Source organism: Chlorocebus sabaeus, chromosome 10 (genome assembly GCF_047675955.1).
Source record: "Chlorocebus sabaeus isolate Y175 chromosome 10, mChlSab1.0.hap1, whole genome shotgun sequence".
NCBI classification, from domain to species: Eukaryota; Metazoa; Chordata; class Mammalia; order Primates; family Cercopithecidae; genus Chlorocebus; species Chlorocebus sabaeus.
In genome coordinates this window covers 74,678,524-74,798,987 of record NC_132913.1, presented here as the reverse complement: position 1 = coordinate 74,798,987, position 120,464 = coordinate 74,678,524, and the positions used below count along the sequence as shown (strand labels likewise).

Below are 120,464 nucleotides of genomic sequence, written 5' to 3'. Positions count from 1 at the left end.
TAACTATACATTTCATAACTTCTTACCCTGACTATTGTATTTAGCCTAGCCCATCTCTATACCGGAAGAAAAAAGACAATGACACTAAACTAGCTAACTATTTAGGTCTTTTGTTGATTCTTCCATCAGCTGCTCCTCCTCTTATCTGGTTTTTAGCAAATTAGCATTTTTATTTAGTGTTTCCAACTTCTGACTTTAAGTGTTTTCTCAGGGACTTTGGCTGGGATGTACTTTAATCACTTTCCCCACATTTTGCTAGGTAGAACAGAAAACCTTGCTTTTGTTGGTCCTGCAGGTCCAGTTTCTGAACTACTTTCAACCACATAGCTAGTTTCTTGGTTAGAATTACTCAGAGTACTTATAAATATAAGAAAGATTTAGATAGTAGGTGCATGGTAATTTATTGTATCAGGAAAAGAGAGAGACAGAGAGAGAGAGAGAGAGAGAGAGAGAGAGAGAGAGAGAGAGAGTTTAATCTTATAATAAAATGGAGCATTAGGACAATGAATATAATTTCCTCATCAATTTAGCCACAGATTATAAAATTTCTAGCCCAATCAGTTTGAAATAAAACAGATATATTTGAATCACAAAACTGAAAAGACCAGAGGAATTTGACTTGAGTATAGATAGATTCAGGGTAGCATATTAGGCCAATAAAACTCAGCCTATCTTTGGCTCATGATTCTGCTGCCCAGTATATTTTGCTTTTGTTTTCTAGTTGCACAAGGTTTCAATATGACTTTCAGAATTTAAGGTGCACATATTTTCAGGGTAAAGTCTTCTAAAAAACTGTGGATTATCCTACCTCAAATAATTGAGTTAAAGTCCTGGCTTCACGCTCATTGACCCAAATGTCTTAGGTCACCCTTGAAGCTAACATCATGTTTAGAGAAATATGACTGATTGAACAACGTTGATTCACAAGTCCACTCCTAAATATCTTTCTGGTGTAAACACTATCTGAAACTTGTAATCTGACTAGCAGGGCTGGGACTGGAGTAAGGCAAATGAGGTAATCTCTTCAGGCACAACATTTAAGGGAACATTAAAAAATCTCAGTAACCAAGATAAATAATATGGTAATGCAACATGTTTAAAAAATTAAAATTACAGCAAACATCCATGATAAATAAAATATCAGAATTTTTAAAAAGACAGGATCAATAACCACGTCATACTGGAATCTAAGACAAAAGGAAAAACTAGTAATACTAATAATTTTTAGTAAATGTAAAATATTTCAAATTTAATTATTGTTTAATATAATAAAAATACTAACATGTATAAGCTAAATTGTTATCATTAATAGAGAAAGACAAATCATTTAATGAAAGTTAATGCTTGTTTCATGATTAAAACTTTTAGCAAACTAAAAAAGAGATGATAATATGAGGATGGATAGCAACTAAAAACATGCAATAACATGATGCTAAGTGTTAAAATTTTAAGAACATTTCCACTAAAGTTCACTATCTGTGCTATACAACATATTCAAGCAATCTTAATTTGTAACTAACGCAAAACGCAAGGAACAGAAATTAGATATAAATATTACATTATATTTTAGTTATATAATATGCTTATCATAATTGAAAATTCAAGATAATCTGAAGCATAACAATTAAAATTAAATAATACTGGAGTTTAGCAAGATTGCTATTTGAAAGTTCAACATACGAAACTGAAACAAGAAAAGTACCCTTGTCCGGATAGGGGCATGTGACGGGTGAGGGGCTTGCTTCTTCAGTGCCCGGCTGCGCAAACCTCTATGAGAGCATACAGACAAGCAGGCCATGGGGCTCCAACCCCACGGCAGTGACTAGGGGTGGATGTTCAGAGCTCCTGAAGCCCCAGTGGGCGTGTGTTACAGGATGCTCTTTTAGTTCTGCTCTTTTAGTTTTGCCGTCTGTAGGCTTGTGTTAACCAGCTCATAACCCTCCTTACCTATCACAAGGACGGAAGCATTTCTGTATTCCAGGGTTTCTTGCCTTCGTATACTGGAAGAATCAGATCACGCGCGGGCTTGGAGAATGAGTCCAAGGTTTTATTGAGTAGAAGTAGTTCTCAGCAGATGTGGGAGCCAGACGGGAGATGGACCAGGGGTCCGGCTGCTTAGCGGCCCGTGCTCTTCTCCTCCTGATCTCGCCAAACTGCCAAACTCCACATCATTCCTCCAGTCAATGGCCTGCTGTCCTGCCAGTGTCTGTCATGTGCTCTTCCACCGGCATGCTCGCCTGATGTCCTGTCGATGTCCAGCTGCTTGTGTCTTCTTCCGCTGATCCCCTCCTCTGAACGTCCAGAAGCTTGTGTATCTGCCCGCTAGGGTCTCAGTTTTTATAGGCCTAGGATGGGGGCGTGGTGGGCCAGGGTGGTTTTAGAAAATGCAACATTTGGGAGCAAAGGCAGGAGTGCCTGTCCTCACCTAGGTTCGTGGGCACAAGTTGGAGGGTGAAGCCCTAGCCAGGGACCGGCCTTGCTCAACCCAGCACTGTCTCCCGTTGGGTATCATTTAAAGGGACCATGCTCTTCCCTTCCCAGCACTCCTGTATCAAAATCAATAGCATTTCTGTACACTAGGGAAAATGTACTAGCCACAATGGAACAGGAACCCTAATGTGCCCAACAGTAAATCCCACAAAAGATGATTTTTAAGACTTTTAGATAAAAAAAATCCTATATTGAAAATTCAAATATGTTATTGAAGTACGTAAATGGAGCTAAATTTTTTCCTAATTATTGTAACTTCTATAATTAGTATTCACAAAGAAATAAGCCAATGATAACACTAGATTATAAGAAAGAAACTCTTCGTAATTAAAATGAAATAAACGTTTTTTAAAATCAAAAAAATAATGGAAGAGAAAGTTAAAAAAAAATCTCTAAGCTATGGAAAGAAGAAGTCATAAGAATGGAAAAGAAGATAGAAAAAGTAAAATTTCACAATTAGTTCAGGTGCCCTACCTTGAAGTGTCAAAAGGATCTGGAAAATAGCAGAGATAAATAGAGGGGAGAGACATCTTACAGAAAAAGAATAACGGAGATTCCCTTCACTGAAATTGTGTATTGTACCCAACAAAGGGTAACCACCTAACATACCCCCTCTGCACACACATGAAATTTCAAATACTAGCAATGAAGAGAAAAGTCCTAGGGACAGGAGACTGTGGAGGGATAAGTCACATACAAAGAAATAGAAATAAAAAGGAATTGTACATTTCAATGACAGTAATGGAAGCCACAAGACAGTTGAATGTAGAAGTCTGAGGGATGACAAATGGCTATTTACTTGCTTGAAGTCTGTCTGTACTAACTGATCTTTCAATTATGTGTGTGTAGTGCTTTGCTGAAAGATGGGAAAGAGGCTTTGGGAAAAAGTTTTAGAATATAAACTAAGAGATACTGTTTCTAGTACCAATACTAACCTAGTGGATGAATTTTTTTGACCGTCTAATTTCTCTGGCCCCATATTTACTTATATTTAGAATGAATGTTTGGACTAGACTGGCTGTATAAACAAGTTTTTTGGTTTGGGTAATTTTAAGATTTTTATGGCAATACCCTCTATTTAAAAGTATCTGATACCGACATATGTTAAGCCAAAAAGAATGGAGCAATGTTCTGTGATTAAAAAACAAAAATCAACATTGGCCAGATTCTACTGTTAGCAATATCCATAACCCCCCTAGCATAAGGTTGTTATATACAGTAGACTTCTATATTCTTCAAAAATAGCCTATCCTGATGGAGCTTGACATCTTCAAACTGACTATACCTACAATTTCCTTTTTCAGTGTCTGATTAATTCCCAAACATCAAAAGATTTTATGAGAAGCTTCCAAGTAATTACTTTACAGGACGTCCCACATACTGCGGGATTTCCTGAATGCCTTAATAATGGGTTTTATAATCAAAAAACATTTTCTGAATCCATTAACTTTTTCTTTCTCAATATTATATATATAGTAGGGAAAATAATATATGTGGATCTGATTTATACAAACTCATCAAGGCGTTTCAAGCTCATGAGAAGTTTTGACATAATTTTTAGACCGTTTAGTCTCTTAATTATTCTAAAAAAGCAAGCCAAATTTAATTAAGAATAATTAACTAGAATTAGATGTTTCTAGTACCAAAATGTTTTATGTCAATCAACAATTTATTCTAATAAGTTTTAGACAAATCCTAATTGTAGCCAAAATCAACTCATTCCTGTCAACGTTACTGATGATTTGCTATTCTTTTTCATTATAAGATAAAATCAGCCAACTCAATTATGAACTTGAGTGTCTTTAGGGACTTAATCCATATTTAATCTGTATTTGCACAAGGGGCATAATTCTAATTTATTGAACTCTTTTTCTAAGCTGCAGGTGCTCTCAAATTAGAAGCCAGAGGAAACTACTACTTCCTTCTTGTTAGTCAGTTTTTGGAATCAGAAAGCAAGAACTTTGACTTTCCAATAGTCTTTTTTTTTTTAAAACATATTCCCCACTCTCAACAGAATGTTCCACAAAATTTGTAAATCACTCTAGGGAAATTTCCAGAGTTTCAAGATGTGAACAGCTGTGAGCTACCTAAATGATCCATCTTGCCAAGAAATTGTTACTCCAGAGACGAAGAAATAAACAATTACCATTTTTTATTGAAAATATCTGCCACTGTTCAATGAGAAAGTATTTAAAATTCTAAAGCTAATGACTGTATATGTTAGGAAATTTCTTATTTATCTCTTTACATATTCTTTATTAACCATTTTCCTTCTTCACAAGCTACATACACACACACACACACAATCATTTAATTAGGGAGAAAATATTTAAAACCACTGCATTCCACAGTTTCTCTCATCTCCACTGGTTGTTAATAAACTGGCAGATGCACAGGAAGACTATTTAAAGACTATAGTTGGAGAAAAGTCTAATGCCACATCAAATATAATGATGAAGAACACAGGGTTTGGATTCAAAACAACTTAGATTTGAATTCAATAGGACTTCATATCATTAATCCTCTTGCTTTGTCTGTAAAATGATTGTGAGGGTAAATGAGATCATACATACAAGAGGGCTTAGTACAGTACTACATTGTAAAGATTCAATAAAATGGTACCATTTGGTATATACAATTTACTATTTAATATTTCAATGGTTTAGAATACAGTCTCTGAGCTGTAATAACAGTTATTCAAATAAGCTAGGCAATTACAAGTCAAAGTAGGAAAATTTGAGGTAAGTTTTGTCTACGAAGGTAATCCTATAAAATGAGAAATGAACATAAATATGATGTAGTTGTACTTTTAACAAGATCAATTAAGGGATAGGTAAAAATATGAATTAGATAACTTTTAATTTTTTAATAGTTTGTTTTTGACATAATTGTCTAAGAAGTGCTAACAGATTTTTAATATGAAAATTTTTCTAACATGGATTTTAAAAGGGCAAAAATCAGTAAATTGTTCTTTTTATTTATAAATTTATATAAAACTCATCTTAAAATATTTGCATATGTCTTATGTTTCTAAGAAGTTTTAAAAGTTTATAAAATGATCATCACTATTGCTTGTGTCATCCTCCCAAATATTCAGAACCTACATCATTATTCCTATGTGAATAATAGTGGAAATGTATGATCTGAATAGACATCAGAATTAAAAATAGAAAAGTGACTAATAGTTGTTAATGTTTTAATGTGAACTTGCTGAAAACTATTATGTTTTTCTATTTTGCTAATGTTCACTATTTTCTTTTTCTCAATGTGGAATTATCTAACTGAAGACCCAATAACCCATACAATTTGGCATATAGTTTATATAATTATCTTCCAAAATATGTGAAATAGTTTACCAAATTAGATATTTTTCAAATAATGAAAAATTGATGGTAACATGCTGTAAAGAAGGAAGACACATTCAATAACGCAACACCTAGAGTGTCAAGTTTCATTCTACCAATTTCCAGTTAACTACTAAGATTCCATCCCCTCACCTAAAAAGTGGAAATAAAATCTCCACAGAATTAAATAAAGAAAATGTCTAAAAAGTATAGCATATTTTTGGAAGCAATCCTGGTTTTCAACAGTGCTGCTTTCCTGTCCCAACTTTCCCTAAAATAAAGCAGAAACCTATCAGTGTTACTAGATATAAAATACTTGAAAATATTGTCATGAGTTGCATTTCAGTCAATGATGAAGCACACATATGACAGTGGGCCCATAAGTTTATAATGGAACTAAAAAATTCCTGTCCCCTAATGATTTCCTAGCTGTTGTAATGTCATAGCATGACAGATTACTCCTGTGTTTGTGGTGAAGCTGATTAAACCTACTGTGCTGCCAGTCGCATAAAGGAATAGTACACACAATTTTGTGCAGTACACAATACATGATAATGGTAATAAAATTAAATTACGGGTTATATATTTACTATACTATACATTTTACTGTTACTGTATTTCAATTTTATTTATTCAATTTGGAGTTTTTTTGAGACAGAATCTTGCTCTGTTTCCCAGGCTGTAGTGCAGTGGTACAATCATGACTCATGGCAACCTCGAACTCTTGGAATCAAGCAATCCTCCCACTTCAGCCTTCCGAGTAGCTGGGACTACAGATGTGCACCATCAATTTTAAAAAATTTTTTTGTAGAGGCAGAGCCCCACTATCGCCTCGAACTCCAGGCCTCAAGCAATCCTCCTGCCTCAGTCTTCCAAAGTGCTAGGATTATAGGGGTAAGTCACTAAATCCCAGCTTATTATTATTTTAGAGTGTCTTCCTTCTACTTATTAAAAAATAAGTTAAGGGTAAAAAATCCTCAGGCTGTTCAGAAGAAGGACAGTTCGGAAGAAGGAATTGTGTATCATCAGAGATGACAGCTCCATGTATATTATTGCCCCTGAAGACCTTCCAGTAGGACAGGATGTGGAGACAGAAGAAAGTGATACTGATGATCCTGACCCTGTGTAGGCCTAGGCTAACGCATGTGTTAGTGTCTCCATTCTTAACAAAAACTTTAAAAAGTAAAAACAAATAAATTTTAAAAACAGAAAAAAGCTTATGGAGAAAAAATATTTTGTGTAGCTGTACGTGTTTGTGTTTTGCTAAGTTTGTGTTTTGCTAAGTTGTGTTAAGCTAAGTGTTATTACAAAAGAGTTCAAAAAATTTAAATTAAAACTTTTAAAATCAAATTCAATTTTTTATAAATTAAAAAGTACATTGAGTAAAAGACATACAATAAACTAAGGTTAGCTTATTGTTTCAAAAAAAATATATATATATATTTTACCAATTTATTGTTGCCTGAGAGAACACTGTTTCATAAAGTCTACAGTAGTATGGAGCAATGTCCTAGGCCTTCACATTCACTCTCCACTCACTCAGAGCAGCTTCTAGTCCCGCAAGCTTCATTTGTGATAAGTGCCCTATACAGTATTCAGTATTCAGTACAGCAACATGCTGCACAGGTTTGTAGCCTAGAAACCTGGCTACAGCCTAGAAACCTAGAAACAGGCTATAGGTTACCCCATATAGCCTAGGTGTGTAGTAGGCTATACCATCTAGGTTTGTGTAAGTACACACTATGAGGTTCACACAATGATGAATTCCCCTAACAACCCGTTTCTCAAAATGTGTCCTGATTATTTAGTGACATATGACTGTAGAATAGTTGACATAATCCAAAATCAAATTCATTTTTATGCTTCCTTACAATTAATCCAAAAAAGAGAGTATTTTAATTGTAGCATTTTTATTTTCTGAATCTAAAAATGCCATGAGAAATGAATTTTAAGAGTATCATATATAAGGGACTATGATTAAAACTGAGGATATTAACTTCAAGTAATACTTTGTAGAAAGTCATAAAAAATTTCTAAAAAAAGTTTTTCTATTTTTCTCCTTACCCAAACCTCATCCAGACCCACCAGCATGTTCCTAAAACATGCTTTGTATTATATGACCCCTCGCACATGGAGTAAAATACGAATTTTTTACCCCAATCAACATGGCCCTACATTCTGTGTCCTCATGTACGCACTTGTGTCTCTCTTCTTGCTCACTGGTCTCCAAGCTCCAGGAGCAATCCAAGTATAGCACTTGAGCAAGTTTTGTCTACCTGCAACAGCCTCTTAGTAGACTCTGTTTTGATGCCTCTCCCACATAGTTAAAATATTGATGTATAATAGTCCCACATTTTATAGGGTACATGTGGTCTTCTGTTACATGCACAGAATGTGTAACAATCAAGTCAGGGTATTTAAAGTATCTACCACCTGAGTAGTTACCATTTTCCTATGTTGGGAACATTTCAAGTCCTCTCTTCTAGCCATTTAAAAAGATACGACACATTGTTCTTAACTCTTGTCACTCTACTTTGCCCTTGAACACTGGAACCTATTCCTTCTATTTAAGTGTACGTTTGTAATCCTTACCCAACCCTTTTTTTTTTTTTTTTAATCCCCCACCTACCCTTCCCAGATTCTGGTAACTATCATTCTAGTCTCTATCACCAGAAAATCAAATTTTTAACCTTTCACATATGAGAGAGAACAGGTAATATTTGACTTTTTATCCCTGGCTTATTTTACTTAACATAATGATTTCCAGTTCCATTCATGTTGCTACAAGTGACAAGATTTCATTGTTTTTATGGCCAAGTAGTATTCCATTGTGTAGGTGAAACAAACTTTCTTTATCTAGTCACCCATTGGTGGACACTTACGATGATTAAATATCTTGGCTATTATGAATTGTGCTGCAATAAACATAGGGTGCAGGTATCTCTTTGATATACTAATTTCCTTTCCTGTGAATACTGTGGGATTGCTGGATCATATGGTAGTTCTGTTTTTAAGTTTTTTGATAAATGTCCATATTGTTTTTTCTCATGGCTATGCTAATTTACATTCCCACCAACAATATATAAGCTTTTTTCTCCTCCACATTCTCACCGACATCTATTGTGTTTTGTCTTTTTCATAGTTACCATTCTAACTGGAGTAAGATGATATCCCATTGTGGTTTTGATTTTCATTTCCCTGATGATTAGTGATAATAAGAATTTAAAAAATATATCTGTTGACTATTTGTATGTCATCTATTGAAAAATGTCTATTCATTTGCCTACTTGCCAACAAGTTCTTTGTCTACTTGTTAATTGAATTATTATTTTTGCTATTGAGTTGTTTTTTTATTCCCTTGTCAGATGAAAAGGTAGCAAATATTTTCTCCCATTCAACAGGTTATTTCTTTGTTCTGTTGATTGTTTCATTTGCTATACAGAAGTTTTTTTTTTATTTAGCGTAGTTCATTTGTTTATTTTTGTTTTATTGCCTGTGCCTTCTTAGACATAAAATCTTTAACTAGATCAATGTGTCTCCTATATTTTTTCCTAGTAGTTTTACAGTTTTGAGACTTATATTTTGGTCTCTAATCCATTTTGAGTTGACTTTTGTATATGATGTGAGATAGGGGTCTAGTTTCATTCTTCTGCATATGGTTATCCAGTTTTCTGGATACTGGCACTATTTACTGAATTGGTTGTCCACTCCCAATGTAGGTGCTTGGTGCCTTGGTTGAAAACCAGATGGTGGTTTAATATGTAAATATATTTCTGGGTTCTCTATTTTTGTCCATTGAACTGGCTTTCGGAGGGGAAGACTTTTTCTTGAAGACACATCTATGGTATTGGTTGGATAGGACACTTTAGCTCTGATTTTGAGAATGTAGTCTCTGTGTAATATCTTCAGCTACAAATAACATCAGTGATGCTTGTGATTTCCTCAGTGGCTTAGGCTGCAGTTGTTATTGCAGGCTGTGGTGAGATTTTGCTGTGAACAGGGACTCTACTTGGGCCAGTCCTCAGGACCCCGTGGATGCAGTGGTGGGCCAAGTGTTCCTGTCCTTGGGTCTCTGGTTAGCATACATGGACATCAATGTTAGCAGATGCAAACAGGCTAATTTGGGGGCTTTCAAGCAACTTGCTCAGGTACTGGCAGAGATAATATTGGGCAAGGCAAGTAGGTGGACTTTTAGTCTCCTGGGAATCATGTGTGGCATGGGCAATGGCAGTAGCAGTAGTGAGACAACCCTTAGGCTTCAGAATAGTATGCATTGGTGTTGGCAGGGGCTACATCATACTAGGTGGGCCAGTTCTCATGCCCCCAGGTGGCAAATGCAAGTTGGTACTGGCTATGGCAATGTTAGCAGGGTGGGAGTCATTAAGCCAGAGCAGGATTATAGTGAATTAATGATTGATTTTGTTTCCAACAGATAATGGTAGAACAAATGCTTTCCATGCTTTAACATAGCGAGAGCCTTGTTTATCAGACGTGAGAGACATTTATCACTGTGTTGTTAGTTTTCAGTGATTTGATTTGTATTCTTGATCAGATATGTAGGAGTTAGTCTTCTTTGGCCTAGCCATCTCTAACTTTGAATCATGAAAACAGATGGAGTGATAACTACATAGAAAGACGAAAGAAGGTATGACATCTTATTTTATAATTTTAAAATTACATTGTGATTTAATACCTATTACATCATTGTTTTCCTCTGCACTTAAAATTTGATGAAATACATATTCTCCATCAACTATATGGGCTTTAATTTGTATAGTCTACGTTAAGTACCTGCCCCTTGTAACTATATTTATCAAGTACATTAGGATATTTTCTTAGAAATCTTCCCTAGTTGTTGAGATTTTTTTCATTAGAGAAAAAGCAATAGAATTTCATTTTTATTCTGGTCACAGAACTTTTTGTAATTTGAGAATGTCTAACACTAGATGGCAGGATGACACTATAGATTCCGCAAAACTATAAAAAGAAAGATGTGACACTTTCGCAAAGGTGTTAAGGGTTCCTAGGCAAATCCATCATATATTTCAATATATGCATTACATACAGTTCCAGAGTCGTTAATATTTAAAGTCTCACTGTACATTATTGACTGATATTAAATACGAATAAGCTTTTAAAGAAAATAAACAAAATATAAGTTGTTAATGTTTTTATAAAAACATCATATAAATATGATGATCGCTGAAGAAAATAGTTTGTTAATACTGAAAAGATATGAATACTATTTGGCATCTTTAGAACTTAATGATTAAATTATTTATGTAAAATATAGGGATTGGTCATTTAATAAAATACTACTTAAGTCAAAATACCTGAATACAAATATAAATAAACCTTTTATTTTCACAGTCAAGATTGATATTTAGCAAATAAGAGGCATTTAGGAATAAATCCATGTGAAATGCATATCCAGAATTAAAAAGGGCATCTTTTTTGATGTCAACTAAAACTATCCTAGAAATAGTAAGAACTATTTTAAACTCTTCTGGGAAAGAAGATTTGGGTTTCCCAAGTAAATTACTCACACAATCTTAGTATTTATGTGCTACTTGTCATTGCTCTATTGATAAGTATGGCTAGGTTCACCGTATACCATATAATATTTTTTAATTCAAACCAGAGCACTTTTGAGCCCAAAATTATGAATTGGGACTGCCCCAGAAAATGAGGACATATGATTACCCTATTGAAGGAATTTCCCCTCAGAAAGTTCATTATATACTCCCATTTAAAGTAAGCATTTATAATTTTGTTGTATTTAAAAATCCATTGAATTAGTCCATGACATAACTCACTAGCCAGTACTAGCACTTTATTCTAGCAATAGCCACCCCTCCAACACTCTTAAATATCTGTAAGAAAATACTAAGTTCCCCGGAAGATCTAAATCCATCAGGGTATAAGAATTTTTAAAATAGGCAAATGTTTCACCAATTATTTTTTATGTTACTTGGCTTTCTTGAGAAAATAACATTATTAAATACTAAAAGAAACTCTACATATAGGCTATAAAATAGTTTTATTTATTTGTATATTAACCTGGTATACATTTCTGCATATCTGACATGATATATATACTGTTCATTTCAAACGTAGTTTTCTGCATCTTCCAAATTCTTATTCATAGTACCTATTTTTAAAAGAATATTGTAATCTTCTTTAAAATGATAGCTATGTGCACAATTAAAGTGAAAAACAGCCCTTTGGTTTTAGTAATAGATAATAGCATATTCACTCTCATGTCCCAGACATTGTATCCAGATTCTTTTACTAAATGCAATTTATTTTTGTTTTGAAAAGCAGCTTGAAAAATGCTAACAGCAACTGCTAGGTAAAATAATAAAAGGTCGGGTCAACTTATTTCCTTGCTAGAAGTAGTTTTTTAATGCAAAGCTTGTAAACACATAGGCTTCTGATGTAAAGTTTATGTGTTTCTCCTCAAATTATTGGTGCATTTATCATAAGGCAAGTTATATATAATATTGCTGACTGCATAAATTATCACCAAGTATAAGTAATTACTTTCAGACAAGAACACAGAATTATTAACATAAAAAAATAACTTTTAAAACTTCATAATAATTATTTAAAAAGTCTTTCTTTTGACTTATTCTTGCAGTCTCACTAGGGAAAGTCTGTCCTTAATATATTTCCTGTAAAAGTGCTCTGTTTTATTTTGTTTGTTCTTGTGGCAGAACTATGCTCCAAGGCAGTATCCATACAAATTCAAAATAAGTGGTCAGCTCAGTCAGTAGAAAACTAAATTTGCCAAACCACATTTTGGACCGGTTTACCTAACGTATTCAATATAAACAGTAGCCCAGAAACTTGGAGTTAGCCTCCTCCTAATTTTGAGTCAACGTGCATTTCACATGGTAACCAGCACTCCCTATTGGAAGAAAATGGTGCGTGTGAGCACAAATAAAAGCACAAATACTGCATGTAGGATTCTACAATGAAAATGTGTGACTGTCCATCATTATACGTATATATTTCTACACTTATACACCATTCCTCACTTCTACAGAAAACCTTATTGCAGTGCTCTGGATCATTACATCTAGACTCTATGTTAGCAGCATCAGTTGCTAATTTCAAAGAATTTGGCCCTTGACTTCTCAGGTGCTAGTCAATCTGTTCATTAAAGTACTAGATAGCAGGGAATATTCTATTTTTACTTATCTCACTAAAACACAGTTAGCACATTACCTAACTCAAAATACAAATTGGTCAGTACTAATTAAATTATTGCAAGTGGTTTTAATGTCTTCTGAAAAAAGATTATAATACATAAATCCATATAATGCCGTGTTGGCTCACAATGGCTTCATTGATTATTGAAATGTTTTCTTTCAGTTCTGCTACAATTTTCCAAACATTTGCCTTCATGTTTCAGTAGGTATTAGAAAAGTTTTTATGATCTATCTTATCACTTGCTCCTTCATAACTTAGAATACCCTGAATGCTTTCCTGGAAGTCCTTGTACCATTTATTTTTTCTGAAGTTTATAAAATGGCAGCTCTTAAGGATTACTAGGATGCAGTTTTCCTGTTAGGTCTAAATAATAATTAGAGATGATATTAATTAAATTTATCAAGGAGTCTTCATGGACTACAACCATGGGCCCATATGTCCATCAACTTAAATATAAATAATACAACTTCCGTTAAGACACCCCATAAAGTATAGCACTTGATATAGAGTAGAAGAGAAAGAGCATTGGATTAAGGTCTTATAAGCTCAAAATATGAATTTTTTTCCTTCAGTAGACCTTACTAGTATTGGGCAAATGAAATCAATGAATCTAGCCGGATGCAGTGACTCACGTCTGTAATCCCAGCACTTTGGGAGGCTAAGGTGGGTGAATCACCTGAGGTCAGGAGTTTGAGACCAGTCTGGCCAACATGGTGAAACCCTGTCTCTACAAAAAAATACAAAAAGTTAGCTGGGTGTGGTGGCGGGCGCCTGTAATCCCAGCTACTCGGGAGGCTGAGGCAGGAGAATTGCTTGAACCCTGGAAGTGGAGGTTGCAGTGAGCTGAGATTGCATCCAGCCTGTGCAACAAGAGCAAAAACTCCATCAATAAAGAAAGAGAAGAAAGAGAAGAAAGAAGGAAGGAAGGAAGGAAGGAAGGAAGGAAGGAAGGAAGGAAGGAAGGAAAGAAAGAAAGAAAGAAAGAAAGAAAGAAAGAAAGAAAGAAAGAAAGAAAGAAAGAAAGAAAGGAAGGAAGGAAGGAAGGAAGGAAGGAAGGAAGGAAGGAAGGAAGGAAGGAAGGAAGAAAGAAAGAAAGAAAGAAAGAAAGAAAGAAAGAAAGAAAGAAAGAAAGAGAGAAAGAAAGAGAGAGAGAAAGAAAGAGGGAGGAAGGAAGGAAGGAATCTTTGGAAGGACAAAAATATTAATGCTTTTATAAACATATTGGGAAAAGTTTTAGTTTTCAATGATTTAATTAAATTCAAAAACTATATATTAATATCTTTATAGGATTCATATATTATACTTAGCAGGGAAGATGAGAAGACATGACCCATTATTACTTTCATATTAAATCTAGTATTTGTTTTGCGCTGAATTTCAAGATGGGAACACCAAGCCTAAAAAGCTTTGTCAAGATCACACCAGACAGTATCAGAACCAGTTCACCAGTGTAACTCAAGATCTTACAAGTCTTTTCTATTAACCATAATTACAGAGATTAAGGTATATCTTATTTTTATATGTCTGTAATTTTTTATCAATATTGATCTTACTTGTCTTAAACTCAAAGAGCGTATACAGATTTTCTTCCACTAATTCAGACAATAAAAATATGAACGTGAGTACCCTGCTTTAAAAACATGATATTCCTGAATCTATTTTGCCTTTACCTCCTTGGTTTGCCTACAAGGTGTATGGGCACCTCATTTTATCCTGGAATTACACTAACAATTTACTAAGAATTGAATGATCCTCACCATATCTTATCTATTTCTAAATGTTATGAAATCTGTCAATTCAAAGCTTTAGAGCTAAAAGCTATCTCTTCTAGTTTATAGATGAGAAAATGTATGCCCTGATAAATTAAGTGACTTTTAGGGCTGTTTATGTTACAGGGGTTATAATTATTGTTTCATATCATACATTTACCAAATTATAAAAATGACAAAAGCATTTCAAATTTACAACATTTTCCCCTGATCATATCCAATGATGTATTAAACATATTCAGGAAAAATTATGCTTTGAGATGAAATTTTGTCTAAGAAATAAAGTATGCTTTGTATTTATATTATTTTATAATATTATGTTTATAACATATCTACATTTTCTTTAAGATTGTATTGATTTACAAATATTGTGGTATAAATTATTTTTATATTATAAATAACATAATTATACCAAATATTTGTAAATGTGTGCAGTAATTTTAAAATTATGAATTATTCAAAAGGCTATTTTGACTAATATAATACTGATATATTATATATTATAAAAGAAACACTCTATACACACACATACACAAGTTGAATTTATAACACATACACTCATGTTCTTATGTTATGAAGAGGGTAAAGGAAAAAATAAAAGATTTAAATACTGCAGGATGAAGTTTCTTGATCTGAGTAACTGATTAGGAACTGCACTTAGGAACTGATGGAGGAATAGCACCCAATTAGCAGAGCTCCAAATTAATAAGAGCCGAATCACAAAACCAATTATGATGAATGCAGTTAATTTTTTTTCTGTGTTGTGCTATGAACACAGATTTGTTAGATTTTTTTTTTCCTGGATACTTTGTAAGCTATAATTCAACACATACACACACACACACACACGCACACACACACACACAGACGCCTAACTCTTTGATTCTTTGAGCAGAATACTATATTCAGATTTCCTTCAAATCACAAGTAGCTTGTTTGGCAAGTTCTAACAGAACTCAGTCAAGGTGAAAGCCAGCCAGCTTTTTACTGGTAACAATGCATTACACAGCCTATGATCTCTCCCTGTTCAGGCTGCTTCTTGCTCTTGTCTCACAATAAGAAAGGAGTGCTGCTTTCCTGGGGTATGCTATTTGAGAAAGAAAGTAACCTAACACTAACTGCAGGCGGGGTCAGAGTGATGTAACAGGAAGCTCTGATGTTTCCCTTCTGCTGCTGATCACTTACAATCTGACAACACTTACAATCTACTCAGAACAACCTCTCTCTCTCCAGCAGAGTGTCACCTCCTGCTTTAGGACCATCAAGCTCTGCTAACTGAATCTCATCCTGATTGCAGGATCACATTGCAAAGCTTTCACTCTTTCCCACCTTGCCTGTGGGTAAATCTCTTCTGCGGAATCTCAGAAAGTAAAGTTTCATCCTAAGAATATTTCACAAAGAATTTCCTTAAGAGCTGGACTGGGTAAGTGCACATTCAAAATAAATATATTTATTCTAAGTAGTATTCTCATATAGTTTGGCAATGTTTCTATTATAGAATTTAGTAGATAGCATTGAAATAATGGTGAAACATATTCTCATTTATTTCACATGCTAGAGAAAATACAGCCTATTACCCCAAAGTTAATACAAAATCTAATAATACTAGATAATATTGTTTACCATGGTATTCTAGAAAATAAATTTAGCAAGTATTAAAAATCTAAATGGATTAAAAGACATATTTCTGAACAAATACCTTAATCAGAGAACAATGCCTTTTAAAATTAGCTCTACTATTAGCTAAGCTTGAATCTTGACAGATGGAAAACATTTTTCCCCCAGGAAGGGTCTTTAAACTTTCTATGTTATCAGCTCTAAGAAAGAGGTGAAAGAATAGCTACTTAATGGGTCTCGGAGTCTCACTTACTCTGTTGTTGAACACAATGCAGAGTTTTGAAAAGTAATTACTTTGCATTTATTACATTTGCTTTTATTTGCCTTTCACCTTTATTTACACATATATCTGTAACTACTGAACTAATTTTTGTTGTTCATTGTTGCCAGATGTGTTTAAATCTGTTTTCTGCTAACCCTGAACTGTTTCCTCTTTATGTGGATCATGGTGTCGGCTACAAAGAAAAGACCTAGAGTTTAGGAAATGTAGATTGTTAAAACAATTCTTAATTTTGAAATCTTTAAGAGAATACTTCAACTTGACTGGTTCCCCTCTGCAAGCTTTTGGAGGAGGGTGTGATACCAAGATATCTGTGGATAAAGAAATGTGACAGCTTTCCTGAATATGTATATTAGATGATTAAATGAAGAAATTAAAGTACTTATTAAAAAAGAATTTCCAGGATGGAACTTACTGAAATGTTGAGATAAAACATCTGTTAATGCTCATTCCGATGGTACAGACTGTCCTGAACAATTTAAGAAACTAGTGTCTGCTTAACAAATTCTTTGTATAGATATAGCACAAATTTGTTGCTGGAGAAAGTTGGATGTCAAATTTTAAATGACATTGATAGATATAATTTTTAAGTTATACATTTTCTTACCTAAATGAAATTATACTTTCCAAGATGTCTTGCATTGGAAGCATCCTGTACTTAATCACTCATATCTGGCACATTAATAGTAGGCTACAAACATCCTGAGTAACTCCTCAGTAATTTACAACTCAATTTTTCCACAAATTCCTCAACATAATGAAGATTTAAATTAATTCTTAGATTTGTGATTCTTTAAAGGTATCATGGCTGATTTCTCTCTCTTTTCAATCTTTAATTGTACTGAGTTCCCTGACACATGTGTGGAAATGGGAAGAGTGTTTTTAGAATGTGACTTTCGCCATTATATAAATGGGGGAGAAAGTGGAAACAACACATTTACTAACCCAATGCGATGGCTTAGTAACAAAAATTAAAACAACATTATTTTTAATTCAGATTATTTTCTTAGGAGGTATTATATTACAATCATATTTTATAATGAGAAACTCTCCAAACTTCCTTAATTTTTGTTTAATTGCCAGCCCCAAACCCATAATTCTCTTGTATAATTTGATTAAATTTTTATGAGTTTACTAACAGTATGGGTTATAATCTTTGTTTTCCAAAAATACTTTTGAAAAACACTAGACGATGAACATTGAAGGTCATTCGCCAAAGGAAATCTTTGAGGACATAACTGGAAGTTTGAAATAAAAATTCAGATTATTGTGTTCAAAATGTGCTTTCTTTAATGATAAGAGAATGTCAGAGTATCAATGCATGCTTTTAGCTATAAAGAAATGAATTTACTTTGCTAGATGATGTTTCCTTGTAGCATCATAAAATCAATGCATTGAGCCTTCAGTCAATTCTAAATAAGTAAAATTAGACACAGAATTGAAATATTATGTGAATAACGTGAGCTAAAATACGTTTTACCTGAAATATTCTATTTCTTAAAGAGATAATGTTTTCGGTTATTGTTACAAGATTTTTTCTATCTTACATACCAAAGCATTATACTAAAAGTTAAAATATGTAGATTTTTATAATATATGAAACTGTTCATTCACTTTGAAAAACTGGAATAACAAAAACATTTTTAAAAATAATACTGGGTCTGTAACTTTGAAAATTGTTTCAAATGAATGGGCAAGATGTATATGCTTTTCTCACTGGTAACTCCGAACATGTATGAATTTTAAGTGAAGTCAATACTTAGCATATTTATAAGAACATTTACGTTCATCTGCACATATTATACTATTTTTTCATGCATAACAAATAAAATTTAATAAAAAAATATTGAAAATAATATAAAGGTAAAACGATTATGTTATTTGCTTTACAGATTAATGTGGACAAGTTATTTGATAAACACATAAAGACTAATTGAATTTCAGTTAATAGCATCACTACATATTTCTAACTAGATCATATTTGGAAACATTGTAAAAGTATTTTGTTACCAATTTTATCTACATGGCAGAAGTTTGATAGTAACTTAATTTTAAAAGATTATTCTAGATCTTTATAGAAAACAATAATAATCTTTAAAGGATCAAAAATGTATTCAGTAAACAAAATTTATTTCATACTCTACATATGACCTTGAATACAGCTTTAACAAATAATTCTGGTTTTGGAGATATCATGATTACAGTACCAACTTTTCAGAATACAAATATGTTCAAGAAAGGTTATTTAAAATCTTTTGCTTTATTGCGTATCTTATGCTTGGCATTCAGAGAAGCTATTAAACTGTAAACACAAGCTCTATCATTGCAATGGTGTTAATGAAAGACACTCTTATGAGAGTCAAGTGTGTAACGTATCTTAGTTTTGACTTACTCAGAATTTTGGAGAATACGCTTAAGATAGACAAATGGTACACAGCTATTTAAAACATTTATCTGTATCTGGTTTTCAAATCCATGGGTAAACTATACACATTCACAATTTCTCAGGTATGTTCTATTTTTCTGACAAAGTACATGTACCATACTGGATTACAAATTATTTCAAGACATCTTCTCATTTAATATACAAAAATATTATCATGCAAATAGGTGGAAAATAAAAACTTACCAGAAATACAAGATAAACTCCGCATTCTAACCAGATGGATCTATCCTTTTCCCATTTATTCACATGGACCATGTGAATTAGATTAAGTCAATTAATCTCTGCATTTTTCCTTATTTGAATAATCTTAAAATCAAATTAATTTAATTGTAGTAAGCTATATTACAAAAAAGAGAAGAAATGTATTCCATTTTTAAGGACACAATCAGGTCTTACTTCTTACAAAAATATAAAATAATATCACTGCCTGTGAACTGAGTTAGGGTCTCTGTTTCCTAGGTTACTAAAATTATTATCAGGTAATAAGTTGCAAATATTTTCCTAAAACACAATTCTTCCATTTTTTCTTCAATTAGTTTGTTTACTTAAGAGACAGTATTATTCAAAACTAACACACCAAAATATTATTGTTTGCAAAGATGGCCCAACTAGTGTATTTACTTTTGAAATGTTAAAAAAGTTTTATTTTTTAATTTTTTCATGGTTCAAATTAAATGTGTTATACACTTTTTCCATTATTAAAAATTAAAAAGACAAAAACCCCAACCCAATTCAACCTAGCATAAGCCAAAATGAATACATAAATAACCCCTATGGTATTGAGGCTATAGTTTTATATTTTATTAACATTGCTGAATGAAGCCCAATTTTCAGACAAATCTTATTTCCCTTAACACAGAACATATCTTTTTGAATTAAAAAATGTTAATATGGCCACTGCACTCCAGCCTGGGAGACAGAGTGAGACTCCATCTCAAAAAAAAAAAAGTTAATATGCCATGAACTTTTGCATAAAACTGTAGTTATTTCTCTATTCAGACTTAGGCTAACTTAAGTTCATTTATGTTTCTCATAAAATTATAGTGAATTTTGAGCATATCATTTGGTATATTAAATTGCAATGATTTAGTTACGTAGCAACTAGATGGTTTATAAGTGCCCATCTCCTTACAGCCTAGTCACATGGAGGATCAATACATATTCATGAGCACACAGGTTTGGTTTTATTAACCAAAATGAAGATAAGTTTTTCTTGTATCCAACTACTGAATTCATAAATTTTACAAATGAGTGTTAATTTGAACGGTGTTCACTAATTAACCTGAGACCAATGATTATGCAGATATTTTGCATATGCACCTCGATTTTGCCTTTCTTCCAAGGATAATTTGAAGGAAAAATAGAAATTTTGGTAAGTATCAGAGAGCAATAAATGACATTATAATAGAAAAAGAGGGTTAAAACCATGGGAAAAGAATGTCATCAATACAAAACAGTGATTTTTATTTTGTACTTAGTAATGGAAACAATATTAGAGTAACATGTTTAATGTTTTATTAGTCAATGTGAATATGTCTTTAAAATATTACTTTTAATGATATATTGGTTTCTGTCTTTTCTACAAATATACAAATATACTTTATAAATTAAGAAAAAATTTCTGCATTTATTTTAGAAATTTAGGTATATGGTATTTATAGAAGTACACTGTGATGCACTTTGGATTTAGACCATCCACATATGAACCCAAAATTTACCACTTATCAGTTCCCCTTTCTCATCTATAAAGTGTAAGTGATAATCATACTGCTTTATAAGGTTTTATAAATAATCCGTGAATTAACACGTGGAAATTTTTTAGTACTTGGCATTTAGTACATATTTAATAAATTTTTATGTTCACCTTAAGTCTGTTGTGAATGAGACTGAGGACATAATTTGTTTCTATGCAAATTTCATTCCAAACAATCAATATCCATATGGATAGACAGAATGGAATCTATCTGTAAGACAGGAAGAGTGAACAAGTGTGATTTGTAATTACAGTGTTAGAGTGACCATCCTTTTGCCATCGTACAATACATGCCAGAACCTAATAAAATTGATATTGATAATTACTATCTCCATAGAACTTGAGCACTTACAAATACCTGCATATGAACAATTTAAAAAGGTATATTAAACAAAAATTGTTGTGTTTCTTTACACATGAAACTCAATGAAACCCAAAGCTGCACAATCCTCATTGACAAAACTCTGGTTTTATCCTAAATATATTATGAATCTAAATCCTAAATATTTCATTATACTATTGTGTATTATCTATTATTAGACCTCTCATTACCGAAGTTATGCAAAGTTGAATAGTGATATGATTCACCAAATCCAAATTGAATCTATTCTAACACAGGATAATAAAAGTAAACTTATTTATGCAAATTTATTTGCTACTTGTGTGACTATACTACAGTAGAGATAAATGTAGACATCTGTCAGAAAATTTTAGTTTTGATTATTATAGCAGCTCCACAATCTCAAAATGAGAACATTAAGAAGGATCCAATAAATTCAGTTTTTAGGATTCCAAGTTGTTTTTGATTATTATTATTTTTTAAAGTTCTTAGTGTAGGAACTTATTACTGCCACCTAATGGGAGACACTTGTATTTTCTTATTTATTATATTTCAAAAATAGAAAGAGTGCCTGTGCAATAGGAGGGCAAAAAAAAATTTAGGTTTTGGTTTAAAATAATTCATTTTAAGAATTTATCATTCAATATTTTATAAATTAAGACCCACATTGAGGATGTAATGAAACCAAAAACTTTTTTTCCATAAATAACAAACAAACAAACTACATTCAAAGGGACTCACGTTTTGCATACAGTTGCATGAGTTTCATAGGATCTCTTTTTTGATAGCTACGTTAAGAGTTCTTCAACTCTCAGTTTAAAAACCCATGTTTCAGGTAATTCACATGACAGTTACTCTTATAAAATAAGGTAAAAAATATATATGTATGTATATATATGTGTATGCATGTGTGTGTGTGTGTGTGTGTGTAATGTTTTTAAGCCACCTCAGATACTTTTATAGATCAGAGAGTAAAGGACAGAATTCAAAAGACAGACATGGACATCAGAAACAAATGACCAAAAGTTTTCCCAGCAAACAGAAGGCATGACTTTCAGGGCTTTAGGAAAAACTATACAGTAAGTACAATCTGCAGTTGGCAATTTTCCATCTCTTTTTTGGTATCCTTCTCGTTCCACTAAGTTTTCTCACTTAGCCTAACATTCACTTTTTTCCAAACCATATGCCCAATAGCTACATTCTGGCCTCAGGTGGTCAAGAGTAGCATATTTTCCTGTATGCCAAAATTGCTCTTTCTCTGAACAAATTAAAATCTGGTAATATTGCAGTATATTTCATTTGGGGGAAGAAAGCAGACTGATTTTTCATCCCAGAGTTTATTTCTGTCAAAGAATATTTATATTTTAACTCATATGACTATACATTTATTTCTATGAGGGGATATTAGGATTAAACAATATGGTCCATAAAAGTACCTCATAAGAAGTACTTATGAGGTGCCTGGCCCTATGCTAGGTGCCAAAGGCCAGCAAGACAGGTCTCCTGCTCTGGACAACACCACCACCACTTCCATGTTTTGTAAAGACAGTTCCAATCAAAGTGTAAAGTCTTAATCCATACTGCTGGCTGTCACTCTATTTTTCATCTTGTCACAAGATCAAGACTCAATATCTTAACTAGAGTGTTTTCTAAAATGACAAAACCTGATAAATCAGATCTTTTAATGTCTGATAAATCAGATAAATCAAATACATATAATAAATATGTATATATTTATTATCATAGCTAACCTTCAGTTATTGACAAAACATCAAAAAACCTGAAATAAACAACAACCAGATTCACTGTGTTTGCAATTTTATGTTTTCTTTGGTTAAGATATTCTGAAATATCTCCCTTTCAATTGCTTCTAATATAGTTTTTACCTTTCCTACTTTGAAAAAAAATATTTTTTATGTCTAATTCTATTGCAAATACCATGGTTAAAGAAAGTGATATTCCTAAGAATAAAGATTTGATGAATATTTGCCTTCATTAATTTGAATAGGAAGGCCTTCAAATGAGATATGAGCAAATATTAAGGCCTGCAACAACCTGGCAGGAGTGAAATTCATATAATGATTTTCCTAAATATTGTTTAATTTTTTAATTAATTGAATTTCTCACAATAGCTAACTTCCTTAATTATGCACTTTCCAAAAGGATTTCCTGTTCTATGTTCCATGTTATCAGTGTGAAAGTCATTTTGATCATAAAATTAATATATGTTTATATTTAATGAACCAAATTCCAGTCTACTTCCTTCAAAGTAAATATACACCAAAATTAACAAAGACTTTATATTTGAGTTTAGATATAATGCAAGCATTCCTCAAAAACATCCAGTAAATGTGTAACTTTTCATACTAATCCTGAAAGCTAAGTTCGTTCAGCAAGTTCTCAACTGTCCTGACTCCAGTACCGTAAAAGACTGCATATGTTCAAAACCTTAAATATGACATGTGGCTTCCTAAACTAGAGGCCTGGATAAGTTAAATAAATTTAGTTAATGGATTCCTAACTTAGAAAAGAGAGACTCCATCTCAATGTTTCATTAAATCTAACTATGGTGTAGGTCTTGAAATGACATGTGCTTTTTTAAAAGAAATAAAAGATGTTAGATGTTTACGCTCTGACAACATTCTACCCCCTTACTCAAAATAGTTTAGACTTGAAGGCTTGTCCTACATTCTGGTCTACATTTTCCTTACAGAAATAGTTGCGTGATGTTATCATCATGGAAGGGAAACAGTCTTTATAACAGACATGCTTTTTTATTCATCTGGACATTTTAGTTCAACCTAATATGTATAGGGACATCAGTTATAACAGTATATCCATTCCAGTTTAACAACTGTTTGCAATGAAATTAAATTTTTGGTAAGGAACAAAGATCATTGTGCATCATATAATTTCATTGATATAAGATTATAATAGTAATACAATGATCTCATAATAGTATGAAGGAGTATTTATTTTAATAATTTCTAGGTTTGTCTTTTGCTCTACATTACATAAGCATCACATTAGCATCTGAATATGAAAAGAGTGCTATCTTCCTTACTTATGGACCTATAGATCTTGTATTCCAGATTTAAATGTCTCTTCTTCCATTTATCAAGTCCTTCACCTCTAGACAAGTTTACTTATTGCCAGTACTTCTGATTTCAATTGGCACAGATTTAAAGAAGGATATACACATTTTCTAAAGGAGAATTAAGAATTACTTGTAGGTTTCTTTCAATTAGCATAAAATGTTCTTCTCTCAGATACCCATATACCTAAGTCCCTCACCACCCTGCATTCTTGCTCCAATGTGAACTCTTCTAAAGAGTTTACATCGATAATTATTTAAAATCAACCTACGTCTATACCACCACAGACCTCTTTTCTTCTTCATCTAGTTTAGTTTGTCCTTTTTTCTTGTAATACTAATCATCTTACACCAATCTACTATAATTTACATATTTACTGTTTTTTTGTTTTGTTTTGTTTTGTATTTATTTAGTTATTTGAATAGTCTTGCTCTCTTGCCCAGGCTGGAGTGCAGGGGTATGATCTTGGCTCACTGCAACCTCTGCCTCCCGGGTTTGAGGGATTCTCCTACCTCAGCATGACCACACCCAGCTAATTTTTGTATTTTTAGTAGAGGCAGGGTTTCACCATGTTGGCCAGGCTGGTCTCAAATTTCTGGCCTCAAGTGATCTGCCCACCTTGGCCTCCCAAAGTGCTGGGATTACAGGCGTGAGCCACCATACCCAACCTTGCTGTTATTTTTTATTTTCCATCCACCCACTAACATATAAGCTCCAGTGCAAGGATTTCTGCCTGATTTTCATTTCACTGATATATATGAAGCACCTAGATAAGTGCTGTATATTAGGTGCCCTAAAACTGTTTACTAAATGTTTAAATGAATAAATGAATAAATTAATGAATGTTTCTTTATGCTAGAGTCTAATTCACAGAAAACTGGATATTGGCTTCATGTGAGTTTATATATTATTCAAGAGATGCTGGAGTAAAAATACTGAAGGTGTTAGAATCACTGTATATTTCCAAAAAGAAAATATTCAAAAATTAATTTTCATTTTTTAATTCTTACTTCAACCTAATATGTATTCCTTCACTGACTTTGAAAGGCAAAAAGTTAGAAGATGCTTCCTGTAATATACTTAATGTTCAGATTTTACTAAATTCCAGGGAATGACCTTTCAAATTAGGGTAAATGAGAAGATCACTCAGTATTTTAACATAAAATGTTGAAGCCTTTCCCCAAATGGCCACACAATGGCTAAAACTGGCAGAATTCTTGTTGAAACTGGCTGATTTGCCAACTCTTGCCTCCCAACAAAAGCCTTATTCCGTTACTTATTGCCTTTCTGGACAATAGCACTAAAGAGCCTACACAAGGAGGGGAAAAAAATAAAAATAAAAAAACACACACGCACACACAAAAACTTAGCAATGAAATTGAAGGAAAGAAAAGTAATCTTTTCTGAAAACATCTATAGCATAATACAAATTCTGTTTAATTGCCAAAAAGTTTTACATCTGTTTGGTAAACAGTAAGTTACATGTTTGTTAGTCTGTAATTTATTAAGCTTTTCAGTGTTAATGTATAAATACAGATAACTCAAAAACAATGCCAACTGTCAATGACCTTACATCATTGTATGGTTACGAAAGTTTTCTAAACTTACAGTCAAAGGACTATTTTATAAATTGAAATACATATTTGTGATTAAATAAATCTAATTTGTTTGAAAGCCTCATTATGAATCTTTACACAAGTTATCTTCTGAATGGACACAACTCATATTATAAGAATACGCCTTTTATTTTCTCATTTAGATTCCCCATTTGTTTGAGATTCAGTGTTAACTTTATTGTTTTCTTTTAAAGCAGAATTCTAATTATTAATTTATCTAGAAATACCACTATTAAGGTTTTCTTTCTTCTGAGTTCAAATATGTATGTCATTCAGTAAAACAATAACTTTACTTTGAGAAAAATACTAATTACCAACATATATCCACAGTATTCAGAAAAAATATGTATACAAAATGTGTCAAAGTTGTAATTTTACTGTTCTTCTACATATTCTCTTATCACACTACTGACTGGATTTTAAACCATAAGCAACACACTGGTTTGGATTAAATAACTCTCTGTCTTAGATGAACTATCACACAAAACATTTTTTAAAATTGTCAAATTGCTTCTTCTTACAACCAACCTTTCCTGTTTCTTAACTCTTATCCCTAAACTTTCTGACTTTATTTGATATAGTCATTATCAAACAGCATATTTTTGATAAAGTTATTATTATAAAACATACAGATAAGCATGTCCTTTGAAAAGCTATATTTTGTTTTTAAAATTAGTCAGTTTGTTTCTGGTAAGTTTATATATGGCAAGATAATTCAGTATTCTACAACACATTTTCTTTATCCTAAGGAGCTTAAAATAGAAAAAAATAATAAAATAGGGCTGTCTTTAAAAAGACAAGACAGTGGAAATTTCTAATCTGAATAGGCTTGATGAAATAATGTAAAAGGCACTTAAGACAAACTCTACATAAATAAAAGCCTTGAAAGAAATTTGGATTTGTATACTTTGCCCTTAAAGTTTGAGTGCAAAGATGACTAATTTTTCACAGTGAGCAGTAATGTCACACTTTCTCAAGCTAGTACCAGTCCCTGCAATAACAAATGGTTATTCCCAATATTCTTGTTTAGAAAAAGGCTGTGCCAAAATACTTGTTCACTCTCACCTAGATTCAGTGGGGACACCAAATATCCTTGAGAGCCTTTTCTGACAAAATACTACTTGTAGATTGAATTAAGGTTATTTTGAAGTCTGAAAAATTGTTTGATCCTAAATTAGATGTAAAAACATTTCTATAAATTTTAAATAGTTTTGCTAATTATTACAATGTACTCTGTATTGCAGAGTGGATTTTAGGGTATGTGTAAAAATCAAACTTTTTTAGTAGTTTTTTTTGTTTGTTTGTTTGTTTGTTTAGCTCTCTGTATGTTGGATTGCCTTGACTGTGTTAAGTATGTCTATTCCAGAGATTGATGGTAACACCAGTGACATAACTGACTAGTCTACAGCATGAAATATAACCTTAAATCAATTTTATAATTCATGATGTTGTTTACAAACAAATGTTATTAAGATTTCTCTGATAAGTCCTGTTTTAATTAATTCCTATTGCTAACTAATTATTCACTTCAGATGTTTCTAAAGTAGATGTGCTTTCCAGGTTTATATGTATCTCAGTGTTTTTTGTTGTTGATTTTTGATTTTTGAGATGGAGTCTCGCTCTGTCGCCCAGGCGGGAGTGCAGTCTGCAAGCTCCGCCTCCCGGGTTCACGCCATTTTCCTGCTTCAGCCTCCTGAGTAGCTAGGACTACAGGCACCTGTCACCACGCCCAGCAAATTTTTTGTATTTTTAGTAGAGACTGGGTTTCACTGTATTAGCCAGGATGGTCTTGATCTCCTGACCTCGTGATCTGCCCGCCTTGGCATCCCAAAGTGCTTGGATTACAGGTGTGAGCCACGAAGCCCAGCCTATATGTATCTCAGTTTTAAATAATATGTATTTAAAATTGAATTTAATATTTTAAAATGTTGCACATCCTAAACTTTGCTCTTTTTGAGTAAATCCAGAGCAATGCATTTTGTTTCAGGTCTGGTGACAGTGGCTTTTACAAATGGCAGTGTGAAGTCTTGGGAGATTGACCCAAAAGCTGATGAAATTTGAAATGGAAGGAATAAGATTAAAGAGTGAAAAGCCAACCAGAACAGAGTGTAACGAAAAATTTCGCATCTAAAGAATAGAAATATATGACTGTAAAAACAATATTAACTTAGTAATTATTGCTCCCAAGTTAAAAGATCAGAGGGAGGTTTGAAATTTGAAAGCAAGAGAAACTTTAAAAGAAAAGGGGAGCAAACAGAATAAAGACAGGAAAAGAAAGAGAAGATAAAAGGAGAGGCTGTAAAGGAAGATAAATTAGTCCAATAAGACATTTGATTGGCTAGATTTGTAATTTGTTACATTATAAAAATCCAGTGCCGAATCACATAAATTAAGATGAGATGCTTTGTCTACATGGCCATGGACAATGGGCACTTCAATGGGTACCATTTTTAGTTGACATGCAAATATCTTCCAGATGCTTGGTCTAAAATTTTGGATGGTAAACCTTTAATGTGTCTCTTCAATTGGGGCATGGTGAGTGTTAAGCTTCAGGGTTATTCCTTCTGATAAGAGCTGAAAAGTATTTATTTAAAAAATTGTGAAAAGTAAATACCACCTCCTGGGTGGTAATAACTGACTTGCGTTTCAGGATTGAACCCAATTGGTCAAGATAATTACTCTGCTTTTAAGTGTAGGGGTCATAAAATCTGTCTCAGTCTCTCAGGACCTCAACAGGTTGGGCTACATTGGTCATATCACATTTAAAGCAGCAGTGCTGTTTGGTAAAGTGAAAATCTCTCTGCTTATTCTGAACCTACCAAATTAGTCTACCAAATTAGGGATGGCTCAACAGACAGATGGAGATGATGCTTAAGTGATGCATGTGTGCCCTGGGATAGTGTTCTCTTTTCTGTATTTTGGATGTTGTGTGAATAAGGCATAATAATCCAATAGAGTCAAACTTACAATAACAAAATAAGTCAGTAAATAGGACACATGTTTAAATCAAGTGATTTTCTTCACAAATAACTAAACAATAACTATAAATGTATACTGAGCTACCCATAAATAACAAAATGTATGTAATACTTCCTATTTTAATTCTGGGCTGAGAATGATTAGTTCTGTGACTTGGTGGCACATTTTTCTTGTCTGAATCATTCTAACTTACAAATCTTAGGAACTTGGTAATAATCCAAATTACAAATTTGTAGACCCTTTTCACCTTCATCAGATTCAGGGGTAAATACACACACACACACCCCCCTTGATTTAAGGGTTAGAAATTATTGCTGTTCCAAAATTCCTTTGTATATATAAGAATTAATTTGTAATCAAATGGAATTTGTACATTTAAATCACATAATAAACTTTCAAATGGGATCAGTACTGTCTAAGGCAGCTCCATCTCCCACTCAGATCCCTTGACCTTTCCCTAATAAATTGCATTTCATATATGTTGATCCATAGATTCATAACAAATACATCATTCTGTAGGAGGGAATTATGCTCTGCATACTTTTCTACAAAAACCTTTATGATTAAGAAATTTTCTTAATTTTCTTACGTAGAAATGTTAGATGTAGAATGTAGAATGTAGTTTCGTATGTAGAATGTTATGTATACCATACTGATATAGTTTGGATGTTTGTCCCTTCCAAATCTCATATGAAGGTTGAATGTTGAAATGTGATTCCCAGTGCTGGAGGTGGGGCCTGGTGGAAGGAGATTGAATCATGAATGACCTAACACCATCCCCTTGGTATTAAGTGAGTTCTCGCTATGTTAGTTCACACAAAGTCTGGTTGTTTAAAAGAGTATAGGACCTTTCTGCTCCCTCTCTTGCTCCCTCTGTCTCCACGAGATATGAGGATATGTCAGCTCCCCTTTTGTCATGAATGTAGACTTCCTGAGGCTCTGCCAGAAACAGACACTGGAGCCATGCTTATACAGCCTGCAGAACCATGAGCCAATTAAACCTATTTTCTTTAAAAATTACCCAGCCTCGGGTATTTCTTTATAGCAAAACAAGGACAGTCTAACTCATACACATATACTGTTTAAATAAATAAACTCCTGTATACTTAGACCCAAGATTGTCCATCATGTTCTTCCCTGATTGACTCACATGGACTTTACCCTAAGCTTGTACTAATCATTTCCTTGTTTTACTTTATGACTTTACCACATATGGTTTCTGGGCAAACTTTTACGTTATTTTTCTGTTTTTATTTTTACTTTAATGAAACTGGAATTATCTTGAATACATTCTTTGAAGACTTGCTTCTTCCTTTCGGCATTATGTTCTTGAGATAAATCATTGTTAATGGGTATAGCTGTGGCTCTTTCCTTTCACTATTACAGTGTTCCATTGTATGAATGTAACACAATGTATTTATCCTTTTTCCTGCTGAGGAACATCTGGATTTCTTCCACAGTTTTACTATTACAAACAATGAAGCTATGAACATTTTGTTAACATATCTCCTGGTACACATATGTCCATGTTTTTTTGAGGATATATTTTTCAGTGAGATTTCAGGATCCTAGCAATTTAAAATGCTTATGCCAATTTATACTCCCACCAAGAGTGTATGAGGTTTCCATTGCATCATATCTTTTCTAATGCTGTGTAGTACTGTCAAACTTTTTAATTGTTGCTAGTCGGTTGAGTGTAGCATAGTATCTCGTTGTGGTTTTAAACTGCATTTTCCTTATTATGAGTCACAATGAATTTGTAAGCTAAATGAATTAAAATTTTCCTCTGAAACATTTGTTTCTAATTGAATGGCAGTGACTTAATGTTGCAGGGTTATAATTAAGTCACTTTTTGCTTTTAACTATTTAAGAGAAGGATTAACTATCTGTCTTTGGTTAGATGGTCCAGGGAAAGGAAAAATATGTTTTATTGCTTTTAAAATTGGATATGTATGAATAACATTTCTCATCATGAACAAGAACACAGATAGAAAATGTCTTGAATCATAGCTCTAACTTTCTATTTCTCTTCATTCAAAAACTAATATCTATCAAAATCTCCTTTGAAAAATAAAGAGAGGAGGAAAATGAATAATTCTATTCACGGGTGATTATGTGTTCTTTTTTAAAAACTGGTTGCACATTTACAATAATTTATGAAGCTTGCATATCTCCTGAGAGTGATTGTGTCTCTTTCTACCTATTGTAAAAAATTATTTCTTACACGTTAAAACATCATAGAAAGCATTGAAGTGTGTGTTTTTCACATAATTCCTCATTTTTTAATTCACTTGATTGCCTTTATAGCCATCAGCTGAATTTAACCAGTATATTTCTTCAAGGTTCTGATTTTCTCTTCATAAATATACTTAGGTTTATATATTTTTTTCTTCAGCTAAGTTGTTATATTTCACCATGGCAACATCATATCAAGAAAGTCTAGGTATTATCCCTATTTGCTGTATTACTTTTCTGTGTTTTCCAGATTTAGTTGATTAGGATTTTATTGTCCAACCATTTCACCAGTTTTGCTACTTGAACAAAATTAGCTCTTTCTTTTGAGTTTTCTCTAGGTATTTTTATCTTTTACATTGGGGCTTAATAATGTTTTGTTTTTATCCTTTCTTCTTGAATTTTAACCTATTTTAGTACTTAGTTTGTACTAAACTGATAACTGATATTTTTCAGAAGAAAGAGGTAGTAAGTACATGTTCACACATACATTGTAATTTTATTAATATATGCAACATGTTTATTAACCAAAGTTAACTCATCAATAAATTTGCTGATAGCCAGAAGTGACCATTTACATGTCCCAAACTCCAAAAAGCTGGAAAGATTCTTTCATAGCATTTTCGACTGGGATGAAAAAAGAACCATGCAGAAAAAAAAAATAATGCTTCTGAGTATTTCTACTTCTAGTGGTATTTTCTAGCAAGTTGGGAAAATACTAAAAATAAACTTCAACCTTGAACCTGCTGAATTCCATATGTATGCCAATAAAGGTTGAGACTAATAAGAACTTTTATTTTTTCTGAAATAGCTTTTAGAAATTCAGATTCTAAATATAGTCAGTTGTCACTTAAGGATTGGGATATGTCCTGAGAAATATGTCATTAGGTGAGTTTGTCACTGTGTGAACATTACAGAGGGTACTTAAAGAAACCTAGGTAGGATAGCCTGCTACACACCTTCACCACACCTGCTGTGTGGTGAAGCTTATTGCTCCTAGACTGCAAATCTGTATTATTGTACTAAATATTGTAGGCAACTGTGACACGCTGGTAAGTCTTTGTGTACTTAAACACACCAAAATATAGAAAGTACAGTAAAAAATACCGTATGAAAATCTTATGGTACCACAGTCATATATGTGGACCGTCTTTGACTGAAACATCTTTATGCAATGTGTTAACTGTATATGCAGACTTTTTGATAATGTACAAATACACATCTAATTAATACGACCACATGATTCTAATTATAGTAGTCAATTTTTAGTGATATATAATATGTTATTAAAACACATGAAGGTGTAAACATTTACAAGGTAATTTTTCAAAATAATTGGAAGTGTTTTTTGGTTTACAAAAGATTCAATTGCAGAGATTACTTTTAATAATAAGCTTTCTGAATATTTTTGAGGGTTTACATAAACGTCTCTATTGACTTTAAATAAATTATTGGCAATAGATCTGATTATTGTTAGGTCTAGTAGAAAATTGATGCTCCATAAGCACAAGGTCATTAAAAGCCTTTCAAATGTCAATATGAGTTAATTGAGATAAATAATTCACAAAATGCAATTCTGACATTTTTCAAGTTCTTGAAATTCAAACAGTGTATAAACGCAAAGCAAGGTAAACTAGCTGTGTCTTGCTTTCAACATTAGTTTGAGCCTGAAAGGATGTATGTAACTTCAATATTTGTTTGACAGAGAATGAATTTAACTTGTTAGTAACATCCTATGTTTATAGAGAGTTAAAACTTATTACTGACAAGATCTGGCCTCTGGTTCCCTCTTTGACCAAGTTCTTGAATGCTCTTTGCCCTCATTCACTCCACTATGACTATATTGACTCTCTTTCTGTACTCTGAACTAGCCAAGTCATTCCTGCCTTAGAACCATTGGCTCAGTCATCCTTTCTTCTAAAAGCAACTGTTCTCCCGAACGTTAAGGGTAGTGTGCTCCCTTACTACAGGTCTACTGCTCAAATACCACCTCTTCACAGATGCTTTTTATGACTATTCTATCTGGTATACCACCATCATACATTTCTCCCTATTCTCCCTTAGCTTGCTTTACTGTCCTTCATGCCACTTATCAACACTGGACATTTTTATATTTATTTGTTTCTTTTTTTTTTCTCCTTATAATATAAGCTCTATGACAGCAGGGACTACCATATCCCCAGCCCGTAGACCAGAGCCATGCAAACATAGATTACACATCTTCCTAGGGCCAAGACCTTAAACAACAGGCACTATCTGCCTCCATGTTTGTGCCCACTGGAGTTCCCATTCTTAGGACATACGATGCCAAGAACAAAGTTACTGATTACTTTCAGGTTAGCATGGTGACAACCTCAATATACCTGGTATGTCTCCTCCCAACTTTCCATTGAAAAGTATCATTTGAAATATGTATGTTTATGGTTTTAACAAAGAAACACACTAGTATTTAACTTGAAGTTAAATTCTGAGAAATCCCACTATCCACTCATAATATTACCAAATTCACAGGAATGTTCTCTTGTCATCCAGGGTCCTACGATGATACACCAACCACTTGTGCTACCACCTGTCAAAACTTTGGATGGCCCTACTTTCAGGTATTGCATATATTACAAAAGAACATTCATGACCTAATGAAAGTACATGTAGGATTTCCAGTAAAGTTGAGGATAATAAGACCATGTTAACAATAGTAACAAATATTTCACAGAAAGGTATATGGTTAACTTTAGAATAAAAGAGAATCTTGAAAGGTAATCTAACAAAATACTGATAAAGATGGAATTATGGACATCTGTCACACTTACAAAATATTTCCTTGGGACCTTGACAGTGGACTTAGTCTCCATATTGCTGTTCTCTTGGCCAGATTACCGGGAGTGTCAAATTAATTTGAATGTGTCCTAGTAGATTTATTAATATTAGTTATTTTGTAAAATTAGCCACAGACATCATACATGTATATATACTATATAAAACATATTATAACCATAATTATATGGATATATACCAAAAATTATGTTTAACATGATAAAATAGGGCTAAATTGCTCATTTGAACTAAATTCCTTTTCTCTATAGAGTTCTTTATTTTCTATCCACATTGTTACTGTTATATTCCTATGAATGGATGTAAAACTTTCTTATATTTGGAACATAAGATGATATCTTATTTATAAGCAAAGGAAAAAACTTTAAATGACTCTAAATATTATTTTTAGAACTCCCTGGCCACTCTGAGGTCTTATTTTCAATCCTGGGCATTAACTACAGGCTTTGGAGGCATTGGTGCTTCCAGAAAGACTGCTGTTCCAGATGTGTTTGTCTTGTTATTTATGTTTGGCATTATAGTACCATGGCAAATGAAATATTAATTATGCAATTAATATTACACCTCATAGTTGCCTTTCCTACAAAATTAAATGTCCTGCATTAACTTGTTTTTAGACTGCAGAAATTTGACAATTCAATAGTGTATCATCATAATAAATGGTAATAACCTAAATTAAAACTAAAGGCTACTAAATTATTTTCTCTTAAATTTAAAACTGAGTGGCATCATTCCTCCTTCTGTACTTAAGCTGTGATTTTTAAATTCCCAGTTCATACTGCTGGGCCCAAAAATAGATCCTCTATAATTGTTCTTTCTCCCACAGCATGTCTTTGGGAACTCATCATTGTTGTGCCGTCCTTTCATGTGTCAGCTTCCTTTGCACATTACATTTCACATGACTCACTGTTCCTTAGAGCAAGGTTTGAATGCTCAAAATGCCTACTTATATCTGACAGCTGGATTTTTCTTCCTGATGGTTTTTATGTGAAGTAATACCAGATCAACTTTCAAAAGGCCCAAAGTTTGCTTAATAAAGAAACATAGGAAAGAGAGCACGATGGGAGAAAATTCACTTACCAGGGAAGAATTGGATTTGGCCTCCCACTATCTGTGTGTATCAGTCATGTCTTCATGTCCTTCAAGTGAACGCTGAGAGGAATACACTATATTTTTTCCAAGTGTGTTTTCCAACTTATAAATTATAACATATCTTTGAGAGTTTAAAGAAGATACATTGGAAGTAACGGAAAATGAAAGGTCCAAGTTTAAAGGTGCATTCTCTTCATTAGCCTGGTCTCACAGAACTTGTAGAGCATTGGAAAGATTTTCTGTGAGAAGTTAATGGCTGCCACTTGAGTTGCTTTTTGTTCTAATAGTGCAGTTTAAGGTGTAAATTCACTTCAATTCCAGCAAGACAGAGGTAGAAAAAAATTATCTTTATGGAAATTAAAAATTTAAATGAGAACTATGATTGCAGTTTGCCATCATATTAGTTTGAATTATATATGTTTCCATTTTAACATAATAAAAGAAGTACAGAACAGAGACTTAGGAGAGGGGGTTCCCAGTCTTAGCTCTTCTACCACTGCCGTGGAATATAAAGCAAATCACAAAACCCTCTTGAGCTCCTAATTTGTGTCTCTAAAATGAGAAGATTTTTCTATCAGATTTCTCAGGTCCATTTCGGCTCTAAGATTCTGAAATAGCTGCCTATAACTCTCTGACCTAAAGATAAGAGCTAAAAATAAAATATCATCTGAAGTTCTTTGTAACCAGCTATGTGATTTGTAATAGTTCAATTCCTCTAACTACAAGGGTTTTTTTTTTTTTTTTTTTTTTTGCATGGTTTTATTTATATAATCATACAGCTGACTGAAACTTGACAGATGGGTAAAAAGTGGGAAATAAACAAATATAAGGGGAAATGTCTCTGGCTAGTTTAAATTTTGGCAACAGAAGCATCTATTTCTAGTTATCGGTAAAGTTTAGTAATCTTGTGGAAAGTTCTTTCAGAGTCCAAAATAGTAAAGATATTAACTTATAAATTTCTAATCATTTAATAGGTCCATTTTTGCATTTAAATTTTAATCCAGCTAAAATTGAAGCAATATTTAACATATTATATAAACTAAAAAATATATTTGTAAATTATATGAAAATACTCCAGAAAAGTTATGCTTATAGTGTTTTGAAGTGTGCTTAATAAATCAATATTATGAATGATTATTTTACCATCTCTTTCAAATTTTAAAGCACACTGTCCTATTGCTCAGAGTTCAAATTAGGTATACTCCCATGTGTATGAGAGATACAATTAATGACTTGCAGGTCATAATTAAAGATTCAAAACATTCATTTTTATAACAGAATGTTTACAAAATACTGATTCTCATTTTGTTGTGTAATGAGCAGTGTTTCCAATTAAAGTAGTTAAAATTCAAACAAATGGTCAGCGTGACTTGTCATTTATGTTAACTTACATGTACCACAGCAAAATAAAGCTGGGACCTAAATATGGCACTGGCTTAAAAAAGTAAGTATTGGTAATCGTACTTGATCATGTGCCTTGAGGGTCTCATCTTAAGTGCCATGAAAGTCTACCAGTAACTCCTTCATCACTAAAAGATTTTCATATTATTATTCTTTCTGTAAAATGGTGGAATCCCTCATGAATATGCTTCCCTGCAATGTCCTTGTTAATTTGCCCTTAATCAGACTCTTCTTTAGTGAATAAAGTTGTTCTGCTTTACATTGATCCCTGAAACAGCCCTGGTGTTGATCTCTGTAAAAAATTTCACTCACACAGATAGTAGACTTCATTGAAGATTTACATGGTAGCAGATATGGGAGAGGTTCACATACCACCACCACACAAACAACTTCAAATCAATAGTATAAATAAATGACCATTTTTAGAATCACTTATTTCTCCCAATAGTCTATTCTGACCTCTCTCTATCTCTTTGACTTTATTCTGTCTTTACCCATTCTTTCCTTTTGTCACTCATTTTCCAGCTTCTGTTGCACGAGTAAAAGTAACACATTTTCTAATTTGGTTCATGGAGAAGAGACTTCCCCTGACATTTGAGCACCTGATAACATTTATGACCAAGAGTCTGCTCTACTCTAAGTGGATTTTTAATTTATCAGAAAGAACAGTTCCTCTCATAAGAGGATTTATGATGCCAATGTAATAGCAATTATTTAATATGTAAGTAGGTAAACATAAACTGCCATTGAAATTTAGTAGAAAGCATATTATATGCAGTGACGATAATACCTTCATGAAATTCTTTAGTTATCATTTTTTTCTTTTCAAATTTGTTTTACATTAAATTAGGATGAGTGTCTTATTTATCTTTTTTACTGCATTGCCCGCCATAATGGTTCTCAAATGCAACAACATTTTCATTTTTGGTAGAATTGAGTTTCCCCATTTACTATGTGTTATACTTTTCCCTAGACCAAGGATCTACGAAGTGAGTTATCCATACTCTTACCACATAGGCAGAAACAGCTTGTTTTACAGAGATCAATTTCCTGATCCTCAGACTCGATTTGATCTCCTTCCTAAAACTGATCTGCCAGTGAAAACTTCGAAGGTACAAGCTTCCAGCTAGTTATCCTTTTTCACTTCTCTCTTCACAATCTTCTTTATTCTCTTTTACCTACGTCTCCCTCCCCACACCAAAAAACACAAGTGTTGTATTACCCATTCTAAATCTTACTAGAGAGCATTTTTGCAAAGCATAACAATCTCCTAGGTCACAAACAAGGGGACGAGGATGGTGGGTACATTGATGTTTCCCAAGCCTCCTTTCAAAAGGACATGTCAGCTTCCCCCTTCTTCGTCTCATTAAATAATATAGGGCAAATAAAATTTTACTTGTGTTTAACATGGATTAAGAATTAAATTATATCTCAAAGTCTATAATAATGCATTTTGATCTTGAGTGTAAACTTTAAAGCCAGACTGCCTGATTCAATCCTTGAATTAATCAATTTTTAATCATGTGTTAAAGTTAATAAACTGACTGAGCTTCAGGTCCCTCATTGGTAAAGCTGGGTTAATCATAGTACCTACCTTACATGATTGTTGTAAGGTGACCGTAAAGTCTAGAAAATCAAATATTACTTTTTAAAAGTATTACAATCGAATATATATAAGTGAATCATTTATTATATATCATTTGTATTTCCAGATTTGGTGGACACTCTTTATAAATAGATAGCTACAAGTAGAGGTATAAATAGGTAATGTATAGATTAGTGCTTGAAACTTAGTAAGCTTTCCAGACGTGTTAGCTACTATTATTATCAACATGATAATTATTGCCATTATTTTTGATAAAAGTTATAGTGGTAATGCAATCTGGAAGAACTTTTTAAAAGCATTCATTTGCTGCCATTTGGACAGGATTTTTTTTTTAATAAAATTTTAATCTATATACAAATTTTGTTGCAAAAATTTTAGAGCAGGGTAAAGATTTTCATGAGAAAAGATTAGAAGAGATTTACTTCACACCAATGCACACATCTGCAAAAAAAAAAAAAAAAAAAAAAAAAAAAAAAAAAAAAAAAAGACAGACACTTGACACTTCACAAATTTTAAAGTGTTACCTGCTCATCTAATGATCTATTTCCATGTCACTTTATCTTCTTTCTTGCTTCTTGCTACCTTTATTCCCTTTTTTTCTATATAATGAGTTTTCCTGGCTCTCTTTCAGGGTATCACTAAAAATAATTTAAAATATAAAAATACATTTTAATAGAATAAAATTCTTTAAGATGAAGGGTGGATAGTGGACTGGGATATGATTTCAAGGAGAGAAAGAAATGATCTATCATTTCCAACCGCTGTGAAGAACTCATTCATTTATTTTAAATGAATGTGGTAGATATTGAATTGCTTTTATATTTATGTTTTACTGTGAATTTTTTAAAAATGATATAACAGTTATAGTTTAGAATGTCAACATTTAAAATGTGCCAATAGTTACATGCTTTGCAACTGATCTGTCAGTTGAAATGGGTGATGTTTTTTCAAAATTATTTTACACAAGGTGTCAACAGAAAAACTTGGAGCACACTGTTCTTTACTAGAGTGTTTCATTCATCATTGCATTTCCTCCACTATAAGGAATACACTTAAAATATGTTTATCAATAAATATGCATACAATTTTTTCTTATCATGAAAATATGGTGAGTTATAATGTCATGCTTTTCATTGTACAATGCATTTGTGACTAGAACAACTAACCTTATCTCATAAACTTCACTTACAGAAGGAAAAATTGGATCTAGAATAATGCAACCTGATATTATATGTATCAAATGGAAATGTACTACTAATAAGCAAATAAATATAAGACTTTCAAGCTATAGGTGGAAGATACCAAATGGGTTTCTCTTGTGTTTTGAAGGATAATAAATTATCAGGAAGTTAAGAAAGGTCCATTGAAACTGAGTAATTCTATGTATAATTCTATGTATAATAATTATATTTGTGACATGACTATTAGCAAATAGCTTGCTTTTTTGATAAAAAGTAACATTATACATTAACAAAAACATAAGTTGTTAACATTTATGTTGTCATAAAATGTGAGAAAAATCCATAATCTTTTTCCAAAATGAATCAACCTTTGAAACAAGCAATCAGTTAAACAGAGAGTATCTGAAGAGGTTTTACTGGAGTCCAAATACTGTTCTTTGAGACAGATTTAGGTCTACCATTAATAATCTGATCCCTCAGTCCAAATTTCAGGAAGAGTTCATTAGACCCCCAAACTAAGTCTAATAGTCAATGCAGTGTTGATTTCCCCTATGTAGAAAACCACTTTAAGAAAAATGACATTATAAAAACTTTATTGCGTTTAAATATTATTATTGTTATATTTGTTGTCCTTTTTGTCTCCCAGGCCTTCCTTAAGCTTCCCTGCAAAGTATGTTAGTTACATTTTATGGGATATATCAATTTTGACAAAATATTTCCTCTTCCCAAATTATGTAGACTCCAGTATGAATATGATGAAGTAAAATTGTTAATTAGGCCATACCAAATTCATTTATACCTGTCACGGTTTCAAATCTGCCAGTTCTCCTTAATTTTCAGCCAGCTCTTTGTAAACTGCACATCTTTATGCTTTTCCAAGATTATCCAATTTTTTTGTCGATATTAATCCATCAGTCACAATACTTATGAATGGCCAGATGCCTTTTGACTTGTCGCATTAAGGTACAGGGTCCTGCTAATATAATTAACAATATATTACTGCTATTTCTACTAGTTAATGAAAACAAATGAAATGCTAGTTGCATTTATTGATTTTTGTTAAAGTGAGCAAATTTCTATGTAAAGTATTTGAGAAATGCCTAGGAAGGGTGTGGCTTATAAGAAAAGCACAGTCATTTACTAAGATTTTACGGGAAGTTCCTCCTGTGGCTAAATGTACTTGCTCTCTCACATTGCTGTAGATATCTCACAAAGGAAAACCCAACACAAATATCTGCAGCTTTTAATATGCTGAATCTAAAACATTCCTGCCAATGAGAAGCAGACCTTGCATTTAAAGGAGGGTAAAGCTTGTTTCAATAAGCCTGGCGAATGGGTCTGCCAACCTTTAGTTAACTCGAGCAAGCCTTTTAAAGCATTCTTTTTTTTTTTTTTTTTTTTTTTTTTTTAGGCTGTTTTATATGACACCTATCTCCAGATAGAATTTGAAACTTCTTCCAAATGTTTTGTCTATATGGCATCAAATATGTATTAAGCCTTAAATAAGAGAAATTGGGTAACCAACACCTAACCAGCAATTCCCAATGTAAAGAACTACCTCATTGGGCATATCCATATTTTGAAATCAGATGTGGCTATTGTTAACCAGGCTTTAGGCATGAGAGCCCCTTATCTATAAAAAAAAATTATGGTCATGCTGAAGTTTTTTATTTTTTATATCTCACAGGGTGAACTTATTTATCACATTTACTGTATAATAATAAAGTCTAACTTCAAATCATTTGGGATTCTATTGCATGGAATAAGCTTAGTTATTTCTGAAAAAGTTCATTATTCTCTATTTACCCTAAATTTTTTCCCAAGCCTTCAGACATGTCAATAAATGATCCAGAAAACAATACCTTCACACATAGGACATAGGTTTCCCTGTCACTTCAAACACTGTCACACACACACAGTTGCAAAATACTTTAGAGTAAATTTTGCCGTCAAAGAGTAAGTTTTTTAAATCCTAGGAAACCTTAGAATTTATCTTTATAGCCAGATAATTAAAATATTCCTCAACAATATCCTATTAAGATCAATTTTGTGTTTTCTTTATGAGGAAAATATGATTTTGAATGCTTTTATAACATCTCAGATTCTACATATTTGATACCATATTTGGTGGGAAATTACAGTCATATGTACAGCTGGTGAAAAAAAAAGCATATATACAAGTAACTTTGAAGCATATGAGTTTCGCTTCAAAAGCATTTCAAGTAAAAATTTATGCAATGAAAATGAAGAGGAAGAAGTATGCTTGTTAACATAGATACATTAAATTAAAAACAATATAGACCATACATTCTGGTTTGCATTTTGAAGTGACTGTTGGGAAAGGTCTATTTCTTTGCAGTCAGAACAATTTTTCTATTATGTTCTATTATTATTGTTCAGACTTATATCTTTGAAGGTCAAATTTGTCTGAAATTTTTATTGTGAAATAAGGAAGAGCCATTTATTTCTCTTACAGTCCTATCTAAATATTGTAATGTGAATTGTAATTCATTTTCTCTATTGGAACTTTATTACTTTAATACCATATCTGAGCACAAGCTTTCAAAATCCCTATATTTAAACCTTCTAATAGACTATCTTCATAGCTTCTTAGGATTACAAAGATCCTTTTATCTTTTTAACACACCCCCCCTCATATTTTAGATTAAAAATTGAGAAGCAAGAAAATTAAAAGAAACAGAATAGTAATCTAGTGTTACAACCAGAATTATACCATTTCTCTTCAATAGATTTGTATTGACTATTCCATAAAATATCCACAAACTACCTAATCTTGTCTCTTAAAGTTATCAGCAACATGCTGATAAAGATATCAGATATAAAGATATCAGCATGTTGCTGATAACTTTAAGAGACAAGATTAGGTAGGGTCTTCTGGACATTAATGTGTTCTTCTGGACATGTTCTTATATGTCGAACTTCAAATTTAACAAAGCATTCTGTGATGTTTACTATAAGAGCCTCACTATTATTAGACAAATTTGAGAAATCTTCTGTTTCACAATGCCCCAAAGCAAATTGTCACGTACCAGTTAAGTCTGGGCTTCAGGAAACTGCCTCATTTTAGATTCATATCCAATCCATTGTCCATTGAATTAGTCAAGTCATTTTCTAACTTAAGAAACTGAGAAGATAGTAAATGGAAAAGAATTGAGAAAATATATATTCTATTGTACTAGATGAAGCTGGATTTGTTAGCAGGGCTATCAAGCTGGACTTGTTATCAGGGATATCAAACTGGCACATTAGTAAAGCAAACAAAAAAACATAAAGCACTCTGTTCATTAAATGCAACTTTTAAAACTCATTGATTTTTTAATCTGCCTGAACCCAGATATAAATATCTATTTTCTAGAAACACTAATTTTTTAATTGGAATTTTGGTAATAAAAACACTTGACCTGTGGATACAATTGTGTGTCAGTCCTTTATCTTATTTCCTGCTATCTACCTTTGATCTTTTGGTAATAGATTTTTTAATGCTGCATCAGTGAATTCCTGACAATGTCTACTTTCCTTTTATTCATACGGTGGAACCAGGATAAAATACTTGGTCTAAATATCCTTCCTTTCGTCCACTTCCTACTACACTCCTGCTGTCATCTGTATGCTTGAAATAATGTGCCAAGAAGCTTTGAATTTTGTTGAAGAAGGACAAAGAAAGTTGGATGGTTTTCTTTTGTTTGGGAGACCGAATTTGTGACAATGAGAATGTAAAGGCTCTAAGGGTGGCATGGTGTCTATGTTTACTGGACACTGAACTGGTTTGGAGCTTCTAGAGCGCTGAATATGAAAATGGTGTTTTCATGAGGGAATTAATAAAACTCTTGACAGGAATTGTGCTGCTATAGGCCCAGATGGCAGCACAGCATAGGGTAAACTTGAAGGCCATTTTTCACCAGTTGTGCACAGAATGTAGCAGGACTCTGGCACCCCAAGAGTTGATGACTTTGAGAGCATCAGGAGATAGTGTCAACATAAAATAGTACATGGTAGCCAGAGTAAAGGCACTCCAGTTGACTATAAAGGCAGAAGTCATGGACAAATTAAGTCAGAATGTTAGAGAAAGAATGATCTATGGTGGTCCTATGAAAGAGACTGGCTTGCAGACCATCCCTTTAGAGAGGTTAAGAAATGCCTTGAACTTTCCAGGATGCTGGAAGTCTCATGTTCTGAGGTGCAGATGTTCTGAGGTATAGGAATTTATGAGTTATTTTGATATCCCGAGGCTTCTGAGGCCTAACAAGGTTTCAATCACAAGAGTAATTATGGAAGAGATTATTTAGATATAATTCAGATAAACATTTACTTACCAACAGTAAGTTTCAAAGTGTTTGAAAATAGTGCATGAACTATAGGATTATGTAGCTGATTTCAGGTATCTTGTACTTTCCTATGAGTCACCTGGCAGTCAGAAGATATGTGATATTTTCTAATAAAGTTATTTTCAGATGGGAAAGATGAATATAGCTACTTCTACGTGGAAAGTCTTGCTACTGATCTATGTAACCCTAAGGATTAACCTATTCCTGGCACATACAGTTCCAGCTAAGAAAGGCAACATGTAAGTTCTTATAAATCAGCCATGATATAATAAGCCAGTATTCACAGATACCCGTTAGTGTGTTCAAAGGAAATTCTCAAATGGCGTTGAAATCTTTAACTCAATCTTTTCACAAAACTCACGCAAAGTATCCAATATTCAGATATGTTAAATCTATTGGAAAATAAAACTCTAGACGTGGATTATTTCTGTATTTGTGTGTAAATAAACCAAGACTAGATATTAAAAATTCACTTTCTTCCTCTGTTCTGAACCTAACCTTCCCCACACCTCTACTCTCAGAAGAGTACATCTCTTACATGCATATTTCAAAATTCTTTTTTTTTCACTCACAATGCATTTGAACATATATTTTTCTGAAATGTAAATTCATATTATAATATTTACCATTGATTTTGGACTTCCAAATAAGTTGCATGAGGCCGTATTGATATATTGTTTTTCCTGGCAGTAGTGGACAAGAATTTATAACTGGCTTTAATGCATTCTTTTAAAAAACTCAAAAAAAAAAAATTTCTTTTGAAAAAAATACAAAAGAAGAAGAAATATAATTATAACTATTAGACTATATAAAGTATACTTTTAATGAGGTTTATCATAATTTTTTCCTTATTCTTTGAAAAACAACAGTGGTTCAGTAAAAAGAGATTTTTCTAAGATGTTAATTATTAATATTATGTCATAATCTCATAAAAGAACTTTGACTTCTTCCAGATCTAGTTTATTAAATGATTACTTTAATCAAAATAATACGTGATATGAAAGACAGAAACCTCTCTTTTAAAGATACTCACTGGCTGGGAAAGCTATGATCGCTTAAGCACATGAAATACCAGCAGATTCGATTTATTCCAAGCACTACATGAAAATGATTGTTTTACTGTTCTTGCTCTGAAGGCTTTCTTGAAATGTTAGCATCTGTTTCATTTCCTAGATTCTGGAGTAATTTCTGTTAGGAACTTGTAGTTCAATGTGACAATAGCAACTAGGGGTTGAATTATTAGTAGGGCAAACAGAGGTTGTCAGTATCTGAACCAGCTTCTGCTTCCACAAAGATTAACATATGGCTCCAGAACTAACAGTTATTAATCACATCGTTTAAAACTGCTATTTATAATGGCATAATATGCTATTTATATTCATTATGCTATCATAGAATGTTTAGAGGCAGATTTATGCTTCTAGCTAAAATAATTTAAGGAAGTCTCTTTTAACACATTTTACTGTAACTTCACATTCAGTAAGCATTTTCTTCAGTTAATGTAAGTTGCTCTTCTGTAAATTAAAATATATTTCTTTGTTTTTATCTTTGAAAAAATGGCCTGCTCAAATATAAGGAAGTGTTTAAAATTAGATAATTTAAAAAATTTCACTTGTAAAATTTTGAAATTTTTTTGCCAGCTTTCACTTTAGAGTTAAGTTCTGTGAGCTGGCCCAAACTAACTGCATTAATTTGCAAGGGCTGCCGTAATGAAAGCTGTAGACTAGAAGACTTAGACAACTGAGATTTATTTTCTAACAGTTCTGGAAACTGGAAGTCCAAGATCAAGATGTTGGCAGGTGTGGATTCTCCTCAGGCCTCTCTTCTCTATTTGCAGACAGTCACCTTCTAATTGCATCTTCACAGGGGTGTTTGCATATCCCTGACATCTCTTCCTCTTCTTATGAAGACATCAGTCATATTAGATTAAGGATATGCACTTATTACTTATTAATCGTAATCACTTTTTAAATGTGTCATGCCCGAATATAACCACATTGAGGGTTAGAATTTAAATATGTAATTTGGGGACAGACACAATTTAGTCCATAATATCAGCTGGGCCTGGTGGCTCATGCCTGTAATCTCAGCATTTTGGGAGGACAAGGCGGGTGGATCACGAGGTCAGGAGATCGAGACCATCCTGGCCAACATGGTGAAACCCCGTCTCTACTAAAATAAAAAAAATTAAAAAAAAAAAATTGCCAGACGTGGTGGCAGGTGCCTGTAATCCCAGCTACTCGGGAGGCTGAGGCAGGGGAATAGCTCGAACCTGGGAGGTGGAGGTTGCAGTGAGCCGAGATCGCGCCACTGCACTCCAGCCTGGTGACAGAGCAAGACTCCATCTAAAAAAAAAAAAAAAAACAAAACAAAAACAAACACAAGAGTTTCTAAGAAATTACTATGAACAAGGTGAAATTTTCTAGAATATAGGAAAAGCTGAATAAAGAAAAGAACACATCTCTGAACCTTAATATTATGTATTATTGACAGAATACACAACTATAATTCAGCTTTGCAAAGGTTGGTAAATTACTTAAACAATTGTATTCTAGGTTATTTAAATAGCAATTTAACCAATCTTCCAATGTCTACTATGAACTGTCTTAAATGCTAAAACAGAAGGTAAAGTAAGAATGAATAAACCTTGATCTATACCCTTAGGAAGATTCAAAATAACAATAGAAGTGATATTTAAGACATGATTCGTTTCATTTACTCTCATGAAGACTATATAGGCTAATGAAGGAAAAAGACAAAATCAGGGCAATACAGTGTCATTAAGTAGATAAGGGAATGTACACAGAAAACTAAATAGTTTATATGGGCTTGTAGATCTGTAAAAATAGGTTAAATTTTACATGATTCTCGATTCCTTTCAGAATGCTATATTTTTATAAAATTATATGCCCAATTGAATATTTTTAAGCTTCAACTGCATCTCTAAATATTGGTGTGAAGAATAACTTTTGAAATTGATGCAGAGAATGATACACACAATTTTTTTCTTTTAATGACCAGAATTCCAGGATTAGTATGGATAATTCCAAATTTTTAGTTGGTGGGTGAAAGGTCAGAACAAAGGCTTCTGCAAGAGAACTCAGAGAACTGAAAACGTCAAAGCTTTTTACATTTAACCTCAAACTAAGCTGGGTACTAACTTGACTGCATGGAAGTACACTTGATTACAGTGGGAACTGGGCAAAGATGTTAAATAATGAAAATGTAGGCGATATTGATAAAGAAGTAAACACTTGACACTTTGTAAATGTGAAAAATCCTATACTGTGGGTTACTTTTTATTTTATAAACTGTTACATTAACAAGTAAATATCAAAACATTATCCTCTTTCCTGTGGTGGTTTTATAGTTCATAACTTTAAACACAAAATCTAAATTTAAATATAATTATTTCAATATAAAAATATTTCTGTAAGACAAAATATTGAAAAGTATTTAGACCTTGTGTCTTCCCCCACTCCCATGCCCTATTTAAATAGCTTTAATGTAGTTTACATTATTTTTAAGTCAATATTTTACCACAAATATTACTTATGCTACTACTGAATCTTTAATCATCTTTCAGGTTCTGTAGTTGTTCATTACAGGTCAAAGGCATGTTAAAATTGTTTTAAAATTTATTAAGAGTTATACTTAAATTGGAAAATAAATAAGCAGACATTATCTATAACATAGGCATATATTTCATCAAATATTTTAAATATATATTTGATTTGGATTGAAATCAATTGAAGTCTCATACAGTAATAAACCTCACCAGCATAAATGTCACAAGATGTTTATTCAGCAAGCTATTCCAAAAGTAGCTTTGCTGGGTTCCATTGATGCTTTTAGTATTTCTTTTCTTTCCTTTGTGTGTTTATGGGTTTGTTTTTTGTTTGTTTGTTTGTTGTTTTTTGTCGTAGTCGTAGTTGTTAACCATGCTACTCTGAGTATACCTTTGAAACATCAATTAGTTTTTTTAATCTATATATTAGTTTTCAAAAACGTCTTGGGAATACATTTTAAAAATCACTTGAGTATGGAAAATAAGTGGCCTTTATTTTCAGACAAAACGTTTTCAATCTTGTTCCAGTAAGAGAGCTTCACCCTCATTATTCATCAAGAATTGTATTTATCAAATATATATTTACTAAAAATCTCTTCTGAGAGAAAGAGTATACAGTCAGGGTTACTCAAAGGATATTTAGTACATTTACTTTTTCAGATAATTCAAAGTTTATTCCTAGGTGAAGTCAAATCAACAGATTGAAGGACCACATTATATTTAATTGCTATAGAATACTTTTTTATGCCTGATTATAGGTCTTTATTGATGAACGTAAGAAACAGCCCTTTGCAACTTGCCACATTTTCTATTATTGAAATTCACATGGGAAACACATACATTGAATTACAGAATGTTCTCTTTGAGAGAATCCTACATGATCTGTTTGCCGTTAGTTCAGAGTATATTAGCACTTCTTCCTAGAAATTCGTTACTTTCATACTACAGACCATGCACTTGGTAACTTGATCTACTAGAAGGATCAGACTCAAAATTTTAGACCGTCCCTCAGTCACAAGAGTTTTTAATAAAATACAAGGTCTTTTAATGTCTTATTTCTAGCTCTTCTTTACATTTCCCAATATTAGTATTTTTTTTTCTCTTTTTTCATGTATGTAATGTTATCTGTGTTTAATAAGTTTCATTTAGGTGAAAGAAACAGGGACACTCTTATACCTATTTGGATCTGTTACTAAGATAACAGGGAAATTAGGAGTACAGAAGATATTCTGTGTCATTCAGTATGAAGTGGTAACTCTGTATCATTCAAGATGAAAAATTTTAGATACTTACACACAGAAATTATAAGTGCTGAATGTCCTGCTTAAACATTACTTTATTATATTACCATTAGTAAATTTGTTTATTATGATTTTTAATTGACTGATAAAATTATACGCATTTATTATGCACAACATAAGGTTTCGCTGTATCTATAGATTGTGAAATGACTAAGTCTAGCCAATTAATAATATACACATTACCTAGTAGAGTTGTATTTTGTGCTACAAACAACATCCACTCTCTTAGCATTTTTCAATAATACTTTATACCTGTATTATTATTATTATTATTATCATTATTATTGGCTGAGCACAAGGGACTTTATTGATGGTACATGATGAGGTGGGATTCCCTAGGCCCCTCCATCTTCAGGGGGTCTTCATGGAAACTGTGAGGAGGGGAGATTCTCAGTGTGGTGGGGGACTGAGTGTGGCAGGGACTCCCCAGCAATGAGGGCCTCTCTCTTCCTCTCGCGCTCTTGCTGGGGCTGGTGGTCCAGGGTTCTTACTTTTTGGAGGCCATGTGGACCATGAGGTCCACCACCCTGTTGGTGTAGCCAAATTCATTATCATACCAGGAAATGAGCTTGACAAAGTGGTCATTGAGAGCAACGCCAGCCCCAGCATTGAAGGTGGAAGAGTGGATGTCGCTGTTGAAGTCGGAGGAGACAACCTGGTGCTCAGGATGTCCTTGAGGAGGCCCTCCAATGCCTGGTTCACCACCTTTTTGATGTCATCATATTTGGCAGGTTTTTCCAGACGGCTGGTCAAGTCCACCACTGACACATTGGCAGAATTCCCTGTCGCAAACATTGTTAGATACCACAAAAGTTTATATAATGTTTCTATATTATGAAGTACACTTCAGATGTATATTTTTTCTCTGATTCTTTTGTGTTTTGATATTTTTCAAGCATGCCACCTTTTAAATCTGTTTGTTTTATTTTGTTTGCTAATCATGGCCTGAAGGCAAATCTGCTTGCCCACAGACATTTTGTGAGTTGCCTTGGCTACACTCACTATCTGCTAAGCTTCTTTCAAAACCCCTTTTCATGTGAGAAGTTCAAAAGCAGGCATGTAAGCACAGCTTTTAGCAAAAGTCCTAACATTTAGGAAGCATTTGTCTAAGAATTTACTTAGTGTGGACTTTTCATATATTCTATATCCCTTTTATCCTATCAACTGAAGCTCTCACAGTTTTACCAGTAGGATGCATAGAAATATGATGCTCATAAAATTATATTACGTACTACATATCTTTCCTTTAAAACATTACGATGATACAGAAGCCTAAATGCCTGTTGCAGAAATAAATAAATGTATTTACTCTAACCTTGTACTAGAGTCCTCTGCTCTGTACAGAAATTAATAGTAAATAATAAAACCCCCTTCTATGGCTGGTTTTGTTTTTGCTCTTAGGATAACTAAGAAAGGATTTTTTTCTGTAATTTATATATAAATTCTCACATCTCAGAAAAGCTACCAGGAAAATTTTAATGAAATAAATTAGGTAATTTAATAACTGTACAGTGGAGTGAGATAATTGTATTCCAACCAGAGTTAAAAAATAGCTACACTAAGAAAAATAATTGTTGTAAATGCAGTTTTTTATCATTTTTATTCCATCCTCCTTTTCTCTGTGCTCTCTATAGTCACATTGTGCTGTATAATATTTTGTAGAAATATAGAAGTTGCTTTTTTCTAAAAATAAGTAGCAATTACACTTTAAAGAAAGCATGAATAAATTAATTCAGAGCACATAAAATGTTCACAACTACTCTTGGTTAGAGGTCTGAAGTCTTTCTTTCTTCTTCCCTTTCTTTCTTCCAACACTGTAACAGTCCTTGTGAGCTTTTTGTAAAGAAATCTTTTACATGTGAATGCAGTTAATTGACTCCCTTTACCAAATAATGATGGATAATAGCCTTGGTCTCCTTGGGAAAGTGTTTACAACATCAAGTCATTTTTTTTCTCCCTCCACTGGGTCAGCCTTTCAAATATATTTGCTTTGATTCAGGGAATAACCTCAGTAGGGTGTCAGGATTTCTCTCTGGATTAATAAAGGAAACGTTATTAAGATCTAAACATCTGTCAGAAGATATTTCTGAAATATTTATTTTCTGATATTTTCTTTCTAAAATACTAGGCTCAAATAACTGTATGCAAAAGAAATTTGGTACAAAATATGTGACTTTATAGAAATATAAGTTTAGTGCCATGATTGCATACACCATTGAAGACAGCAACTGTCCAAAGCATAATCTGCAGTGAAATTATTAAATGTCATCCTGTACCTCAGAAAAGTTTAACTTCTTTCACACATTCAACAAATGCTTGTTGAGCTACTGGTATGTGCCTAACATTTGGCTGGGTGTTGAGAAGTCATGGTGAATAAAAGATTAGTTGCAAGCCCTTGTGAAATTATAATAGGGGAGACAGGTATTAATCAAATATTCATACAAATTTAAAATGGCAAGTTGAGATAGTCCTATGAAGGAAGAAGATGACCTAATCTGGAGGATTAAGGATGGTTCCCCGGATGAAGTGGTATTTTACTCACTTGTTATCTGAAATTTGAGTCCTCATCGACTAGGGAAAGACTGGAGGTGGGGCAGGGAGAGTGAATTGGAGTGATGAGAAAAGCATATGCAAATGCCTTCTATGGAAAGGAATGGAGGGCAGAAGGCAAGGGAGAGAGCTGTGTCAGGTGAGGCTGTGGAAATGCAGGGACCACACTAAGCAGGGAGTTAGATGACTTGTTAAAGACTCTGGTCTTTTTCTTATTACACTGGCAAACCTATATTTTCAGTAGCTGACAAGAAAATATGTGGTTTAGCACTGAGCAACAAAAATCAGAGGGAAATGGGTTAAGAAGTGAGGGTGGAAACAAGAATAAAGAGTTCTTTTGAGATTTTGGTTTTGTAAAGTGAGAAAACAGGGTACAGTGGTGGATGTGGGAGAATCTATAGGGTAGAAAGAAGAGTTCTGTTTTTGAATAAGAGTGACATGAACATTTTAAAATATTAATGGGGGATCCATTTGAGTGGAAGAATTTGAATGTATTAAAAGACATCTCAGATATTCAATTTTTTTACCAAATTGGAGGAAATGAGGTACAAGTCAACAATGGCAATCTGTTTTACAGAAGAGAAGAGATACCTGCTCTACTTCACAAGTTGAAAAAGAAAGAAAAAAAAAAGAACACTGATTCTGATAGGCTTATAAGTGTCAAAATATGCAAGTGAGGGAGCTGTATTCTGTAAACTTCTGTTTTGTTTTGAAGCACTGGCTGTTGAGAGAGAAAGGAAAAATGAAGTGGGTGTTGAGGTTTTGTAGAAAGGACAGAAGGTTTGAAAGACTGTTTTAGACAATGGAGGAAAGTATTGACTAAACCAAGTAGAATTTCTTTGCAAGGAATAAACTGGTTTGAGCTAAGTTTAAAGTTTGCTGGTGGGTGGGTGTAACATCAGTTCCATGGCCCACAGGGGAAGAATGTTAAGGATGAAGAAGAGCTGAAGGTGGGATCAGGGGATCATGAGGTACTATGGCTCAAGACAGAGGTGCATGTGGGTCTTGATAATCTGTGCCTTTGTACTTTGGGATGAGCGCATGGTTAAGGTAGTCTCAAGAAGCTCAAAGTGTGTGTGTGTGTGTGTGCTGGTGTGAGTGAGGGGGGGCGGGGGGAAGTACGTGGGGCCACAGGGTTTAATGGGATTTAAATACTTTTTTCTGGTGCATTATCCTTCCAACTTTTACATAAAAGAGAATAATAAAAGATTCATTATTTTGTCTGGTGTGTGATAGAAGAAAGAATTGCATGAAATAAAAATCAACTTCAATTACTCATGAAAGCTTTAATAGTTGGAAAACTTGCTAACCAAACTTTCTTTTAAACAGAACCCTTTTTACTTCTTGAATTCAGATCTCCCTAGAAATACTGAAAGAAATGTACTGAAAGCACATGGAGAAAAATGATAGTTGAGGCAATCTTCAAAAAATTAAGATAAACTCTATCAAAAAATGGTAATAAGTTAATATCTCTATATAACTATAAATAAGACACTACTCTAAATACTATTACATTGATTCTTGTTCATGATTGTATGTGCTAACTATGTTGATGACATTATCTGCTACACCTGAGGAGTTTTTAGGTGAAACAGCCTCACATATTACTATCGTTGTTTAGTCAAACAGATAACTTATCCAACAGCAGCAATCTATAAGGTAGCAAATGACCCATGATATAATTTAGTGTTACAAGGACGAATTAAGCCAGTTTAAATCTCTTTCAAAATTTTAATTAGGAAAAAAATTATTTAGTGATGGATCATGAAATGGGATACCTAGATAAATGCTAAGATGTAGAATCGGTGTCAAAACATAGGATAAAGGATACAGAATCAGGGCCATTAAATATCATGAGGTATTGCGACAAGGACAGGAAGAAACAGATAGAAGGATAAGCCAGAGGAGTAGGGGGTGTAGTAAAGAATTACATCCTGAGTGGAAAGAATTAGCACCTTTCTAACAAGAGGCATTGAGGACAGAGATGCAGAGGAGGAACAGGGATCTGGAACAGTAATGGCACTGGTTTAATGAGAGTGAAGTTACTGAGAGAAGGTCTTCCTGTATCCTTCCAGTTTTAGAATTGAGTTTCAGTCTGTGTGAGATACTGCTCTAAATCTTTCCTGATTTTCAGAAACATTCTTACGTTTCCTATTTCCGCTAGTCAGGAGAGCTTGAGCGGGTGTCATTTCTTTTAAAATTCATAGTCTGTGTGGAATGTTCATGATTTTTCTCTTGAAGTGGCCCAAAGACAAGAGAAATGGTCCACAAGGTAGACGTGGAACCGAGTACCGAAAAGGGGACTCAAGAGCATGGGCAGCAGTCTTACTATGGCATCTGACTTGGGCAACCTTTGCAAATTCACTTATCTGTCTGACTCTTTTCTTTCCCCATCTATAAAGTTAAATATTTAAGCGAAATGATTACTGTCTCCCTCTAATTCTAACTCTTTCTGGTTTCACACGAAAAATCTCATGTTTATTGTATTAAGCCGAGCTTCACAAAATATATGCCTGTATCTGGAATTTAAATCATAGACTATTATCTGAGTTATTCAAGCTAAGGGCAGCCTCTGTTTGATATGCTATTTTAAAACTTTTTAAAAAAATAGCAGGTGGAAGATACAAGTGTGAAGAGTGAGGCTTGAATCAAGCCTCAAGGCTCTAAGGCTTAGTCTAATACAAAATGGAATATTTAAATACTGTAAATAGCTTTCAGGTTTTAAAGTCTAGGACATCTCAAAATATTTGTCCTTTGGTGACTAATTCCACATATATCAATAACTAATTAGTTTTTATTGATTGTTTTCTCTCAACTAGTACTATTATAGTTACTATGGATCATGAATATGTTTTGTTGATTGTTTTCTCTCAACTAGTACTATTATAGTTGCTATGGATCATAAATATGCTTTGTTCTCTGCAAACCTACAATTTGGTGAGGAAGACTAAATAAGCATAGTAAGCATTCAAGTTATTTGTATATAAGGATTTATCTCTCTACATTTTCAGGGAAGGAATTATCAAAGAAGGCTGGAATGCTTAGGGTTATCGAAATAGAAGTTCCAGGGAGAAGGGAAATCTAAGCTTATCCTTAAAGAAAAAGTAGGAGAAAAAGAGACAGAGGGAGAGAAAGATAATTCTAGATAGAAGAGGTAACATGGGCAAAGATAAAAGACAGGGAAAAAAAGAGTGAACATCACATGGGCATAGCACTTACATCTGAGGATTTCAACGAGACTGAAACATTCATTGTTTTGTTTAATATCATATGTAATTATATGTGATAATTATCAGCTGTTATATTTTAAACCTTGTAAGTGAATCACTCTTTTAGACTGTTGCTCTACCTATAACTGTTATATATTTTACCAGTTAATTTAATTATATCTTCCCTCCCATATGAGAAAAGCGAGAATAAGATAAGATTATGATAAAAGACATTGTAATTTATGTGTCAAAAAGACAAGCCTAGGGGAAGATAAGTCCCCTGCAAAAAATAGAAATGATTCTTTCATTTGGCAATTCTGACAGAAAAACTCTGCAAAGTAATTGTTAATGGCCTGACCTTGAAATAATCCTCTTTATTTAAACTATAACTTGTATGTTGACAGCACAAGGACTGACACACAAAAACTGTGATTTATATTTCAGTAGATGTAAAATACCAGAGAGGGAAATCCAGAATTGCTTTGGTCACATTTACATCTTAAGGGAAGTGAGAGTTATTTGGCATTTGCAAAGACTGGAAATTTGCTTCTAATTATGGAGCTGGACATTGATTGAGGCTGTGTTGTGTTAAGCTATGATGTAAACTGAGGCTTTCTCTGCATCTATGTAACTTGGGCAAATTATTTTACTCCTCTAACCTCAATATCTACATAAGTAAAATGTGGATAATAATATTATATTTCATTTTATATCCTATATGTGACGATTACTTGAAACATTGGAACAAGGAGAACTCAGAACATTTTCTGGAACACAACACTCAAAAAATGTTAGGCATTATTATAATGAAAATTTCATATTGGATATCATTACCTGTCATCTAACAGGAGGAAAGGAAAGCATCATATCTAAATTGGGACAGCAACATAACAAATATTTTATTTATGTACCTATTTTATTTGTAGGTTGGAATCTTTTGTCTACCATGTTTTATTAGGATATGAGTATGGGAAATTCATGTAATGAGAGTTGCCTAAGAAAGTTAATTTGCAAATTTTTGTCTAAGAAGGTTTCTGAATTTCTCAGTAGTAGGCAACCCTACTCCATTCTTAATTATAAAAATAACTTTATATTTAAAAAGTATAAATGCATGGCCACATTTTAAACCCATCACTCACTTCTTAATGTAGGCAGCAGCATGTCATACTGATTTTATTTAAAATTCACTTTGCATTAAGAGTTGTAATTATTAGCTGCCAAGCCTGGAAGAGACTGAAAACATAACCTTTCATTTTTCATAATATAATAGTGCCTAAACTCAAAGTATATATGTGAATCTTGGCTAAAAAATGACATCTGACTGGCATCCTATTCATGATATGCCATCTTCCATCACCCTAGCTGAAAACCATCTTCCATTACCCTAGCTGAAAACAAAATCCAAAAATGTTTCATAAATATATAAATAAACATGAAAATAGCGCTGTGTTGCAAACTGTAATATTTTGTTTCATGTATATTTGAAGTAAATTAACCAGAAAAGATTTTCTATATTTTAACTTTGGCTTTCAATACTTAATGTATTTGCATTAATATGTATGTCCTGGATGTAATAATAATGACATTTTTCCCCTCAGAATGATAGAATTAAAGAACAAAAAGGACCTTGAGAATCTAGTCTAGTCCCCTTATTTTACAAATTAAATAAAAATAATCCGAGGCCTCCAAAAGATAAATGGTGTGACTTTGCTCAAACTATGTAGAGTTTGCTTAGTAACAGAAACAAAGTTAACATATAGAGGTGGGAACATTAGCAAAGCTTAATGCACCATGCAGAAGAAGTCTTAGAATCACACCTGTTGCTGCTGGAACCAGCCTCAGTTCAGTCTCCTCTGTAATCCTGAGGTTTAGTTAAAATTAGAAGCTGGATTTGTTCATATTCAATGTAGTGCTATTTGAATTTTTTAGATGCAGTATGTTACCTAAATATGTACTTGTTGCTAAAGAAAGATTTAGTGTCAATGCTTTGTATATTTATCTTTCACTGCACAGCAGTCCTTACCTTATGCCCAAAGACTTTTCATTCTTTTATATTAAAATTGAAGTCTTTCTCTCATAATATGAAAGTCAATGTCAGCACAAATTTCTAAGATTAATAGGCAAAAATACACTACTAAAATTTTGAATATGCATTATTTCTGAATTAAAAGCAATAATTCATTTGAAATTTTTTACAATGTTCCCATTTTAACTACCACAATATTATTATTGCCTTCTAATTTTTTGCTTGTTTTCTTCAAACGTGGGAGAAAACACTTCATTTGAGTAGTTCAAGTGCTTTTCCTTATTTACTTTACAAATAGACAAAACAAATTATCTTAACCAGTCTTTATTCTCCATAAATATATGTGGGTTTTACTGTGATCAGACTTCATAAAGTATTAAAACAATGTTAATTATCATCACTATGGATGCATTTTTGTAATGGATAATTATTTATTTATTCATTAAAAAACTTAGTGAAGATAAATGAATACCAGACAATCCCTTGGGGAATCCCAATGATTAAAAAAGCAATGCCCTCAAATAGCTTTTACCTTTAGTGCGGAAGATAAAAAAGAAAAGAAAACAAAAACAGACCTAACTTTATCTAGTGTGATAATGTGTTGTTAGAAGGCTCGTACAAAAGGCGTATTCGGCCTATTTGTGCTGTAGGCATAAGGTGGAGCGAAACTAAAGAAATTATGACTTCAAATAAGATTTCTTGGGAATGATAGTTTAGGCCTAAAAAGATAGATAGTAGACTTCACAAACACTACTAGCATTACTGTACAAAATAGTTCTATTTTTTCCAAAATTCTGCTCTTCATACATCTAAAAGATTTTTCAGTTTGTTAATTTGTATGTATTTAATAATGTTGACTCAATCACTCCTATTCTAGTAGAAAATAAACCAAGTAAGACTGTCCTTCTGTCTTCTTTTTCTTTCTCTGTCTCTTTTTCTCTTTCTCATACGTACACAGCAAAAAGTGACCAAACCACATCTTTTTTTCAAACAATTATTGGATCTTTATTTTGAGTGCCAACCACAGCATTACCAGGAATGGTTAGTTACAAAGACCATAGATAAAAAATAAATAAATATACAGCTAGATTTCTCAATACTTCCTTTTCTTTTATTTTCTTTATGTATTTGCCTTTCCCTTTTTCTCACCAACTGGTGCTCTACGTCTTGCAGAGATAGAATTCACCTAAGATATGTTTTATGATGACGATATTTTATAGAAATTTAAGTTTGAAATGTGTATTGAATATTCTGTACATTTACACTAGTACGTTTACTTCCATTTTTTCAAAGAACATGTTTGCCTACAAATAATTTTTATAAAATAGAGTTAAAACAAAATATATGCAATATTATAGGCCAATACATTATTTGAGTTGCTCTTGAGCTTAAACAACAATTTTAGATGATGGGCTGATGTTTTTCACATACCACATATCAGGTTTGTGTTTCTGTTTAGTTGGTTGGCTTTGTTTCGTTTTGTCTTGGTTGGGAATGGCGGTTGGGTGGTCTGGTGTCAAGTTTTGACAAGTCATTCTGAGTGAGGTGATAAAGCCCAGCTGCTTCAGAGCCCCATATTGGTACTATTTTATACTAGCAGACACAACATTGACTTGTCCCAAATGGTTAAAACACATGAACATGTAAATGCGTGTGTGCGTGCACACACACACACACACCCCTCTACATACAGACAACACAGGTATACACACACAGGACTTAAATAGTCCAATGGAAGTACTTCATAAGGACAAAATTTCTCAAGTGTTTTCCCTAGTTACTGCATGCTAAGTATCTCAGGAACACAGCAGCCATTCCTCCAAACTACCAAACTTTCTGCTGAGCTTAATTGCTGGCTGCAAACTTTTCTTTCTTTCTGTTTCAGCCATTTGCATTTTATCTCCTTGCACAAATTTATCTCCAACTAATAACCTAGTGCTAGTTCCAGGTAATGAATCCCACACCTTTAGTTTCACTGGTTTTCCTCTTCCTCTAGGAATTGATTAAACAAATACAAATCAAGAGTTATAATGCAAATACGCAAGTCACTTTAGAGTCTGTGTTTGTGACAAGACATAAATGTCTTCACCTCCTTAACAATATTGTCCTCTGGATGATGAGAAAAGATGAGAGACTTTAACACTGGTGTTTATTACCACTCTCAAACGGGAGGGTTCATATGTATTTAAAAGATACTCCGTAACAGAGCAGAGTGTTATGCATACAGAGACAATTAGTATTGGTGAGAAAACAAGCGATTTTGGAGACAGTGCCCATCCTTATTCATGCTAAAATATGTTAAAATCCTACCATGTGTTCATGAGCTCACAAAGCCTCCTTTACAGAAAGCTGGGAAAGTTGGCATTGTTAAATGTTCACATACAATTTTACTCAAAATTATAAGTCTTCTAACTGAGGCCAATTAAAGCAAACCAAGGCATTCCGTTTCTGCTGCAGGGGAGAGACCACCACTTACTTAGCAGTTATCGCTTCCTAGTCCTTGTGATACAGAATTGTGTGGGTTATTACGTTTAACCCCCACAATATACTTATGAGACATGTATTACTCCATCTTAGAGCTGCAGAAGGTAAAACTTACAGGTTAGGTTTCTACCTACTTTCCAGTTAGTAAACCCTGCAGTTCCACAGCTGGTATCCAAACCCTAGTATCCAAACCCGGAGTCGTTCCGTGTGAAACCTGTGCTCTCTGCCTGTGTCTCTCTTTCTATTGCTCTTTTTTCCCCTCTGGTTCAAGTCCCTACTGCTATTATTTTTCATTGTTGTTAGCTGCTGTCTAAAGCAGCATACTATTCAGATACCCATACTGACTCCTGCTCCAGAAAGCCTCATTCATGTGAGTTCTCTAGCCATAGCCTCCACCAGTGTCCATCAGATGGTGTTTCTTTTTTACTTACTTTCGTCATTTTTTTTTTCTTTTGAGATTGCCATTGTTATTGCAGCTCAGAAGGAATTTAAGTGAGGAAACTCCTCACTGCAAAGACAGACACGCACGGTAAACTACAAGCCAGGTTGCAGTTTGAGAAAAATACTCCAGCAATGCATGGGATTCATTTTGAAATGACCAAGGTAGACCTCAGGATGTTATGGTTATGTGTTTTCTACAAAAAAATAAAAGCATTTATGAGATACCTAGGGAACCATTTCATATGACTAATTTTTTAGATGATTTTAACTTTTATAAAAAACTTTATTTTCTGTAGTGACATTTTTCCCTTTGTTAGGAAAACAAAATCTTTGGTGGACAGATTTTTCACTAGATGTTTTGATTTAATAGAGTAACTTTTTAAGATACTATTGCTTCCTTAGGTTCTTCAGGGTATTTCATATTTTGATAAAAATGCACTATCTTAAGATTCGGTGAGGGAGGGACAGTCACGTTAGGAAAATGTTTCACTGTTGTTGTTAAGGTCTATTAAACTCTGTCAAGCGTGACAGAGCATTTTTTTTTTTTTTTTTTAACACATCCTGGTCCAGTTAAGGCTGCAAATCAGAAAAAGTGCTTGGCACAACAATTTAGCAGGAAAGAAAGCTATTTTAAAAGTCTTTTGGGAACATGTTTGTGAAACAGGAAAAAACATACAATTGAGTTGATAATAGCACTTGGTAAAGGTTAGGCTCACTGAAATGGATTTGCCATCTTTTTTCACAGGGAACGTGTTGTTCTTAAGCGGCAGTTCTCACTTAAGCACAGCTTAATTCAGCAAGGAGCTCCTTCCTGTGCAACTTCTTTTGCACTGGAAGATCTATTTTTAAATTATAACCCAGACTTAGTCACAGGAGTAAATGATTAAAAATAAGCTGTGTTTGGTATGTGTAAAATTACAGCAGTTCATAGAGTGCTTCATGGTACTTTGTCTAGCAAATGTCTGAAGTCACATTTCCAGGTTTCCACTCATTAATTTCCCCAAAGACCTCAAGCTTCTCACAGGCCTGTCCTTTTACCTCTAGTTATACAGCTGCGCTCACTTCTGTACCCATGCCTTTGTATTTTTAGTTCCTTGTCCCCAGCTAACTCTACCCTTTATCCAGTTCACCTTTGTTACTCACTCTGAATTTCTTAAACACGAATGTTTTGAAATAAAATGTCACCTTTCTTACAAATGTGTCCTATGATGATGGGTGTGAAACTTCTATTTCAAGGCCCTCCTTTGCTGATCTACAGAACTGTGCAGCAAAACCCTCCTGGACAATTTTTTTCTTCAAGATGTGTGAACTGCACTCAGATATTTCCCGACCATCCCTTTTATTCTATGGTATTCCCTATAGTAGTGATCGGAACCCACTCAGATACCCACAACGAATTTCAGGAATCCATTTACGTTACTTGCACTTGCTAAGCTCTCACATCCTTATACATGAACCTTTTAAAATAACTCTGATTTTTAAATATTTTTCTGCATCATATCAGTTTAAGTCTTCTGTAACAAATTGCTATAGACTTGGTGGGTAAAACAACAAACATTTATTTCTTACATTTCTGGAGCCTGGAAGTCTGAAATCAGGGTGCCAGCAGGGTTGAATTCTTGGTGAGAGTCCTCTTCCGGGTTGTATCTTCACATCGTCTCTCCCTGGTGCATGCATGCAGGCAGAGAGAGATTACCTATCTCTTTCTTTCTCTCTTTACAAAGGTGTTAATCCCATCGCTTCGTCTAAACCCAATTACCTCCCAAAAGTCCCACCTCCAAATACCATCATATTTCATATTTCCAAAATGAAAAGCTTGTCATATGGCTCTACTGCATAATTTTCCTACAATTATTATTCATTTTATGCAACAGCATTAGTAAATATATGGCATACATGCCATTCCTTCTCAGGATGCTGCCATGGCAGACATTGTTAATGAATCAGGAGACTCTTTCTGATTCACTGGACTAGACTAATTTTAACATTTCTCAGTGTAGCAGTTCTGGCTGCCACTACCAGTAAATCAGAGTAGATATTCAAAACGAAACTATCTATCCTAGAGCATTAAATCAAAACTCCTCAATACAACAGAAAGTACTATTAATTTGCTTTTCTGTCTTATTGGAAAGCCTTATCTCTCATTTCTCACGTATCCTGCATCTCTCAAGCACCTGGTATGTCCACACTCCACACATTCTCTACGTAGATGTCTCTCTCTCTGTCTCTCACACACGCACAACACACACACACACACACACACACACACACATATACTTCCTCCATGTAAATTGCATTATTCCAGCTGATCAACTAGACACATACAATTTTATTGGGTACGTATAATACTTTATTACTCATATTTGTACATATCATTCTACCCCTACAAAGTTTTAAGTATCTCTGCAAACAGAAAGTTTAGCATTTCTGGATCCCTAGAACTTAATATAACTTTTGGGGAATATGAGGTTCTAAATAAATGTTTGAATGAATGAATATATTAATATAGTAAAAGGTACTAAGATGGAGTTATATCTAATATTTGTAAGAAATTGAGACACACTAGAGAAACAAATTGTAGTATATCAACATTTTATTTGCTTTTAATAAAAATAACAATTTTTTAAAGTGTGCGTTTACTTGAGACACATATGTTGATTTTTCTCCTTCCTTCCTTCCTTCCTTCTTCCTTCCTTCCTTCCTTCCTTCCCTCCTTCCTTCCTTCCTTCCTTCCTTCCTTCCTTCCTCCCTCCCTCCCTCCCTCCCTCCCTCCCTTCCTCCCTCCCTTCCTTCCTTCCTTCCATCCCCTCTTCCTTTCTTCCTTCCTTCTTTAGTCGATTTCTTTTTTCCATGTTTAGTTTTCTTTCACCATGTAATAGCTCCATAGAAGGAGTATAGTTAGAATGCAAAATTTCTAACCTAGGTTAAGTTCCAAGAATAAACTGAAGTTCAACATTTTTTCCTGCTAATATTTCTCTTGTATTTTTTATGTTTCTATTTGTAATAACACAGTTAAAATGTCACAAATCACAAATATAATAAAATATCTACATTTTTGTATGTAAATTGTCAGTACTCCACTCCTATAAGAAATTAAAATCTGTAAAGTGAAATCACTGACAGGAGAAAAAGATAAACAATTATAGATCCTATATAAAATTAAGGGAAATTTTCTAAGTATGTATATAGATCTTTTCTCTCAACTATGTACAATGGTCATTTTTATAAACTCAAATTTACTTATCAAAGGAAAGACAATATTTTGTGCATGAATTAAAAATTGGTTGTTGAAAATAAATTTCAAGAAAAATGTATGTGTTTCAAATCAGAGCAGTTCTATATATATAAAATAGAATCAATTTGTTGTTGAACATGAAATAATGTATCCACCTGAAGGAGCAATTCAGAATTTACATGCATGATATGCTGTGTTAGCTAGGCAGGTTCTTTGCTCAATGTGTTTTGTTTTACAATGTGAATATCATCGCTCTCTTAACTAAAGAAGGCAGGAGAGGTAAGAGAGAAGACTAAATGATCAGTGTTAAGTCTTTCCTTAGATACACATGCCCTTTTGGCACTTATTTTTTTAAAAACAGCTTTACTAAGCTATAAATCACATACCCATACGCTTTATGAGTACACTCACTTAAAGTGTACAATTCACTATGTTCACTACTTGGGCAATAGGATCATTAGAAGCCCAATCCTAAGCATTGCAGAATACACCCATGTAACAAGCCTGCACATATACTCTCTGAGCCTAAACTATAAACGAAAAAAGAATACAATTCAATGGTTTTTATTTATTCTCAATATAGCACCATCATTTTAGAACACATTCATTACTCTGAAAAAAATCCCTGTACCCATTAGCAATCACTCTCCATTGCCATGCTCCCTGAGTCCTAGGTAACCCCTAATACCTCCTCCATCTTTATAGATTTGCCTATTCTGGATATTTCATATAAATGGGAATCATATAATATGTTTCTTTTTTTACTGTCTTTTTTCACTTCACATGATGTTTACAAGGTTTATTCATGCTGTAGATAGCATGCATTAAGTACTCCTTTCTTTTTATTGCCAAATAATATTCCATTGTAGGGAATATATCATATTTTGTTTATCCATTCACAAACTGATGAATGTTTGAGTTGTTTCCACTTTTAATTATTATAAATGATGCTAAGAATATTCATGTGCAAGCGTTTGTTTGGATATCTGTCTTTATTTCTCTTGAGTTTATACCTAAAAGTGGAATCGCTGGGTCATATAGTAACTCTATGTTTAACATTTAGAAAAACTACTAAGGTGTTTATCAATGGTTTACACTATTTTATATCCCTATGAGCAACATATGATGGTTACAATTTCCCATATTCTTTTTTACATTTGTTATTGTCTGTCTTTTTTATTATAGCTATCCTAGTGGGTATGAAGTGGTATTTTATTATGGTTTGAAATTGCACTTTCCTAATGACTAAGAATATTGAACATCTTTTCATGACCTGATAGAGTATTTGTGAGATCCTTTGCCCATTAATTTTTTTAAAAAATTGACACATAATAACTTCATGAGCTTACTGAGTATTCGTTAGATCCTTTACCCATCATTTTTTTAAAAAAAGACACATAATAATTGTACCTATTTATGGGGTGATATTTCAATAATACAACGTGTAGTGATCAAGTTAGAGTCATTAGCATATCAATTACCTCAAACTTGTATTGTTTTTTGTGTTCAAGGCATTTAAAAATCTTTCCTTCTAGCTATTTGAAAATATAAACTTTTTAAACTGTATTTACTCCACAGTCTGTAGAACACCAGAACTTATTCCTCCTATCTAGCTGTAATTTTGTATTCTTTTACCATCCTCTCCACATCACTCTCTCCCTGTTACCCACTCCAGACCCCAGTAATAAGCATTCTACCCTACTTCTATGAGATCAACTTTTTTAGCTTCTGCATATGAGTGAGAATATACAGTATTCATCTTTCTTTTCTGGGCTTATTTCACATAACATAATGCCCTTCCAGCTCATCTATGATGCCACAAGATTTCATTCTTTTTTATGGCTGAATAGTATTCTGTTTTGTGTCTATATCATATTTTCTTTATCAATTCATCTATTGATGGACACTTAGGTTGACTCAATATCTTCTCTGCCCATTTTTTAATTGGGTTGTTTTTCTTTTTATTATTGAGCCGTAAGCTTTATTTCTATATTCTAGATATAAGTCGCTTTCACATATGTGATTTGCAATTTTTTTCTCCCGTTCTGTGTGTTGTCTCTTCGTTTTCTTGATAGTTTGAACACAAAGTTTATAATTGAGATGTCATCTAATTTACCTGTTTTTTGTCACTTTTGCTTTCAATGTCATATCTATAAAGCCATTGCCTAACCAGAGGTGACAAATATTTACTGATATGTTTTCATCTAAGAGTTGCATTTACTTTGTAAGCTGGATATGAGTATCTTGCCATAGGTACATATTAGTTGTGGATTATCCAAGAGCATATACTGCTGACTATTTCATATATAGAAAAAAAATTACTCCATAGATGTATTTGGATAAAAAAGTCAGATTTGAACTCCTATTGGCTGGGCATGGAATATGCTTCAGGTATAAACAATGATGCTCTTCTTTTGTGAAAAAGAAAACAATCTGTAAATATCTAGATTACAAGATGAAAAGGTGCTTGAAGTCTTCTCATTTTACAGGTCAGGAAACGAAGACCCAGCAAAGTGACTAACCTAAGAATATTCAGGGCATTCAATCACAGTCAGAATGCAAAATGGAGCCTTCTTATTCCACCCATAGTGATTATTCCACTACACTGCTCCAAATAAATCAGTTAGGCATACAATGTAATTTAATGGCTAATTTGTGAAGATTTCTAGAATTGTATCTGCCTTCAAATATGGCCAAATTAAAGGGCTCTAATGTTATTGGATTCTCCACCAATCCTCAGCTCTCAGCTGATTGCCTTCACTTGACCGCATTTTTTAACATTTTCTCTGTATAATAGGAAGATGCATGAGAATAGTCTGATATTCATACCCTACTTGCTTTGCAACCCCAGCAGAAAGAAAAAGCTTCCCTAATAACAATACAAAAGTCCCAGGGAGAACTCCAGTGGTGTTGCTTGGACCACACATGTCCATGACCAAGCTAAATTTAATCAGGAGATTGTGCTAGTCTGACCAGATTTCAATCAGTTCCTACTTCAGTGGTCAAGAGGGAGGTCTCACTTGAACCAGAGAGAATGGATTCTCTATAGGGAAAAAGGTTCATTTTATTAAGGGAAATAAAGAAGATGTGCTAAACAGACAGTATCAACAGAGTTCCTCTACCTCCTAAAAGTTGGAATGTGCTAGTAGATGCCATATAAATTTTATTTTGAGAATGATTGCAAAGCTCAATGTAACAAGAATATCATAACTTTGCTTATGGACTGGTATGCAACTTAAAATTATAGCAGAATTGTATAGTTTCTGATTTTATTGTTACAGGGAAAAACAAAACAAAACATGATTTCACATAGCATTTGACTCCTGACTTTGTGGAAGGAAAATAGGTATAAAGCTCTTATTCCAAAGAGCTAGAAAAATGTGTTTTGTTTTAGTGCTCTTTGAGCAATTAATTCTTTCCATATTAGATCTCCTGGAGGGGGAGTGTTCCATCAAGTACAAAGCATTTTTTTCAGGCTCCCTTCCACCTTTTACTAATTGGCCTGAGATTTGGCTGCTTGCCTCTTTCAAATAAAAAGAGGGTGACCAAAATCACCGGAAAATGGCTAATTATGCCCACAATGGGAAAATTAGTCCCGTGAGTAAGTACTTTATAGTGTAAAGTGAAGTCCCAAACTTAATCACAAAATTATCTCTCTTTAATAGTTATTCAACTGTTCAATCTGGAATGTTCATTAAATAAGCAAGTAAGCATAGAGTCAATGTTTTCTTTTGTTGTTCCAGTACAGTGTTAGGAAAGTCTATTATAGCCAATTTAAAATAAGTGAAACAACTCAAAAAGTCAAATACTGCATGCTCTGACTTATAAGCGGGAGCTAAACAATGTATACACAAAGACACAGAGTGTGAAATAATAAACATTGGTGGTTTAGAAGGGTGGGAGGGTTGTAGCGGGGGTGAGGGATATGAAATTATTTAATGGGTACAATGTATATTATTCAGGTGATTGTTACACTAAAAGCCCAGACTTCACAACTACGCAATATATTCATTCAATACAAGTGCACTTATATCCCTTCAATTTATACAAATAAAAGAGAAAAAATTAAAGTAAAATTTGGGAGGTTCTATGTCTTATTTTTAATTGGCTTAGCATTATATTCTTTAAGAAGTCAATATTTGATTACAATGTTATAAAAAATTTGCTAGAGCTTTGGGTTATATATAGGCTCAGCGTTAGTAATTGTGCAGTCATATTAACTAGATTGACATCCTATCTGGGAATATACTTATAATTCACTTTATTTGATATTTTCATAACTACTTAAATGACAGAATAAGGAAATAACCATATTATTTCTGCAGAAGATAAAAAAAACTCAAGATGCATGTGACCACCACCTCGAAATATAGTGTTAGTTTTCCACATACAGTGCTATTGAAATTATAGCAAATAAATGAAAATATGTATAATACGCTTACTTATATTTACAAAAATTTTAATGTGGTATAATAATAAGTAATATTTAGTGAGGTCTAACAAGTTTATATTATCTAATTTTATTTTTAAAATAGCTTTCTTGTTTAGGAGTTATTTTGCAGACAAGAAAACTATTCTTAAAGAAGTTGTTTAATTTGCTAATGTGTGACTGAGTTGGATTTTAAAAACAAGAAGTCTAACTCATATTTATAACCACCACAACTACTGTTTCTACTTGTAACTGGCATTAGACATCATCCCTTCATTATGTGAATTATTAAATATCAGTTGGATACTACTTTAAAAATTTTAGTATCGCTCTGGATAAAGAAAAACTGTGTCATTAACCAGTGAGACTATATTAACAGCATAGCTTCCTTATCTATGAATTTTAATGTGGATTTTAATAGTTATAATTAACTTTAGGTATCTCTTCAAAAATAAAATACTTTCTAGAAGTTTTCATGAGAGTTTTTAATGACTTTTAAAAATTGGCAATTTCTATACCAGGTCATCCATAGGAATTTAATGGCTTAAGTGTAATAATTTTCTTTTTTTTTAATTACTTTGTTGAGTTTAGGTATTATTGGATCATTTTTTAATGTGTCTTATAATTTCGATTACTCTGTATATTTAAAAGTCTTGGCTTAGTGACTTTCTCTTAAATGCAAAGAAGATAAAAACTCAATGTAGCCAAAATTCAGAAAATGTTAATTTCTAGTCCTACGAACATTAAGCCTGTTCCAATGATGATGGTGATAAGTTTAGCTTAGGGTACGTGAACTTACCAGATTCCATTCTGAGACATCTGGAAAGGGGACTAATGAAGAAGTGTGCTTGCTTTTCTAATTTGGACTTTTTGCAATGGAGATGAGAGAACTAGACTTTTCTCGAATGGCCTTTCAAAAGTAAGAATAGCTCTGAAAAGAGGCAATATATGAAGAGGTGAGAGCAAGATAAGTGATTTATTTTCTTTTATTTACTTCTTTCTTTGGTCTAGATATCTTTTCCCTGAATTCTCAAGTAATGGGAGAAAAATTATCTAGCCAAATGGCTCACTTTTTCCCCTGAGCTATTAGGTAAGAGGAGACATACACAAAGTCTTCCTGAGCCACAGGGAAAACAAAAACAAAAACAAAACAGTGTCAGGAGAGATTTGGTTTTAAGGATATTTTGGCTTTAGGTTACTTGGAGTAAAATCTGTTTCTATATAACAATCATTTTTTTCTTTTCATATAAATTTTGAACTCTTACCCAAGAATTAATCCTTTAATCCTTTACCCAAGAATTAACCCAAAAATTAATGCTTTATTTGATGAGTAGGAAACACCTGGGAAGGCATGGAATTTGCCCAGGTTCAATGAATGACAGAGGTAGGAGTGAGGAAGACATTAACTTCCTGTTTTAAATCTTGATAAAATCATCCCTCGCTAGAACCTCGTGAATGAGTTCTACGGAGAGTGTTTGAAATCAATGAAGTAAGCCTCAAAAGCAGTAGAATACTGTTCTCCAACTTGATAAATACTTTTATCAAGGGCAGAAATCTTAACTTATATCTCACTTCCTTCACCCTACCAAACTAAGTAAAAATAGATGCTCAAGAAATAGGGTAGGATAACACACTTAATTTCTAGAAGAAATTTTCTTCATTTTAAAATGCATTTTTAAAGTGCTAAAAAATGAGACAGTACATGTGTTTTTATTTTGGTACCTTGCCAGAATGGCAAGTGTGAGTTGTCAAGCCACTTATTAATGTAAGCTTTTAAAAAAAATTGAATATGACATTGCTAAGAAGAGGAATGAAAGAAGAATTTGTTGGGAAAAAGTATAAAAGTGTTTGATGAGTACAAGTGACATGTAATGAGAAAACTGGTGGTTAAGCAAAATAACTGAATAAGCAAAATAGAAACATGTCTTTTACTTTATGCAAATAAACAACTCCATTGTCTGAGTCAGTATGATACAGGGCAAAGGGTAGAAATTTAAGGTCAGAAAACCTGAGTTCTGGGCTTGGAGTCAGACCTAAGCATCTTTGTGACTTTGGCCAAGTCACAGTTTGCATGCTAGATTTGCCTGGTTTGTTCAGTCAGCATTATTATTGCCATGACTAACAGAATTTGTGTATTTATGATTAAGCAAGTGTTTTATATCTAATCATGTAATTTAACACTTGAAATAATCCTACAAGGTGAGCTATGATAAAAGTTATGGGCAACATTGATTTAGCCAGGCATTGATTGGCATTATCTCATTTACCAGTCACAGTAACCTTCGAAAAACAGCCACTACTTTTATGCAAATTTTCAGGTCAGAGAATCAGTTTAGGGAGTTTAAGTGTATAAGAACTGGCATTAAAGATCTATTTCTTTGACTTTAGTGTATGTCTTCTAATAAGTATGCAACAGAAAACAGGAAACTCAATTAACGATCAAGTTTTATACTCATTTTCTAGTTGAGTAAACCAAGCAGAAAATAGTTGAATTAATTTTCTTAAAATTACACAGCAATTTAGAAGCACCTTAGAAGAACCACTTCTAGCTAATGGGATTGTCTTGCAGGAGGATGAATGTATTGTAAGGTTAAGAGGAATGACTGGCTAGTTGGGAAGCAGAGTTACTACTTCGGTTTGATGGAAAAAAGAATGTAATTTTTGTCAGGTAAGGATTTTTATTAGTTTTCTATCCTAGCTGTAACAAATGACCATAAATTTAGTAACTTTAAACAACACTTACTTACTATCTATCTCACAGTTCTATTGGTCAGTTCTGTTGGCTCGGTTGGTTTCTTTGTTTCAAGTGTTACATGGTCAAAATAAAAGTAATGGCAGGGTTGCATTCCCTTTTGTAGACTCTGGGGGAGAACCTGCTTCCAGACTCATTCAGGTTGTTGGTAGAATTCAATTCCTTGTGGTTGTAGGACTGAAGTCCCCATCTCTTTGCTGGCTTGAGGCCACTTTCTAGTCCTTGCATGTGGACTCCACAGCAGAGCCAGCAACAAGGAATCAACTCTTTCTTATGTTTCCATTTTTTCTGCTTCCCTTTGTGCTGCTCTCTCTGACCCTTCACCCTTTCTTTTCTTCTTTTAAGAGCTCAAGTTATTATCTGAAACTAACCTGGATAATTCGAGATAACCTAGGTCAATCATTCTATTTTAAGATCCATAACCTAAATCATAGCTGTAATCAAAGATTCTGGTGAATAGGGCACAAAAATGTTTGTATGCCTATCATTCTGCCTGCCATATGATTCTTCTATCTATGCCAGGGAACCTCAACCCTAGCTATATATTAAAATCACCTGTGAAACTTGAAAAGATGCTTGTTCCTGGGCCCCAAGCAAGATGACCTGAATCAGAAATTTTTGGAGTAGAATCGAGTCATTGGTCTTTTTTTATGACTCAGAAAATTATAATAGGCTTGAAAGGGTTAGGAATAACTAAAAACATCAGGTTTCTTCAACATGATTGAATTTATTTTATAAGTAATCTACTTTAAAAACACTTTCTGTATACCCTCTTTATGCAATCGCTTTGTTAGGGTGTGTAGCCACGGAGATGAATATGCTGCCTGCCCTATTCTTACTGTGCTCACAATCTCATGGCAGAGAAACATAAAGAAATAATTATAAGGTTACATGGTATGTTTTAAAATAGATATTTGAATAATTTGCTCTGGGAGTTCTGTGACATTAATAATGCCTGGGAACACTACTGAACATTTTGCTTGATTTATACTTTATAGTTCATTTTAAAATAGTCTCACCACTACCTAGAAACAGTGAAATACAAGTGTGTTCAGGTTTTGGCATGTCCCAGTGAGGATGAAATATTTATATTGTGCTTTCCCAAGTATAACAGGCCAAGAATTTACTTGGGTGCCTACTAAACATGCAGATTCCTAAATTCTTCTCCAAAAGGTTCTGTTCCAGAGGGTCCTTGGTGGGCCCTGGCCATTTTAACATTTTCAGCAAGTTTTGGAGGTGATTCTGATGCAGGTGGCCCACAACCTCACACTTTGAGGATGTGGTGTGTACTACATCAGTGATTTGGCACCTGCTCACTCAATTTCTTAAAAAATAATGCATGACTCAAATGACATCCTAAAGAGGACATATAGCTTAAGTTTCTTATATCAGTAACATGTCTTCAGGAAAGTGAAGCTTCTTTATGTTTTGTTTTACTAGCTGCTTTACATATTAAAAGTGTGAGTGGTATTCCAAGCTAGGTTGAAGTGGGCACTAAAACCTTACACTGGAATTTCTTTTACATACTTTATTTGAGGCCAGGTGCAGGAGCTCATGTCTGTAATCCCAACAATTCGGGAAACCAAATTGGGAGGATTACTTGAGACTAGAAATTCAAGACACCAGTAAGCTATGATCGTACCACTACATTTCAGCTGGGCCAGAGTGACATCCTGTCTAAAAAGGCTCTATTGGAAGTAAAGATAGTAACTTGCAACAACAATTCTAGCACAAAGACTTAGCTTTTCCAAAAATAAGCAGTGAGAAAAATAAGTTAACCAGGCTCTTGCACTTTGACATTTCTTAGATTGTGTAGAATGATTGAAATAAGTTTCCCTCTGCCATGCAAGTGTGGAACACTGGGATTGGAGTAAAGTGTTTATTCCTTGTTTTGATTCAAGAGGTATGTAGCTTGTCTAATATGCCATAAGTAAGGGAAAGCATGTAATATAACATACAGCACACAGCTCAACTTTGCTCACACAAAGGTTCAGGTTGGTGAACCTTATGGCAAATTGAATATGTATAGAAAGTACATCTGTTAGCCAACTTTATAGTGAATGGATACATAAATGAAAAACAGAGTATGGTTTAGAGCCTGAAAAATCGAAGGTATTTCAAAAATACTGAAATAGAAGATTAAGTTATTATTTTGCTTAATCTTGGAGTGAACATACACTCAATATTAGTGCTAGGCGACTCAATTAAAATAAGAATTATTATAAAGAAACATAAATTAATGGAAAGTATGTATAGGAACAATACAAATTTTAGAAAATGAGAAATAGGCTTGCAAGGCACTGGTATGCATGTTCAGGATTTTTTTGTGTGTTCTTATAAATATTGATTAAGTCGCATTGGTTTCTAATGCCTATGTACAATAAAACATGCTTTTGCACTATTATATGTCAAGAAAATTGCCCTCTTTAAATTTAAGTATTTGGGAAAATTTTCTTGGAGGGAATTTGGGAAAATTGCCTTTGTAGATGTATGATATATTAAGAAATAAAACCAGAATGGTAAGTTACATAAATTCTTGAGTGACTAGGCAGTAATATTTCAAAAGTTATTTCAGATTTTAAGACATTTTTATTTTTCAGAGTTCTTTTTGTAATGAAATATATCACTTTTATTTTAATGTTGAAGATGTTGAGGGCCAAAGCATGGAAAACATTTTGAAATAAAGGGCTTTTAAAATTCTTTTTGTATGATAAAGAAAATTATTTCATTTCTAGTAATAAAACACTTTGTTTAATTTTGAAAAAGGAAAATAAAATAGTACTTATAGGAACTATGAAACTAGCAGCTCTTGAAGAGAAAATGCCTGTACAAACTAGCAGTGCCAATATGATTACAAATGTACTTAACGGTATAAATTAGAGCTTTCACAACTCTGAAATACTTTTCGTACTAAACAAACCTTAGAACACGTGGAAAAATCCTCTGGCAGGCTTAATCACTTAACTTGACTTCTTTTCATTATTTGCCTGGTCTCTCCTTAAAATTAAATGGAAACTATTATATTTCATGATATAACATACAGTTCAATTATCAGTAAATAATTTAACAAGATCTGAAAGAGATGAAAAATGATTTGCCTAACAGCTTTGGTCAACTAGCATCAATTGTATTTTCGTGAAGATATATTTAGAAAAAGCTAACTATATAGAGAGAAGTACTTGCTGAATCAGCCAATTAAAGGCAGTATGCAGAGAACCAATGAGCTGAAACCAAGGATTACAGTTAAACATACTTCTCCTGAGAACAATGCCATCATTTCATCTCCCAGTATGAGAGTCTATCTAAGTTGACTTTCAGCTATATTTGCAATGGCATTATGCACATGCCTTGCCATGATTCGTCTATTATGGAATTTGAGACCTCTTGGTGAAAGAGATGATTCTTCCATAACTGCCACCTACCACATGTATCTGCTGGCAAGGAAACTTTGATAGGTCCTTTGCAAAGTAGTTGACTCAAGTGACTTGCACTACCAAATGAACTGGTCATTACTAGATCTCATGGAGTGTACAGGTGTCCACTATGTGTTTGAATGGCTGCTACCTAAAATTGCTGCTCCATCTTTGACAAACCAAGGGGCCATATACCTGCCCCCTTGATTAGGAATACACAAGTTTACACAGTGAAAAATACAACCTTATTCCTAGTAGCACAATTGCCAGATCATCAGGGAATAGGGTAAAGAAGGAAAGCTATAAAATTGGAATTATTTGCATTAATAAATATTTTGTGAGTTGAATACTTTTTGTTTATTGATACCAGGATGATTTAGTTACCACTAAGAGCTATTTCACTAAGATACTTTTTGGGACTCTGATTTTGAAGTCTATTAGATAAGCAACAAAAATAATGGTCATGTTGGGTGAAATGTTTTTCAAATACGTGGGGTTTAGAAAACCTTCAGACATGATTTTTGAAGCACTTTGCCCCTCAATATTTGGATTACACATGCATATTAAAGGAAATTTAATCCTGACTCATGTGTAGATCATTAAAAAATTATTTTGTAAAACATATCTGATTTGTAATAGAATAATATTTATTTACATTGTTACTAGCATATTTAAATATATATACTTTTATACAGAAAAATATGAACTACTAATATCTCAAGTATGTACTACAATGCCTTAAATGTGGCTTAACTTTTATGTCTTCCAAATGCAGTACAGAAAACTACTGTTTATTTAATATCTAAGCAACCACAAAATTCAAAACTGAATAGTTTTCAGGATTTTATTTTGTAAGAAAATAGACATGTAGATATAAGAAACACCCCCACAATTTTCATTGTCAGTACATATTCAAACACTATCTAAAACTTTCTAAGAAGATAAATTACAATTAGTACTTATTATCAGTGTTCTTGATTGTGACTTTAGGATCCTAAAGTACTTTACTGGTTCATGTTTTAATTCATTTACTCATTCACATATATGGTAAACATTTATTAACTGTCAGTCACAAAGGATGCAAAGATAAATCAGATATGAAACCAAATCCGCAAGGGAAATAGATCACACTTCCAGGTGAAATGTGCATGTAAGAGTATTATATAATAATGAATTGTAAATTGCTTTAATTTTTTGTTCTTTAACAGAAATCCTAGTAAATTATCATTAATATGATAAGTAGAGTTCTAGGAGTTATTGTGTCTGTTTACTATTTTCAAGTCTTCAACAAAAATGTGTACAAAAATAAAAACCAAAACAAAACAACCCTCCTTTCTTTCACCTTGCTATTAATACTTGATAATAATTAAAGCTCCACTGAGAAGATTAAAACACAAAATTTATTTTTAAAGGCAGTATAATTTAGAATGATTGTGGAATTATACGACTATAGGTACAATAAATAAAGAAATATTTATCTAATGCCTGAGGAAAATATTTTAGTAATTCTATGAAAAAAATGTAAATATCTAAAGTCAACAATTTTTCAAGTGAAAACGACATAATCACTCTTTAAAAATTATTTACTCATAGAAAATATGTACATTCTAGACCAAGTGTGTTCTCATAACATAGATCTTTAATTCATATTGAAACATCACATGCTGTGATTCTGATAATGCTATATAATAACTCAAATATATTGTAAGCAAAGAGGTTTTTAAAAGTTGGAATCGATCAATAAAAGTGTGATCTTAGTAGCAGTATTTTCTTTGAAGTTTTTAATGTATCATAGAAATAATTTTGGTCATTAGTATAATATTAAATTATTACATTCATCAATATTTCAGGTCTTGACCCCTGAATTTAAGAAATTCTTAAAGACAATGTCAAATATGATCCAAAAGAAAATGTGATTTGAGTCTGGAGACAATTGTGCATGTAAGTACTGGGAAATCAAATTTTCTCATGGTAAAATGTAACATAAACTAAAATATTAACTTATTAATTACTGAATTAAAGAAACTTTGATTCATTGTTTTCTGTCTATAACACTATTTTTATTAAAATCAATACAGTGATTCATGATATTTTGGTTATATTTTTCTCAAGATCATCTAATAATAAAAACCCAGACTACCTGATAGAAGGGAAAACAATATTTGAAAGATTGCTACCACTAAAAAGAAAACTACTACAACTTGACAAGACTGCTACAAACTTCAATTTGTCAACTACGACTTGACAAGGTTGCTATAAAACAAGATTGCTACAACTTCTAGGTGAGTCATTGGCGAGGGCTAGCAATGGCACAAATTGTGTGTGACAATTAATGGTGTGCTCTCATTGAATGTCATAATAAAAATAATAAGCAAAACATGTGAACATGTAAAAAAGTTTTTGTAATTCTTTTTCCCAATTAGCCCTTTAATAAAAATCATTACTAGTTTCCTAACAAAATTAAATCTAAGCTCACAGTTCAGTGGCAAATATCTGTTGATTGGAAATTTTTTCTCTCCTTTAAAAATAGTGTTTGCATGTTCAGTGTATTAGTCCGTTTTCATGCTGCTGATAAACACATACCCAAGACTGGGCAATTTACAAAAGAAAGAGGTTTAATGCACTTACAGTTCCACGTGGCTGGGAAGGCCTCACAATCATGGCAGAAGGTGAAAGGCACATCACATCATGGCAGCAGACAAGAGAAGAGAGCATGTGCAGGGAAACTCCCATTTTTAAATCCATCAGATCTTGTGAGCCTTATTCACTATCAGGAGAACAGCAGTGGAAAGACCCATCCCCATGATTCATTTATCTCCCACTGGGTCCCTCCCACAACACGCGGGAATTATGTGAGCTACAAGATGAGATTTAGGGGGGGACACAGAGCCAAACCATATCATTTAGTTAAATGAATATTATATTATATGGCTACATCCTGACAATATGTCAGAGTAGGTTGCTCCTGGACTTCACAGGGTGTAAGCATTTGGAAATACACTCCAGCATTTCTTGTCTCTTAGAATTAGGAAGCCAGTGGGTAGCATTTTAGAGGCCATTTTTCACTAGCTCGGAATTGTATTTAGTATTACAAATATTCAAACAAACATTTTATTTGATACACTTAATTCCCTGAAACCTTATTTCAATAATGTAGATGACTTAGGGAATCTTTTATTTCCTAATTTTTTAAAAAATTGATTTTCAGTAGTGAAGAATAATTTCTATTAAATTATAAGGACATTTTTATGATGTACAGATGTTGATTCTCAAGAAATTGTTTCAGAACAATTTCCTTCCTTAAATTACTAAGCAGTCAGAAAATTGAAAATGAGATGAATACTTATAGAAAATAAAGGTAAGCTTTATAATAAAATGTGCTATAAAAAATGTTTATGTTCATGAAAACTCTTTATTTTAATGCCTTTATAATTTGATCCCAATTTTGGTAAAGGCAAAAAATGCAAGTTGTTTTCTAATTTCTTTCTCTCTCTCTCTATCATCTGTAAGAAGTTTTTCTGTTTGTAAGCCTAATTAAATTAAATTAAAATGTTATAAGCTCCTTAACATTTTATACCATAATGCTTTTAAACATTTGCAATTTTAATCTATTTTAATCTGCTGGGCAGGGTGGCTCACACCTGTAATCCTGGCCAACATGGTGAAACCCCATCTCTACTATAAATACAAAAATTAGCTGGGTGTGGTGGCCCGCACCTGTAACCCATCTACTTGGGAGACTGAGGAGGGAGGATCGCTTGAACCTGGGAAGTTCAGGCTCCAGTGAGCTGAGATCGTGGCACTGCACTCTAGCCTTGTTGACAGAGTGAGACCATGTCTTAAAAAAAATGATTAATCGGCTGGGCGTGGTGGCTCAAGCCTGTAATCCCAGCACTTTGGGAGGCCAAGACGGGAGGATCACGAGGTCAGAAGATCGAGACCATCCTGGCTAACACGGTGAAACCCCGTCTCTACTAAAAAAAATACAAAAAAACTAGCCGGGCGAGGTGGCGGGCGCCTGTAGTCCCAGCTACTCAGGAGGCTGAGGCAGGAGAATGGCGTGAACCCGGGAGGCGGAGCTTGCAGTGAGCCGAGATCCGGTCACGGCACTCCAGCCTGGGCGACAGAGCGAGACTTCGTCTCAAAAAAAAAAAAAAAAAAAAAAAAAAAAAAAAAAAATTATTAATCAAATCTTTAAAGTAAAATTATTGAATTATCGTGTAGTTTTAAAATAAATTTTCTGTTGAGAACCATCTGCATTTATTTCATAAATATTGATGAATTATACTTCTTTTATCTTCTGTTGCAGTTTATGTTATATAGCATATTTCATTTTGGCTTAATGATGGAGAAAAAGTGTACCCTGTATTTTCTGGTTCTCTTGCCGTTTTTTATGGTAAGCATAAAAATATATACGATTATGTCTGTTTTCGTTTCCAGTATACCTATAATTGATAAAGAATATTAAAGAAGTTACTAGATACAGAAATTAATTACATTTTTATATCCAATTGATACAGCAATAATATGTTTTCATTCGCTGTATGCTTTTAGTCCTATAACGGGCATAGAATGAGAAGGAAGTGGAGGGGATCAGAATGAGAAAGATGAATACACACAAATGCGTAAGACACCAGAGGAAAGTAATCAGAGATTGAAAAAGAAATGGAATGACTCTATAGTACATGTTGTACATAGTAGAGAAAATAGTTTCAACCAGAATTGTAGATTCAGAGTTAGATCTATTAAAAAAGTGATTTTTCCATTGATGTTTCTCCCATTCTGCCAGTTGATTGACATACCTTGATTGCAAGGCAATTTAGAACCATGCACTTTGTTTTAAATTAATTTCCTCATTCATTCATTCAAATTAGCAGACATTGATGTTAAACTTGGGGCAGGTGTGTACATAAGTGTACACACTCATCTGCCCCTGTACATGTATACACTGGGGATATGGGGCCCAAAGTCAAAGGTAGGCAAATAAGACAACAACTAGATTGCTCTGCTGGAGGGAGAAGTCATATACTTCATACATTAATTTTATTTTTAATTATAGTAATGAATCACCCATATTTTTCTCTACCTCAAAATAAAATATTGACCATGCTCTTATCTCATTATAAACATGAGAAACCAAGAGACCTACTCTTATCTACTCCTGTGGCAGCAGGAATTTTCTAGAGGTGTTTCCAAGCAAACACCACAAAGATGGAAACAATACAGAGAATATAGAAAACCTAAATGAGAAAACAAACAAACAAACAAAAAAACAAGAGTATATCCCTGTCAGCATTTGTATTTGAAAACATTTTCAAGTCTAGGAGAATTCCAAATTCTGCACTTCTTAGATGATATCTTTAAGTTGACTTCAGCTCCCACCCTCCACTGAACATTACTTTCCTGCAGGTAATTCTGTCAACTGATTATTGTAATTAAGAAATTATGACTCTTCCTCTTGAATTCATGTAAGATAGTGTATAAATCAGAGTCTGTATTCCAAGTAGGGATAAAAATGATACGGATTTATGCACTTTTACGGACTTTTATGTGGTTTTCAAATATGTTAATTTTCTTGATGTTCCACATTTCCATTTATTACTTGTGTAACACTACCACGGCATAAATCTTTATTTGGAAATTAAAACAATAAAGGAATGAAAGAGTTAATGTTAAATGGTGGTCACACAATGGTAAAACTTGAGCTTGAGTGGAATGTCATTTTGACTTTACTAAATTCAACTTCCTGCTAGAAAAAAGAAATACTACAATGAGGGGACAAAGGAAGGATAGGAAGATAACAGCTTATGGAATATAATTAATAGAAATTATGCAAAAATTACTGCTAAAAGTGTTAAAAAGAGGTTTATTTGGGCTTCATATTATAAATCAGAAAAAAAGTCATGTGGAAACTAAAGTAGAATTGAAGCTTAAAATAGTGCTACTATATTGGAAGAAAATAAATACATAACTTGTCCAAAAACATTACTGATGTGCATACAAGAAAAATTTCTATTTACCAACATCATAAATGACATTACCATTATTTTGATTATCAAAATATCATAACAATGGCAATACATTGTAAGTATTTCCACGTGCCAGATATATCTCCTCTGTTATCTTGATGCTATTTTATACTATTTTACAATAAGGAAGCAGAGGCTTACGGAGAGGGGACAGACAATATCTTGCCTTCATTCACAGAGCCAGGAAAACATTGGGGTCAGATTGGAAGACATCTCTCTCTACATTCCAGAACACATATTAAGGAATGTCCTGGAGCTGGCTATCACAGGCTTCTGAGAACCAACTGTGCTTTCCCACTCTGCCAATGGTGACTTCTTGTTGGTGTTTTGAAATTGGACATGGTGGGGATATTTATACCATGGAAATAGCAAACACTACAAATTGGGGATTTTTCCCCAGAGAGCCAGTTTATCTTCCAGTACATCCCTGCACTTGCTGTTTTCCACTGTGACAGACTGCCTTTGACAAACACATTTTCATAATCCTTTTCATGAAGTTGATGTTGTTGTTTTTTTAATCCCTTAGATTTTTGTTACAGCAGAATTAGAAGAGAGTCCTGAGGACTCAATTCAGTTGGGAGTTACTAGAAATAAAATCATGACAGCTCAATATGAATGTTACCAAAAGATTATGCAAGACCCCATTCAACAAGCAGAAGGTAAGCATGGCTACTTAATTGTAAATGCATTTGACATATTTTTAAAAGAAAACTACCCCCCTTGTATCATCATAAGTTCCTTAGGTCCATTGTTAAAAATAGATTAATTGCTACCTTTTTGTATATGTGCAGTTTTAATTAGGTTTGAAGAACATTTTATGACATCATGTTATATTGCCTTTTAAAAACAATAAAAATATGTGACAGTGATCTGCTTAGTATGATTCTTTTTATGGTGCAAAGATGTTTAAATCAAGTAAGTATTAATATTAACACAAAAACACAAATCTTAATGACAGTTGACTTTTTCAGTTTATGTAATTGTGTTTTTTTTTTTTTTTTTTTAACTACCTGCTTGACAGGAGGTTGCATAATAATATAATGAATACAAAAGTGTTGTTTTGCATAATACACACACTTTGCATAGTAGATTTGGTGGCAAAGTTAACGAAATCTAAGTGCTTCTGTTTTCATTAAGATATTCTTTTGCTTTTTTGGGTAACATTTATTGAGAGCCTACTAAGCACCAGATGTTTGCCTAGATTCTGAAGATAAAAGATGAGTAGCACAAGCAGAGTTGCCAGATAAAGCAAAACAAAAACAAGTCCTATATTTTACCTGGTAACCTTAAAGAAAGGGTTATTTATTTTCAAAATATCAAATGTAAAACTCACAGTAAAATAAAATTTAAAAGACTCTTTAGATATTTTTAACGTTGAAACCCTTCCAAGCCTTCTTACTATCTATTATGTAAAAGTAGATTTTAAATTTAATTGTTGAACAATAGGAATATCTTTGTAAAGTTTCATAATAAAAGTATTCTGTGGTAAAAGAAGTTTGGAATCATTGCATAATACATCTTCTTGAAGTTTCATGATATACTTTGCAATTTTAAATACCGTAGAAAGTCTTGCAATAAAGAGCTATTTTTATTTCAACTTTAGGTCTCTAAAATCCATTTGACCAGAGAAACTTTTTTCATGGAATACCCACTTACATCTCACTCCAATGCCATAAAACACAATTTCAAAAATTCTGCACCTTGCACTCTATCACATTACCAATGCTGTAGTGAATTAGATAGATTCTTTTGGAGCTGTGATATGGACATATCTGAGATGCTTTCTAAAACTACGTCAAGAATTTTTTTCCAATAGGCCATAAAATGTATTTTATCTAGAAATATATGAATTCAAACTATTTAAATAATTGTCCAAAAAATGACAGGGCAGAAAACATTATCTAGGGAAACATTAAAATTTTGTTCAATTTACTTGAACTTACAGGCCATCAGAATTTTGTTCTATTTTCATGAGGGCTAGATAAATTCCAATATTGCTTTGCAAATCTGTTAAAAACAATAAACATCTCACTCAGCAATCAAGGCTCTATCTCTACCTGACAAGTTAGAAAATTATTTTTGGGCCAGGTGTGGTGGCTCACACCTGTAATCTCAGCACTTTGGGAGGCCGAGGTGGGCGGATCAAGAGGTCAAGAGATTGAGACCATCCTGGCCAACATGGTGGAACCTCGTCTCTACTAAAAATACAAAAATTAGCTGGGTGTAGTAGCGCGTGCCTGTAGTCCCAGCCACTTGGGAGGCTGAGGCAGGAGAATCACTTGAACCCGGGAGGTGGAGGTTGCAGTGATCCGAGATCACACCACTGCATTCCAGCTGGCGACAGAATGAGACTCCGTCCCCCCCCCAAAAAAAGAAAAGAAAATTACACTCTTGATTATAGACTGTTACAACATTTGAACATTGGCCGTTTAATTTACCTATGCCTTTAAAAAAACTATATATCTTAATGTAAGAAGTTCCTTCTTTAATTTTGGAGAAAAATGTGAGATTATTAAACATTCAACTTTATTTGAAAAGAAAAGGAATGAAGAGCCAGAATTTGGTGAAGGGGCCTAAATAAGTATCTTTCAGTGTTACAACGGTGTAATAGGAAATATTGGAATATTGATTTGCTTGCTTCAGAAAATACTAACAGCTTGCCCTGAGAATATAGTTTCTAAAATGAAACATGTTTCTAATTTCCCATTGTTTTCTTATGTTAAGCATAGGGACACTAATTAATCACTACAGTATGGCTAAGGACAACTAGCAAAGACCATTTGATTTATTAAACAAATAGCTATCTTTGACAATTAAAATCAAATCTAAACTTTATATATTTAGATATTTTTAAATTGAATTTAGAATTTAATTCACAAATTATTATAATATTACTTTGTGGGAAGTCAAATAATTTCTATATATAGATTTTTATATAATATCTGCATTTTCAGTAGATAGCCTTTACTCCACATCAGTGTGAAACCACTTTTAAGACTATGTCTTCATGTATAAGTAGAGGGATTTAATTATCCCTAATTTTTATTTCCCCACTAAGGCGTTTATTGCAACAGAACCTGGGATGGATGGCTCTGCTGGAACAATGTTGCAGCAGGAACTGAATCAATGCAGCTCTGCCCTGATTACTTTCAGGACTTTGATCCATCAGGTAAAAGCAGAAATGTGTCTACATGTCTCCTTGACATCTATTTAATAAGCCCGAGGTTTATTAAATTACTGTTTTCCCTTTTTTTTTCTTTTTAATTTTAAAGAAAAAGTTACAAAGATCTGTGACCAAGATGGAAACTGGTTTAGACATCCAGCAAGCAACAGAACATGGACAAATTACACCCAGTGTAATGTTAACACCCATGAGAAAGTGAAGGTATGTCAAAATTCTGAATTGAAATTTAACTTACACTATCTATTTAAACAGCTTGTTTGTCCAATACTGTATTGAAGAAAATAAAGTCATTATTCCATTCCCTTATAAAGTCTTTTCATAATGTAATTTGAGAAGAATAATGAAGAAATATATCCATGGAAAAAAATTATTATTGATTTTGTCATTACACTGAAAAAGCAATCCTGTTAGGTAAGAGTGTAATTTACAAGTCAATGTTTCAGTATTGGGGTTTCAAATTTTCCAAAGAAAACATACCTTAAAAGTGTAAGAAAAGGAAAATCTTTCATTTGCAGTGGAATTTCTAGAATGACCTCTGAAACTGCACACAAGTAAACAGGATAAGCCCAGCAGGGTTTAAAGTGTCCTGGCTCTCCCTCAGCAGAAGGCTCTCATTCTGACTGGCTCTTAGGTCATTCGCGTTAACGATCCCATCCTTAAACACTACACATGGGAGTCAAGGTTAATTACACTTTGGCACTATAATACAGTTTCGATAGAAAACGCTTGCATGTATTTGCATGTGTTTGTAATAGAGGCAGTTTATTTCAGTGATTACAACTGTGAGTCCTAAAACCTGATCTCTTCTTTCTGCTTCTTACCAGCTGTTTGACCTTAAAAAAGCCATTTTACATCTCTCTGCTTCAGCCCCCTCATACATGAAATGAGGGTAAGAATAGATTCCGTCCTCATTATTTTAATAGGGATTGATTTAACATAAGGGAAATACTTAAAAGATTAGCATATAGTAAGCTCTTGATAACTACCAGCTATCGTTATGTTTATAAATAGTATATTCCCAGCTTATTCAGATGAGAATTGGAAGAAAATTATACAAATACATAATAAAGTGGTAGGTTACAAATAAATGGAATACTGACAAATTAAAAAAAAAGTGAAAACCATGAGAAAGAACACATTTGTACAGATCATAGAATCTTCTAAGTTAACAAATTGAGATTTGCCTCTGAGCTTCAAATTTGCCAAGGAAAAAGAAACTCAGTTGGAAAAGAAACCTTTATCTGGCATTTAAGTCTGAACAAAACAAATCATCATGTAGCATTTGTTTGAAGGTGCACAAAATATAAAATACTAGTTTCATATAGTATATAATCTAGAGCAATAAAAGTATTGCCTTATAGATTTAATATTTGACTTCTAATTTTTTAAAAAAATATTTAAAAATAAAAAGGCATACAACTTACAAATTTTGATAATTTCACTGGATGGGTATTCTTCATTCCAGACGCATTCAAGTATTTATTGGTTTGCAAACTCATCATTGTAAGGCTATGAGATCACATATTTCTAAAAATTTAGTTTATTAAATTGAATTTGAACTTATGCATGTGTAGGATTATGGATACTTATAGTATTGATATGAACCAAATTTTTTTGTTTATACAAATTACAGACTGCACTAAATTTGTTTTACCTGACCATAATTGGACATGGATTATCTATTGCATCACTGCTTATCTCGCTTGGCATATTCTTTTATTTCAAGTAAGTAAATTTAAAATATTTTAAGAAAATTACTAGGTGTGTTGGGTGAATGCCCCATCATGTGCATATTTGTGTCATGTCTGACAAAGTATACAAATATAGATAATTTATAATGTTTGAAATAAGTTGAATGTTTAAAATAAGTTGAAATTAAGTTAATCTCAGCTTCGTAAAATATGTAGAGGAGATGGATGAAATATCTCAACCTGAATTTTACAAAATTAGTAGGCATATAAAAGTGAAGACATATAATAAGGAGTCCAAACTAATATATAAACCTAACTGTACTTGCTTTGGGAACTGTTAAATATTATAGGCCTTCTTAATTGTATGTTTAGCCTTTGGCCAATTTTAATAACAGAATAAGTGTCCATTTTAGAAACTGGAATTTTGTGCAAATAATAACAATGGCATTTAACATATGTCATCAAAAATATAATCTAAATACACTTTGTTTAGGGTTTTTCCTGGTTTGGAGGGTCATCATTAAAAAGGTGTGACTGTACTTTCAATTTTACCTGTAATTCACTCCTTTTTGAGGAGGAAGAGTCAGCTCCAATTTTTTGAACAAAGCAATCAACAATCAATTTTAAATTTCTAGAAAGTTAAATTCTAAGTCATGCATGCATTATTTTATGCCTTCACATGATTTTCATAATTTTGATCATCAGTAATAATTATAGAATTCAGTGTGACAAGAGTAAGTAGCTATGTTTCATTGTATCTTCATCAGCATTGTCGTCATCTTCTGCTCCTTCCGCTCTTGTGGCTGCTACCGCCGCTGCTGCTCCTTCTCTTTTCTCTTTCTTCTTCTCCTTCTCCTTCTTCTTGTTCTTCTTTTTCTTCCTCCTCCTCCTCTTCTTCTTATTCCTCCTCCTACTCTTCCTCCTTCCTCCAACTTCCTTCTTCTACTAATTTTAAACAAAGAAGAGATATATATACATATATAAACCTATAATTTTAATATCCTATTAAGCAATTTCTTATATTTTTCTAGTTTTATTTCATATTGTTTCTACAGTTTTAATTATAGCATTTAAATATTTGAACTATTTTTATAACAGCATTATATAATTAGCACTTTATATGTTACTAAGCAGTTTTTAAACAACTATTTGAGCAGCTAAATAATTTTTCATTTAGTGAGTGTACAAAAGTTGTTATATAAATTCTCTATTTCTGAGTATTAACATTGCTTTCATTTTTTCCAATTAAAAAACACTGCAATGGACATTTTCAACTATAACTTTTCCCATAGTTTGTACTGTTTTCTCAGGCTACATTCCCAGAGTCTTGGGATTTCTTGGTCAAAGGGTATATATCTTTTTATGGCTCTTGAAACACATCGTCTCAAAAATATCTCAAAATGAACATGTTCAAAACAAATTCATAGTATCTACCTCCTTCTAACCCAAGTTGGTTTTCTTTCAGAGTGACCCATCTTTACAAATGACACTACCAGAAATCCAATTACATTGGCCAGAAATTTAAGAGTGATCCATGATACATTTCTCTCATTTTTCTTCTCTGTCACTCTTTCCTTATACCTGGTGAACTTAACCTTTTGAAACCCTTCTAATCTATTCCATTTGCTGATCACTACTGCCATCACCAGCAGTCTTGTTTTATTTAGCTTTAGTAAATTCACTTTCTCTCTTCATTTAATTCTAAACAAGGCAGCCAGAATAATAGTTTCAAATATTTAGATCAAATATTAATCTGATTTTACCATTCTTTGCTTTAAAATTTTTAGATTTTCCATTGTAATTCATATAAAACCAAAATCATTAACTTGCCCTGCCTGTTATCTTTGCCTCCTCCCTAGTCTAATTAAGTGTATTTATCTTTCAGATCTAAATTTTAGCATCGCTTCCTCAGTGAAATCTTCCTGAATTACTCATTGTAATATTTCCAGAATTGCAATTAATGATAGTAGACATAGGGTAAAATTTTTATTAACATTTGGAAGACCACTATCTCTGCAAATTAAAAAAACTAATACAGCTGAGAGTCTTCAGATTAAATGGTCTCTTTTTATGTTGCATGTTATAAGTCAAAATATCCAAGCACATTAAATTTTTGAAGAAGATAAAGGTAGGCAGTATAACAATTACATTTGCCTGTCAAAACCAGTGGCTACAGGGAGGACAATGGTTTCTAGAATTCTAAGTCATACAGTCCCAAACAAGTTAGAATTTAGTAAAGATAAGTAAAGTCCTGCACCAATTTCCTAAAGTCAAATGCAAAATTAATTATGTTCCTTCATGTGAAAGAGTCTAAGATTTAATGGAAAATGCTTGCTGTGAACTAATTAGATAAGAGTAGAGCTGCCAAGTGAAAACAATACTGCAAGCCAAATGAACCAACAAATGTACAGTATTCAATTTTAAATCTCTAATCAGACCACTTATTCACCTGGTTCACTATATGAGAGCAAAGCAAGATATCATAAAAATTAACTTATCAAGTGAAGAAATTGAAGAAAATATCAACTGATCAGGGCATCAAGGTACCATACCAGGAGCGTTAAGCCAGAAAAAGACAAAATATATAAGGCACAATGTATGACTTCAAGAATCCAAATTACTATAATTAAGAATACAGTTGGTACAATAACAAACAGAAAAAAAAAGCTCAACTAAAAAATAAAAAAAATGAATATAACTAAACAAAATGTAATGAACCTTGCCATCTGCCTTCCTGTCACTCAGGGTTTTCAGACAGAAATTAGCTGTTAACCTATCAGGAAAGTTGAAGTAGATGGCTTTTCTATCCTGGGTTCATAGCTGGACCTGAGTATCTTTAATGCTCTTTCCAAGCCCAAGAATCTACAAATGAAACAGTAATTTAGTAAAGAGGATTAGAATGAAAGAGTTATCTTTTTAATCAAAATATACAATCTCCATATCAGGGAAGTTGGTATCTGTCAAAGTATTTTGCAAGCTTAAAGTAATCTACACACGTAAACTGTATTTCTTATTGATAAAGAATTGGAATAAAGTCATGTTCAATATTTTTATATCTGTCTTTATGTATGTTTTATTTAAGAACAAATACTATTCAACTGACACTCACAACTAATTTTAAATTTTAATTGAAGGGTTAAAACTTAAAATCAGAGAATGTTTATTTCATCTATGTAGAAGTGCTTTTTTAAAAATGATATTGTGTATATATTTACTAAATTATTAACTTTAAGGATGCAACCTGTAGGCACATTCCTCTTTCCGAAAGAGAGGCCAGAAATTTGGTTCTCCCAAATACTGTTCTCATGTTTTACATATAAATAGGCCAATTTTTTAGAAAAATAATATTTTTTAAAAATAAAGATTACTGTGTGCAATAAATACATGCATTTGTTATTTGCTAAAATGCCCATGCTTTTAAACAAGATGTATAACATGCTACATAGGCAAAACTTTGTTAAAGGAAATGAGTGTCTTGCCAATATAAGAAATTTGACCTCTACATAAAAGAAAAAATACGTTTTTCGAATAATTACCTTGCTTCTACTTGAAGTTTTTACTGAAAGTACAATTAACTGTTTATTCCATATAGTGAACTGAAAGGAAAAAAAAAGAATTTTTCAATGGTGAGTTAGTATGAGGGGTATGAACTTGAATTGAGGCATAACTTAATTTTAATGGATAGTATAAGATAATGATTAAGACATGGGATGTATTCCAAACTTGTCATGTCTATTTGCTAATAGTATGGACTTAGCCTGATTTTGCTTTAAATAAGCCCCAGGGATATGTGTGTGTGTGTGTGTGTGTGTGTGTGTGTGTGTGTGTTTATAATGGGTCATGATGTTATTTAAAATACTGGGCAAAGTAGACTCATATAGGACCTGACATTTAGGAGCCCCTCAATAAGTAGTAAGAGTTACTAATTTTTTCATTAGACTGTATCAATCATACAGGCACTCAGAATACATTTATGTAGTCATCTGAAATACTCATATGTAACAGTAATACAAAGTAAAATAAACAAAACAAAACAAAACAATGAGTGTTATTCTGGAGATACAAAGACCTGGGGGACACTGAGAAAGGAAAGAACCATTCTAACTCATAGAATCTGAAGATTCTTGAGGTGATACTCTAATTGAAGCAAATGCTTCAATGATGGGTAAAACTTCAATATATAGAAATTATAAGCCATAAGCAGTGAAGAGATTGTCTAGTCTTACACCTAATTTTACTTATTTTCTAATTAATTAAGTAACATTTTCAAGATTTCTCCTGATCTGTGTTCTATCTAGTTCACTTAATTATTTTAATTGACTCTACAAATCTTTAAAAATGAATTTGAAAAGAAAGAAGCAAAACTGCAAATTTTCCTTTATTATTATAATTCTCAGGCCTTAGGTAAAACATGAGAAACCGTCTTCAAGTAAAACTCATGTATAGCATTTTAAATATTTTCTGTATGTCTAGATGTCATTACAGGAGACTGTGTTCTTTCTTTCTTTCTTGTTTTAGAGATAGGCTCTCACTGTGTCACCAGGCTGGAGTGCAGTGGCACGATCATAGCTCACTACAGCTTCAAACACCTGAGCTCAAGCAATCCTCCCCCACCCAGCCTCCCAAGTAGCAAGGACTACAGGCACATATCACCACACCCAGATAATTTTTTAACTATTTTTTTCTTTAGAGATGGGGTTTAATTATATTACCCAGGCTGGTCTCAAACTCCTGACCTCAAGTGATCCTCCTGTCTCAGCCTCCCAAATTGTCGGGGTTACAAGCATGAACCACTGTGCCCAGCCTGAGAGTGTTCTTTAGACAGGCAGAATTGGTCTCAAATTCCACTTTGTCACTTACTTGCTGGGTACCATGGAACATGTTTTTTCATTTCTGTAATCCTCAGTTGTGTGTGTTAAAAATGCAGATCATATTAGTATCTACATCATAGATTTGCTATAAGGACTGAGATAATGGTAGGGTTATCAGTGAGATGTAGTGTTAATCAGAGTGTCTGATTCAAAAAATGTTATCTATGATTGGCATTGTTCTCACTTCTTATTAGTCCATTACAAGGTTTGAATATAAATATTTAGCTCTGGTAGGTATGTTATATCAGTAAGATCTTTAAAAACAAAATTAAATAGTTCAGGTTCTAGTTTTAAATGGACCATGTTTATAAAGAAAATATTCATGTAAAAAAATAAGTAAACATTGAACATTTTTGTAACCAAATTAATAATATAATTATGATAGGAAAAACTATGGTTAAGTAAATCAGTCAAAAGTAATAAGATTTTTTTATGACCAGAAGATAACATGTAGCTTACTCCATTTTTGAATCAATATTAAGGAATTTTTAGTCTTTGAATTTAGATACGTTTAACATTTATTCCACAAAATTATCTACCGGACATGTCACTAGAATTAATGAAAATAATTTTATAAAGTTAGCTTTATGAGAGCAGGAGTCACCTCTGCTTTGTTTCTTTATACATCTCAGGGCTTAGCATAGGATCTTGCACATAGCAGGCGCTCAATAAATTTTTAAGGAATGAAGACATGAACTGACTTTGAAGCTAACATATAGGACAGACTTGCCCATGTCTTATCTGTGACCTTCAACATGTCCCTTAAGATTGTCTGGCCTTATTCGTCTCCATCAACAAAGAAAGGCATTAGACTAAGACTCTAAAATTCAAATCAGTAGAAGCATCTGTGTAAAACAAGATGAAAGACTCTGCAGCTAGATCCAAGGAAGAACAGGGCCACCTCAGAAAATACTGAATTTGAATGGTTCATGAATCATGTTCTTGTGAAGTCAGGGGCAATAGAAATTATTAGCTTTCGTCCAACTAACCCGAAAACAATTCCTAGAGGAGCTGATGTTTCACAGAAAATCATTCATTGTGTATAAAAATATCTATTAGCAGATCCTTTCTGTTTCTTAACCCAGTTCCTGATACTGTAGTTATTCTTGCTTACTCAGTATGGGAAATTTTTTTCCCCTTCTTTGGTAATTGAGGGTCACTGACCCACCCTAATAAAAACCAAGAACCATACAAAAAGTTGATTTAGGATACTGTTTGTTATTTTTTATTTAGAGAGAGACAAGTCTGCCACTCATCCATTCTTTAAATTAGAAACAGAGAACACAAAACAGTATTCACCAGATATACTTCAGTTTTATATTAGAGTCAATTAAAGGAACAAGTCAGAGCAGGAGATAAAAAGAAAGGGAACAGAGAGGGAGGGGAAAAGAGAAAGAGACATAACTTTAAGGCTTGCCAAGCCCTGAGAGGCAATGACTCTTACTCGTAATGATTCTTGGAAAAACAAAGTGGAACTCTTTAGATAAAAATAAATAAATAAATAAACTTTACTGGAATTAGTTACAAATTATATTTTAATTACTGTTTAAAATCAGAGAGCAGAGCAAATCTCACTCTTACAACCTAGACAAAAGGCTTCATCTTTTTTCCACAGAAAAGAGAGCATATGACATCTATCCAACTTTTATAGAAAAAAAGAGAAAATGCTGTTTTATTTTATTTTATTTATTTTTTTAAAGAACATCTTTGCTAACATTCAGACACTGACCCTAAACAATTTAAAAGCCAAGTTGCATATTTGGAACTATGTAAACAATGATATCTTCTGTAGGTACTTGCATAGGTCCCAAATAAAATTCAGAAAAATAACCTCTATCCAATTGGTAGATCAAAGCATTCAAATTTAACTTATTAAAATAACCTGTTATTGCTTGTATTTCTGCTTCTCAGTACAAATGACCAAAATTCTCATTTTTTTCTTAGATCACATCTGAATATATTTAAACAGTATTGTGAACTGTTATCTCATTTCCAGTTTCTTCATATTTTTTTTCAATTAGAGCAAGTATAGTTTTTCTTTAAGCTATAACTTTTCTCTGAAAATTGTGCAAGATTAATCTTTTGTTGTTGTTGTTGTTGTTGTTGTTGCTGTTGTTGTTGTTGTTGAAATGGAGTCTTGCTCTGTCACCCAGGCTGGAGTGCAGTGGTGCCATCTTGGCTCACTGCAACCTCCACTTCCCTGGTTCAAGCGATTCTCCTGCCTCAGCCTCCCACATGATTAATCTTTAAAGCATATTTAAACACAGCTATTAATGAATTTCTACGTGGAAACCTATAGAGTTTGCTCTACTAATTACCCTGATGTTGTACGTGTTTTGACATATTGGAACTTTGACTTTTCATTGATTTAAAACCTGGCAATACTGCACTGTCAGAGGTTTGACAAGGACTGAGTTGAAAAGTAGTCATCTAGTGTTCCCTGAACAGCACACCCTTCACTGCCTACCCAGCATAATCCTTGCTCTCTTAACTCACGGTACGTTCATTTAGTCATTGTAAATTTGTTATACACTATGGTCCTGAGATATAGCCTATTCTGTGGTCTGTATCCCAGGCTTCCTTCAGCTTAACATTAGATATTATTTATTTAACTTTTTTTTTTTTTTTTTGAGACGGAGTCTCTCTCTGTCGCCCAGGCTGGAGTGCAGTGGCGCGATCTCCGCTCACTGCAAGCTCCGCCTCCCGGGTTCACGTCATTCTCCTGCCTCAGTCTCCTGAGTAGCTGGGACTATAGGCGCCCACCACCACGCCCGGCTATTTTTTTTTTTTTTGTATTTTTAGTAGAGACGGGGTTTCATCGTGTTAGCCAGGATGGTCTCGATTTCCTGAATTCGTGATCCACCCGCCTCGGTCTCCCAAAATGCTGGGACTACAGGCGTAAGAACTATAGGTTTTCTTAAATGTTTTATTGGGTCATACTCACTGAGTCTATCTTCAGATTAACGAATTTTAATCAATTAGTGAACATAAAAATCCATCCCTCTCAAACTGAATGTTGTGAGAGGTGAAAACATTCTTATTCCATAATGTGAGATCGTGCCAAAATGTTTCAAATATGTCCATTTTAGCTGCATCTCATTTCCAGTTGTTCCAAAAGTGAATTGAAAATAATTGCATTTCTACATAGAGTATACGGTTTGAATGTGGACAGAATAGTGCAAGAAATAATGGACATGCTTTAACATTAACCTGTTCTGCTATAAGGTCACTGCTATTACTGGCTTATGGAGAAGAGTCCCAGGTATGGAAATATAAATACAGTAACTGAATTAGATAATTTGGACTTCAGATATAAAAAATATAAAGCTACAAATCCACATTAAATATGCATATTTTTATTCCTACGGATATATTTGATAAATATGCAACTTCAGAATAGTGAATTTCATCATATGTGCTATTTAATTTAAGCATACCTAAATTTTCATGGCAATAGAATGACAATACATTTTGAAAATTATATCATTATTTGAATAGATTAAAACTTTGTTATTTGAAATAGAAAACAGAAATAAATAGCATTTTTTCCCAAAAGTCAGAATATATTTTACAATTGGGTTTTTCATTATTATAGACAGTTTATTTTTCTAGATCATACCCACAGACATATATGAGAAGAAAATCAAAGCACACTCTCAAAACTGTAGTATATTTTTAGTATTTAGGAAAAAGAAAAAAACAGAGTGACTGGATATTATGCTGCTAACATTTGCTGATGAAACATTAAGATGTCAAAAACCAAGAAGGTCTTACATGAAAGAGATGGGGATAATTTTTAAAAAGAATAAAGTAAACAATTTTTCATTAATTATTAAAAAAACTATATAACATAAAAGAGTATGAACTTCAGAATCAAAAAGCCATTCAGTAAGTTATGTTCTTTGAATTTAATTTACTCATTCTGTAGAATGGAAGAAAAGCCATCGTGGACTTTTACCTTGTACTCTGTCACATGGCCTGTTCTTGCCCCTCGGAAACTTTAAGCTCAGGGCTTCGACAAACAGGGATGTCTTCCTATCTGGGATTACATTGTTTAATTTATGTGCCTATTTACCGTCTGCTATAATAGGAATCACAGGAGGTCAGGGTTTTGCTTTGTATTATTCACAACTGTTTCCCCAGTTCTAGTAACAGTGCCCAAAATATTACTATCCAATAGTAAGTGACTAGCAGGATAATAAAGTAGTCAGAAGCCTTATTGCTTTCTTGAGAACTTCAAAATTCAAACTCAATAGATCACTTAATAAGAGTGTAACCTTGAGAAACTTACCTCCATTTTATTAAAAGATGATAATACTTCAAGCAGTTGTTAAATATGATAAGGACTTTCAAGTGCTTATCTCTGTGCTGGGGATATTCTAAGGGTTTCAAAAATCGTGGCTGCTATCATTATAAATTTTGCCTCTGAAAAGGTTTTTGTTTGGTTGGTTGGTTTTGGAGCCCAAGAATCACAGGGATTCAGAAAGTCTTTCTTCTCTTGGTTTCCTGCTCACTAGAACACCAGGAAAAGCAGCCTTACCAAAGCAGTTCACAAACGGTAGAAAATCAGTTGTCCATACAAAATGAACATGGCTGTTCCTTATGCAGCCTGATACTCCTATGTTTCATTAAGTCAGCAGCCCTGAAATGCAAGGGCATGGGATGAGGGAGCATAATGGAGGAAGAGCAATCATTTCTCCTCTAGGACCTTCATGGAACACCTTGGTTGGAATACTCACACTCTTTCTAATCTGGCCTAATCTAATTTGGATCACCAGCAGCCTCCAAAAGAGAGCTACTGAAAGAGGTTATAGACTTCTCATATGTAAACATGTGATTCCATCAACTTGAGGGTTCCATTGAATAGACAAAAGATAGTCACACTACTGATTCTTTTAATGTATTTGTTGTTTTCTGCCTATTGTTTGTAGCAATGTTCAGACTGACGGTTTCCTTTTGGATACATTGTTAGTGTTTTTTTGGGGGGAAAGATCTGAGAAATTGGAAATTAAATTAGATAAGGTAGAATAAGAAAGCAATACTTTGTAGACTGTGCTATTCTTATATTGCTTGTACCTTCCCCTTTCATGATTCATTTTGCTCATAATTAGTATTGAGAAAAGTAGTTTGGAAGTTTTTAGCTCATGTGAAAAGCAAATGGAAAACAGAGGCAAGGTTATTGTCCATATACTGGCAGAACTTTGAAGATGGAGTACTATAATATTTGGGATCTGCATGACAGTGAACCTGGCAATTTGGTAACAACTATAGAAAGAATGAAATTTCTTGGGAAGATAATTTAGGTTGCTTTATGTATTGCCCTTTATCATATGGAAATTCTGTCTAATGCTAATTCCTGTTTGGTAAGAAAAAATGATTATTTTTCTGTTTGATTGAGTTACTTAAAATATACATATTTTAATATAAAGGAAGTTTTACATTACTGAGGTAAACCTGCATGCTATTCTATTATTTGTACCTAAAACCCATTAGAGCATTTGATTAAAATCAGCAATATGATAATTACGTTAAAAAACAACAGCTAACTTAACATGGAGTGTTTATCATGGGTTAGATGTTACGCTAAGAGTTTAAGTGATTTACCTCCTCTAACTTTCAAGTCAATCCTATGAAGTACAATTTTTATCCCTAAATTACAGATTAGAAAATTAAAGATTCAAGATCTTAAATAACTTACCCAAAGTCATACCGTCAATAGATGGCAGAGTTCAGATTCACTGTCTGAACTACACATAGTGACTTGACGCTACTTGCTTCTAAAATTGTTCCAAAAGTGAATTGAAAGACACAGTTTCATTACATATAAAGTATAATGATTTTGTTGACACAATAAAATCAACTGCCTCTGTAACTCTGCTTGCCAAAATTGCATATTGAAATAGCATTTTAAAATAATTATATGTAAAAAATACGAAATAGAAACAATCCGGACCCACAAACCACATTTTCTGTTCTGTGGTTATGCTGGGATAGAAAGGGAGATTATAAAATTTAAAGAAAGCGAAGGATTTTTGTAAACGTTCTCTAAGCCTCTAAGATAATTGCTTTTACTATTTTGAATAAAATAAAAATATTTAAGAATTTAAAGTAGGTAAAGTTTGTTACAGGTTAGTATTTGAAAAAAATATACAAATATTTTAGGGCTTCATTTGAACAAATCATGTGTTTACCAATGACATGTTTTTGGTTTTCACTTACAAGTTGATTCTATTTGTACCAATCTACTTACATGTGTTAAGGAATATGTTTAGAAAAAAACAACATGCATTGTCAGAAAAATCTGAGCCATTTTTACACTAGACATTGATAGAAACCATATGTTACTCAGCATCTGCATTTGTTCAAGTTGCACAGTGCCTGGAGGTAGAAATGGAAGAAACTGAAGCAAAAGGTTAGTATTTTAGACAGTAGGACATATTTATACAACACTAAATGAAATGATGTGGCAATGGTCCAGTTTACTACAATTTGGGCAGCTAAACTGGATATCAGAGTTTCCAAAGCAGAAGTCTTTGGTTTGAGTTATATAGGGTGGATTATCTAGTCTGACCATGTTATTGGGTAATTGTGTAAAACACTCTGAATAAACTTTAATGTCTTTGTAATGAAATTATTTAATGCATCTTCTTAAGAACTTGTTTTGTCTTGATATTAAATATTCAATAAATTTCAAGGGAATTTCATTCTATTATTTTAAAACTTTACCCATAATGATATTGTTTGGGTCTTAAAAAGGGAAATATGGTATATCCTTTTATCCCATACTAAGAGAATAAGAAGTCATTTGTGTGTGTGTGTGTGTGTGTGTGTGTGTGTTTGACTCACAATAATGACATTTTTGGAAGAGAGTATATACCGGCAGCTCATTTTTAAGTACTTACTTTTCAAGACAAATTTAGGCAGGAGCAGGTTCCAAAAACAAAAAAAAAAAAAAAAAAAAAGGGAATTCTGACAGGAACAGAAATACAGAACATCATAGAGGATGTTTAACTTTATACAAATAGGATTAAACTTTAACTGTATACAAGAGGATTAAATTTTTTCATCAACTAACTACAGTTAGCATTTCATTTTACTCCCAATCTTTTCACATGTGAATATTATTAATATAAACAGTTAAAATATAAATGTATTTATTATGTTCCTAGCTCCTATCTTTCAGCTCTTCTATCATGTCTTATTTATTTTATTTCACTTTTTAATTGACATATAATAATTGTACATATTTATGGGGTACACAGTGATGTTTAGAAATCTATAATATATAGGGATTAGATCAGGATAATTAGCATATCCATCATCCCAAATATTTATAATTTCTTTGTGTTGGGAAAATTCAATATCCTTCTTCTAGTTGTCTTTAATTATTTTTCTAATTTTTACTATCATGCAATATGCCCACATAATCCTTCTAGCTATTTAAAACTACATCTTAACTATAGTCATCCTACAGTGATACAGAACACTAGAATTTATTCCTCTTATCTAGCTGTAATTTTGTATCCTTTAACAAATCTCTCCCTATCTCCACCTTCCCCCTACCCTTTCCAGCCTCTAGTTCTACTTTTTTCTTCTATGCAATCAACTTTTTTAAAGCTTCCACAAATGAGTGAAAGCATGCAGGCTTTCTTTCTGTTCCTGGTTTATTTCATTTAATGTACTGTCCTCCAGTTCCATCCGTAACACAGTGAATGAGAGAAGTCCATTTTTTTTTTTTTAATGGCAAAATAGTTCTGTTTTTGAAAGTCTCCTTCAATGTTTGCTTTCCTTTATTTCAACTTACTTCTTACGAATATATCTTACTTGCTGTTTAAGCAAACCTTCTCAATCTTTTTGTTATAGTTTGAAAACTATGAAATTTTATTTATAGATATGTCTTAGCCAATGGACTTAGATATATGTGTGCTCCGCAGAAAAATGACAAAATCACCCAGTTAAGAAAAATGCTTTACTTTTTTTCCCTTGATGGTAGCTGAGTTACTTATATTGTATTACTAAAAACATGTATATTTGCATGGATAAGCAGTTCCTTTCTAAACAATACTTGGCACTCAATAGACATAGCTAAGCTCAAAGCAGGCATTTTAAAATAAGACCATATGAACAAATGTTGTATGTCTATAACTTTCATCATGGAACACTGATGAATTACAGAAATAAACCACACATAATATAACTGATTTGAAAAGAACATTATTTACTAGACTTTTTCTGATATTCATTAACTCTCTTCATGCTCAATGAACAGAAAGTAATTATGTCATTGCTGTGGCATTTTATCAAAAATAGGATTGTCTTTCTCTCAGTGTTGAATTTTCCTAAGTAATAGCAGGAATCATGCCACTCTTTTTTTCAAAACTTTCAAAGATTCTTTTTTTCTATAGAATATAATCAATAATCTGTAGATAAGGCCTGATTACTGCCTCCGTCACTACTCCTATACACTACAAAGTCAGGCCAAAGTAAACCACTCTTTAATATGAAAATACTAGCTGGTTCCAGTTGTTTCTATTTTGATGGATTCCAGCTGGATTTCACATATTTGTTGGCATATGAATGTCTTACACACACTCAGCAGTCGTTCCGAGAGCTATCTTGCCCATGCATCCTTTCATAGAAGTCTTGTAGAAGGCATATATTGACAATTTAAAAATATTGATTTGGATCAAATATTCCTCCAGGCTCTTTAATTACTAGAGCTATATATGGAATCACTGACCTGTAGCTGGAAGAAAGGCAATTTCAGAGGCAATATACTCTAAACTGCATTTTTAAATATAGAAAACCTTGGCATCCCATCCTAATTCTAATATCCTGGGCACACAGTCTATTTAAGATAAAGAGATGTAGTGATAAAATTAGGTAAAGGTCTCCTTAAAGTTTCCAAAATAGAAGCCTTTGGCTTGAATTATATGGTGGATTATATAGGTTGATCATATTGATGGCATTTAAAACACACACACACACACACACACACACACACACACACATCATGAAATTGTATGCCTCTAGTGAAATAATTCCTCAGGTCTTCCTTCATATGAGTTCACACTTGACATTAAATATTCAGGTACAAGTGGATCCCATGCTATTATTTTGAAACTTTAATCATAATGAGCCTTTCAGTAAATGCATTATAAAGGAGGTAGTGCTTGAACATAGGCAGGCAGTCATATGTGCACAATCTTCTTAGAGTAGAGGTGGATTCAATCTAAGAGTGACATCACTTATCATTAGTGGCACTTTTTGTTGAAATCTACTTCTATGTGAACTCCACACAGTGAACTCTCTTTTGTTTTATAAAAGAGGAACTCTAGTAAAAGGTGGTATTACTTTTACCTTACATATGGCTGCACCAATTAGAAAAATTCAGTAAAGCTGAGCAAATCTCATTGGTTGCTAAGTTTACATTTTTATCAATTCATCTATTCTGAATACTTTGCTATTTTTTTCCAGATTAGTCTGTGTAATGACCATCATCACAACAAAACACACAGTTATATTTAAACAGAACAATATATATGGTATAATGAAAAAAGAGTTATCCACATGAGAATCTGACAGCAAATACAAAGTGTTCAAATTAATCAGTTGCATAAGTTTTGATCAATTATCTAACTTTACTGAATCCCAATGTTTGCAAAATGAGTTAAACTATTAATTATGTTCAGAAATTAATAGAGAAAGTTATGTAGAGGCCTTGTACAGGCAAATTTTCTAGCCCTATGTATATTTACCTCTACTGGAGCAACTCATTTGTCTCTAGGTTTTAAGCACTTACAGGTTTTCCCTAATTAAGATTTTATAATGAGTGGATCTTAGGGAGAAAAAATAATTCTTTCAAAAGTGGAACAGCTGCTATGAATTGGGAATGTATCTCATTTGAATAATGATTAATAAATAAATATTTTATGATGTGAACACATTTGTTTTTCTTGCTTTTTAGGAGCCTAAGTTGCCAAAGGATTACCTTACACAAAAATCTGTTCTTCTCATTTGTTTGTAACTCTGTTGTAACAATCATTCACCTTACTGCAGTGGCCAACAACCAGGCCTTAGTAGCCACAAATCCTGTAAGTAAACCAAGATTGTGCCCTTGGTTCAAGGGCCTAATGGGAAAGGGGGAACATGGCTGATAAATGCATAATGTGTATAATTAAGTACACATATATGTATATTTTCAAGTCTGACATATATGTATATTTTCAAGTCTTTCTATCTTGGGGAATATTGAGAAATATTTACTTTTCTACATTAGAATAGAGCTACATCTACTCCACAGAGTATTCCCCCAGAGTATTCTCAATATTCCCCAAGATATAATGAGTGAACATCAAAAAGTGTAATATATTTATTTGCTTCAGCTATTTATACATATACACATATCTTCACTTCATTTTATAGCTGTAGAATCCTCCTGCTATGATACATAATAGTTTATCACTACATAATATTTATTCAATCCAAATGAAAAACTCAAAGGAATGAACTCTGCATAGTTCGAAAAAATAGTACATGCACATGGAAAACTTATATTTTTTGTATCGGGTTGACTTTAAAAAGTCAATAAAACCAGGAAAAGAATGAACTGTACGTATCCTACTTGAGATTAAACTTCATAGCATAACGTTTTAAAAGGAACTACAGTGTTCGATCTCAATAAACATTTATAAATTGTTGCCTTACAGGCCATATTTTTAAAACATAGTTTAAAACTTACTTATCTAAATGTATATATTTTGTGTAAGCCATATGCATATGTAAAATGTTTAAATTAAAATATCTGTATACATAAACATACATTCAAATTGTAAAAATTATCTGCTTTTATAATGTTTATGGAATATTTACTATATTTTGTATATGTGTATGTGTCTATATAAGGTGTTTTTTAAAAGAAAAAATTAGTGACTGAAATCAGGAAGGGAAAGAATTGTTAACAAGTGGGTCAATAAACAGTCTCGTGTGTGTTTTATGTGTGTTTTTAGAGTAACTTTCAAAATTCTAAAATTCCCTGCATCGTTTGCACATGTGCATCCGGACTGCTTAATCTTGTATATGTTCCACTCTAAAGTCATTGGATTAGAAAACACACTGGGGTATAATTAGCAACATATAAATCTGGCTAATGTCCTGCCATTTTAGAGTGAATTTCTGTAAGACAAGGAGATTCAGAGTTTTGTCTTGAAGCTGCAGAGCATGAGATTCTAAATCTCGTATTTGTACACAAAGATGTGTTTAATAAACACATTATAAATTGTCATATATTTTTGTTTTGTCTGTATTACTAATGCCCTGCATAGAAATATTTTTCTGCAGTATGTTCTTAATTCTTTTTTATTGTAATGGTTTATCGATTAACTTTTTGAATGAAATCAACAATTAGAAGCCCAATTAAATATAAATATTTAAAAATTCTTTAGATAAAAAGTTGAAGCTGAGATTTGTAATTTCTTTCCATATAGTAGACTATCTCATTTTCACCTTTGAGTGAACTTTAATATAATGCTGTGTTTTACATAAAGGTACATTATTTAAAATTTAATGTTATGTATTCTGCAGAGACATTTAATGAATAAATAGGTTTTACAAATATCCTTTAGTTAGGAGGCATTGTATATAATGAAAACAAAATTGGAATGTTCAGGTTGTAGATATGATTGATGTATAAATATTAGCAAATCATTTAACTTCTCTGGTACTAAGTTTTTTAATCTATAAAATATATGCCTAATGATAATGTACACCTCATAGGACTACTATAAGAATTAAATAAAACAATATTTGTAAAAGTATTCTAGGCTAACTCCTGGGCAAATGCCATTACTACTATTCTGTGATAACCCAATATTAACAATCCAGTGCATTTTCTTTTCAATTTTATTTTTGGTTAAAAAAACTATTTCAAAAATAATGATAATTGCCACTAAACATTTATTGATTTTCAGACTAGAAACTGGAGCCAATAGGAGTAACAGGTCATGTATTTTTGGGAAAGCTTTAACTGTATTCTCCTCTTTAAGGGAGTAAACTGTCACTCTTACTCTTTTGTGTTTTCTTTGCTGTAATTTGAATGTCTCTCTTCCTTGCCTCTTTTAAAGTAGAGAAGCAAAAATGGAGACCTCAGGAAAAACAGAAGGGAAACAATAATCTGGTCCTCTTTTTTACTTACACAAAGCCCTCAAACCCCATATTTGGATAGGATAACCTATGGATATATTAGATGATTATTTAATAAGCATTTGTATGAGGAGCATGTAACATGCAAAACTTTTCAAGTATTTGGGCACTTTTAATGAATTGGTTGTAAAATTACTATTATTTTCAGCAGAATGCAACAGTCAAGGGATTCATGATGATGTAAATAAGTGTAAAGTTATTTATGTGTGACACTTTTATACTTATAATTACATAATAACAAAAACACATTCAGAAAATACACATTCACTAAATAAAGTAGATTTAGAATTTAGACTTTTTTCTGGAAGATATACCATTATAAATCTTTGGAGTCTGTGGCTAAAAACTTTAAAGGCATCATTAGATGAATAGGAAGACTGGCATTCCACAAATCCTAATCATTAATGTATGGGATTTTGTGTGAAGGGGAGAAAGTTCCATGTTTCCTGAGCTAAAACTATTGTTTTACATGTCAATTCATAAACAAGTAAATATTGTTTTTTTCTTCTCACAGGTTAGTTGCAAAGTGTCCCAGTTCATTCATCTTTACCTGATGGGCTGTAATTACTTTTGGATGCTCTGTGAAGGCATTTACCTACACACACTCATCGTGGTGGCTGTGTTTGCAGAGAAGCAACACTTAATGTGGTATTATTTTCTTGGTTGGGGTAAGTGTCATTATACATACTTGTTGATTCAATGGATTAAAAAAGCCTTTGGAGGATGCCAGGTTCCTTTGTAATACGAATATACCAATGAGTAATCATTTTTAAAGTATCAGGTGATTAACTTTTGCCTATTATTGCAAATTGCAACATTTTAAGCAAAGAATCACTGACTCATCCATTGTTTTCAGTAGTCACAAGTCAATATATAATAGTGTCTTTTTTTCTGTTGAATATGCCAATGAATAGGGTATCTTGACTGACTATGTAGTGTCTAAAACAATAGAAGTAGAATGATAAATTAAAGATTTAGTCTTTTTACTATTCTGAATATTCATTTTTGCCACGAGTAAAATGAGAGCATTGGATTTAAACATCTTTGAAGTTCCATTCTAAAAATATTTGTTTAAAATATTGTCATTTTATGATAAGAGTAGAGGGATTAGTAATTGAATAAAGGCATGCAACAGATTTATTTTTTTCCACACAATCTTCTGATGTGGTATTAGTCACAAAGAAAACAGTGATATACTTCTGACATATTAAAAATAACTGGAATAATACAAAATATGAAGTGCAGAAATGAATTTAACAGGACTAGTTTCCAGAAACAAAACTGAGGTTGTACTTATCTATTATCATATATCTACCCTATCATCTATCTATCTATCTATCTATCTATCTATCTATCTATCTCTATCTCTATCATCTATCTATCTATCTATCTATCTATCTATCTATCTATCTCTATCATCTATCTAAGCTATCATCTATATCTAGAAAGAAAAACATATACAGAGGTGTAATATACACACACACGCACACACACAATTTTAGTGTATTCTGATTAACTTTATAAAGCATTGCTTAATTTCATATTTGGAAGAGCTGATTTAGAATGTTCAAAGCCTGCCAAATTTTTGGTACATAAATTAATCTCTTTTTTTCTCCTCTTCTTCAAATAATTGCTTACTAGTAGTAATCTCTCTCATAGTGGAAGTTCTTGTGATTCTCACCTTTTTTCCACATCTGATAATGTACCAAATATTGGCCAATTCCATCTCACAGAAAGAACATGAATGCTGAATTTCTTCTAATCCTTGTGGCTTAGGAAACACATCTTAAGAGTTAAGTTCTGAAGTCCACTGATTCAAAATGACCTATGAATTATAGTAGAAGAAAACATACACACATATACACACAAACATAAAAATGTAAATATCTAATACTTTATAATGTGTATTGTTGACTACACAAATAATGTTTATTCAACAAATATACAGTGGCTAGTTTTTTTGCTTCTAGAGTATCTTTGAATTTTTGTATTTAATTATATATTTTTGAAATACCATCTGTAGAAAAAAATCCAATTTATTTTCTTTTTCTTTGGTATTACAGGATTTCCACTGATTCCTGCTTGTATACATGCCATTGCTAGAAGCTTATATTACAATGACAAGTAAGAAAATCTCTTTTTATTATTTCTACTGGAATAATGTAAAATAAAAATTTTCAACATAATGTTTTTATGTTTTCTCTAGTTGCTGGATCAGTTCTGATACCCATCTCCTCTATATTATCCATGGCCCAATTTGTGCTGCGTTACTGGTATGTAACAAATTCTCCTTTCCTTATCATTGCTCACATTTCAACTTTATTTCTGAACCATCTGGCCTATGATATCCTTCAGGGTCCCAGTGGACACAGATGGATATGCATGTTCACAGTGCTTAAATGAGTAGGGTTTAGTGAAGGTATCATATTTGATGTATAGGCAGGAAAGGCAAAGTAACTAATTAGTAAGGGATGGTGAGCCATTGGGGATCAACAGTGGAATGCTGTTATCACAGGTAGACCTGAAGAGAGAAGTGTTAGTGTAGTGAAATGAGCACTGGGAGGAGTCACCCAGTAAGAGATCTGATTTTGATTGGAGAAAAACAACCACTGCCAAAACCACAGCCTGGCAGAATAGAGGCAGCAGAAACAAAGACTCGAATTTATCTTTATTCTCATACTCTTATCTTTTTTTCCCCCCATTAGCCAGATGCAGCAAATGTCTCAGGGCAAGGAAGTCTGGGTGAAGCTGTTCACAGACATCAGCCTCCTGTGGCACAGAGAGGAATAGAGGATGAATTAGCAGGGGGTGGGAGGTGACAAACAAGAGAAAACAAAATACTTATGTAAATTTTACATTATAATTATTATCACTTAATGTCAGTGCACCAATTAGACATTTTAGTGTGATTGCAGAAAAACAGAAGTCACATTCGATGCTTTTATTACACTATTATTATTTTTTATTATTTTAATTGAAAAAAAGTCTTGCTCTGTTGCCCAGACTAGAGTGCAGTGGAATGATCATAGCTCACTGCAGCCCCTAACTCCTGGGTTTAAGGGATCCTCCCACCTCAGGCTCCTGAGAAGCTAAGACTAGGTATACATACTATGCTTGGATAATTTTTTTAAAACATTTTTATAGAGATGGGATCTCACTATGTTCCCCAGGCTGGTCTCAAACTCCTGGGCTCCAGGGATCCTTCTGTCTTGGCCTCCACAACTGCTGGGATTACAAGTGTATTACATTATTTGAATGAGAAAGTAAATTAATACAAACTAGCAATCTAGTATGCTTTGTCTCAGAGAGTATTAGAGATCATAATGCAATTACAGTCCTTCAGAGTGGTATTTTAGTTACAGCTGCTATTCATTTTTTTGTTGTTGTTATACTTTAAGTTCTGGGATACATGTGCAGAACATGCAGGTTTGTTACATAGATATCCATGTGCCATGGTGGTTTGCTGCACCCATAAACCTGTCATCTGGGTTTTAAGCCCCACATGCTTATTTTTCCTAATCTTATCCGTTCCCTTACTCCTGACCCCCCGACAGCCCCCAGTGTATGATGTTCCCCTCCCTGTGTCCATGTTTTCTCATTGTTCAACTCCCACTTATGAGTGAGAACATGCGATGATTGGTTTTCTGTTCCTGTGTTAGTTTGCTGAGAATGATGGTTTCTAGCTTCATCCATGTCCTTACACAGGACATGAATTCATTCTTTTTATGGCTGCATGGTATTTCATGGTGTATATATGCCACATTTTCTTTATCCAGTCTATCATTGATGAGCATTTGGTTTGGTTCCAAGTCTTTGCTATTGTGAATAGTGCTGCAAGAAAACATATGTGTACATGTATCTTTATAGTAGAATGATTTATAATCCTTTGGGTATATACCCAGTAATGGGATTGCTGGGGCAAATGATATTTCTGGTTCTAAATCCTCGAGGAATCACCAAACTGTCTTCCACAATGGTTAAACTAATTTACACTCCCACCAACATTGTAAAAGTGTTCCTATTTCTCCACATCCTCTCCAGCATCTGTTGCTTCCTGACATTTTAATGATCACCATTCTAACTGGCGTGAGATGGTATCTCATTGTGGTTTTGATTGGCATTTCTCTAATGACCAGTGATGATGAGCTTTTTTTCATGTGTTTGTTGGCTGCATAAATGTCTTCTTTTGAGAAGTTCCTGTTCATATCATTTGCCCACTTTTTGATGGGGTTGTTTATTTCTTGTAAATTTGTTTAAGTTTTTTGTAGATTCTGGATATTAGCCCTTTGTCAGATGGATAGATTGCAAAAAATTTCTCCTGTTCTGTAGGTAGCCTGTTCACTCTGGTGATAGTCTGTTTTACTTGTGCAGAAGTTCTTTAGTTTAATTAGTTCCCATTTGTCAATTTTGGCTTTTGTTGACATTGATTTTAGTGTTTTAGTTGTGAAGTCTTTGCCCATGCCTATGTCCTGAATGGTATTGCCTCACTTTTCTTCTAGGGTTTTTATGGTTTTAGGTCTTACTTTTACATCTTTCATGCATCTTGAGTTAATTTTTGAATAAGGTGTAAGGAAGGGGTCCAGTTTCAGTTTTCTGCATATGGCTAGCCAGTTTTCCCAACACCATTTATTTAATAGGGATTCCTTTCCCCATTGCTGTTTTTGTCAGGTTTGTCAAAGATCAGATAGTTGTAGAAGTGTGGTGTTATTTCTGAGGCCTCTGTTCTGTTGCATTGGTTTATATACCTGTTTTGGTACCAGTACCATGCTGTTTTGGTTACTGTAGCCTTGTAGTATGGCTTGAAGTCAGGTAGCATGATGTCTCCAGCTTTGTTATTTTTGTTTAGGATTGCTTATTCTTGGCTATACAGACTCTTTTTTTTTTTTTGGTTCCATATGAAACATGAAGTAGTTTTTTTCTAATTCTGTGAAGAAAGTCAATAGTAGCTTGATGGGGATAGCATTGAATCTATAAATTACTTTGGGCAGTATGGTCATTTTTATGATATTGATTCTATGCATGAGCATGGAATGTTTTTTCATTTGTTTGTGTCCTGTCCTATTTCATTGAGCAGTGGTTTATAGTTCTCCTTGAAGAGGTACTTCACTTCCCTTATAAGTTGTATTCCTAGATATTTTATTCTCTTTGTAGCATTTGTGAATGAGAGTTCACTCATGATTTAGCTCTCTGTTTGTCTATTACTATTGTATAGAAATGCTTGTGAGTTTTGCACATTGATTTCGTATCCTGAGACTTTGCTAAAGTTGCTTATCAGCTTAAGGAGTTTTTTGGCTGAGTCGATGGGGTTTTCTAAATATATAGTTATGTCATCTGCAAACAGAGACAATTTGACTTCCTCCCCTCCTATTCGAATACCCTTTATTTACAACTGCGATTAAGTTATCTATATGTGTGCTTGTGTGTGTATGTGATATTTTTCATGTAAAATTCAAAGCTTCCTCATTCTTATACTCTTTTAAAATACAGATATTCTATTATTTAACTATATTTGCTAGCTGCGGTTTAGTATGTGGCTGTGTTGGATCACTGTTCAAACCATTCTCAAAATGTATCATCGTTAAGCCATTCTTGTAGAATTTATTATGACTTTCCATAAAATTTTTTCATATATCTTAATGTAGATTATAGTGAAAATTTCAAAGGCAGAGGCACTTGCTTCCCTTCCTTCTCCTACATTCTAAGGTCATGAGTGACATATGTGTTTAAGTTGTACCCTGAGACTGCCGGGCTTTGCATTCTGTGCACAAAAGAGTCAGCACTGAATCCTGGCTCTATCACAGCTGCCTGTGTATCATCTCAGACCAAGTTTTCTGTTTTATTTTGTTTTTAACCTCTCTGTGTCTTTGTTTTCTCATTTGTAATGATGGAATAATAAGAATATATACCTCACAGGGTATTATAAGGATTACATGAGATATTTTCTGTTAAGTGAGTTGGCACATTTAGTGCATAGAATATTATAAATTCTTGAAAAAATGCCTTCAAAGTTTCTTCACTTGTAGTTTCTGCATGATACCATGCTTCCACTCTGAGGAGAGCTCAAATAAATTATAATGTATTATTGGGCTATTCCAGAACAAATGCAAGACAATATTTTATTACAAAAAATCTGGCTGCACAGAGGGATACATGATTCAGACTTCTAAATCAGTAAGGTTCAGGAAGTGAAAGCACCTAGCAAATGCAAAATGTAATATCATCTACACAACCCTTGGAAACATCTGTTCATATAAACTTTGAGGAAGAAGAGTGAGGATGAAATACAGGAATATAGCCCATCAAGCTGTAAGAAAAGAAGTGAACATCCACATTATTTGCCTAAAACTTTCCATTTTGTTGGCCTAAAACAACATTAGGAACCTATTTTTCTATCCAGATAAATAATTCTGTCCTTGTTTAAGCTCCAGAGCTCCTCTTTGGTCCTGGCCAATTCCAAGCTCCTGGGAGGAGCCCTAGTAATTTCTCTCATGGTTATCATATGGTTTTGCACAACTTTTATAAATAAGATATTTTAATCACAAGTCATTCCACTCAGACTTCCTCCATCACATTTCCACATGAGCAGGGTGGTACTGGAGTGACTACAGCATTTTTGAGATCCTGTTGAGGGGAAGTTGAGAGATGATACATTTAATTTGGGTTCAGTGAGATATTTAGGTGACTTCAGTGCATAGTTAAGTGATTGTTTGGGAATGACTTCCAGAAACTCTACTACAGCCACTGTATAGATTTACCCTGCTTCCTGTCATGACCCAAGTGTGGTATTGTGTTATGAAAATAGCCTGACGTGCCTACTAGATGTGTAAACTTTATGAGTATGGCAGTTAAAGGTTTCTTCTTTTCTACTGAACTAGCTTTGCTTGAGGGTGGGAGAAATTCAGACATAGTTCTTCTAAAATTTAAAATTCTTCTTTAACTTTTGTTTAAAGTAAATGGAAATATTTACAGAAAATAAAGTAAGATGAGGGGATTATAATTCTCAAAACTATGTTTTGTGGAAAAATAGCATGGAAAATAGCATCAAATTCATTCTAAGATAATTATTTATAAAATAGTTAATAGAATAATTAACTCTATTGTCAACTCTAGTTTCTAGTTTCCCATTTTAAATCAGACTTGCCATTTGGAGAAGCACTTTGTATTTAAAATTTTTCATATAATTGGGATCTAAATTGCAATGTTTCTACTGTGTTTTATAACTTATGATTTAATGTATTAAGATTATAAAATATTCTATATTAAGCAGATAAAAGATTATTGTTATCTTTTTTTAAAGAGCAATGGATGCTTAGGAAGGGAATATATTAGGATGAATGGAATAACAGCTGACGTGTTCATTTGTTATGTTTCATTCTCACACCTGTTGAAATGGCTTAATCTGCTTTTGTCTTTATCGCATTTCTGTGTCTGCAAACATTGCTTTTCATAGATGTGTTTCCATTAGGATTATAGTGAACTGTATATTTTTGAAGCATATGTTCCATTAAATTTTCTAAAAATAGTGGAAGAATATTTTTATGCACAGTTACTTTTATGAGACGTGTCAATTTAGCAAATGCATGTTCTTTGTTATTTGTTTGCTATAATAAATGGGAAACTACTAGTTTTTGCATTTTTTAAACTGTGTGAATATAAATTATACTTGGTTAATAGTTTGAAAATTTAAGATTATTAAACAAAGGGCAGATGCCAGAACTAAGGGTGGGGAAAAAGAAAAGTGAATAGCAATTAGCCCCTATGGAGCTCTTCTGGAATTAATAATATTCATGATTCTATGGAAGGCATAAGGAATGGGCATAGAGAAAATGGACCAAAGTAAAAGATATAGAGTTGGGTGAAAATAAGAAAGAGATAAACTCTAACTTGGGTGAAAATAAGAAAAAGATAAACTTGTATTATGTGAGAGAAAGAGAAATAAATATGTTTCAGTAGGACCCTGTTTGCTAAGTCACATTAGAGTGTCAAAGGTTTACGTCTCCCATCCAAAGAAACTACTGTCTCTTTGAGAAAGTTGTTAAGGCACAAAAATAGTGAATATTATGTCATTACAGGAGGTCTTATAGAATGTCAAATTATTTTAGCTCTAGAATGACCGGGGTTGAATATCAGCTGGTTCAAAGTTCCCTCATAAATAAAAGAGGATTACAGTGCTACTTTGGCGAGGTGTTTTAAAGATTATTGTTACAAGAAGAAACAGGAAAGTTTTTGGTTTGAAAGATGAAAATGGCTATTATGGTATAATATACATTTAGAAAGTATGTCATATGGACATTATAAAGAGGGGATTCTTTAAAAATTAGCATTTTTCTATAAACAATTATTTTCTTTGATTTGAAAATGATCAAAAGCTTTAGATTTTAGACCACAGAATTTTTTAAATTGCATGTGAAAATGAGCTGAGAAAAACACTGAAATATTCCTCAACTGAATATGTTCCACAGTAATTATACCATAATTTAATTTTACTTTTTAAAAACTTGTTTAATAAAACTGATATACCTATTAAATTGATAAATCACAATTCCAAATATATAAATTAATATTTTAGGCAATAATACCCTTTAAAATATTCTTGTACATTAAAAATATTTTCAGATTTATACAATTGGAGATACTTGAATAATGCTTCTTAATATTGAATATGAAATGTTTTTCAGATGTCATTTTATTTTGTTTTTAGGTGAATCTTTTTTTCTTGTTAAATATTGTACGTGTTCTCATCACCAAGTTAAAAGTTACACACCAAGCGGAATCCAATCTCTACATGAAAGCTGTGAGAGCTACTCTTATCTTGGTGCCCTTGCTTGGCATCGAATTTGTGCTGATTCCATGGCGACCTGAAGGAAAGATTGCAGAGGAGGTATATGACTACATCATGCACATCCTTATGCACTTCCAGGTATGGCATTCTTGTTAAGAAGGCAGCTTGTGAAGTTTCGTATTAAATATACATATAACTTTAGTTTTACTCCTACTTGTACAGCTATTTGGTTACAAATACATGTATCTTTCCATTTGGATTCAGATCATTCTATTTTTCTTTTACAGGGTCTTTTGGTCTCTACCATTTTCTGCTTCTTTAATGGAGAGGTATGGTAATTTATTTTATTCCTTTTATTACTTTATATTTACTATCTGTCTATCCATATATTTAAATGAGATAAAATTATAAATTCCCCAGGAACAACCATATTAAATTATATTTTCATCAGGGAAAGAACCATAAAATCTCTTACCATAAGTTTAACTCAGGTTCTCAAATGCTCAGGTCATATTGGAGTTCAAAGCTGGGGAAAAGTCAACCTCACTTAAAAATATACCTCACAAAAAATATTTCATCTAGTCTTTTGAGATACGTTTTGAGTCCCATTAAGTCTGAGCTTTTCCCGAGATACAGTGCTAGGCAATCCCAAATCTCATAGAACATATACACTGTGATAGGAAATAAGAAATAAGAAATAGGATCATCTCTTTTTTGCCTATCTTACAATGTAGCCTGCAGAAGCAACTTTATGGCCAATACAAAAGGATTTTAAAAATTAAACTCTAGGTTATACAGGGAAGAAATTCAGTGGGTTGGGAAATTTAGAAGAGAATGCTCTAATTCATAACATGACCATGTACTCTTCGATACTTCTAGATTTTTATCCATGTGTTTCCTACTTGGGAAGTTTCAGGCATTTTGAAAACTGGTAACATATCTCTTATGCATACAAATGTGTTATAGCTCAGTAATTTGAGCTCTGCTGACTTAGCTCTTTATGTGTTTTTAATCTGCTCAACACAGTTTAACCTGTAGGAGGATTTTGGAAAAATTGAACAAAGTTTAGAAATCCAGACAGCAGCTGAGTGAGACACAGACACTTAATAACTGTGAAGCTCATCATAAAGCTTCAGATGGGGAACACTTGGGACCAGTTGGTAGAACCTATGATAACCATTCCTATAAAACAAATGAACATTGGAAATCATGCACACATCATTGAAAAACTGTAACATGTTATTTGCTCTTACTTAAGTAATATTTTTACTTCCTCATCTTGGCATATAATAAAGTTCAATGTTTAGTTTTTAATTAAAATATATTTCAAGTTCAACACATACGTATTTATTTATATTATTATCATTTATTTTATTTATCTATATTTATTTGTAATGAGGTGTAGAATTGTCACAGATTGTAGACTGTATTTCATACCTTTAAGTGGTACTTCCATAATTCCTCTGCTATACAGAAGACAAGAGCAACTTTTTCTGAAATCAATGAGAAGCATAGACAGAGAATGCAGTTACAAAAAATAGATAAATCATTTGTTTGATAGTAAAATTCTAATAGATTTTATTATATACCTCTATAAATTTAATGTTATATACACTGAATTAGACAATCCTAAATGCCACTTTTATAGGATGTAATAATTAAATATAGATGAGAGTGATACGGACAACATGGTAAAGAACGTGCATGAAATAGGAAAGGTAGACCTCTGTATCTACAGAAACAGATATTAATTCTATAAAGTAATTTTTAAATATTCAAAACACACCCACTAGTAAAATATTTTGTGATAGGAGGCAGTGAAGAACAAACACAGCAGTGCATTTAGACACCAAAGATGCTACTTTTCATCTTGGCTGTGATACTTTGGCAAATGCTGGCAAACTTCGGGAGCCTGTGTCTATCTTTCTTAAAGGGAAATTAAAGCAAGTTCTCTACACAGGTCTCAGAAAAATAAATACAGGCTAATAAAGATGAAGTTTTTAGCACCATGCCCCACTTCATTAGATACTCAGCATACTCACTATTTGATTTGTCAAATCACTTCTTTTCAAAAATGCATGTGCAAACAGGAACATTAATCATTTTGGATCAAAATCCCAAATTGGCCCTTTTATTTAGAAAGAGTGCCTAGGGAATATCTAAAGTAATGCCTAACACTCCTGTTACACTCGATCTGTGTAAACAAAAGGGACACAGAACCTTGATCTTCTGCCATGTACTAAAATTGAGAAAATTTTGACATTGGAAAATTACAATAGTACAAAATCTTTGAGCTAGGCTCTTGCCAAATATTTCGGTTCCTCACAACATTCTAATATCTGTTCCTTTTCTTCATCTCTGGAGACAAAATCCCTGCTTGAGTATGATTCATTTCTCAACTTAAGAAATACTATGATCCCTCCCTTTTTGTCTCAATGCCTCTTACTTTTTCCCACTCTCATAGCATGAAGAAACAACTGCCAAATTTATTTTGTTCCAACTATGTCATGCACTTCTTAAAATCATTTGCTCAGGCTTAGTTTCCTTCTTGTTTTCCATATTAGGTCAAATGCCTGCCTTTAGTTTAATATTTGTGTTTTTTTCTCTCCCACCTTTTATGTACTTTTTAGCCAACATCTTGCTATTAGCATTTCTCACTAGTTAAATAAATGTGGCTTAACAAGTGCTTGGATTACTTTCATTTTATCCCTAGTGACCTCAGACAAAAATGTGCACTGTGATCATAAACTAAGGACTCTAGTCATCAGAAGGTTATATTTAACAACACCTGAGGGTAGATATTCAATCAGATGTTCAAAAAAGATTTGTTGAGAACAATTAAACCGAAATCCTTTAATGAGAACTAGGCAGACTTTTTATAAAAACTTCATATTGATTCACATTAAGGAGTATAAAGTTGGTTGCTTATTGGGTGTTAATGGGTATATAAAGTTGTAGTGTCACATTCTAAATATTTGCCTTACTACTTACATCATGGTCATGCATAAACAATAAAAACATTCATATCTTTAACAACACCCAGCTATCTTCCCTTACAATGGAAATTTGCTTGTTACTCTTCCCCATTGATTTTTTTCTCATTAAAAGTTTGTTAAGAGTAACTGCTTTAATGTTGTATTTAACAGGTGTGATATTGTATTAGAGGAAGCAGAAGAAAAATGTAACATCCTTAGAGCAAATAACATAAACAAATAAGTCTACAAGGCCTGTGGATCTTTAATTAGGTTTATTTTTAACTATAGTAAGACCCCACAGTTCAGGAAATTGGCTTTCTATGGTTTTTCTGATGATTTAGTTGCAAGGAAGAAATAGAGTGATGACCTTAATCAAAGTAGATATTTTAAGAGCAAACAGTCATATATTTCAATAGCCATTTTCCTTCCAAATTGAATTTAAACTTTTTTTTTTAAGACTATAGGTACTAGACTCACAGCTAAGATATTATTTTCTGTCAGCTTTTTCTCAACCATTATACAGAATTTTTTATACAAAGCTATATGCCACTTCCCCTCAACCAGAAATTATATTGTTTATGTACTCAACCAATTCAACATTTAGTAACAAAATGAGAAGAAATTTATGAAACAAAAAATAAGGATAAAAAATATATATTATCAGATGTATCTAGATAATTGGTCAATGGTCATTTTTATTTTGAATCTCTGAATATGTATTTAAAATTCACAGTCTGAAGCCATTCAATTTTTAGTTTGCTCATGATTTTGAGGTGGTTACATAGCAGATGTTATTTTTAAATTATCTTAATTTAGATATTTTATTTGGAGGATTTAGAATTACATTACTAAATTGAGAGGAAAGTTTAATTTTTGCAAGATAAATAAATTTGTTGCCTTATAAATGCTTTTATTTTCAAAGCACATTTACATGAATATAAATTATTTTCTTCAGATATGTTTACCATATATTTTTTAATTGAACTTGAAAGTCCTGAAGTTACTGAACTCCATCATCATGTAACTTTTAGTACGAAGTAATTTCATTTTAGTTATATAATTTTTGAACTATACCGTAGAGCGAAACTAACTGGTAATTTTAATACCTCATTTAATTTTACCTAAATACATTGTTGGCTTTATGTTTGCTCCTTCTTTTTTTCTACATGAAACGAGACAATAAACTTTGGGTTTAAGTGACAGAATATAAGATACTTTAACAGGAACTCTGAAGTATCCTGTAAAGCTGCAGACATCCTGGAACACCTATTTTCTATAGAATGTTTGTAATTGTAGGAATTGAGGTTTTATGTGTGCGTGTGTGTGTGTGTGTGTGTGTGTGTGTTTTAACCCATTAGACTAGGAAATAACAAGAAAGAAGTAAACCTTTTCTAAAGATTTAATATTGATTTGTATACATGGATATGGTGAAGAGAAAGTTGAGGAATTCTATATAAGTAGCACGAAGTTAAACAATTATACATGAGTACGTAGAAAATGAATTACCAGAAAATTGCTGTGAGATGCTCAGATTCCCTTTGGAAAAGCACTGAAAGAGCCAAAGAACAATAGAGAGCTTGGGGAAGACCATTCAAAGCAAACCCACTCTGGGCAGATATAGATTGGGTCACAGGGATTTGGCAAACACATTCATAACCTAGAAGCAGGCTGCTCCAAGCCAGCGTGCCCACTCATCATACCTGAAAAAGTCCAGGTACTTGAGCTAGAGATGTTTTTAAATATTCTCATTTGTGCCCATTGACTGACAATGAAGAAAATTCACTCTTGCGCCTTACATTCGATTATTACCAGTATTTTACTGTATAGGACCCACCTACCCCTGATCTCTAGCTTCAAACAGAGGGGAAGGAAGTCATTAAACTGCAAATTCATTCAGCAGAAGAGGATTCAAATATGTAAAAGTGGAGTGGTTACATTCCTAAATTTATTTTTCACAATATTCACCAGATGTATAATTATTTGTTCAACACTTTTCTTTCCTCTATGTAGTAAGCTCCATGAGGACAAATATCATGCTCCTTTTTTAGAATGTAGCGCAATTTCTGGCATATGGGAATCACTCAAAAACAAATGCGTTGCTGCTAGTTGCCCTGCTGCTGCTGCTGATGATGATTTGTATTCTCCGTATCCTAACTTCTTTTCTTTTGTATATCCTTCTCTAATCCTGTCACGAATTGTCTTCTCATTCTATTAATAAAGACATTAATATAAAACTTGATGTTGTACATGAAATCTTGTAAATGGGGGTCCAGATTACCTATTGGTTTGGCAACAATGAATACATACGCATTATAAAAGCTTTGAAGACAAAACATGGCATGAAAAATATCAATGGAATGTAAAGTATGATGTAATTGTAATACATTTCCTAATGTAAAGATGGTACACTTAATTTTTTAAATTAAGTAAGAAAATGAAGCTATATTATTCACTAATTAACATAACTTGTTTTAAAAAAGCTCTTCTCCAAGACTTATTTAATTGTGCTTCAAAAACAATGTCTTCATTTCAATTAATGGGTTGCTCTTGTTCTTTCTGTTTCTTTTTTATTGATAGGTTCAAGCAATTCTGAGAAGAAACTGGAATCAATACAAAATCCAATTTGGAAACAGCTTTTCCAACTCAGAAGCTCTTCGTAGTGCGTCTTACACAGTATCAACAATCAGTGACGGTCCAGGTTACAGTCATGACTGTCCTAGTGAACACTTAAATGGGAAAAGCATCCATGATATTGAAAATGTTGTCTTAAAACCAGAAAATTTATATAATTGAAAATAGAAGTATGGTTGTCTGACTGTTTTGTGCCACTCCTAACTCAAGGACTTGGATCCATGACTCTAAAGCCAGAAGACTTCAATATTAAATGGCTTTTTGAATATCATAAAGAAAAGCCTCACATGAAATTGGTAGTGTGTTGATAAGAGTGTAATATCCAGCTGTAAGTGGGAAAAAAGAAATCCTGGTTTGTAATATTTGCCAGTAAATACTCCCACTATGCCTGATGTGACACTACTGACATCACCTGACATCACCAAGTGTGGAATTGGAGAAAAGCACAATCAACTTTTCTGAGCTGGTGTAAGCCAGCTCCAGCACACCATTGCATGAATTCACAAATGACTGTAAAAGTAAATATATATGTTGGGCATGATTCTACCCTTATTGCCCCAAGAGACCTAGTGAAGGCCTATAGACATGAAGGGAAAATTAGCTTTTAGTTTTAAAACTCTTTATCCCATCTTGATTGGGGCAGTTGACATTTTATTTTGCCCAGAGAGTGCTGTAGTTCTTTTTGTTATGACCCTCTCAAATGGACAATACCAGAAGTGAATTATCCCTGCTGGCTTTCTTTTCTCTATGAAAAGCAACTGAGTACAATTGTTATGATCTACTCATTTGCTGACATATCAGTTATATCTTGTGGCATATCCATTGTCGAAATTTGATGAACAGGATGTATAATATGCAATCTTACTTCTATATCACTAAGAAAACATCTTAGTTGATGCTACAGAACACCTTGTCAACTTCTTCCTGTTTTACCACACAGTGGGAGGGAATTCGTACCTGTAAATATACATTTTGTCCCTTCCATTTCTACTGTAGAAACAAATTAGCAATCATTTTATATAAGGAAAATCAATGAAGGATTTCTTATTTTCTTGGAATTTTGTAAAAAGAAATTGTGAGAAATGAGCGTGTAGATACTCCATTATTTTATTTTACAGTCTCAAATCAAATACATACAACCTAGGTAATTTTTAAAGCAAATATATAATGCAACAATGTGTGCATGTTAATATCTGATACTGTATCTGGGCTGATTTTTTAAATAAAATAGAGTCTGGAATTCTATATTTGGTGACTATTTTAAAGACAACCAGATGCTAGCATCAGAAGTCTGAGAACTAAGAGAACAGAAACATCTATCATAAGATATATTTATTTTAAAAACACAAGGTCACTATTTTATTGAATATATTTGTTTTGATGACTCATACCTTAATAATAGGTGTGTTTGACATATTTCTTTTTTCATTTTGACAATGAACTCACATTCTAATCCAGATATTTTAAACAACTACTGTGATAAATACCAATCTGCTACTTGTATAGATTTTACCCCATTAAAATATTACTTTACTGACTTTCACTATATGAAGATACATAGCTTTGGAAATGTCCCAGGTTATTCAAGAAATATAAAAAAATAGAGGGACAAAATATATATCATATACAATGCTTTAATATTTTAATAGAGCTACTGTATATAATACAAATCAGGGAAATACTTGAATATATCATTGAGAAAAAATTATTGTCAGATCTTATTGAATTATTGTCAGACCTTATTAAATAAAGATAGAAGAAAACCTTGCTAATGAACTAAAGTGAAATTTATATGGGATTCAGTTTCTCTAATGATATTTTCCACTGAAATCTCTGAAGAACAAGAATGACTTCAATTAGTAAAAGTCAATTTTGGGAAAATCATGTATATCTGTATTTTAAGTGTGTCAATCTGCTTAAAATGGATGAAACTAATGAATTACTCATCATAAGTTGTTTCTTAAGCTGTCAATAGATGGTGAGTTCAGAACTTATTTGAAATTGCTAAGAAAAATTATCTAAATGAGTAAGAATTAACATATAGAATGGTCTGGTCAGTACATTCATAATTTATGCATGAAAAAGTATTGTTTTGTTTCAAACATGAATTTCATAGCGAGCTGCCATAGAAAGGAACGCAGGCTGTTCTGGACCTTTAACTGCCTACATTATACAAAAATTCATTTCAATAAACTCAATTATTAGCTATTTATTATTCAAAGACCCATATTTAAATCCTTTGCTGACCATGTTGACATATATCAGCCTTCTTTTAGACAAACTGTCAAGTCAACCATCTTGACAGTAGACATTAAAAAATGTTGAATTATCAGAGATTATATTAAAATGAACATGTAATTTTCAAGTATTTTTGTTGTGCTTTCATAATATCAATTCTAGATCAGATTTATTTTATAGCCAATCTGTTGTAAAGTCTTGAGGAGTAGCAGTCATTCATGTTTAATCACTGTTAGTTTTATACTCATATATTTTTAGAATAATTTTAAATGTTAGATTCCTCAAAAGCTGAATGCTACTTAATACCTTTGTATCATACTCATAAAGCAAAGTAAATCTGACACTTTTTTAAAGCAAACTTCTTTGCTGTCAAAAAATAAATTTGGGGAATTTCTAGCTTTTAAAATGTAGATTTGTCATTTTACTGTGATTACTTGTGAAAGTCATATTTTAATTTTCTAAATTGTAATTTGTCATTTTCTTTCCTAAAGTTAATTTCCAATGCATTTATTCATAAAATATTCATTCTTGAATGCAGTGTTTGTTTAAATGTAATCCAATGTACATAGAATTAGTGGTGGCTGTAGTGCTGTATTTATTGCTTATAAATTTTTTAAAATGTGAACTTACTTTTAATTTTCTCTTGATTTTAATCTGCTAGTAGAAACCACTAGTTATCTGTAAAAATATATTCAAGATATTCTGATCAATTGTAACAATTTATGTTATGCCTACTTAGAGTATATCTCTATTTTTGATTGTATGAAAATATTAAAGTTATGAGTTAAAGTTTATTTCCATTGATATTTACTAGAGTGCCAAATAATCTAATTTATAAACATAATTCTTACATTAATCAATGGGATACTTCTCAAAATTAACAAATCTCTTAACAAAATATCTCTTTTGCCTTCTTTAAAGTCTTCAGTAAACCAGTAAATGAATTCAATAAACCAATTAAGAAAAAGTCATGATTTGTTTTCCAAACTAAAAAAATCCAAATATACTACAATGGATGCAAACTCCTTCTTATGCTGAAAGAAGAAAAAGGATGTCTCAAAATAAGAAAATGTTCAGAAATTCATCTCCTTTATCTACTATATTTCATTTTGTAGTTTTGTTTAAATATTAGAAAGAAAAATAAGTATTTAAAGGTAATTTTTAAAGAGGGCATATTCATGGCTCTCACACAAATATAAAATGAAAATGTTTCAAAGATTTTGTTTAACTCATTAATTAATGAAGGAACAAGTAAGATGTTACAACAATTCAAAGGAGAATTCAAAATATCACACTTATATGAGAATATTAAAAATGCTGAAATAAACTTATCAGTAAGTGCAAAACCACTCTATCCTTAGGACAATAATCAGTTGCATTCCACTTAATAATTAATTTTTATTTTTATGATCAAGAATAATGTACATCATTATCTTTTTTCTGGAAAAAACGCCCATTTAAAACACTTGCATTTTTTTCTTTTTTAGGAACACATTTTATTTACTGTCAATTACATGGCATACGTTAAAAAATTTCTTCTTTTTTTTTCTTTTTTAAGAACACATTTTATTTACTGTCAATTACATGGCATAACATTTTTTCTTACAATCTCTCCTCCTTGTGATTATACTAATCTGCAAGAAAGAATATTCTTGATTAAAAATATTGCTAGTTTCATAAGGTTTGGCCTATTGTTGAGACAGGTACATGGGAGTGTTAATTACAATACAGACCTCAAGTTGGTTTTACAAATCTAGAACCAATCTGCACGTTTTAACAGCTTCATTGAGATATACTTCACATATCATATAATATTTCATATTCAAAGCAGTTTTTAGTATATTAGTAGAGTATATTTTAATGTATCCATAGAGACATGCTACCATCACCAGTCAATTTCATTATATTTTTACGACCTTGAGAAGAAACAGTGTATCCTTTAGCCATCACTTCTCTATCCCTCTGTCCCTACTTTCATTCCAGCTATAAACACAACTAGTTTACATTCTGTCTCAAAAGATTTCCCTAGACTTTCATATAAATGTAATCTATAGTATGTGACCTTTTGTGACTAAATGATTTCACTTATAATGTTTTCAAAATTCCTTCATGTTTTGGCATGTATCAATGTTTCCTTTTATTCTATAGGGTGAACATACCACATTTTATTTATTAATTTGTCTGTTGATGGATGTTTGTTTTGCTTTTACCTTTTGGCTATTATAAATAATATACCTATAAACATTTGTTTGCAAGTTTTTGTTTGTACACAGTTTTCATTTCTTTTCAGGAATTTTGCAAAACAGCCAGATCATTTTACATTCCCACCAGCAGTGCATGAAGAGTTCTGAATTCTCCATTTCTCTCAACACTTGTTATTACCTGTCATTTTTATTTTAGACATCCTAATGGATGTGAAATGGTATCTTGTAGTTAAATTTGCATTTCTCTGATGGTTAAACATGTCAAGCATCTTTTCATATGTTTATTGGCCATGTGTAACCTTCTTTGGAGGAATACCTATTCAGATTCTTGGTCCATTATTAATTTGGTTGTCTTCTTATTTATATATATATATACTCACACACTATAGCTCTCTTTTCAGATAATTTGCAAACACTTTCTCCCATTCTGTGAATTGTCTTGTCCCTTTCTTAATTGTGTCCTTTGATGCATAAAAGGTAACATTTATTAAGTACATTTTTTCTTTGTCGCTTATGCTTTTAGTGTCACATCTAAGAATCCTTAGCCAAATTCAAAATCATGAAGATTTACTCCTATACAATCTTCTAAGGAATTTATAGATTTGCTTATATATTT

General features: G+C 32.9%; 1 protein-coding gene across 2 annotated transcripts; it reads left to right on the top strand.

The window, feature by feature from the left end:
* The first annotated feature begins 15,958 nt into the window (after positions 1 to 15,958).
* CALCRL (calcitonin receptor like receptor) lies at positions 15,959 to 118,615 on the top strand. Of its 2 annotated transcripts, XM_038001869.2 has the most exons (16): positions 15,959 to 16,241; positions 33,709 to 33,776; positions 74,893 to 74,983; positions 75,155 to 75,324; positions 77,352 to 77,438; positions 79,598 to 79,730; positions 82,130 to 82,240; positions 82,344 to 82,456; positions 83,889 to 83,980; positions 98,785 to 98,911; positions 101,533 to 101,686; positions 103,082 to 103,142; positions 103,225 to 103,291; positions 109,720 to 109,938; positions 110,088 to 110,129; positions 115,353 to 118,615. In XM_038001869.2, the coding sequence occupies exons 5-16, from the start codon at positions 77,355 to 77,357 to the stop codon at positions 115,566 to 115,568; spliced, it is 1,419 nt and encodes a 472-aa protein (XP_037857797.1). In that variant the 5' UTR covers positions 15,959 to 16,241; positions 33,709 to 33,776; positions 74,893 to 74,983; positions 75,155 to 75,324; positions 77,352 to 77,354; the 3' UTR covers positions 115,569 to 118,615. The 2 variants fall into 2 exon arrangements, with proteins under 2 accessions (XP_037857797.1, XP_007963770.1); XM_007965579.3 differs by lacking the exon at positions 33,709 to 33,776.
* The last annotated feature ends 1,849 nt before the right edge of the window (positions 118,616 to 120,464 follow it).

Coding starts and splice junctions, on each gene's coding strand:
- CALCRL (XM_007965579.3), top strand. CDS start 77,355: ATGTTATATAGCATATTTCATTTTGGCTTAATGATGGAGAAAAAGTGT. Junction 98,912..101,532: donor CCTTAGTAGCCACAAATCCT/GTAAGTAAACCA, acceptor TTCTTCTCACAG/GTTAGTTGCAAAGTGTCCCA. Junction 109,939..110,087: donor ACATCCTTATGCACTTCCAG/GTATGGCATTCT, acceptor TTTCTTTTACAG/GGTCTTTTGGTCTCTACCAT.